General features: G+C 43.7%; 7 protein-coding genes across 11 annotated transcripts in view; 3 read left to right on the forward strand and 4 right to left on the reverse strand.

Annotated features, from left to right (window-relative positions):
* Window positions 1-15,432: 15,432 nt before the first annotated feature.
* On the reverse strand, window positions 15,433-24,353 carry fbxl22 (F-box and leucine-rich repeat protein 22). 3 transcript variants are annotated; one of them, XM_061244492.1, is made up of 3 exons: window positions 23,694-24,353; window positions 20,056-20,119; window positions 15,433-17,385 (listed from the first exon to the last, which is right to left on the reverse strand). In XM_061244492.1, exons 1-3 carry the CDS (start codon window positions 24,026-24,028, stop codon window positions 15,895-15,897), a joined length of 1,890 nt encoding a protein of 629 aa, XP_061100476.1. In that variant the 5' UTR covers window positions 24,029-24,353; the 3' UTR covers window positions 15,433-15,894. The 3 variants fall into 3 exon arrangements, with proteins under 3 accessions (XP_061100476.1, XP_061100477.1, XP_061100478.1); XM_061244493.1 differs by having other exon boundaries at window positions 16,889-17,385; window positions 20,033-20,119; XM_061244494.1 differs by lacking the exon at window positions 20,056-20,119 and having other exon boundaries at window positions 16,889-17,385.
* A 5,732-nt stretch (window positions 24,354-30,085) lies between these two features.
* Window positions 30,086-36,672, reverse strand: LOC133131484 (dual oxidase maturation factor 2-like). Of its 3 annotated transcripts, none has more exons than XM_061246860.1 (9): window positions 35,957-36,672; window positions 33,464-33,634; window positions 32,713-32,770; window positions 32,178-32,312; window positions 31,752-31,959; window positions 31,226-31,440; window positions 30,527-30,708; window positions 30,344-30,398; window positions 30,086-30,257 (listed from the first exon to the last, which is right to left on the reverse strand). In XM_061246860.1, the coding sequence occupies exons 2-8, from the start codon at window positions 33,608-33,610 to the stop codon at window positions 30,369-30,371; spliced, it is 975 nt and encodes a 324-aa protein (XP_061102844.1). In that variant the 5' UTR covers window positions 33,611-33,634; window positions 35,957-36,672; the 3' UTR covers window positions 30,086-30,257; window positions 30,344-30,368. The 3 variants fall into 3 exon arrangements, with proteins under 3 accessions (XP_061102844.1, XP_061102845.1, XP_061102846.1); XM_061246861.1 differs by lacking the exon at window positions 35,957-36,672 and adding an exon at window positions 34,081-34,163; XM_061246862.1 differs by lacking the exon at window positions 33,464-33,634.
* On the forward strand, window positions 35,976-72,250 carry LOC133131482 (dual oxidase 1-like). The gene is made up of 33 exons (XM_061246859.1): window positions 35,976-36,409; window positions 40,892-40,975; window positions 41,951-42,115; window positions 44,383-44,570; window positions 45,219-45,420; window positions 48,885-49,051; window positions 50,375-50,438; window positions 50,852-50,948; window positions 53,557-53,647; window positions 53,972-54,074; window positions 57,208-57,380; window positions 57,613-57,788; window positions 58,035-58,153; window positions 58,628-58,765; window positions 59,109-59,210; window positions 59,983-60,188; window positions 60,399-60,584; window positions 61,483-61,708; window positions 62,095-62,188; window positions 62,647-62,822; window positions 63,501-63,573; window positions 63,706-63,750; window positions 65,498-65,673; window positions 65,882-66,112; window positions 66,406-66,505; window positions 67,485-67,534; window positions 68,826-68,953; window positions 69,045-69,198; window positions 69,772-70,004; window positions 70,349-70,507; window positions 70,607-70,762; window positions 71,172-71,300; window positions 71,500-72,250. The coding sequence occupies exons 1-33, from the start codon at window positions 36,334-36,336 to the stop codon at window positions 71,620-71,622; spliced, it is 4,590 nt and encodes a 1,529-aa protein (XP_061102843.1). The 5' UTR covers window positions 35,976-36,333; the 3' UTR covers window positions 71,623-72,250.
* A 6,588-nt stretch (window positions 72,251-78,838) lies between these two features.
* Window positions 78,839-91,462, reverse strand: sord (sorbitol dehydrogenase). The gene is made up of 9 exons (XM_061245654.1): window positions 91,071-91,462; window positions 90,516-90,549; window positions 87,406-87,570; window positions 86,532-86,691; window positions 86,088-86,206; window positions 84,293-84,358; window positions 82,710-82,888; window positions 79,954-80,075; window positions 78,839-79,166 (listed from the first exon to the last, which is right to left on the reverse strand). Exons 1-9 carry the CDS (start codon window positions 91,122-91,124, stop codon window positions 79,001-79,003), a joined length of 1,065 nt encoding a protein of 354 aa, XP_061101638.1. The 5' UTR covers window positions 91,125-91,462; the 3' UTR covers window positions 78,839-79,000.
* Window positions 91,463-91,653: 191 nt separating this feature from the next.
* On the forward strand, window positions 91,654-96,367 carry si:dkey-1h4.4 (uncharacterized). Its single transcript, XM_061246847.1, has 4 exons — window positions 91,654-92,132; window positions 92,637-93,057; window positions 94,989-95,128; window positions 95,334-96,367. Exons 1-4 carry the CDS (start codon window positions 91,962-91,964, stop codon window positions 95,403-95,405), a joined length of 804 nt encoding a protein of 267 aa, XP_061102831.1. The 5' UTR covers window positions 91,654-91,961; the 3' UTR covers window positions 95,406-96,367.
* Window positions 95,588-98,300, reverse strand: terb2 (telomere repeat binding bouquet formation protein 2). Its single transcript, XM_061246968.1, has 6 exons — window positions 98,291-98,300; window positions 97,940-98,021; window positions 97,579-97,718; window positions 96,400-96,475; window positions 96,037-96,125; window positions 95,588-95,846 (listed from the first exon to the last, which is right to left on the reverse strand). Exons 1-6 carry the CDS (start codon window positions 98,298-98,300, stop codon window positions 95,698-95,700), a joined length of 546 nt encoding a protein of 181 aa, XP_061102952.1. The 3' UTR covers window positions 95,588-95,697.
* Window positions 98,301-132,794: 34,494 nt separating this feature from the next.
* tjp1a (tight junction protein 1a) overlaps window positions 132,795-143,629 on the forward strand; it is a 114,618-nt gene continuing 103,783 nt past the window's right edge. Inside the window, exon 1 of the mRNA XM_061244421.1 lies at window positions 132,795-132,871. The gene's annotated coding sequence lies outside the window, so the exon portion shown is untranslated. The remainder of the gene's footprint in view (window positions 132,872-143,629) is intronic.

Below are 143,629 nucleotides of genomic sequence, written 5' to 3' on the forward strand. Positions count from 1 at the left end.
GGGAGGGGAGCAGAAGGGGTTAAGCACTTCACGACAGGGTTGTTGAGTTCATACCAGTACACACAGGGCGCAGATGGTGCGCTGCTGAGAGCTGTATAGCTGGGTGTATACATTACCTCGTAAAAAATTCCTGCTGCAGAGGAAAGGGAGGGGGGGAGGGGGGATGGCGCCATTTGAGGTCAGCGAGTTCGTGCAAAGCCTCTGCATTCGCCTTGAGCCTGTGTGCGTTTGTGTGTGTGTGTGTGTGTGTGTGTGTGCCCCTGCATATTCCTGTGTGTGTATGCTTGTGTGTGTGTGTATACCCGTGCATATTCGTGTGTGTGTGTGTGTGTGTGTACCCCTGCATATTCCTGTGTGTGTGTGTGTGTGTGTGTGTGTGTGTGTGTGTGTACCCGTGCATATTCTTGTGTGCGTGTGTGTGTGATTGTGTGTGTACATGTGTGTATGCATGTGATTGTGTCTGTGTGTGTGCGTGTGTACACCTGCTATGCTTATGTGTGTATGGTTGTGTGTGTGTAATTGTGTATGTGTGATTGTGTGTGTGTGTGTACATGTGTGTATACCTGTCACTGTGTGTGTGTGTGTGTGTGTGCATTTTGGCACGTCTCAAAAAGCTCAACCCCCTCACAGCAAACATCACTGTGCTGAGCATAAACAGAAACCGGTGAGAGAAATGGGAGAAAGAAAGACCTGCCCCCTCCTCCACACTCCCAGCACAACCCCCAACCCACACACACACACACACACACGCACACACACACACACACACACACACACACACACACACTCCACCACACTCCCAGCACAACCCCCAACCCACACACACACACATACACACACTCCTCCACACTCCCAGCACAACCCCCAACCCCCTCCTCCACACTCCCAGCACAACCCCCAACCCCAACCCCCACTCCGGAATCCAGCTCAACAAACCAATATCACTGAAGAACCCAATCACTCCTGCCTGGAGACTAACCTAACCGGAGACTTTTTGTGCTCTGGTGAGCTCAAGCCTCTTCCTCCAAGAGAATTTGGGTCAGGCAATGAAGTTGGCACATCGCAGATTGGACACAAATCTTCAGTATTTTTTTGTTTATTAGTTTATTTATTAGTTTTCTCCCATTTTAACAACAAACACATCAGGACTCAAGCAACATTTTGAAATTTTAGTATGAGCATAGTTTGTGATCTTCGAATTATAAGGTTCCATTTTTCAAATGCATTTTTTAAAAACATATATTTACTGCCCTATAGACAACATGTTTATGACACTAACTCAACTTTGGAGTGACCACTTTCAGGTGAGCAAAAATGTCATTAAGAACCTTATAACTTAGGTGTATATTTGTTTTGCTGGCTGACAAAGTCTCAGGTCATAATCAGGTAGGAATGGAAGAATGAATGAACCACCCTGGGGCATTGAATATCCATATGTAAAAGCACAATGCTCTTGGGAGTGTTAGACATAATCTTAGAAAAGCTATAAATACGTCATATAATATAAATAGCATACATTCCCCACAAGCACATTTTTCAAAGGTTGAAGTTTGGTTGTGGGGAAAAACAACACAGGATATGTTTATTTTATACCATCTCAGGACAGGATAGTGTTTTAAGGACATTTTTGGCCACTTGACAGCAAATAGGGAATGCAAACTAATTATCAAAAAGTTTGACCTTATTGGTGAATTCAGGCAATGCAATATGTTCCACAACAGCTATGGCCCATTTTGGACAGAGACAACACATCCCACCCCCCAGACCAAGGGACAGAAATTTTCCACATCTTTCCTCCGATTCCACCTTGAGTCACGAGCCAGGAGTCCACACAGCAGGTGACTTAGTGAGAAGAGCTCATTGGCATTCATCAGTAAACATAAATGTGCAAGGAACTCTAACAACACTGAGAACTAAAGGCTGACTCGTCAAATTGGGTTCATCGCTGGATAAGACCTTACTGCCTGCCACAATCGCCCGTGTGTCCATTCATGTGTCTGTGCTTATTAGACAAAGACTTTGAATTTATGGTTGTTGTACTTTTTGGTTTTGGTGGAGAGGGGCGTTTGAAGTGGGGTTTGAGGATAGGCCATTTTGAGGAGTACTAACAGGTCTCCATTGAAATGCTTTCTAAAGCAGCTGCAGTGGAAAAAAGGCAACAAACAAACAACACAAAGATAGAGAGGGGTAGGGGTCTCTTCTAACCAGAACTGAGAGTATCGCTCTTTGGATTTGCTGCACATTAGAGGTTAGAGTGTGAACAAAATCTATCTGGAGAGATAAAGGCTAACTTTGCATCCTAAAAGCCCTGTTAAACCAGATAACAGGATAATGTGGGCGGGGACTCAAACTGACCCTTGCAGGAAATTGTGAAAGGCTCTTTACTGCAATACAGAAGGCAAGGACTGATCACACCCATGGGTATAGTATTATATACGAAGTGGGGCCAGTCTTTGGTGTTGAGGTATTCATAGCCTTACATTGTCATTGGCTGAGTGCATTTGTATGTCTTGATGGGAAATTTGACAAAAAGCTCACAAGGGGAACTACTGAACTGAAAATGTGGGTTGTAGAGTTCTCATTTTCAGGATGTCAGAAATGTTAGAGCTTGGAGTCAGGTGACCTTATGAATTGCATGTTAAAGGTCAAATAGGAAGGTGTCATGTTTTTCATTCTCCAAAAGACTCGAGTATCTTCTTTCAAACACATGCACATACATTCTGTCCTGTGCACATAAATAGATAAGTCTGCACACTCAGAAGCACACAAGCAAATACCTTTTTCAAACAGCTTCTTCATAATTTGGCCAATTGACTTAGCTCGTTAAAGAGGTCCGAGACAGGTCCAACAATCAGTGCTAGATATATTCTCACTTGCTTAACCTCTGACACCACAACACCACAAGAGAATGTCACCCAACACGACTTGGTATCCACCAGGCAAACGGAGATAGTGTGACCGATGAGGGTGATCCGACCTTGGGTTGACATTTCACAAAGAACCACATTTTTACACAGGGACAGTCCAGAGAGACAGTTCAATGAACATTTCCCCTTAACTAAAAATGAAATCAAATGGGGTTTTTTTGTTTGTTTTTTTTGGGGGGGGGGGGGGGGGGGGGGGGTTTGCTTATCAAAGACGTGTTGGTGGAACCCATTGATTGGTTGGTCTCAGTGTTTGTTCACACACTCGCTGTAGATGAGGATTTTCTTAAAGCCCAAGTGAAAAAAACAAAAACCCACAGAAGTTGAGCTGTGACTCGAGAGCTGCAAATGTGCTGGTGATAAATCTAAAATAGGACATGGGCCTGCTGGCCCAGAGTGAGACCCTTTCTGGGACAGGAAATGAACTTGCTTCCAGGTCAGTGGGTGGGTTATAATCACAATGGGACATCTTTCTCATAACCAGTGAAAAATGGTCATTGGAGACAAGCGCCATTGGAGAGCCAGAGGCGTGACCCACAGTTGTGCTGGTTTAGACCATTTGTTCAATGATACTAAGCGTGGCCCTGCGCCTCAAACTGTCTGCCCCTGGGAAATGGTGTGGCCGTATCGATCGTTCACCTGTCACGTGTAAGAGGAGTGATCTCGGAGGTCAGTGGGTTAATTAAAGCTGTACTTACTGTGTGTGTGTATATATGTGTGTGTGTGTGTGTGTGTGTGTGCGCGCGCATGTATGTGTGTGTAAAAAAAGTTACTTCTGACCTCCAGAAAACATAAAATTATTTTCCTTCTCAGAAAAGATATTGACCTATTTTATGTTCTAGAACGACTATTCTAAAATAACTACTGAGCATATAACGTTGGACAGGAAGACTCTTGCAAGCTCTTTCAACTGAATGTTCAGAGAATTGGAATAGCAATGACTTCATGCTTCAAGCCTATTTCACACAGAAAAAAAAAAAAAAAAGAAATTTCTGTTAGAAACTTGGGCCCCTTTGAAGTGGTTAAAAAGAAATAATTCCCAGATAAAGAGCATTTCACAGTGGCAGTCCGCTCATGACACGGATTCTGGAGGGGGCCTGTGAATTTCTCCTTTGTTCGCAGCGCCCTGAGCAACTGCAGCGGGCCTGTGAGATCGCGCCCCGTTTCTCTGCCGTTAACTCGACGTCAGTCACACCAAAGTGGGCTAGATGACTGACAAGAAAGCCATATCAAGGGCAGCACAGAGGCCGGGAAACAGATGAAGGCACACACATCTGTGAATTCATGATTTAAAAAAAAACATTACTTTAATGACTATTAAAACCGCAAGCACGTAGGCAAGAACCGTGGCGTGCGTTCTACAAAAGCACAAGCTGCCATACATTACGCCTACTGCCACTGAGACGGAGAGGGATTGAGATGGAATGGTTTTTGTGGATGAATGTGAGATTTCTTCCCACTCGCACGTGCTTCTGCCGGGATCTTTCGCCGGCACGTCTGGGCCTGCCAGCGTCACGCTCCACCTGTGTGGGCTTCCACATCGCATCTGTCTCCTCTCCCCCAGAACACACCGGCGCAGGTCAGAGGTCACCGCTCTCACAGCGAGAGTGCGGGGGTTTGAAAGCAGTCAAACATCAACGTCCCGCCATAGGAAAAGCCGCCTGAGAGTACACAGGAATCCACACCTCCTAAAGTCTAGATCTGGGGTGCGTGTGGGAGAAGAGATCATAAGTTCACACCAGCCAAATGAATTGACGCAGTAGTTACATGCACGGTGCAATATGCCTTAACAATAAAGTTCATACAATATTTTCTGTATTTGAAAGTTCAGCTATATTTCGATGAGTGATGTGATACAGGACACAGGAAATATATCTATTCATTCAGTGGGCACTGGACCTAGAAGGTTCTGGAACTGCTGACACACTGGTGACTGGTTCAACCCTGCTCTCAGCAGGACAGCAAATATTAAAGCTGGTGAACAGACACCGGAAAAATAGTTCTGCTCACATCCTCTATCCACTGATAGGACTGTACAAGTGAAGTTATTTCATAGGTTAAGGAGAAAAAGGACGTCTCTCGAACTTGATGAAAATATGAAAGGTTTATTCCGATACTGGCAGTGACCAAGCGCAGAAATGACACTGACAGTAGGATTCAGCAGAGTCAGGCGGAAGCTCAAACCTTTTCCTATCACACAAAGAATCTTACCCGTCATGGGAGCGACACCTCATTCCACTGATCTTACACGATCTCTACTGTGTGCATTACCTTTGGTCTTCTCTATGTCTTATCACCGCAACAACATGGGTGTCATGCTGCTAAATAATAAACTATCACAATAATCAGTGGGTGAGAGATTTGAGAATGAGAACGATCCAAGGCAAGGGGACTGCTTTTCTATGTCATTTGAAAATCTTTTGTAATTTTAGGACAGAACACATGCACCAAATCATAACACCTTGAATTAGAATTAAACAGATGCATCCTTGCCATTTGAATTAGTTTGCTCTATGGAATTGGTGGTCTGCATTTGTCAATGTTAGTCGTGAAGTCTTTGAAATTGTCTGAGGATGTGTTGGAACATTTGTTTTGTCCAAAGCATTTCATTACCACCTCCTCTTTGAAGAGCTTTATCGGTGCTCTGCCAGCCCGAATCTCCTGGAGTACATGTGAAATCACTTGATATTTACTGAGGAAAACTGGGCACAATATCATTATTTGTGAATGCTTCTAAATGATTTCTGGGCACAAGGATTGATAGTGCAGATGCAATGTTCTGTACATTTCCTACTGTGTCCTGTTCCTCTTTTGTGCTCTCCTGTAAGAAAGCGTCAGTAGGACCTGAGTGCTGATCAACTCCTTCAGTAATAGTTAATTCTTTTTAATTTGTTGGGTATCCATCCGATTTGAATGAGCTAATCGGGTTCCTGCAGCTCCGAGAACAGCATCCAGGATCCCCAGCAGGCTGTGTCTGGTAGATTTGGGCGACATGGCTCAGGCAGTAAGAGCAGTCATCTGGCAGGCGGAGGGTTGCGGGTTCGATCCCCCGCCTGGGCTGTGTGGAAGTGTCCCTGTGAGACGGGTGCGTGGGGGTTGGACCCAAAATGCACGACTCAGAAACAATGTAAATTAAAGTCCCATCAGGGCTTTATTCGGGACGAATCCCAGGAGCGTAGTCAAAACAAGCAAAGTCCATACACGTAGATCCAGCCAAACAAACAGTAAACAAACAAAAGGCACGGTGCCGAGGGAAGAGGCAAACTCGTAGTCAGTAGACGTGCAGGGAGGTCCGGTAGCAGGAGAGCTGTCAGCGGGGCAGAAGTACAGGCGGACGGCAGGCAGAGTCGTAGTCAAGGGCGATGCGGAAGTCGAAACCATAAAACAATCAGCGAGACAAAAGTACAAAGACGGTAGGCGAGGACGTGGTCAAAAACAAGCGGTGGTCAACAAAACAGAAATCAATAAACAATGGTCGGTAAACAGGTTTGGATCATAACGTGTAATCAAATGGGTCGCAGGGGGGCTGGAGCCTATCCCAGCATATATTGGGCGAAAGGCAGGAATATACCCTGGACAGGTCGCCAGTCCATCGCAGGGCACACACACCATTCACTCGCACACTCATACCTCTGGGCAATTTAGACTCTCCAATCAGCCTAACCTGCATGTCTTTGGACTGTGGGAGGAAACCGGAGTACCCGGAGGAAACCCACGCAGACACATGATCTTTCTTTTTTCATAATAGTGTAATGGTTCCAGTTTGAAGCTTCAAACCTTCTTAGGGATCACAAACTACTACTTGAAGTTCATCCTGGATTATGCCTCAAGAACAGAACCCTGAGCCTGTTGCTACGTTAAGTTAAAGAATGGGGAAATGTCGGACCTGATGCGACTACATAGTTAATAGTTTAGTTATAGAACTACAACTACCGTTGTTCATTAGCGGAATAATGTTAACATCCAGACTGCGACAGATAGGCTAGCTAAGGGATAGCTAAGACACACTCCCACACTGGGTAACCCTGCTCCTTCAGAGTAATATAAGACAGCTAAACCCAGCTGTCTTATATTCGACAGAATCCAATAACCACTGGCCTATTTTTTTCTCTTCCACCAATAAGACACACTTCCTTCCTTTCCTGGCTTTTTAAAGAGTGCCATTTCAGTATCACTGCCAAATTGCCAATAAAGGATAAACAAGTGTTATACTCCTCATGACAAATTGTACAAAAGAATCACAAGCCCAATGGGTGAGCGCAAAAGGAAAAGAGAGAGCCCCAGAACTTCTCCAATAGAACTTATATAGGCAGCTTCTCCAGAGGAAGTCTTTACATGGGCCTTTAACAGGTATGTGTTTCTCTCTCAATGCTATACCCCATTGTGTTTCTCTCTCAGTGCTGCACCTCATTGTGTTTCTCACTGCTGTTCTGCATCCATGCCTGTGTCTCTCTCAATATACCATCAGGAAATTACATATATATGCCACTGATACATCTGAGATCTAATCACAGCCACCCCACCCAACCCAAACATCCACTGTGATGCATTATCCAGTGCATAATGCTAATATACAGGAGTGAGGGTTTTGGTCAAATCCAGATGTTAAAAATATCCATCCATCCATCCATCCATCCATCCATTATCTTAACCCGCTTATCCTGAACAGGGTCGCAGGGGGGCTGGAGCCTATCCCAGCATACATTGGGTGAAAGGCAGGAATACACCCTGGACAGGTCGCCAGTCCATCGCAGGGCACACACACCATTCACTCACACACTCATACCTATGGGCAATTTAGACTCTCCAATCAGCCTAACCTGAATGTCTTTGGACTGTGGGAGGAAACCGGAGTACCTGGAGGAAACCCACACAAACACGGGGAGAACATGCAAACTCCGCACAGAGAGGCCCCCGGCCGACGGGGATTCAAACCCAGGACCTCCTTGCTGTGAGGCGGCAGTGCTACCCACTGCACCATCCATGCCGCCTGTTAAAAATATGTTAAAAATATATACTTCATGTAAGACACCCAGCATATACTCTTTTAATAAAATTAGGTATTTAGTGAAAAATCCTTGTACTGGCTTAATGCAGATTAGACAATGAAACAATGTTTCATATGAGGACACAGGAACAGTCTTCAGTTGTCATTAATTAACTTATCAAGAATAGCTTACATAACAATTTCAGCAATTCCTCATGTGCTAATTTAATCACTATGGTATGAAATGCATACCATTTTTGGCTACTGTGATTTACTGGTTGTCATCGTCACCCAACTTCTGCTTCTGTGACGTTAGGGATATTTCGTCAAATGTCAATATTCCCCTTCCACTGTGGTTTCTGTCAAGTTGGTGTTAATGACCAGAGGAGAACAAGCTAACGTGGCCCTCTCTGACAGCGGAGAGGAACATTTCACACCGAGAGTGACAGATCTGAAAAGGAGGCTTGTTTGAATCTGCGCCTAGTCCCTCCAACTGTCGCAGGAAGGAACACACCTTCTGCCCTTCTGTAAGGTGTGTGACAGGAGTTGTGAAAACACACCGGCAATCACGGGGAGGGAGAGAGAGGGCGTCAGTCACAGTCAGGCGTGGAGTATTTGGCTGACAATGCCATGGGCATGCACGTCCATTAAGAGCCTGAGGTGAGGGAGCATTCCGGTGTTGCTGCAAAGTTTTGTAGCATCTAGACGTCCTGGAAACTGACTGCTCCCTTTGTGTGCGGATCCAACGGCAGAAATGAATGCCGATGCCTGATTATGTCCTGCTTGTGTGGAGTGTAGTTTGAAGAGGTGAGTTTTTTAGATGTTTAAAATGGAGAGAGTAGCTGGTATTTTACTGGCAGCCAATATGGATTGGACAAAATTGTAGAGATGTAATCATATGATTCCAACCTTCAGATTTTCCCATCAGCCAAACACACTCACACATACACATACACACACTCACACACACACACAGGCACATCTTATTACACAAACTTCCTGTCCATTATCATCTTCTGAAGACAAGAGCAGAGAGTTCAGACAGGCTGTCTGTGAATGATAACTACACTGCTGCATTCTTGCCAGAGACAAAAGACTGCTCTCTTCCCTCTCTCTCTCTGACTCTTTCTCTTTCTCTTTCTCTGTCTCTCTCTTTCTCTCCTTCATAAACAGAGAGAAGAATGTGCTGTATGCATCTTGACTGCACTTTCTCAAACAATTGTGTGCACAAGGGCAACCACCACGTTCCTTTTCTCCTGCTTACCCACACTTTCTGTCTTTGAAGATATATGGCTGCCTCCCTTCTTGTGCTGTTTCTCAGTGTTATTGTCTAATTTTCTTTGGAGAGCACAGATCACTGGATAACCGAATGGCACGTGCTGAACTGTACCAGGGAACTTTCAACATAGCCACGTAAAGGAAAACAGGAGGGAACAGAACATACAGTTCTGTGAAAATATGCGGGAAAGGCAAATTCTGGCTAAAATAGGGCTGTAGTGCTGATGGAGTCCCATTTTATTTATTTAATTAAAAGTGATGCCGTTTCCTGTCAGATAAGTTGGCGGAGATCTGCCTGCCAGACTGCCAGCAGCAGGAGGATGGTGCAGTCCAGTTCTGCACACACAGCCATCTTAACCCACATCCATCTCAACCCACATCCATCTTAACCCATATCCATCTTAACCCACATCCATCTTAACCCACATCCATCTCAACCCACATCCATCTCAACCCACAGCCATCTTAACCCACATCCATCTTAACCCACATCCATCTCAACCCACAGCCATCTTAACCCACATCCATCTTAAACCACATCCATCTCAACCCACCACCATCTGAACCCACATCCATCTCAACCCACACCTCTTCTCATCTTTCATCATGCCATATTGACATTGGTTCAGTGGATTTCAGGCCATTTCTTTGGCCCGTTAGCAAGACTTTACACTTCGCGGCCACAGAGGGATGATGTCATAAACAAAACTGCTCCCCTACCTCCACCCCCACCCCTGGCAAAAAGAGAGAATAAAACAAAAAAAGAAACATACTGTGAAACAAACAGAAATTTATTTTGCCCCAAATGGGTCCATGTGCGTAATTCTGGGGTAGTAATAATAGTAATACTACTACCACTACTAGTATCGTAGTAATAATAGAACGAATAATACAAATAATAATAATAATAATGATAATAACCACCCCCAAAAGCCAAGGCTGGCCAGGACTTCAAAAGCCTACAGAGCGCTTTGAACTCTGAAATCAACCAGTTTTTCTGTTCTTAAATAACTGCATCAGCCTGACTCACAGGGATCCCCCAACAGACATGCATTTTGTTTTAAATCGGTAAAAAAAAAGAAAAGAATGTATCATCTATTTTGTTTTGCATCTTTGTTGTTTTTCTGTTGCCGTCTCATTTGCAGTCTGTGATTCTGATATGGGTGCACAGGGAGGAAGAGAGAGAGGCAGATGTTTGTGGAACAGGTTTTATAATGCAGTAACGTGACTGGAAGAGAGAAATGAAAAAGGGCCTGTCATGTTTATGATGGATCCTTTCAAATTCAAATGCCGGCAGTCAAAGAAAAGATCTGGTTGTATGAACGCTCACCGGAAAACAAACAAACAGCCTATAAATGTTCTTGGCTCTGACTTGGCTCTGACTATGTTAAGATGCACAGGAATCCCCCCGGTGCGGTTGTGTTTAAAGCACCCCACACCATCACTTCTTGTAATCAGAGCCGTAGGTCTGCCTCAGCTCCCACCGAGCCCGCCTTTCCCCTAACAGCAGGCAAGCGCTGCACATACATACTCACACAAACACACATTCCTCCTTGGGTTCAGACAAGGATATTACCTACACCAACCCGCCTTTCTCCTTTTGTGGGAACTTTAATTAATTTCACACTGGTAAAATAAACATTAGGATCCATATGTCTGCACCATGCACTGAAATCTCATGGAGAGAATTGTCTTTCAGTACACACACACACACACGCACACATACACACACACACACACACACGCATACATGCTCACACACTTATGCTGTGAGGCGACAGTGCTCAAGTCTTGATTGCCTTTTTTGTGCATTTTCCATGTTCTCCCCATGTTTGTGCAGATGTCCGCTGGGTGTTCTGGTTTTCCCCCACAGTTCAAACACATGGAGACTTGGAGACTCCAAATTGGCTCAAAGGTCCAGGATGGATGGTCCTGGTTTTAATCGTATCACCCATGTTCCAGGAACATGAAGCCTGATGTAGTTTTATTTCGCTGATTCTGGTGACAAACCGGAACCCAGCCTTTCCAGTTCATCCCCTGCTTTGTGGTTCCGCTCTCTTGGGGAATAGAGTATGTGGTGAACGAGGTGCAGAGAACTGAAATTGACCCAGGTAATGGATTTATTGATCGCCTGTTCATCCCCGCTGCTCTCCATACCCAGGTTCTCCGGTGGGCCCATGCCTTGAGGTTCGTCAGCCACCCAGAGGTTCAATGCACCCTCGAGATTCTGAGATTCTGTTCTGTTAGCCCAGCATGGAATGTGTGCTCCTTGCCTGTACCACCTACCAAATGGTAAAGACTTCAAGGCTAGGCTCTCCAAGGTAGCCCATTTCATACCCATTGACATACTCCCCTTGGCTAAAGAAATTAGTAAATTATTAATCCAAAATGTGGGGACCTCAGTTTGCACCACGCTCCTGGAAGGCTTTTTACCCACTGATACACTACAACCAGCCCCTCCTCTGTTTTCCACCCATAATCCAATGGGCAGATGGAGCAGGTTAATCAATGGGGTTATCAACACGGGACATTACCCCACAAACTGGATCACAAGTTCATCAGTCCAAAATCCAACAACCTTGTCAGATACCACCTTGTGATGCCCAGTACACTGGCCCTCGGACAACATCTCAGGAAAACAACTGTCAGTTCATGGATCTCACACAACATATGTACAGCTGTTCGTTGAAGGAAAACATCCCTTGATCTAAAAAAAAGTACTGAATTTTCTTACATACGGACGGGGATAACGCATACCGGGGCTCATCGTGTTCTAGAGAGCCTATACAAAACATAGATAATAGAATTTCTATGTACAACTACTTTTCTAGAAGTATACAATGGCGAAACGGACAATGATAATTCCTCAAGAGAAATTCTGAGTAAACAATGGACATTTTATCGATGTTTCTCCGAGCTAGCACATTTTTAGAATGAAAAACTATTATGCATTTGGTTTCTTCTCATGAAAAGGACACTGACATTACCTTATTTATTGTAGTGTGTGTAGTATGTTTTACCACCCACATGAACAAAATAAGGAACTATTGTCGCTAAAGAAATGGCATCTTAAAATAGGTTATACTGATAGAACCATTAGTTTGAACTCTTTCATACGGTATATCCTTTTTCCATAGTGATGGAAAATTGCCTCGTGAAGAAAGCAATGAATGCAAAGAGAACCTTAAGGGGTTAAGGAAACAACAACCATAGCATCCCTCTCTATCAATTTCTTGATTGACTAATCTGAATGAAACTACCAGCACTTTCCCAGGATCGATATTTGCTGTCGACTGATGCACAGCTGCTTGTCTGCTTTGACTTGCGTCAGTTGGTCCTTCTCTCAGACTTCCCCGCCAATTTCACGTTCGCTACCATTCCTGGAGAGACATGAGCAGTCTCCACCACTGAAACTCCGGCCGGATGTGCCCCAATGACCTCCTCATTCTCAAAGCCACTGAGATCTGTGCTAGCCATGGCAGGAGAGATCTCAGTGGGTTACTGGGCCAGCATAGCACGTTTATACAGACTGTGAGCACGGTGGGATGTTTTGCTTGATATTATGTGCCGATTTATTCATGTTATTTATGTGTGGGCTCATGTGTTGGGGCACACTACTATCATAGTTGAATTTGATATGCTGCTGCCAAAATAGCACACACACAGCCAAAACTTGTAGAGCCAGTGTTTCATAGGTGAGTTGTCCTGATGACAAAATTACAGTATATTTTTTTTCTCCCATAAAAATAAAAACCATAGGCTAATAATTTAACTGCTTATAAGCAGTCGTGTGGAAGGGGAAAATCTGATTCAAATTCAGAGCCAGCTAAAGTAATTATCTTTTCCTAATTGCCTGACATAATATTCCTTGCTTTTAGCATTTCATAGGTTTGGTTGGATCCCTATGTGAGAGCAGAAGTCCAGCAGTTACCCTCCACACTCTACAAATTATTTTTCTGTTGTTTTTTGCAGGACTGTACCTCTCAGGTTCCCTTGACCAAACCAAAATTGATAATTTCCTCGGTGAAAAAACAGGAACACACAGCACTGGAAGCAGCGTGATGCGATGGCGTACCGCTGAAAGATGGGAGAGGAGGTTTGTTCCCTCGACACACCCCAAACCCACCCAGGGGCTGCTCAGAGACTATTACCCTGGTAACACGGATCCCAGTACCCTCTGGTCCAATGCGCACCTGATCTGGCCTCTCCATCGACCATACTAGGATCCGATCCCCTAAGGTTAGGGACTGTCCCTCAAGCACTGGGAAAGTAAACACTACAGTTTATGCAAGCAAAGACTAAATCTATACTGGTATTGTACAGTTGGGTTTATAGCTTTGACACATGTCATATAGGTGACATTGAATCTAAGTAAGGCACAGCTGAGCACTTAGTATGTTTGAGTTATTGGTTTGTTTTCATGAAAAAGTACCTGTAAATGGCCTACATGTCAACAGTGCAGACAGATGTGTACACCCCTCCCCCCCTCCCTCACCAAAAAAACAAAAAAACTGTTGTTCTAACCTAATTGGTGATTTCTTGATACTTGTTTCAAATTAGGCTGACTTAAAGGTACAATAGGTAAGACTTGTGTGTTATATAATATTGTTATAAGACCATTGTAAATCCCTTCCTATCATTGAAAAGGGCTCACTGACATGTTGATTCACCCTCTTGATAAACAGTGTTGTGGTTTGAGCGTATTGGTTGCTGCAATTCCTCTCCTGACCGTTAGAAGTACGAAATTACCTTTTGTACCTTTAACGCCTACACCCGACACTGGGACTGGGACACAGAAAGAATGTTACTTCTACTCAGTCTTACCAGGTCCAGGCAAAGACCTGCACTGACGCATCTCACAGCAATTACGGAACGAACGGTCACGTGGAGCCTGCACACACACACACACACACACACACACACACACACACATACACACACACACCCATTTGCAGCCTATTTCTATACTGCCCTGCTTTTCATTACATAAAAGTATCGCTATTCGCAACTCTGGCCGGCAGCCAGGCCGTCCTCAGGGTACCTCGGCGCTCATTAGGTCACTGCTCAGCGTAAAGCTTGCCAAAGAGCGGCAGACTACTCCCTCCCCTCATCCTGCAGGCGGCCAGGCGGGAGACAGATGGTTTTCCTTACATATGTACATTGTGCGGGAGTCAACAACATGTGCTGTCTGAAAATATAACCCACTTTCAGCAGCTGGTTTTTGTTTTGCATCGACTATACAAAATATTGCGTAACTTTAGACAAAAAGTTAAAAATGTTGAATGGCAAAGTCAACTGTGAAACTATAAATGCAGGATGTAGAAATGGAGAACTGAGGAGCAGTTGTTTTTTGAGAAAATGTAGTAGTAGTGTATTGTAGTCTACTACAATAGTCTACTTGCAGTCTCTACAATATACACCGTATCTGTCATCTCCTGATGGAGAAAGCCACCCAGCTCCTAGGCCAGGCGCTCGTCATTTCCCGCCTGGATTACTGCAACTCCCTCCTAGCCGGTATCCCAGTGTGTGCCATCAAGCCCCTCCAGCTGGTCCAGAATGCTGCAGCCCACCTGATCATCAGTCAGCCCAGGTCTGCTTATGTCACCCCGCTCCTCATTGGCCTCCACTGGCTTCCTATTGCCGCATGCATCTGATTCAAGGCCCTAGTGTTGGCATTTCAGGCTGCTAAGGGGACTGCCCCACCTTACATACAATCCTTAATCACTCCCTACTCCCCAGCTAGACCACTCCGGTCTGCCAGCTCTGGTCGCCTTATGGTTCCCTCACTACGAGCACCTGGCGGTCGAGCTGCACGTTCACGCCTGTTTTCCGTTCTGGTTCCTCAGTGGTGGAATGACTTGCCTACCACTGTCAGGACAGCAGAATGCCTCCCCGTATTTCGATGCAGACTAAAAACATGCCTTTTCAAACTATACCTTAGTCTTTCCTCCTGATTCCCCCCCTTTCCGATATCCCTATCCCTCTTGTCTAACCCAAAAAAAAATAAAAATAAAATGAATTACATAGAATTGCACTTATGATGACTATGTTTAGAACAGCACTTCAAGTGTATTTTACTAGTTATGGATGTGTTGCTTTAACTTGTGGAAGAACCTGCGCAGTTGAAAGTCGCTTTGGATTAAAAGCGTCTGCCAAATGACTAAAATGTTGATTTTAGTGTCTGAAATAATTCAGTTGTATCTGAATAAGTTGAGTTCTCCTGAATTATCACATCGCGGTTGCATTAACTTCATTTATTTCTTGGGAGGGTTTGTCCCTGTTAATGCTTGTGTATCATTTGCAAAAGCATATAAGGTGAATGTATAAAATTTCAACAATGAAATACAGAACACTGTAATAAAATGTAAAAAAACACCAATACAGTTTAAGTGGAAAATTCAAAAATACATAAATACATGTGACTTATAAAATCTGTGGGAGCAGTACAGTGCCGATTCGAGAATTTGCAATTCAATGATAATGTGTATTGCAGAATGTCCAATTGACAGGAAGGTTTTACAGGGAGACATTTAAACATTAATTTCAAATAAACCCCACAGTGTCCCTGTTGAAGGTTTTTAAACGTTAAGTAAACTGTGTAGTGTAGTCCACCGTAGTGAGCAAACCAACTGTGAAGCACGATGTGACCACTTGTTATTCCCAAAACAGGGATCAACTCATTGACCGAAGCCAGTCTATTGGTTCTCAAGTTAGTCCAACCAAACCAGTTTCCAGCCATGCCTTGCTTTTCCTGTAGGTTTCCTGATGGTTCCTCAGGGCCAGAGACTGTGCTGGCTGGGCTGGCTGTGCTGTTGGCTGTGTTCTGGCTGTGTGCTGTTGGCTGTGCTGGCTGTTGGCTGTGCTATTGGCTGTGTTCTGGCTGTGCGCTGTTAGCTGTGTTGGCTGTCCGCTGTTGGCTTTGCGCTGTTGGCTGTGCACTGTCAGCTGTTGGCTGTTCTGGCTGTGTGCTGTTGGCTGTGCACTGTCGGCTAAGCTGGCTGTTGGCTTTGTGCTGTTGTCTGTGCGCTGGCTGTGTGATGTTGGCTGTGCGCTGTCGGCTGTTAGCTGTTCTGGCTGTGCACTATTGGCTGTGTGATGTTGGCTGTGCGCTGGCTGTTCTGGCTGTGCACTATTGGCTGTGCGCTGTTGGCTGTGCGCTGGCTGTGTTGGCTGTGCACTGTCGGCTAAGCTGGCTGTTGGCTTTGTGCTGTTGTCTGTGCGCTGGCTGTATGATGTTGGCTGTGCGCTGTCGGCTGTTAGCTGTTCTGGCTGTGCACTATTGGCTGTGTGATGTTGGCTGTGCGCTGGCTGTTCTGGCTGTGCACTATTGGCTGTGTGATGTTGGCTGTGCGCTGGCTGTTCTGGCTGTGCACTATTGGCTGTGCGCTGTTGGCTGTGCGCTGGCTGTGTTGGCTGTGCGCTGTTGGCTGTGCGCTGGCTGTGTTGGCTGTGCGCTGTTGGCTGTTCTGGCTGTGTGCTGTTGGCTGTGCGCTGTTGGCTGTTCTGGCTGTGCGCTGTTGGCTGTTCTGGCTGTGTGCTGTTGGCTGTGCGCTGTTGGCTGTGTGAAATTGGCTGTGCGTTGGCTGTGCGCTGTTGGCTGTGCTGGCTGTGTTGGCTGTGCGCTGTTGGCTGTTCTGGCTGTGCGCTGTTGGCTGTGTGAAATTGGCTGTGCGTTGGCTGTGCGCTGTTGGCTGTGCTGGCTGTGTTGGCTGTGCGCTGTTGGCTGTTCTGGCTGTGTGCTGTTGGCTGTGCGCTGTTGGCTGTGTGAAATTGGCTGTGCGTTGGCTGTGCGCTGTTGGCTGTGCTGGCTGTGCTGTTGGCTGTGTGCTGTTGGCTGTGCAGCTTCTTCAGGAGAAGAGCAGGACCTTGCGCAGGGCCCTCCTCAGCTTCGGCCTCTCGCGCGGCCTGCCGTCGGGGATCATGCCCGCGCTCCTCTCCGCGCTCAGGCGTACGCCCGGCCGCCCGGCCCTCAGGGCCTGCAGGCCCGCGTGCGTCACGTTCCGGCAGAAGTCCACCTGCGCGGCGGCCAGGCTGTCGCCGTGGGCGACCGCGGCGAGCAGGACGCAGTCGGTGATCCGCGCGCAGTTCTCCAGACGCAGGCCACGCAGTCGCCTGCAGCTCCGCAGCACCTGCACCACGTCCTGGTCCTCCACGTGCCCGCAGCCGGACAGGGTCAGGGACAGCAAGCCGGGGCAGCTGGGGGAAGAGGAGTTATCATAACTATTTCTTATTTCACTGATGCCTTTTTTAAGATATTATTTTCAGCTTTATTGGATATAACAGTGTAGAGCATTGGTGTCAAACTCCAGTCCTGGAGGGGCCGCAGTGTCTGCTGTAGCCGTGGGTAGTTCTGGGTAGCCGTGGTTAATTCAAAGTCGTTGATCGGTTAAAGTGTCCACACGCGTTATTCTCAAGGCCTTAATTGGCAGCTGATCGAAAGGAAACCACAAAAACCCGCAGACACTGCGCCCCCCAGGGAATTCAGTTTGACACCCCCGGTGTGGAGAGACAGGAGGAATGGGAGTGAGAGAGGGGAAGCCATGCGACAAATGGTGGACGGCCAACGCCGTGGCTCGCAATGAGCATGTGAATGGTGCTCTGCAGGCTGTGCCACCGAGACACCCCGGCTGACCCTTTCAATCCAAAGCAACTAACCATTGTTCAGACTACGCAGGGGACAATTCCCTGTGGAGCAAGGGCCTTGCTGAAGGGCACTACAGCTGTGCGGACCCTATAATCGCCACACAGGCTTGGACCACCGACCTTCCGGGTGCCAGTCAGGGTACAGGCTGCCCTACAAATGTGCGGTTGAAGAAATTTAACCGACGGAGAACGGTCAGTCGATGTCTGCATAACAGAAACAATTTGGGATTGATTAACCCTGCCCCCAGATGCAGATGTTCCTCGTCTGCACAAGGTTTCATTATGTGGCACAATGTTTTACTTATTGTTGTGTTGTCACTCCCCCACACATTGTAAGCTGATGTCGGGCACTGTGCCAGGCAGATAACAATGAAGCAAGCGTCACTTCTTCCACTGAGGATCATTGTTGCCGGGAGAGCTGCCCTTATGAGTGCGGTGACGTAACAGTGGCACTATGACAGACTGATGCCTCCTTGACTCCTGAAGGTGGCATCACATTGCAGCTGTCCATACAGGCCTGCACCTGAGCGATAGATGGCACTAAGCCACGTGCCAATGGAAATTGTAAATGATACTGTTGGAGGGGTACTGTTTGTGAAACGGATAGCCATGTTCAGCGACAACAGAAGCTTGGATGCAGACATTATGGGGATCGGACAGGCTATGATATCAGACAGGTAACACCCCAAACCTGCTCTGTATCATGCATTAAAACAAGGGCAGTTTCACTACAACCTATAGCCTAGTGGCTAAGGTAGGTGACTGGGACCCAGAAGGTGGGTGGTTCAAGCTTGGGTGTAGCCATGATAAGATCCATGCAGCTGTTGGGTCCCTGAGCAAGGCCCTTAACTGCACATTGCTCCAGGGGGATTGGCCCCTGCTTAGTTTAATCAACTGTAAGTTGTTCGGGATAAAAGTTAAACAGATCTGCAGGTTGTCATTGTCACTCAAAACGGGGGATTATACTGTTAACTCCTTTCGCCTGGTTTCTTGGGTCTCAATTGGTTGCTGATTTTAAAGTGTGAACAAAACCAGAAGACCCCCCTGTGACTCTCCAGGACCAGGGTTGCAATCATGCGCTTTAAAAAGAAATATCCAAAAATGCCTTCTCCATGGCATAATGCTTATGAGGTTGTATGGTATCCATTGGGCAGATACATGATATTTTGCTCCGCAATCTTTCAGTTTTGAGATTTTCAGCACGAGTGACTTAATTTATTGACTGGCACACATCATGTCCTCAAGACCTTAATTGTCTGCGGATTGAATGGAAACTACAAATACCTGCAGGCACTGCAGCCCTCCAGGATGATTTTGACGACCTCTCATGTGCCGTCAGCCCTGTGCTTTTTCCATCTGCAATGGAAGTGCTGCCCCCTGGTGGGGAGAGGCCACACGAGGGTCCACGCAGCCGATGGCAGAAGCTTAAGGGTGTCACTAGCTCTGGCTGATGCGTATTACGTAAAGTGTTACGCAATCCCGCTACTCTTACCCACGTGTGGGGTGAAAACACGTTCAAACTGAACATGGGGGCATGTGCCATCACAGGAAGGGGTGTGTCCGGGGGGGGGGGGGGGGGGTCATATCCGTGATATAATGGAGGGAGTAAGGGGGTCCGTTTTTATGCGGAGGTTGACAGATTAGTGTTTCCATTTCCAGCTGAAATTTTATTTCCATTTTTTTCAGTTTGTTACTCTTATATGCGCATGGCAATGATTCAATGACACTTTCTCTTGCATCATTACATAATAGTGCCCCCTCTCCATCCTGCCCCCACCCCCAGAGATTAGCAACTTGAGAGAGCCTTGAGGGATGCACACGGACATACACACGCGTGTACTCTACACACATACTGTACATACGCACACAGACACGCACAAACGCTTACTACTCCTGGGATTACATCACTCAGCGCTCCAGATCACCTTAAGGGCATTTTGGAGAAGAAACCAGAGTAATGAAATAACATAATAGCAATAAACTTAAACAGCCCGTCTTTTTATCTTTGTCGAAACCGTTTTAAGATTGTTTCCAACCATTTTACTGTTGAAGTACATAAAGAGAAAATTACTAAAGAAATTGTGCTAATGTTTTGTTCGTGATCCTTGACGTCTTGTTTACTACGAGCAGTGAATAAAATCCAACAATCCAAAAAAAATCGTCTGTGAGTTATAATTATTATTATTATCAAATTTCCTACCGTGTTCTTTGTTTGTGCAATACCTTTGCTGTCCGACAGAGGGAGACACGTGCTATCACAGGTTTACAACTGGTAGGCTCAGCAGGACTGCAGTCAAGATAACAAGAGAATTCAAATCACTACAGAGGGCTGTCCCAGTTCTTAAATATGTCTGATAACACATATATTTGCACAAGACGCTTATCCGGTTTTTCAACCAAACAAGAAAATAAACATCACAAAAGTTGCTGTAAAATCTTGCCCATTTTTTTGGAGTGAATATAATTTAAAGCAAATCACAGAAAAACTTCAACCAGCATAGCCAAACTGGTCATGAAGCTGGTCTAGCTGGGTCAACCAGCCAGTGCTGGTAGGTTGTCTGAAACATAGCTTGAACTGGTCAAACCATGTCAAGCTGTGAGCTGGCCTGAACTGGTCAACTAGCTACCAGCAGTTTCAAAACCTAGCTTGAGCTGTTTTTGCTTTTGTTTTGTTTTTTGGTTGATGACACAGAAGGACACAGGGAATATGCTGAACGAGCAAGGTGGTTTTAAGATCAATATGTCTGCTCAGCGTGGCCTTTGTACACGAGTGCTATTTCAGGCCACCGTTCTGTGCAGGATGGAAAACAGTACTTCAGACAATCCACATGCCCTACTCTACTGTGGCTTTGTGCAACACAGCTGCCAGAAACATGACCATAACCACTGGCAAATCATTTCGTTTATTTTTTTGGCAGGGTTACACATACCCTGCCACTGCTTACAGAAGGCTAGGATTTTTTTTCTTTCTGTTCATCATGCAATGCATTGATACACATGACAGACATCAAAAGAAAACACACCACCGCACTCACCAGTTTACAAATGTTTACTCCGTCTGTGTCGGGGAGGTGTACAGTGGGGTCTAAAAGTCTGACTAAATTACAAATCTGGGACTTATTTATCATGTAATATCTCATGGAAATAAACAGAAGGTGTTAGGATTTTTTGTTTAAATTAATTTTAAAACAAATGGATGTTACAAAGCTATGCAATAACTACTTGAAGACCACAGAAGAGCAAGAGTGCTGCACAATCCACAATCACCTGACCTCAACCCAATTTGAACATTGATGGGGACACTTGAAGACTGACAAAAGCCAAGTATTCAGTAACATCACAAGATGTTCTTTGGAACATTGACAAATAATGCTGGTATAGTCCAAGACAACTTCAGTGCATACCAAATACAGAGATTTCTTTTTTTCTCACAGATTCAACTTCTCACTCAAATTGTTATGCTGATAATATAATTTGTAATAAAAACATTTGTACTGAATGATAAAATAATGCAAAATAGAAGCATTTTCAGTAGTGGTCTTAGACTTTTGGACCCCACTGTATGTAGATTGTACACATAACGGAATACGATCACATCTAAGTCAGCATACAGACAGAAGTGCAATGTTTTCTCTATAATCCGTGCACTGTGATATACAGTATACCCTGCTCTGTCGTTATGGTCAGGCACTGTGATGACAATCAGCAGTAAAATGAGTGTAGTCCGACCCAACGGATACAATGAATTATTAAATAATTAAAATGATGCATAATTATCTCTTTCTACCCAAAACCAGATTTCTCTCTCAAATGAAGTGAATCACTGGCTGCACCATGGGCTTCATCCACTTCAATGGCCAATAGATTCCCTCATCCATTAACAGGACGCAAAACCATAACCGCTGGGTCCCCCTGCTGGCCAGAGGCCAAAATACCACATTACGCTTCTTTAATTTATACCTTCGCAGCATTAACCTACATAAAAAGTGTAGGTTGGTTCGTAGGTTTGTTCCCATGGTTTTGGCGTGCACAAGTTATTTTTGGCTGAAGAAAACTCTAGCACTGCAATCCATCATGTGACAGAGAACTGAGAAGGGTCCCTGGTTTCTGCATAGTCACTGCCATCGCCGCTCCGGTCAGATAAGCTTTCCAGGCACTCCACAAAAGTGACGCGATAATATGTGACCAACAGATTGTCTGGACAGGCTAAGAAAACTCTAAAGTTAGAAGTTTTTTTTTTTTTTAATAAATACGTGAATGGGTATTTTAGCTTTTCTATATCTTTAACTATATATCATACCATAAATATCACGTAACGTCCATTGCATCCATTTAAATAGCATTTAGGCCCTCCCTATGAATTGTTTGATGGAATAATAATGGGACAACACAACGCATTTCAGAATTATATTGATTTTGCTTTTGTTTGGGAACAGCTTTAAGATCTTTAAGATGCACTCGCCGCGAGTGAATCCTGCTTTTCAAAAATCGGGCTGTTGATTCGTTATCCTATTTACGAATTTGGGAGTGGCATGTACTCCCATCAATTCCTTCTGTGGCTCATGTCCACGCTGCCGTCGCTCAGTCTCAGAGCACGCGCTTGTACGCTGCTGTAATGTTGTCCACCGTGTGCTCTCTGCACGTGTTGTTTGATTGACGGGACACACAGGTTCACGCGGACAATGGGTATCTGTATTGAATTAAGCTGGGACAGCTGTGTTCCGCAAACCCAATGTGTAAAATAGGCTTCTACTGCAGACACGGTTGTTACATATTCGAATTCGACAGGATTTAATTTGGCCCAGGTATGGTAAGGACTTTAAAGGTAAAGGTACCTTTAAAATGACCGTTGATACACCCAGACCTGCAGTCAGCATACATTCATGAGGGGGGAGAAAGAACCACACATTAATTGAAAATGTCAGCCTTTAAAAGTAGCTGCATTTTATGCAACAGCTCAGCCTGGAATGAACCAAGCACCCTCTCGCCAATCTCTCTCTGCTGTGCTAACTTTCTTATACAGTCAGGTCCATAAATATTGGATCTCTTAAAAAGTGGGAGGCACATATACAAACTGTTGTAATTCCTACAACATTCACCTGATTTGGATGTACATACCCTCAAATTAAAGCTGAAAGTCTGCAGTTAAAGCACATCTTGTTTGTTTCATTTCAAATCCATTGTGGTGGTCTATAGAGCTAAAAAGAGGAGAATTGTGACGATGTCCCAATATTTATGGACCTGACTGTAAATCTTTAATAAGAACCCAGATGCCTTCACTTGCCATTCTATAATCACATTTAGAGGGACTCATATATACAAAAAAAGCACCTGAAATATTATGCTGTAGGGTGCAAATGATGTAGGCTACTGTAGCCACAGCTATGTGAACACATTCCTTTGCATCCTCTTACTAAGTTCATGAAAGGTCAGAAGCTTACTCATTTAAGTCTACGGACTTAAAATTTGGATACGGTATTAAGCAGCTTTAAAAAAGCGGAAACACATCTGACGTCAAGCGTGTGCAAAGCGGGAGACAAAAACAGAAAGTACTGTGCAACGAAAAGACGAGGAGGAGGAAGGAGAAGGTGGAGGAGGAGGAGGAGGAGAGGTAGAGCAGATAGAAGGGGCAGGAGGATGAAGAGGAGGAGGAGAAGGAGAGGTAGAGCAGAGAGAAGGGGCAGGAGGATGAAGAGGAGGAGGAGGAGAGGTAGAGCAGAGAGAAGGGGCAGGAGGATGAAGAGGAGGATGAAGAGGAGGAGGAGAGGTAGAGCAGAGAGAAGGGGCAGGAGGATGAAGAGGAGGAGGAGGAGGAGAGGTAGAGCAGATAGAAGGGGAAGGGGGATGAAGACGGGGCCCACCTCTCGCACACGCGCGTCAGGAAGGCGCTGACCGTCCTCTCGTGCTTCCGGCAGATGTCCCTCTGGAAGGGCGTCTTGGCCCAGTCCTCCACGCTGCACACCTGCACCCGGCTGGAGTGCCAGCACACGGACAGGTGGCGCAGGGCGGGGCCCAGCACGTAGTTGCTCCTCCGGAGCTCGCAGGGCGCCTGGAAGCGGAGCAGCGGCCAGAGCGCGGGCTCCAGGAACACGTCCCTCAGCCCGCGGCACGTCAGCGACAGGCTGCGCCGCCCGTCCTTGTCCAGGAAGGAGAAGACATGGAGCAGGCACTCCCTGTTCAGCTGGGTGAGCAGCATGGAGGAGAGACGGAGGGAGAGAGAGGGAGAGGGGGAGAGAGAGGGAGAGAGAGGGAGAGAGAGAGACAGAAAGCGGTAGGGAGGGAGAGATAGAGAGAGACAGGGATAGAGGGAGAAAGAAAGGGAGGGAGAGAGAGGAGAGAGAGACAGAGAGAACGAGAATTGTGAGGAAGAGCAGAGTAAAAAGGTGAACGTGAGTGAAAGACAGAGAGGAAGAAAGTAAGAGAGAGAAGGAAAGAGGAATAAGAAGGAGACGGAGAGAGACTAAGAGGCCTCCTTACAGGACGGAGAGACAGAGCCAGGATGTGGGACAGCAAGGCCCTGCCCCGCCTCCCCCCTGCAGCTGAGCCAGGAGCTCCCCTGCACATATAAGGTCACAGGGCGCGGGGCTATTTCGGGAAGACAACTGGCAGCGTGAGCCCCTCTGACACCCTCCGCTAGGGCTGCTGTTTACCAACAGAGGGAGGAACCCCTTAGCAGTGAGCCGTCAGAGGGGGTAAGCAGCAATCTTTTACTGTGGCATCAACAGGCCACTAGCATGAGGGAAAATGCTAAAATGGTGTCTTTTGAGTTTGTGGTTTGTGAGGTTTCTCAGGTTTGTGAGGTGTGTGTGGGTGTGTGTGTGATTCTTAAGGTGTGTATGGTTTATTAGTTGTGCGTGGTTTAGCATATATGCTTCGGAGAAGAGAAATGTATGTACACTCACTGAGCACTATATTACTTATTCATGTAGTTATCGAATCATATTGCTATGTACAGACTAGAGTCTGATACAGATCCAATGTAATACAGGGCACACAGTGACTCGCAATACAAACAACATTGTTTTTTTTTGCATAAAATCATGTAGATACGGGTCAGGAGCTTCAGATAATGTTCACATCAACCATCAGAATGGGAAAAAAGGTGATCTCAGTAACTTTGACCGTGGAATGATTGTTGGTGCCAGACAGGGTGGTTTGAGTACCTCGGTAAACATACACATACACATACAACAGTCTCTAGAGTTTGCAGAGAATGGTGCAAAAAAACCCCCAAAAACATCCAGTGAGCTGCAATCAGAGGAGAAGGGTCAGACTGGTCGAAGCTGACAGGAAGGTGACAGTAACACAAATAAGCAATGGTCCTGTCCCGCCTGGACTATTGCAATTCTCTGCTGGCTGGCCTTGCAGCATCTGCTATCAGACCCCTACAACTCATCCAGAATGCTGCAGCCCGTCTGGTATTCAATGTTCCCAGACATTCCCATGTCACCCCCCTGCTCAGCAACCTCCACTGGCTGCCTGTTATGGCTCGCATCAAATTTGAAACTTTGGTGCTCGCATACCAGGCAGTTAAAGGATCAGCCCGTGTGTATATTCAATCCCTTATCAAGACCTATACACCAACAAGACCCCTCCGTTCTGCCACTTCGTGCCATCTGGCACCTCCCCCTCGCCACACCTGCACTTCACACTCACGACTCCTGTCTGTCCTGGTCCCACGGTGGTGGAATGACCTCCCGGTGAATGTCAGAACGGCAGAGTCTCTGACCTCCTTCAAGCACAGACTGAAGACCCATCTCTTCAGGCTACACCTTTCCCTCCCCAACTCACAATCACTGTGATTAGCCTTAGACCGTAATGGCACTTATGTATAGATATCGTTACTTGTATAGGTATTGTTGTTTTTATTGGCTGTTGTTGTATTCTAGCTGCCAACTGTGGTATGCTAGTTTGAAAGTTGATTGTACTCTTCAAGGGTTCTGAATTTCTGTATGTTTACACTAGGACTCGGAACTGTACTGTCCTCTCAGGTCTACTTTTGCACTTGTTCTTGTGATTGATTTGCACTTTGTTGTACGTCGCTCTGGATAAGAGCGTCTGCTAAATGCCACGTAATGTAATGTAATGTAATGTAAAAATAACCACACATTACAACAGTGTTATGCAGAAGAGCATCTCTGAATACATGTCGAAGTTCTAAGTGGATGACAATAAAATGCTCACTGAGTGTATGATTTGTTTTGAATGATTATTTTGGAGCATATATTGTAGTTTTTGTGGATGCTACAGCCTGCATGCACCTTGTAATAAAAAGAAGAAATCCTTTTTTTTTAACGCATAAATTTGTCATTTTTCTCCAGCATCAGGGATGTAAAAGATGTAAAATGTGCCTTTAATATCAGTATCGTCATAGTGAGAATATTTGGCACATGGTTTCCCCCCATCCCCAGGATGTTCTGAGTACATGCACAACTAGGGAGTGGACTGTACAGAACACTCTGACCTCCCTACAAAGAGCATAGGAAAGGGACATGCCAAATGTCAGTCAGGCAATACTGAGAACACACACACACACACACACACACACATACTCACGCTCACGCACACGCACACTCACACACACTCACACACACAATCTCACACACACACACACTCACACACACACACACACACACACACACACAAACACACACACACGCACACACTCACACACTCACACTCACATACACTCACACACACACACACAGACACACACACACACACACACACACACAAACACATTCACATACTGAAACACATGAATACATACCCTGTTGTAAAATTCAGCTATGCCAGCTTGACCAACTTGAAAATTGAGATGGCTAAGCCGGTCATACGCTGGTCTAGTTAGTCAACCAGCTAAACCATGTCGAGCTGGGAGCTGGTCTGAACTGGTCAATCAGCTAAAGCATGTTGAGCTGGGAGCTGTTCTGAACTGGTCAATCAGCTAAACCATATTGAGCTGGGAGCTGGTCTGAACTGGTCAACCAGCTAAACCATGTCAAGCTGGGAGCTGGTCTGAACTGGTCAACCAGCTAAACCATGTCGAGCTGGGAGATGGTCTGAACTGGTCAACCAGCTAAACCATGTCGAGCTGGGAGCTGGTCTGAACTGGTCAACCAGCTAAACCATGTCGAGCTGGGAGCTGGTCTGAACTGGTCTACCAGCTACCATCTGTTTAAAAACCTAGCTTGAGCTGTTTTTGTGTATCTGGATACACACACATACTATCACACATTAGCACATGCAACCATGCACACGTAAACACACATTCATAAATGTGCACATTCACAGCTAAATGAACACACACACACACACACACACACACACACACACACACACAGAGACAACACATCCTCCTAGCTTTATTTATCTGATTCTTTGCCCAGAGAGCAGGGGCGGACCAAACACATGATCCAGTTATGCCAGGGCTGGTGCTTGTCACACCAGACCGCTGCCTGTCCCATGTGGCACCAAACACAAGTCATGGTCTGTGGCTTCACTGCCGCACGGTGTGGCCTGCTCTGAGTGACACCAGCGTCTTGCACAGCTGAGGCGAAAACTCAATCGAAAACAAGGAAGTGTGACCCCACCCCCCTGCTGGGGCAGCCATGGGAACCAGCTGCTCCTCTCCTGTGGTGTGTTCAGCGCAGAGATCTGGTGGCTTGTGTGTTTAGTCCTCTCTCCTCCCCTTACGCCAGGGGTGCACAGCCAGGGCCGATCTCTTTCAGGATTTTATGGCAACGTCAGCTCTTAAGCATTTAATTAGCTCAGCCGTGTCTAAATCTGATATGCATGTAAGCACCAACTACAGTCACAGACTGCAGGGGAATCCTAAAGATTTTACTGTGATCAAGTGTAGGAGTGAACCAATGTAGTATGTAGAGCGGTCAGAAAATTAAAATGAAGGCAATTAGTTGGGACAAAAACCAGCATGTAGACCCGTCCTGGTCATGGAGAGGCGCAAGCAGCGCTGGCTTTTGTTGTTAGCATTTAATTGACCAATTAAAGCAGTTAACTACACAGTTAACTCATCTCACCTGCTTTCTAGGGTCTGAATCGGTTGCTGAGTTAGACCTAAAAGGGAGATTGTTAAAGGCTTGAAAGATTATTCTTGACAAATGACAAGAACCAAGTCTGTGCATAATAGTGTTACAGTACGATTAGCATCCAAAGTGCAGTTCTAATGGACACATGTACTTCTCTATACTTCTCCATTCACCACACTCCCTGGTGATTCTCAGATGATTGCTGGTTCAGGTGGGCCACCTTAGCCAAGCTTAGTGCTTTGGTTTGGTGAATGCGGTTTAGAGCAGGTGGTTGGAAGGGTTCCCTCAGTGTAAATGCTGCTTTAATAAAAACCAGGAATCTTGAATATGGCGTGATGTGGCTTTTTTTCTCTTGTGCCGTTGCATTAACATAAATATGAAGCACAAGTGTTCCTACACCAATTGAAACGAAAATGGGTCACTCCAGTGTAACCAAAGTATCACCCCCTTCCCTTATAATCTTACTCCTCATATTTTGTCTTATGACTTGCATAGGAGTTCAGGTCGAGGATCTGTTTTGCAATCTTATCCATTATGGTCCAAAAGGCAAAGCCTTTAAGCGATAATGGGCTCAGGGCAAGATACTCTGCTTTAGTTTGTTTGTGATCAAAAAGCAACTTAACTTCTTTTTCTCCTCCCCAAACAACCGGGTGAGGTTTTCATGCAATTCAGGAAACGGGCTATTTAGAGGAATTGCAACACAGTTTCACTCCTGTACTGGATCAGTAAAAATTTTAGGACACACCTGCAGTCTGTGACTGTAGCTGCTGCTGATACAAATGACCCAAGATGCAGTATGATTGAGCTAGTTAAATTAAATTGAGCCAACTAAAGAGCAGAAATTGCCACAAAATCCTGAAATGGTTCAGTCCTTGCTGTGAACCCTTACACAAAGCAGAAGTGTAAAGTGATAACACGGAACATTCCGTGGTCCTGGAGAGCCACAGGGTGTGCTGGCTTTCGTTGCAACTCACTACTTCATTGATCAATGATAGCAGTTGATTACACAGTTAACTCATATCACCTTGTTTCTTGGGTCTGAATTGGTTGCTGATTTTAAGGTGAAAACAAAAACCAGCACACCCTGCGGCTCTCCAGGACCAGGGTTGTGGACCCCGGCGTTAACAGAATGTGAACATACCGTACTAAGGGTACCATCGGCTCCTTAATGGACACAGTGACTTGAGTCAGGACTTGCCAGTTAGTCTAGAACAGGGATTGGCATGGCAGTTTCTGGATTTCAGACCAACTTCTGCTCTTAATTCTTTAATTAGCCCAATCATTTACATGATCTGTCATTTATAGCATTTTATTGCGGTTTAATTTGCGAGTGAATCAGTGACGTTGCGTATGTCTAATTAGCTGATTGAGCCAGGGTAAATGGGGTAAATCTCAGCATCATCGATCCAGGGGTGTGCCACTCCAGTGCTGGAGTAACTTAAGCCACAATAAAATGCTCCAAGTCAACAACATTTATCATCTCACAGAATGTGGCTAACAATTACAGATCATGTAAATCATTGGGCTAATTATATAATTAAGAGCAGAAGTTGGCCTGAAATGCATAAACGGACATCGCCCGCCTGGCCCGTCCCTGATCTATCACTATGCTGCACATTCACTTCTTCCAATGGAAAGAGTTCCCCCTACTGGCCCATCAGTGCAATGGCCAAACATAAGACTTTTTTTGCCCTCTTTATTAGGAAAGTCTCAGAATTATGAACTTCTATTTCTACTATCTATACTTAACGATATGTACACACACACACAAAATACATAGCTGTAATGCAAATTCGCACAGGAATGACAGAAAATGGCATTCCTATGATTTACGCCTCACTCCAGCACTTTGGCTCACCTAAAAATGTGGGCCTGATACCAAAGGTGCCATGTTCAAAGTAGCTTAACGCATCTAGGTGTAAATACCAGGAAATAAAAGCTGAAAATCTGAACTCGTCTCCTGTTCATCTTTTGATCACGACCCCGAATATATTCAATGTTTTACAAAAATAAAATAATTGCCCTGTTCCAATACTTTTGGAGGGACTGTAAATGCTTGTACTTATTGCTCAGCTTGTGGGGAAAATAACAATCTCAGGGAGAAAACCCCTTTGTGTACTCCATAAACCAAGACTAATGACTAAAATAAGCCACATGGGCATTTATGGCTATGTCATTTTGAAATATTGAACAGGAGAAATGTCTTTTAAAAGAAACTTTATTGTTCCCATTAAGAATATAATACATTATTTACATTCATCTTTACACACTGAATGGAAATGATTTCTCATTCATGGATAGTGCAGATCCTATGGTCTTGAAGCAACAGTGGACTGGCAACAAATGACCCAATATTCTTCCACTGTGCATGTCAAGCTGAAAGAAAAATAAATCAATTAAAACCGCAACATATCATCACTGCAATACAAATGCTTAAATCGAAATGGTTTACACATACTTGCCTGTATTGAGTTTTAAAATGTATGTTTATAGACGGACATCTTTTCCCTGCATCTCCTAAATACAAACACACACACACACACACACACACAACATTATCTTCTGCTGACAAAAGAAACACTTGGCTGCTTTTAGTCACAACCCCCAGCATGAATCCCCAGCTTATGAAAATAGTTGAAACTCACGACTATGGTTACTGGTGGTGGAGTGATCACTTCATCCACAAAAGTGGCATTCATGTATCCTTCTCCCAAATAAAAGTCCTCCTCCAAATCATCTGCATCCATGCTGAAGGCTTCTCTCATCTTCTCTGGCATCAGACTGTCCAGTATAACCACCACTGCACCAATAAGAAAGCACAGCACACCTGCCAAGAGGCCGGGAATCCTCAGTATCATTAACATTAATCATATTTACAAGCCATTATTAGCAGTCACTTTTTAAAGTTCTCTATGTGCCTTCTTGAATTACATCAAATGTACATGCATGCATTTTATATACAGTGGCTTAAAGACTACATAATAAAAAAACGACTATATACTGAGATGTATTGCAGTGTGGACATGGACTTGTATGATGATACAGGAGGTTATAAGGCTAAATGTACAAACGCTACATAATGAACCAGTCCTGAAATAACTGTATAAAAATGTAAAAACAGTTTGCAGTTTGAGTTTTTTGGACTAAGTCTTAATCATTCAAATATTGGCAGTGAGAAACAAGTGTAAAAATAAAGCTAGGGTCAGAAAGTCTGATACTGGAGGATCACAGAGCTTGCTACATTTTGTTTATCGCTTTAAAAAAATCAGCAACCTATTTTAACCCAAATGTTAACAGTGTAATCAAGACCGTTTAATTCAGCAAAGAAGGAAGGTCCATTTTACCCGTAGCTAGGGACAACCAGAACGAGGTGCTGAACTGGATCTGAACGGAAACAGTCCCTATGGTGAAGGTGCATGCTGGGATGTTGTGTATGGTGGCGAAGGAGGCCAGCGAGAAGAAGATGAAGGTCCCCGTGGCAACCATCATGTAGCCAGCGTAGAGGATGACTGGGAGGCTAAAGAGGATGTTAGCAACCAGCCAGCAGCAGAATGCGGTCCTGTAAAAAGGTGGAAAGCAGATCAGGGGGGTGTCTGCTTTGGGACAGAACAGAAAGAGTTTACATTACATTTTATTTAACAGACACTTCTATCCACAAAAACAGGGAGTATAAAGAAGCAAAACATTGGGTGCTGAGGTGGTCCTTAAATGACAAGTTTTTTTCTTTTTGTTGTTGTTTTTTTTTGTTTTTAAGTGCATTTACAAGAGACTCAAAAGTAGTGACAGAATGAACGCTGAGCTGCTCATATTCCACGCGGTGAACAGAACGGTCCGGAATAAGAGCCGTGAAGGGCACCGGTGTAAACATACCACATGGTGGCGGACGCGTATAGGCCAGAGTATCTGTACTGGAAGTAGAGGCCACAGGGGCTGTTGACGGTGAACTTTTCGGCGATGTACAGGATGGGGTTGGGGAGCCCCCTCTCCAGGGCTTCAGTGTAGTCACTGTCCAAAACGTCTGTCCATCTGAACACCTCATTGTAGTCTATAGTCTCGTTCAACTGCTCCAACGGGTCACCTGTAGACACAGCGCATGCAAGTGAACTTCAGATTGTGATTTTTTTTTTTTTTTTTTATGTCAATGGAATAGCGTATGGCTATTGTACCGGTCGCCTGGATGCAATATGGCATCTGAAGTGCAATACGGCATCTGAAGTACAGTACTGCCATCTCATCAAAGCATCCACACACACACACACACACACACACACACACACACACACACACACACACTACCTTTTAGAGTGACGTTGATCCCCGACAGTCCTACGTGCAGTCCCACCTCAGCGCTCACAAACTCGCTGCTGAACGACTTGTAAGTGGTGTTTGCCTTCAGGTTGGCAGCAGCCCAGTCACTTGTGAAGTTGACAGCTGGAGGGGAACAGAAGACCCATAATTCACTGCTCATGGAAGAGCCCAGGCAACGCAAAGTGAGCAGGACGAGGCACTGCTGCTACTGGATAATTGCAGCGCTGCTGATTAATGGAAACTTTCATCATTAGCTGTGTCCAGCGTTCACGCCTGGAATTGCTTTCGTATATTTTCATCCCCGCCACCTTATGGTGCTCACATGCCACGGTCTAGATCCCTCCAGTCAGAATTTCAGTTTCAAAACCCTTTTTTTTCACCATAAAAAAATGTTTTTGCACAATCCACACAGCTGTATCAGAGATAGATTGGTTCTCAATAAAGCACACTTCAATTGTCAAATAACTTTCATGTATACAAACCAAGGAGGAAGAAAATAAATGCATGCAGGTGTTTTACTTACCAACTATCACTACACCTATGAATAAACTGAGGATCATTCTGAACATCCAGAAAAGTCTCTAAAAGGGAAAAAACGAAAAGATATAAATGTCTAATTTTGCAATCTGGAGGAAGACTTATTGCCAAATAATTGTAAAACTCAGAATTAGTACTATATGCACACTTTGAATCACCCCAATAACCAATATTACAGTAGCTACATCGGTATACAGTATTGGCACAAATTATGGAACCACTGCATATATACACATATTTTAATGATTAATGCAGTATGATGCAACAATTTATCTTAGGCATAGATGTACATGTAATAAGTGTAATATCACCAAAACACAAAATAGAAATATATAGAATAGATTTTTGTTAAAGTAATAATTTCCCCTTCCTATCTATTAGTTCATACCTACATAATTGAGCAGTCTAATGTAGGCCATCTTACAGTTAGAAATGTAATCCATTTGAACAGATTTATTAGCCCAACCGTTGTAAGGATAACCGTTTCGAACACATTTTTACAGAAGAAAATGAGAAACGGAACAAAGGGCACAATTAAAGTTAAGAGTAGGTTAATAAACGTCTGTAGTCACAGTGTTTCCATAATTAGTGCCAGTAGGCTAAATAGTTTTACAAATAATACGAATACAATTCAAACGCAATCACGATTAGAGTCGGCAGCGCAACACCCGTTTTTCAGTGATGCAAAAGTATGAAAAATGCTTTGGCTACCTTGTAGCCTACAGCAGCCTACTTACAGCTCTGCCGCGTATCCCTGGAAGAACAATGATGAAAGTAGTGGCTAAAACTAGGAAGACCAGGATGCATGTCAGTAGGTCGAGACTGAAGATGAATGGAGTTATTTGTTTGGGGTAGAACGGGTAAATGCCATCGTAGAATGTCATATTTCCACAGACCGCAGTCTAAGCCTAAAAGCACACGGTTGGCACAGTGAGAACAGTGTTAGCAGATATTGCTCAATTACCTTTACAAATATACTCGCGAGTAAGAGTAAACTCTTAGAGGTACATTTTATATTTTTAAAAAGTAGGCTAATTAAGTACATGTAACGGAGTAAATGTAACGCATGACTAACCACTTCTGTAAATAGTACAACTTCGAGTTAATACTTACAAAAAAAAGAAGAAAAAAAATTTAATTAATGCGATAGTCAACTCGGTTGAACATGATTACATCTGTATTCAATCGGGGGTCTGGCACTCATGCAGCTAATGGAAGTCGATAAACAGATTAGCCTAGTTTATTCAGAAAATAAGTGCAATTTACTGCCAAATAGCCTAGTTTTCTATAACAACCAGTGTCATCAGGCCTCTCTCAACGCTGCTTATATTACAAAGGCACAGAATACACTCACCCGAAAAAGAATGAATTGTTTTAAAGCCAGAATATGTCTGTCGAGGAGCGGATGCACCACTTGTGTATATATAGCCTGTCACCCCGATTTATGAACTGCGGTCACAATTTGTGTGCGCATCTACATTGCGGTTTACGGTGTTTTGATGACCACAGGTGAAAACTCCACTACTCGCACGATCAATAGTACAAATACAATCAACACTTTGGTTATTATAAACCTTTACCAAAAAATAATAACCTTGAATACTCCAAAATGGCAGTTCTGTTTCTTTCTTTCTTTTTAATTCCATAAAAATCTAAAGTCGACTCATTACATTACATTACTACATTAGCTATATTCATAAAAACCACCTTCGCAGGTATGTGCCATCGATTATTTAGAATTATAGCAAACTATTCACTATTCAATTAAATGCATGCCACAATTTAAAAACCATTAAATTCAATAATTCTGGAAACACCATGACATTCTTGAAGAACACTAAGCCAGGTATACATGGTAATATTTGATTATGTGCATTTTTGCAGCAGGAATTTTGAATTACGGGATTACAAAATCCTCCAAATTGGCAATAGTTGTATTCAATACATGGCACGATTTAAAAATCCATAAATAAACTGAATCAAAGCGTTTTCAGGACACACCATTCTTGAAGACCACCAAGTCAGGTAGGCTATACATGCCATCGATTCTGTGCATTTTTACTGTACAAATTTTAAACGAACAAAATCAAAACGGCAATTGTATTCAATACATGGCACCATTTAAAACTCTATAAAAATGTTTAATTTAACTGTTTTCAGGAAATACCACATATCTTGAAGGGCACTATTTCAGGTATAAATGCTATCGATTCTGTGCCTTTTTAATATATGGATTTGGAATTATGACATTGAAAAATCCTACAAAGTGGTAAACCATATTCAAAACATGGCGCCTTTTAAAAACCAATAGAAAATGTTATTCAAACTGGAAAACCCCGTTAGGCTACTTCTAGAATAGCACAGAATGGCTATGCAAAAATGCACATAATCAATGGCTTGTATACCTGTATTAGTATTCAAGAATTTCATGGCGTTTCCAGAAAAGTTTGATTTAATTTAATGGATTTTTAAACTGTGCCATGAATTGAATAGTGAATATTTTGGAGTTTGCCATCCCATCATTCTAAATACCCACTGTACAAACGCACGGAATCGACGGCACGGATACCTGCGAAGGTAGCATTCATGAATAGCCTAGTGGAATGTTGAAAACAGTTCGAGTCGACTTCAGATTATGGAATTTTAAAATTCGCCATGCATTACACAGAATGACCATTTTGGAGTAGTCCAGTTTATCATTTTTATCATTATTCAATATTTAAAATAACCCAACGGTAGCATTTGGACTATTGATCGTGCACGTAGTGGAGCTTTTCTCTGCATTGTCGGCAAAAGACGATTTACCCTAATCCGCAATGTAGATGCGCAATAAAAACTTTTTTTAAATGCGGATTAGCGTGACCGCAGTGATCTATGATTAGATGATTGGATTTGCATTCACTGGAATTGCCGTGGAAAAGGGTGTGTGAAAGATAACCAGCCCTTATCATGAAAATCTGGAGTCCGTATTTCTGCACGCGTCGGGTTCTCCTTCTCGTGCTGCAGCGCACGCACAGAGCCTACAGGATTGATCATTCGCTACCTTCCTTTTTTTTACTCATTTAAAGTTAACGGAATCCGCTTTTAAAGCCTAAATATCACAGCCTACATTTAAAACGACATTTCTCTCCGCAATTAATCCGACATAAAACAGATGACTTGTGAGTGAAATCTGTACTTCCTAGAAATCGGCAAATATTTAAATAATTGTTCTATAGCCATCAACTTACCTTGTGCCCAAGTGTCGGTTGACTGCCAAGGAGTTCTCTTTTTAAGTCAGTTTTGATAAAAAGTAGATCTTGTTCCTGCATTGTTCAGATTCTTTGAGGCGTCAGAGAGTCAGGTAGCCTATCGTGTTTTTGGTCGCCGTCTTCCGTTTAATTAAACGACTTGTTTGATGAGAAGTATTGGTAGAATTTCTGGGCATAGCCAAGCAACAGGTGGCACGACCGTAATCTACGAGAACGTTTGAAAAGAAATTGACACATTTTACGTTTTCCTTTTGAGGAGCAGAGATCCTGCGCTGTCTGCTCAACCCGTGTCCTGAAGTGGCCCAGAAGTGCTTGCTTCAAGAGGGGGCTTCGCTTTTGTGCGTCTCTCTGCAAGAATGGGTTTGCGTACGAAAGGGTATTTGCATGCCTCCACTGCACTGCTGGTCGTAATATTCGTCATCAACTCAGCATGTAAGTAGTCATAACTTCATTTTGAGGTTGTATGCTGCGGCAGTTATACCCATTTGATTGAGGGGGAAAAAGGGGTTTTGTGTATTTTATATAGCCTATAATAGATTACATTGCCTGTTAGCCTAAAAGCTAGCATGTCGAATCTAAATTGGGTGGCAGTTTTGAATGGGTTTAGGATTATATCGAAAAGGTATCCGCACATAGTAGCTAGCCTAATGAAAAATACTCATTCTTTCAATAATCAATCATCCACATTTCGACCCAAACTGGTTTTCCGCCGGATACGAATGGCCAGGTGCAACTAATATAGCCTGGATAATTACAATCAGATGTGGTTAGTAATCCGTTACATTTAGCCTACTTAAGTACGTTTTAAAAAGAAATTGCACCTTAATAAAAGCAGTGGTGGCTCCTGAGCTCAAAATCGAGGAGGCAGAAAATATCCGATTAAACTAATTAGCCTATTGGTCCAATCATTCATCAATCATTTTCTTGATGAACAAGTTTGCCAATGATGTAAAGAATCAATTGGCAGGTAAACACAGCTTTCAGGAACGAGGCGCTTCGCGTTATAAGTAAATAAAATAACACCCTCGAGTGTAATATTTCGATTACCATCTAAAAGGTTACCGGTTATTATTATTATTATTATTATTATTATTATTCTTATTATTCTTATTATTATTATTATTATTATTATTATTATTATTGTTGTTATTATTAGGTCTATTCAAGCATAATCTAAATATAGGCTGTCATACATTTTGATAGGCTATAATGGTGAAATGCAGGTTTGTTGCGTGTTTGTAAAGTAACGCTAGTTCCTTAGTTCACCGAAGAAATGCAGGCTGACGCTTCTGCAATAGAATTTCGTTCAGTCATATCATTAGAGCGGAGAAAAGAGAATAAAGTTCAATTTCAAGATCCAAAACATTATCACGCATAAGATGACGGGGTGTTTACTGTTGTTACGACAGTGATGCGGTGAGGAAAGAGGCCGGGGGCTTCACCTAGGTTTAAATACATTTGGGTCAAAGTCATTTGGGGCTGAGCTGGTATGGGGCGTTCCACGCATTTGACCTTTACAGCTGAAATTGCTGTAATGTTTATCAGTCTGTATGTATAAATATAATAAACAAGGAGCCTGATGACAGTAGATTGGATTGAAATACTTATTTGTAAAACCATTTTAGCAGTAGGTATTTTGTTCATCTTACATTTCTCCAAATTAGGTTACCAACTCCCAAAGTATCATATATCCTATCGTATATCCATATAACTCTTATTTGAAAGACTTATTTGCATAACCATTTAAGCAGTAGGTTTTTTGTTCATCTCACCTTTCTCAAAATGATGTTACCAACTCCCAAAGTATCATATATCCATATACTCATGTCATCTATTCATACATAAAATAATAACATGTAATAATTGCTTTTACTCTTTTCTCATGTTCACGAAACGATCTAATAAATTGTGTTGTTTGTAACAATGTAAGGAATATTTCTAAGTTATAGAATGATAGCTTTGTTTTTGCCAGATGAAGATTTTAAGGAGGGAAAATACTTAGGGAAGTCTACATAATGCAATGTGCGCGTACACAGGCATTAAGGGGTCTTCCCCAGCTTACCTACAAAAAATCATCAGACCCTACACCCCTGCCAGACCTCTTCGTTCAGCCTCCACAGGCCGCTTGGCACCTCCCCCTCTCTGAACCTCCACCTCATGCTCACGACTACTGTCTGTTCTGGCTCCACGGTGGTGGAACGAACTCCCCGTTGAGGTCAGAACTGTAGAATCTCTCCCCACCTTCAAGCGCAAACTGAAGACGCACCTCTTCAAGCAGCACCTCTCCCCGTCCCTCCCTACCTCCCTGTGAACCTTAATTGTTGTCTTTGTGATTTACTTTGTGTATCGGTATTTTTAGTTGGCTAGGTAAGCAGTGTTGGGATAGTTAAGTTTGGTCACTTTTGCTTTGTTGTTTGTTTATTTGTTCATTTAAAATAAAAAATTAAAAAATCAAATAGGCCCTGGTCCTTATGTTTGTTGTACAGGTAGCAGTTGAAATTGTACTTCCCTCTAGGGTCTTTCAGTGCACTTATCCCTGGTTATGGGTATGCACATTGTTGTACGTCGCTCTGGATAAGAGCGTCTGCCAAATGCTATTAATGTAATGTAATGTAACAGCCACCTTGTGGGTGGACACAAACCTATTTAAGATATTTTTCTAAACCAAATGTTTTAACAACCATAAAATGTAGGCGATATCTCAAACAATCTCATATATTGCCCATCACACTAATTTAGACATCTACTTGATGTAGCTAAGTAAAGTTAGGATACCCTAGGTTAGCCTCATTCTGTCTTTGTAACGTAACGTTAATTGACTTAATCGAAAAACAAACGGGAGATCCGACAGAAATAAATACCGGAGAGCCCATGTCAATCTGGCAATGAGTCAGACAAACAGAGGGGTTTAAATACACAGATAACGAAAGGAAATAACAGTCAGGTGAGTGAAACAATCAGGAAGGGGGAGACAGGTGAAACGAATGACAGAGAATTAATTGACTGACAGATAGACTACGGTGAGCACAGAGGGTAACAAAGAAGGAAAACACTGAGGACAAAACAGATAACAGAAAACACGGAAACCTGACAATTAGAATCAATAAAGTGCCGTTACACCCTAGCTGTGCCTATATCGATGATATACCACGGGTTCGAGTTCCATAACCTTTTTACACAATGGTTACCACATTTATCTTTCAAAATTTCACAAAAGAAAGACAAGACACAGTTTAAATGAATGTATTTTTAATGGAACTATGTTTTATGGTAAATGTATTCTTCCATATTGTATCGTTTTAACAAAGAGGAAGCGACCAAATAGGTGTGTGGATGTTTGATTGGCAAGTTTGGTCTGTTTAGGAAGAGTTACGTCCATAATAAGAATAAGAGTAATATGTAGCCTCCCTGCAATAAATATAAAAATACTGTTCATTATTTAAATAATAATGAAACAGACAAGTTGGAAGATAAAACAAAAGCAAAGAAATGAACAGATATTCATACATGAATTAATCTTTTATTGTAAAAAAAAAATGCACTCAATGGATTAGGAATAAAAACACAGTAAACAATACATTCAGTGTGTTGTGCTTTTCCTCTGATACTGACACATGAGTTATGTAAACATCCCAACTATAGTTAGTTGATTTGTTGACTTGTTGATTTGATTCTATGACCTATGTTAGTTCTGACTTCTAAAACGATGTAGCCTGTCCCAATAACCAAAGTAACTCATGAGCCAAATAAAATCCAAATTGTCTGTAAGATATCTGTCTAATGGTGCTGTGTGTGTGTGTACATGCATGTGTGCATGTATGTGCATGCACAAGGACCAAAAAATAAATCTTGCACCAGGCCCTTCATAACTAGCTGCCACCACTGCCGGTAATATTATTTTAACTGAAAAGCACATGTGTAGGTGTAGGTATGGGGTAATGCAGGGGTGGGTGGGGGAATGCCAGGAAAAATAGATCACTTATTACTTTCCTTTGCTGTTTGAGCTTCACTGTGCAGAATAATCTACGGTATGTGTTCTAGTTTGACACTAGAAGGCTGTTTTTGCTATACACTGAAGATAATTTGTGCGTTTGAGGTCAAAAGATGTACATGAGATGACAGATCCTAATTTCAGCTTTCATTTCCTGGAATTTTTATCTAGATGTGTCAAACACCTTAGAACATATCACCTTTTGTATCAGCCCACTACATTTTTAGCTGAGCAGAAGTATTGGAACATGTGACTGACAGGTATTTCGTGTTGCCCAGATGTCTCTTTTTAGATTGATTGGTTGAACAAAAAAATAGTTCTGATTGTCTACTCTTGGTTTTGGCCTTGGGCATAAATATAAAAAACAAAAACAACTGATGATCAAATAGGCCCTAGTCCCTATCTTTGTTGTACAGGTAGCAGTTGAAATTGTACTTCCCTCTAGGGTCTTTCAGTGCACTTGTTCCTAGTGATGGGTATGCACTTTGCACTTTGTTGTTGGTCGCTCTGGATAAGAGCGTCTGCCAAATGGCATTAATGTAATGTAAAATAAAAGCTGAAATTCTTAACTCTTGTCTCGTGTTCATATTTTTATCTCAACCCTAAATGTATTCAGTGTATTTCAAAAACAAAATAATTGGCCTTGTTGTTCCAATACGTTTGGAGGGGACTGTATATTAGTGGCATGTTTTATGTCATTTCTATTGAAGACCTGTTTGGGACGAAACTTTGCTGCATTGATTATTGTAATTATATGGTAGCATTTTTAATTTGCTACAGTGTGCAGACTCTGTTTTTTTAGTATTGATTTGAACTATGATTTGCCACTATGATATATTGGATGTGAATGTTTTAACTCAATTCACTTCCTTTGTAGGCCTGCTATTCACGTACTTGTCCATGTTTTACATTAACCTTCACAGATACAAAGTCGAGCACTACCTGGGAAGTACAGCGCTACGATGGATGGTACAACAATTTAGCACACCAAAGTCGAGGGGCAGCAGGTAGGCTGAACTTTCTCTGGATTACAGTATCTCCTGAAAAAATATTTTAAGATGGACATACTACGAACTGTAATTTGTTGATGCTGTGAGTAACTTTAAGGGTGACCAGGTATTTAACCTGTTGGTTTTGTTGATATACCTGTTGAACACACTATTTATTGCTAATTGACGTCACATACATTTTTAAACCAGGCAATCCCAGAGGTGTGCATGGGTACAGTGTATACATGCAATCACAATGGGTGTATATATCCCTGGGGATGTAGTACACAAAGCATGTGAAATTGTTGCTGAATATCTACTTCCAACAGGAGAACATAGCCATGTTACAATGTACACCTCATCTCCACAAACATTACAGAGTGACGTACAGTTGCTTAGACTAAGCAGGAGATAATCCTCCCCTGGAGTAATGCAGGGTTAAGGGCCTTGCTCAAGGGCCCAACGGCTATGCGGATCTTATTGTGGCTATACCGGGGATCAAACTACCGACCTTGCAGGTCCCAGTCATGTACCTTAACCACTACACTACTACTGACCACTACTATGGCATAAAATACAGTACACACATTAAAAATATTGATAAAATAGGAACCAAATTGAATTGAATTCTCTGTCATTTTTTGGCTTGCAAGGAATTGTATTGACTATTCCCTGGCCAAGTCTAGGCCTGGTGCCTTTCTTGATTTGAGTGCTTTGTACAATAATTAGGCCAATACCATGGAGCAAACTAGGGCCAATATTATTGAAATGTGTTTTGACAAAATACACTTACGATTCACGTGAATTTGCTTTTGAAATTCACAAAATACGCTAAGATGTGCTCAACCCATAATAAATGCATAATATTGGCGCTAAATTCACTCCATAAAATACATTGTAATTATATTCTGCGGATGGCGCTTCAGTGAAGAACAGACCAGCGGATGTAAGGAACTTACTGCTCCTGCACTTGTAAAACTGCTCTGGCTGCAGGCTCGCCATTGATCCGACTCCTGCCAGCCAAATACTCTGATGGTGTCTATCAACCAATCCAAGAGCCAAGGCTGCCGAAGCCACGAGATATCAGCAACATCGCCATGAGGGGACCCTCTGGCCTGCCCTCTACCAGGAACCAGACTGTCCTGTCGGTTTTTTTTGGTAAGTTCTTCCTCGTATCCCTTTATTCACACACCAGGGTGGATCAAACTCACACAAGGACTAGTTGGATAGATCAGTCTCTATTTGGCGCGAGGGGCATCTGTCCAGCACATACTCTGAGTGCTGAGTGAAAACAAGAGCCAGCACACCCTGCGGGACTGAGGGCCACTGTCTCAAGCCCCAGTGTCGGGCAGAAGAGGAACACGGCACTCCTTCAGGTATACAGAGCCCATAGGAAAGTTCACTGTGCTGCTGTCATATGACCATCCTGTGAAGTCCGCCACAATTCCTGCAGTAACCGTCTTTCTTCAAATTCTCAAAGTTTTCTCAATCAGCTAATTTATGTTTCATTAATGGCATTTTGCAGACGCTCTTATCCAGAGCGACGTTTGCATGCCCATAACCAGGGATAAGTGCACTGAAAGACCCTAGAGAGAAGTACAATTTCAACTGCTAACAGTACAACAAAGAGGCCCGTTTGATTATCATTTTTTTATTATTCATATTACTATCATTATTTTTTTTCTTATTCTTTTTATAATTTACATTACATTACATTACGTGGCATTTAGCGGACGCTCTTATCCAGAGCGACGTACAACAAAGTGCAAATCAATCACAAGAACAAGTGCAAAAGTAGACCTGAGAGGACAGTACAGTTCCGAGTCCTAGTGTAAACATACAGAAATTCAGAACCCTTGAAGAGTACAATCAACTTTCAAACTAGCATACCACAGTTGGCAGCTAGAATACAACAACAGCCAATAAAAACAACAATACCTATACAAGTAACGATATCTATACATAAGTGCCATTACGGTCAAGGCTAATCACAGTGATTGTGAGTTGGGGAGGGAAAGGTGTAGCCTGAAGAGATGGGTCTTCAGTCTGCGCTTGAAGGAGGTCAGAGACTCTGCCGTTCTGACATTCACCGGGAGGTCATTCCACCACCGTGGGACCAGGACAGACAGCAGTTGTGAGCGTGAAGTGCAGGTGTGGCGAGGGGGAGGTGCCAGACGGCACGAAGTGGCAGAACGGAGGGGTCTTGTTGGTGTATAGGTCTTGATAAGGGATTGAATATACACCGGGGCTGATCCTTTAACTGCCTGGTATGCGAGCACCAAAGTTTTAAATTTGATGCGAGCCATAACAGGCAGCCAGTGGAGGTTGCTGAGCAGGGGGGTGACATGTGAATGTCTGGGAACATTGAATACCAGACAGGCTGCAGCATTCTGGATGAGTTGTAGGGGTCTGATGGCAGATGCTGGAAGGCCAGCCAGCAGAGAATTGCAATAGTCCATGCGGGACAGGAACATTGCTTGAACAAGGAGCTGAGTGGAGTAGGTGGTGAGAAAGGGTCGGATTCTCCGGATGTTGTACAGGAAGAACCTGCACGCTCTGAGCACGCCTATAGAAACTGCTAATTACTAATGCAAACTAGCGATCTAAAAATTATCCTAACAATTGCAGCATCCAAAGTATCCAATTGATTCTGATCACATAATCAGAATAACAGAACCGAGCGAAACTGCCGGCGGCTGGTGAAAAAACACACGAGATTTGCTAACTAATGACAGAAAATGCAAAACACCTGGTCTAAGTAACGCAGTAATTTGACAACAAATCTACAACTCCTGATGGACTAACAAGGTTTCCTTATATCCTACTGCTCACACGCAAAAAACACAGAAACAATACTTAAGTTCCCTGGAGGTCTTTGAGTACACACGGCTAGTGGAAAAAATGCACTTTTCTGCCGAATTGCAAACAATTCCACTGTTATATAGCGTCGCTCTGAGCACGCCTATATAAACTGCTATATAACGCCTATATAAATTGGTAATTAATAATACCACACCATGCAAATATATGAAAACTGACTAAGTGGGCCAGAAATACCTTGGTGGGCCTTCACATTTTGGTGTGGTGGTTCGGCCAAGATAAACGGATGGGCCTGAATAGTATGTTGATGGCTGTGGCCCATTATTATGCAGTCAGGCCAAACTGATTTTAGATTACTAGCATTCAAGTCCTGTAACATTTGATTAATACAGACCTTGTTAGGGGTTATGCACCTTGGCATTTACTGTATATAGCGCCTTTATCCAAAGCGCTGTACACTTCACGCGTCTCATTCACCCATTCATACACACACTCACACACCAACAGCGATTGGCTGCCATGCAAGGCACCAACCTTCAGCCTATTCCTGAGCGTTTTTGGCTCATGAATGCTCATCATTGAGCTGATTTGCCCTGTTCCTCCAGGTTACCATGTTGTGTTCGAGATTGTGGACTCCAGACTGCCTTCCTGTCCGTCAGAATTTATGCATATTTCGGTGCCACAAGGTGATCCCATCTTTGATCCCAACAACACTGGGAATACCATTCTGCCGTTCCAGCGTGGGAGGTGGGCCCAAGACTCCAGCCAGAGTCCCAATAATCCCCGAACTCAGGTAACTGGGGTCTGGTGGTGTGGTTCTTGGGAATGTGGGTCTAAGTTAACACTTTACTTTGCCCTGGGTACTGCACAGCCCTTAATATGCACCACATATAAAATAATGTACAGCTAAAATTTAAAATTTAAAGAAAATGGTGACGTCCTCAACCTTGGAAGCATGGTTCAGTAGATTACCTGATTAAATGAGTTATTTATGTATCATACTGAACTGCATTAATTGGTCAATTAAGTGTTGAATAAAAATAAAATCCTACCAGGGAAAGAGTGATTACTACTGCAGTAGATGCTAGTATCACAAAAACATTGCCCTCACTTAACATTGAATTAGCTTAATTATCAGCTTCCAGAAGATTATTTCCCTTATAAATATAGTTATATATGCAGTTAATACAGTTTTCTATATTTTGTTTTATGACAATATTTATTGATTAGCAGTAAACACTGATGATGCTGGCTCCCTCATGGATTAAACTACAGGGGGACATTTCATATGTGGGACACAAAAACTTATTCTGCTGAGCTTGCCCTGAGTTCTTTCCCGACCCTGGCTCCGCTTGCATGATTTTAATTGACATTGAGGGGGATACACAATGCTGCATTCTCAATAATGGTGGATTTCCTGGTTTGTGTGTGCTCCCTGGAGGTAAACGACGTGACCGCTTGGATAGACGGAAGCTCCATCTATGGCTCGTCCAGCTCCTGGTGTGACGCTCTGAGGAGCTTCTCTGGAGGCCTCCTGGCCTCGGGGTCAGGGGGGGCCTTCCCAAGGCGCACCGCAAGGCCCTACTTCATGTGGAACAACGTTGACCCTTCCACCGGTCGCCACGGTCGGGATGGGCTCTACGGTAAGACCACCCTCCCTGTTCTCAGGTCAGTTCGCCTGCCCCTTGCCAAGGACGTGCCCTTGAAAGCAAGGGATCTTGTCTACTATTAATGGCCTTTAGTACATGTGAGTGTCAAGCCTTTATAACATACTACAAACCTTATGAACAAGGCCAGGATAGATATTGGGAGTGTTATCGTGTTTTTTTGAAATGCTCTACTAACTTTTGCTAGGCATAACATTTGAAAGTAGCCTCCCAATCTCTGAGAATTTTCAACAACAGCCATTACTAACCAAAATGTTTAGTTCAGTCATATGAAATGATAGTTTTGTTCTGAATAGTGGTGACAATGCATGGTTCTTGCCGCGAGCAAATTGCGAGTAAGCTGCTGGGTTGTTACTGCTGTCTAAAGGGCTGAAGTACTTCAAATTAATTATTTTACCCACATCTGTAGTGTAGATAGCAGGTATTTTTTTCAAACACAACAAAAAATCCCTGAAGTTTTGTGCATTGTAATCAGGTGTTGTGACTTGCATGCAAAGCTGGATCAGAGAAACTAAATTGAGTACACCTGTGATTTCCAATTAGCTTAATTGCGTGAACATGATTATAAAATGACCTGTGTCTGCATCATGGCTCCACATGGAAAAGAATTGCCAGAAGAACTGAAAAAGCTGATTGTGAGACTTCACAAAGATGGAAAAGGATACGGGAAGATCGGTGACCAACTAAAAATCAGAACAAACCAGTTGCAGCAGGAGGTATCAAACAAGCCCTCGTAATCAGCCGCTGTGGCCATCCTCCTAAAATGGCGCCACAGACAGTGCGTTACTTGCACAATTTCTGAGAAGCAGACGGGCAAATGCTTCAGACTCGGCACAGGGGTCATCGATGGAAATCAGAGTTTCTGTGACAGCTCAGACAGTGCAAAGGACATTGCATAATGTCAACCTCTATGGACGGCATCCAAGAAAAAAGCCTGTGCTTGCTCTTCGGCACAAAACTGCAAGATTATACTTTGCTAAAGAGTATGAAAAGAAGCCTGATGAATATTGGTCAGATGAGACCAAGTTAGATTTGTTTGGCTCAGATGGGGTCCAGCATGTTTGGCTTGAACCTGGCCAGGACTACCACAGTGAATGCATAGTCCTGACAGTGAAGCACGGAAGTGATATGGGGCTGCATGAGTGCAAAAGGTGTTGGGGAGATGACATTTAGAGATGGCACCATGAATACCTGTGGATATACCAAAATACTGGCTGACAAGATGACTCCCAGTCTCCAGAAGCTTGGCAGAGGAGGATTATTCCAGAATGATAACAATCCCAAGCACACAGCCAAAATCACGCAAACGTTTCTAAAGAAGAAAAGAGTGAAAACTATGACCCGGCAAAGTACATCATCTGACTTGAATCCAATAGAACACCTTTGGCAACACAACCCCTCCAAAGAGCAGCTGAAAAAAATGTCAGAAAAAAAAGAATGCCAGAACATCTCTACAGGATGAATAATGAAGTAACACTGGTATCCTCCATGACGAGGAGGATTAAATCTGTCATCAAAAATAAAGGCGGACGTACAAAGTATTAAAAAAATCAAATGTTTGAATCTCAGTAATCAAAGGTGCACTGACTTTCGTTGTATTGAGTTCCTACTGTTGGGGCTGTGTTTTTATAATAACATTTTAGTCAATCTAAACTGTTAGTTTCTTCTGTTGGTAGTTAGTTTACCTCTGCTGTTAAGGTTAGTGTTAACTGTAGTTAATTATGAATGGATTCTGGATAACAATTGGGTGTATTTTTGTCCTGTGATATATAAAAGCACTAGCTAGGTAGCTAGAGTTAACTTTCGGCCATTTAATAAGGATGCCTATAAACCATATTTATCACAACTTTTTCCTCTACTAAGTCAGCCAAGACTAAGGTAGCTGATTATATTGTCGATTTAACATTAGAGCCTGATAGTTTTTCTTTGTGCAGTAGAGTAGGGAGCTAAACTTATAAAGTTAAGAGGTGTTTTCATCTCTCCGGTTTTCCGCTGCAAAATGTTCGGAGCCACCTTTTTGTGTCTCCATTTGGGCGCAGTAACTTTCTTATTTAGAGAGAGATAGTTAGGGGTAAAAATGTGGGTGAAGCTATGCAAGGGGTGCGAAATATTACATTGCATTATTACATTATTGGCATTTGGCAGACACTCTTGTCCAGAGCGACGTACAGTTGATTAGACTAAGCAGGAGACAATCCTCCCCTGGAGCAATGTAGGGTTAAGGGCCTTGCTCAAGTTAAAGAGGAGGTTAAGTGCTTTAAGAACTAACAAAAATGGAGAACTGCTGTATAAGAATAAAGATATTGCTGATGGCTACTTTGTTTTACCTGGGAGGAGGTTACTAGTAGACCAGAAGGCTTATTCAATATTCAGAATGTCTTAGCCAATATTGAAGTGTTTTGATGATAGCAGCATGATATTATTACATTATTGGCATTTGGCGGACGCTCTTATCCAGAGCGACGTACAGTTGATTAGACTAAGCAGGAGACAATCCTCCCCTGGAGCAATGCAGGGTTAAGGGCCTTGCTCAAGGGCCCAACGGCTGTGCGGATCCTATTGCGGCTACACCGGGGATCGAACCACCGACCTTGTGTGTCCCAGTCATTAACCTTAACCACTACGCTACAGGCCGCCCCTATATATCTAGATTTCCAAAAAGCATTTGATAAGGTACTGTATAACAAAATCATTATCAAAATGTGGACTGTAGGAATTATAGGAGCCATTTTGGAGTTGGTTCAGAACTGGCTACGGGATACATTACAAAGAGTAGTCATAGGAGGGGCCTTATCCGAGCAGGGTATTGTGGGAAGTGGAGTCCCACAGGGATTGGTGCTGGGGCCACTGCTCTTCCTCATTTACATACATTTCCTTGACAGAGGCATTGAAAGTACTTTAGTTAAATATGCAGATGGTACAAAACTAGAAGGTTTACCTAACAGTTGTGAATCTACTAAAGTAATCAGGGAAGACTTAAACAGAATCCAGAAGTGGGTGGAATCCTAGCAAATGAGAATCAATACAACTAAATGTAAAATTCTACACGTGGGAAATAAAAACATAAGGCAGGATTACTTTATGGGGGTTACAAAATTGGAAACGGCTCAAGTCGGGGGTAATAGTTGACTGAAGCCTTTCAGGTTCTAGTCAATGTGCAGTAGCAGTAAAAAAGGCCAACAGGATGCTAGGATACATAGCCAGGAGAATTGAGTATAAGTATGAGGAATTTATACTCCCCTTATACAATACTCTTGTCAGACCACACTTGGAGTATTGTTCAACTTAAAAGTAATGCAATTACTGTAAGGTGATATCATTTTGAATCATTTGACATTTAAGTGATGGTGCACAAGGCTGTACTCACTTCTGTTATATTCTGTATGTGATGTGTATTCAGAACTGAACATTCATTCCAAACTACTTCTTTGTTTTCCAAGAATTTGGGAATGCCAGGGGCAATGAGAACGTGTTCACAATGGCAGAAGGGATTATATGGTTTAGGTACCATAATTATCTGGCCCGCAAGCTGCAGGATCAAAACCCGATGTGGTCAGATGAAGAACTGTTTCAGACTGCCAGGAAAAGGGTTGTTGCCACATTTCAGGTATAGAAACCTTCCCTCGTTATCCATAAACCACATAATGAGTGTTTGCAACCCCCCCCCCCCCACTCCCTCAGATGTGACTCAAAGACAGGCTATGACCTCACCAGCTAATACTGAATACTTGAATTTTGTATTCCATATTAGGCATACTAAAGGTACAATAGGTAATTTCATACTTGTCATGGTCAAGAGAGGAATTGCAGCAACGAACACCCTCAAACCACAACACTGTTTATCCTTCCCCCTTCTCTGTGAACGCGCTGATGTTGAAACCCCCCCACGTCATTGGTTGTGGCAATTAGAATACATTTTCAGCCAATGAGCTTGAATTATTATACAGCTATACAATGGTTTGGTACAGAGTGTTGGTCCATCAACTGTATATTTTGAAACCCGGATTTATAAACAAAGGCAGAGGATGAGTCAACATGTCAATGAAACTTTCAATGATAAGAAGGGATTTACAATGGACTTCCAACAATGTTTTAACACAAAAATCTTACCCATTGTACCTTTAAGGCTTTGCATGTGACTTTAGAGCATCTACGAGGAAACCCATTGTATATCAAGTCTGTTTGCATTGAAATCTGCCTATGTCCTGACAGTTAAAAGATGGTGATTCCCCATGACCTAAATTCTACGCTTTCTGTTCCCGGAATTCTTGTTTAACAGCACGGAAACGTACATTTGTTTTAGATGCTGTTGAAAGGCATTCTTCAGGTTGCTGCTTATGAAAATATTTCAGCCACGAGGACGTATATTGAGCGCGTAACATCTGAGAAATATTTGGAAATATTCTCAGAAGTTCAGTTGTACAACCCACGTTCAGTCTTGTTAGGAAACTGAAAAAGAAACCTATAGTTACCTTTCTGCTGATGATTGATTATGGAGACATTCTTTCTGCTGTATGGTATGCGTTCACTGAGCCCTGTGATTTATCACAAATGCAGTTTTGACTTCCTTCAGTCTCTGCAGAATGACCCACTGACACATTTTTATGAAGCAATTCCATTAGCAGTCCACATACCTGGAGTTTCTTACTACATTCGCTTTTTACTATGCCTTCTTTTGAATTTGGAGAGCTGGCTTTTAATGTGCTGTGGTGTTAGACTTTACTCCACTAAGTGCAGATGCTCAATTTTGTTGCAAATAATTAAAGCACACTATATATCCTTTCAATGACGGATACCATCTTGCTTATAATATTTTTAAGATTCATTTATCATTGTGTTTCATGATTGGTTATTTATTTTTATTATGCAGTGTGCTGCAACATTTTCTGATCTGAAATCTAGATATATGTTTTTTTTTTTCTCTCACTAGAACATTGCATTTTATGAATGGCTGCCATTGTATCTTGGAAATCAGACTCCACCTCAATATCCAGGTTTGTAAGTTCATTACATTACATTACATGGCATTTAGCAGACGCTCTTATCCAGAGCGACGTACAACGAAGTGCAGATCAAACACAAGTATAAGTGCGAAGAGGTTCATGCGTGCATGTGTGTGTGCGTGTGTGCCAGTGCAAGCATGCGTGTGTGTGCATGCTTGCAACACAACCCGGATACGCACGCAAATGTGACATATATTCGCAAACTGAAAGCTACGATTTAATGAGTTCAGTGGCATGTTGAGGGGAAATTTGATAATCAATGGCCTATCTAATACACTGACAACAGTAAAGGTGTCACTCTTCTGTTTTGTGACTCCTTTGATCACTTTTATGTGTTGTTGTTGTTGTTGCCTCGTGTACATCATGGTTGTCACGTGTGTTACTTTGGCTGTCTTCTCTTAAAGGCTACCAGAAGCATGTGGATCCTGGTATTTCCCCTGAATTTCAGGCAGCTGCTGTGCGATTTGGGTCTACTATGGTGCCCCCTGGTGTTTACATGAGGTTTTGTATTGCCACTTTGCTGAAATTCTATCTCCCTCAACACAAAGGCACAAGGCATGGCACTAATATAGACTACTGTCCTAGCTAGGAGTTGGTTTTGGGAAATGGAGCTCCAGAGTCTCATTATCATTATTTGTCATAGAAGTATCTGCTAACTGATCGGAACCCTGACCCAGGGAGTCAAAGAAAAAGTTAGAGCTAACATACATTTATTTGGCCACTTTAAAAGCCCCAAAACTAACAACATTTAAGAAAGATGCAAAAATGGCTCACCGTGTCTTAACATCATTAGTGTCAGCAGACTGAACAATGGGGGGACAACACACATTCAACAGATACATTTACCTGGAGTGTGGCTTTGCTTGCACGGTTTACTTGTAAACTGTCTCTTCATGTATCCTTTATCTATCCTGTAAAAAAAAAACCTTTGAGTTTGGTAGCTCTTTTTCAAGGGCAGCATGCATGAATACAGTTATGCAAGAACACATAAGACAACATTACAAATGGCAAAATATGGTAAAGTGACATGAAAACAAAAAACTAAACAAATAAACGGAAAGCGATCAAAGGTACAATAGGTAATTTCGGACTTCTAATGGTCAAGAGAGGAGTTGCAGCAACAAACGCCCTCAAACCACAACACTGTTTATGCCTCCCCTTTCTCTGTAACGCGCTGATGTTGAAACGCCATTGGCTGTGGCAATTAGAACCAATTTTCTACCAATGAGCTTGAATTATTGTACAGCTATACAATGTTTTTGTGCAGAGTGTTGGTCCATCAAGATGGACCAACACTCTGCACAAAAACATTGTACAGTGCATCCGGAAAGTATTCACAGCGCTTCACTTTTCCCACATTTTGTTATGTTACAGCCTTATTCCAAAATGGAATAAATTCATTTTTTTCCTCAAAATTCTACACACAACACCCCATAATGACAACATGAAAGAAGTTTTTTTGAAATTTTTGCAAATTTATTAAAAATAAAAAACTAAGAAATCACATGTACATAAGTATTCACAGCCTTTGCCATGAAGCTCAAAATTGAGCTCAGGTGCATCCTGTTTCCACTGATCAACCTTGAGATGTTTCTACAGTTTAATTGGAGTCCACCTGTGGAAAATTCAGTTGATTGGACATGATTTGGAAAGGCACACACCTGTCTATATAAGGTCCCACAGTTGACAGTGCATGTCGGAGCACAAACCAAGCATGAATTGTTTGTAGACTGCCGAGACAGGATTGTCTCGAGGCACAAATCTGGGGAAGGGTACAGAAAAATTTCTGCTGCTTTGAAGGTCCCAATGAGCACAGTGGCCTCCATCATCCATAAATGGAAGAAGTTCGGAACCACCAGGACTCTTCCTAGAGCTGGCCGCCCATCTAAACTGAGCAATCGGGGGAGAAGGGTCTTAGTCAGGGAGGTGACCAAGAACCCGATGGTCACTCTGTCAGAGCTCCAGCATTCCTCTGTGGAGAGAGGAGAACCTTCCAGAAGGACAACCATCTCTGCAGCAATCCACCACTCAGGCCTGTATGGTAGAGTGGCCAGACGGAAGGCACTCCTTAGTAAAAGGCACGTGGCAGCCCGCCTGGAGTTTGCCAGAAGGCACCTGAAGGACTCTCAGACCATGAGAAACAAAATTCTCTGGTCTGATGAGACAAAGATTGAACTCTTTGGCGTGAATGCCAGGCGTCATGTTTGGAGGAAACCAGGCACCACTAATCACCTGGCCAACACCATCCCTACAGTGAAGCATGGTGGTGGAAGCATCATGCTGTGGGGATGTTTTTCAGAGGCAGGAACTGGGAGACTAGTCAGGATTGAGGGAAAGATGAATGCAGCAATGTACAGAGACATCCTGGATGAAAACCTGCTCCAGAGCGCTCTTGACCTCAGACTGGGGCGACGGTTCATCTTTCAGCAGGACAACGACCCTACGCACACAGCCAAGATATCAAAGGAGTGGCTTCAGGACAACTCTGTGAATGTCCTTGAGTGGCCCAGCCAGAGCCCAGACTTGAATCTGATTGAACATCTCTGGAGAGATCTGAAAATGGCTGTGCATCAACGCTCCCCATCCAACCTGATGGAGCTTGAGAGGTGCTGCAAAGAGGAATGGGCGAAACTGCCCAAAGGCCCAAAGATAGGTGTGCCGAGCTTGTGGCATCATATTCAAAAAGACTTGAGGCTGTAATTGCTGCCAAAGGTGCATCAACAAAGTATTGAGCAAAGGCTGTGAATACTTATGTACATGTGATTTCTTAGTTTTTTTTTAAATATAAATTTGCAAAAATTTCAAAAAAAAACTTCTTTCATGTTTTTCATGTTTATTCCATTTTGGAATACGGCTGTAACATAACAAAATGTGGGAAAAGTGAAGCGCTGTGAATACTTTCCGGATGCACTGTATATATATATATATATATATATATATATATATATATATATATATATATATATATAGCCTTTTTCTATGATAGGAAGGGATTTATAATGGTCTTGTAACAATGTTTTGACACATAAATCTTACCTATTTTGCCTTTAAGTTCACCTGCCCTTTCTTGATTGAAGAAGCCATTTTTTTCTTTTTTCTTTTGCTTCAGAAACAGGACCTGTCATTACCGGGACATCATCAACTTTGACCAAAGCACTTCCCCTGCCATGCGGGTGTGTAACAGCTTCTGGAACAGAGAGGTATGTCAAAATATCTCAGAGACTCAGGATCTACCCACTGATCTACTGTTTGTAAATGTTATTTACCATTGTCATTCTGGTGTGAGCAGTCTACTCTGTAAATCCAAATTTATTTATTTTTTTTGCCAGTGCTGTCTCATCTGTTTTGATCTTGTCTTGGCTTTAACATTTAGAAGCCCGCAGAATAAAATGTTGAGTGTTCCTTAAACCCTAACTCTGGTTTAAATGAGACAAAATTGATCAAATGTACCCCGTCAAAGGAAAATGTACTCTCTTTAGAGTTTGACAAAAGGACATTTTACTGTGCACTCTGCAATGCTCTAGAACCAAAACCTGCAGACAGGCCATGATGTTGATGACCTCATAATGGGCATGGCATCACAGATCGCAGAGAGAGAAGACAATGTCATTGTGGAGGATTTGAGAGGTAATTGACTCCTTATTTTTGTCATTATTTTCCTATGTGATACACAGTATTTACTGTATCCATCATACAAAAGCTTTTTCCAAGCATTCCAAGCCCTACCTCACTGCCAACACCCAGTCATCTACTCTGGAGATTTCAACTGTCAGCACAGAAACTGGGGCTATAGGACAAGCACAGGCAATGGTGAAGCCCTCCTTTTGTAAACTGCAACCCAAACTCTCCACTGCCCAAACCAACGCACGCTCACTGCACCACCCAACCATAATCAGTCACCCAGCATTAGTGACTCCATCAATCCCAGTCCCAAGGCGGAATTTCATGAAAGCTCAAGGAAGAAACTACCAACCTACCAAGACACCGACCAAGTCCCTCAGAAGTAGACAATGAGTTCAGTGATATATATGATCAATTCTGCAAGGCCATATTGAACGTAGCCACAGCCCAGTCGCTGGCAACTAACGGACTGACAACTGCATCGGTACATCCACACGCTGACCAATATACCACCTGGCCATGATCTCCCATGAGCGCAGTGGGTTCAAATGAAGTGGGTTCAAAGGTCACTTTCGGCACTTCTTAGTAGGGCTGGGAGATTTAACAAATTACGATTTTGTGCCACATTCCGTTTAGTAATCGTTTTGTCTTCGTGTTGCAAATCCAGAGCAACCGTTTCCTTCGCAGTGCAGCACTCCGCCTGCCCCCAAGGCCCAAACACGCTGTGGCATGTGTGGTTCATCTGAGCCACTCCAGGGAGCCGGCACGTTTAATGTTTCAGTGACTATTTAAAGGCATAGCCCAGATAAAGGGAAGGTATTGTAAAACCCCACGCTAACCCAACGACGGAATTTAGCGAGGGCTGAAGGTATCAGCGTGCTCGTCCTTCTGGTGTTGCTGAAAGAATACTAATAGGGTTAAAAATTAGTGGCCCCTATGCAGACAGTCTAGATCAGCCAATAAACAAACCACGATACAAAGGCAGTAGTACCACTCTGCCTTCCGCTCTTTACTGGTCCGGGCTGACCCAGAATCTCCACAATAGGGCCAATATATTCACCTTCGTTTATCTGACTCCATTTTAGAATAATAATTTAGATTAGTTATCCATATTAGGTAGATTTCTTATTGATAATTTTGACTTGATCGCTATAGGAATCCTGTACTGAGATTTACTCTCCGAACAGCCCTCTGCTGGTACCGCCACATGTCACATCGCGCGTTATGTGCACGTCTCACGAACTGACTAGATATCTATAGTCATCACAGAGGTTGCAGGAATAGCTACTCTTGGGTATATCTGTTTACAGCCTAGGGACCCAAGCAGACCAACCTAGCTACGGCTGTGCTCGACATGAATGAACTACCACGCGGAGGCGAGGGATTTACCATCATAGGTCTACGGGTGCTATACGCCGTGATACATTAAGCGTGAATATTCATCCTCCCTAGACCAGTTCGAGGGGGTAAACCAAGCATTCCCTGTATAAAATTGAGTGTCAGTAAGCGAAACCACACCGATCAAGTTTTAACAATTTATTTTACCAGGCAGGTTACATACGTAATTACACACTAGTTCCAAATAAAAAAACATTACAATGGAAACCAAATTACGGAGTCTTAAAAGTCATACCTGGTAATAAAAGCTACATACGGGAGTCTGGCTACAGACTGAAACAATCAGAATAATACCAAACATGAATATTATCTAAACTGACTTTGTCATGAAACATCCAATGCTGTACACATCATTTAGTGACTGAGTAAAGAGGGAGAGAGCAATAAAGGGGGGTTCAGGAGAAGGTCAGGGCCTAGCAGGAAGTATTTCCTCCCAACCTCTCTGTGCCGTAAAGAATGTTGCCCCGTCGTAACGAGTTTCACGGATGGAGGCCCGAGTCTTCCCCCACAGGCTCCTGCCCGTATGGGTGCGGAGAAAGTGGGGGTTAATGGTGCATGCTCCTGGGTTAAATTACTTTACAGCCACATATTCCACAATACCAGAGGAAGCCAGCAAGCTGACCAGCCCTGAGTGATAATGCCAGATGTTAATAATTTCCACCTTACAGTATAGTACTCTTGGCTTCACGAAAACCAATCACCCAAAGTAAATACATGCAAAAACACATGTGCAAGAGTCTTGAGAAAGATGGAATATAGAAAGTTGATTGTCTAGGTTGAAAAGCACTGGGAGTTGCAAACTACGACTTCCAGTCCACCTCAAAACAGAAATGGCTTGGGGTGATGTTAGGGGTCCTTGAGGTCTGAGGGCCGCTGGTTTCCCATCCTCCCATTATTTGGAGTCAGGAGTGAAAACAGTCTGGCCACTCAGCTTATTTATCAGTCTCATAATGGCTTCCCTGACTGTCATTGGCACAACCCTGGGCCTCATGTTCACAAACACCAAAGGCAATCAAAAGCCTAGAATCAAGACTAGGTACTCAAAGCTTTCTTACGTATACCTGCAATATGGAATGACTGAATAACACCTAACTTGAGAAGCCAACTGTCCAATTACTAAATTTTTTTAATTTTGGTCCCCTAAAATGGAGGGATTAAGTATAAAAATGATCACCCAATATGGCTGTAAATACCCTCAAAGGTGACAGTTCGTGCTTTAACCTCTTATTTTAACCTCATATTGATTGTTTCATATCAAATCCAACATGCTGGAGTACAGAGCCAAAAGAACAGAAATTGTACCACTGTCCAAATAGTTACGGCCTGTACTGTATATCCATTTTACAATGGAACCACAAATGTATTATACAAATATGAGTGCCGTGTTTTACTATACATGGATGAACAGTGAGTCAAACAGTATGAGTCTGGTGTTTCAGCAAAAATACGCTTAACTTGGTTATGTTATTTACTATAATTTGTACAAATACATTTTGTCTAATCAGCATTTACATTTTGATTGTATGATTTCCAGTGAGCCGCTTGTCTCCAGTACGTTTTTATGACCTGTTTATTATTTCCCGTAATGTCGTCACCCCAGAATGGAAATGATGCACAGTCCAAGGAGTGATGAGGCGGTTTGACCACAGCCTGAGAACATATTCAACTTTGGCATTCTCTGCTGTCCTCTTCACCATCCTCTCCTCTCCCCTTTCCCTGGCCCTGTCTCCCGAATGCTCAGATTACATGTATGGTTCTTTGGCGTTCTCTCGCACCGACCTGGTGTCCCTGACCATCCAAAGGGGGAGGGACAGTGGTCTGTCCAGCTACAACCAGGCCAGGGCAGCCTTTGACCTCCCGCCAGTGAGCCGGTGGGAGGATATCAACCCCCAGCTCAACAGAAGCAGCCCTCAGGTGTGTGGGTGTTTTATTTTCCTCCCTTTACAGGCTCTTAACCTTACAGCTGATGAGAGATATGTCGGCCCAACTTTCATGGACGTGCTTTACTCATGAACTTATGGCCATTTTATCAACGAACCATTACCTATTGTACCTTTAATGCACTGAAAAGCATCATTTATGGGTGTGTGAAGTCAATATCTTGGGCCGATTCTCACTAACGCGGTCCCCCGGTTTTTTTACAAAGCTGTTCAAAGACCTGGCCGAGCTCTATGGCGATGACATCTCCAAGCTGGAGCTTTTCCCCGGGGGCCTTCTGGAGTCCTGGGGGGCCCCGGGGCCCCTGTTCTCTGCCATCATCCTGGACCAGTTGAGAAGAATCAGGGACGGAGACCGCTACTGGTTCGAGAACATGAAAAATGGGTAAAAACATCTTTCGAGAAATGGTGGAAGCCTTTGAAGCCTCCTACTATATACTGCGAGAATATCGGAATATCATTTGGCAATGGAAATTTCAGCATTAGATTAGACAATGTTCATGAGTCAATAAATAAAGGTAGCTTATTTTTATTATGAAGCTCATCCTCTGTGCACTGGCAGTGCTGAGAGGCTAGGACAGTCTGCTAACAGTCAGACTCCTTCAGTCTGCTAACAGTCAGACTCCTTTAGTCTGTTCACAGCCGGGGAGGTGGAGGACATCCGCAACACCACCTTTCAGGACGTGCTCCTGGCGGTCACTGGTGCACAGAGCGGGGACATCCAGGACAATGTGTTCCTCTGGGCGGATGGTAAATAGAGCCAGTTACCTTCATATCGATTTGCATGTCTTCAATGGCAATGGCTGATATTACCTGGAGTTGATACTACCTGGAAATAAATGTGCAGCCTATATTAACTGCAATTCTGAAAACATTTTTACTTGCTACATTTGGATTGATTAATTTTCCCAATGTTTTAGATTGCCCCTTAAGTATGACTATACACAAAAATAATTATATTGAAGAGTTTTCAATTCTAATGACAGGTGACCCCTATAACTAATCTAATGAAACCCACAGGTGACCCCTATAACTAATCTAATGAAACCCACAGGTGACCCCAATAACTAATCTAATCAAACCCCACATGTGACCCTATAACTAATCTAATCAAACCCCACAGGTGACCCCTATAACTAATCTAATCAAACCCACAGGTGACCCCTATAACTAATCTAATGAAACCCACAGGTGACCCCAATAACTAATCTAATCAAACCCCAGGTGACCCCTGTCCTCAGCCTGAGCAGGTAACTAGCGTGATGCTCCATCCCTGCACCAATGCCACTTCCCTGGACTATTTTGAAGGCAGCCAGGTGGGATTTGGTGTCACGCTTGCAGCTCTGTTCCTGTTCCCAGCAGGTTGGTCGGCTTGTTAAAATGTATTTTACTGTAAACATGTAATGTTGAAATGTTTTGATGAGGGCACCTGCAGAGTAAATAAATTAATGTGTTATGATGAGTTTTCCTGTAGTTATTACTGTTCAGACTGTAGGGAGAATGGGGGCCTTTGTTTAATTCTGTTTATCATGGTAATGAAGACTGGAAGTCAGACAGCTAGGGTGCTGGGATATCACTCAAAGTGAGAGTTAAGTGTCTCAGATGCACAGCACGACATCTTTGCCTCCTTTATAAGAGCCTTTTTTCCCTTCGCACCGAGCCGTTGGATGTAATTTCACTCTCGTTCTCTCTCCTTTGCTTCAAGTGAGTTTTCTCCTGGCCTATGTGGTGGCCTTTTGTCGCAAGTCCAAGTTCAACAGGCACCAGAGGACGCCCAGTACGACGGCTAGCGCGGGGGAGCCACCAGGTGGGTCCTTTGACTGTCACGGCAAAGAAAGAGCATCTCTGTGAAATCCTGTTTCACCGCTTGCCCCATTCATTCACACCAGACGCTGCCCTGTCTGTTCCCGGTATACTGGCACTCATTCATTCCTCCAGCCACCGCCCAACCCACCCCATACTGCTACGGCCCAGTAATGAATTCATTTATGACACACTGAATACGATACAGTCGATAAACCATATGTTTAAATGGCATGAGAGGGGCATCTTTGGTGAAACCTGTAAAACAAAAACTTCAATAACAATTTAAAATAAGAATGTCTGTGTGTCCTGACCCCCTTTTACAGGCAACACCCCTGTTTACACAAAATGGCACAATTACCGGTCTTCATGCTCTTCCTTTTGATAAATATTCCTTTTTGGTTTCTATAAAGAGCCTTTGTGTTGACATTAAGATATTGTATGATGTATTAAATCCCACAATGTGCCCACAATGTCCTAAAAGTAAGGGTAAAGTATCAACGCATGTTGTGTAAACAGGCAAGGTTTCCTGACTGCCAGCCTTATAAAATTCTTATTCTTTCGGTATGTTTCTACAACTCCACCCATACAAATAAAATGAATAATCTATCTCTCTCCCTCTCTCCCCTCTCTCTCTCTCTCCCGCTCTCTTCTTCTCTCCCTCCCTCTCTCCCTCTCTCTCTCCCTCCTTCCCTCTCCCCCTCTCTCCCCCTTGCCTCCCCCTCTCTCTCCCTCCCTCCCCCTCGCTCTCCCTCCCTCCCTCTCTCCCCCCCCAGCGTGTGAGTGGCTGGGCCCTAAGCAGCCGGAGCAGCCGGTGGGGCTGGAGGTTGACCTGCAGAACGGGAGGTTAAGGGTCACGGACAGTAACGGCTCCACGCTGCGCTCCCTCAGCCTGCCCAGCCAGGGGCACCTGGACGCCCTCCTGTCCAGCGACCGACAGCGCCGTGCTCTGCTGCTTAAGATCCCCAAAGAGTACGACTTGGTGAGTGAGGGGGGTGCGCTCATCCACATGTTAATCAGACGGCACGCGGCCCAGTTCCCCGTTTACTTGCTACTGGCCTGTCCTCTGCACTTTCCTACGACTCGTACACACAGTATAAAACTACGATTTGTACTTTTGCATCCGTAAAATGACGATTTTATTTGATTCATTTTTAAATTTTTAAATTTGTTTTTGGGGGGGGGCACTCAGGTGTTGTTTTTCAAGGACGAAAGCAAACGTTCAGATTTCCTGAGGCAGCTGGGGTCGGAGCAGCCGGGAGCGGCCGGGGTGGTGCGGGTGAGGGAGGCCAGGGAGCAGGATCTGCTGAAGGAGGCCGTGACCAGGGAGCAGAGGGCCCAGATCGTGGATACCTTCTTCAGACACACTTTCTCACAGGTCAGTTCTCGCAAACTCGCCAGACCTTCGATGGGACCTTTTAAGACTCAATCCCATTACATTACATTACAGGCATTTGGCAGATGCTCTTGTGAATCATATCCATCTTAAATGACCACAAAGATAAGATCATTTGGATCTTAAGCTGATTAGACAGACATTATTGTAACGTTTTAATCTGATTAGACGTTACAATAAAAGCAAACAACACAAGTAATAAAACAGTCCTGTGCTCCTGATGACTGCATACGTCAATAAAATAAAAATGGTTTCAAACGCTGACATAATTTCTTTATTGGAATTTTAACATTTCAACATTGTACCTACTGACAAATATGGAGAACAATTTAAAATGAGAAGCTGCAGGATTATTGGCACCCTTAATAAAAATGACGAAAAATGGTTGTCTATAATAAATATCACAGATAATAATCTACTGTATATGCAAGACTCATCATTGTTGGTTTTAACCGATTTCCCCCCCAAAATTCCCAGGTTTTTAAAAAAGGACAGTCCCCATTACAAGTCTGGTAATGGGTACATAATAATACATAAAAGGTTAAACATAACATATCAAAGACTGAGATAATTGTTTGCACAAAGCATTGAACAACGCATGCCAATAATGAGAAACCTGTTTTGTTTGGGCAATATATTTTTGTTTGAAGATTTTTTATTTTTTATTCTATTTGTATTGATAAAGCTTATATCAGTAAGTATTATTTTTTTAGTTTACAGTATTTTTTTTGTGCATATTTATCAAGGGTGCTGATCATTCTGGAGCCCGCTGTATACCGTAAATGCGAGTACAGCGAGGAATGTTCTCTGATGTTCTCTGGCCTGAGGCTCGTTGGCCTTGAGTGCCTCCGTAAAGACCGCGCCTGTGTGTGGCCCTCAGGTCCTGGAGATCGATAAGCGAGACGCCGGGGATCTGAGTGCTGTGCCCTCCAGGATCACCAGGGAGGTGCTCCAGTGCGAGCTGAGCAGGACGGAGCTGGCCGACGCCCTCGGCCTCAAGCCCGACTCCCTCTTCGTGGAGTCCATGTTCGCCCTGGCTGACAAAGACTGCAACGGCTACCTTTCCTGCCAGGAGCTTCTGGACATCGTTGTCATTTTCATGAAAGGTGAGATTCAGGGCCCTTCTCATCAGTATTCATTGTAGAGCTGGGTCAAGTAATTATTTGAAATACTTGAATTACTTGAATTATTCGAAACCAGTAAATTTCCTGTAGATGACAGTTTTAAGATGAGCATCTATTATCACCAATATTCAGCACAAAACTCATCTCGTCTTGTACTTGAACTGAATTAATTGTATTGCATGTTTTGCTTAACAGCTTTTGATCAGGGAGCTGAAGGTTCTCAGATTTTACTAGCATGTGGTAATCTAGTGCTATGGTGACATTGTATGGTACATGGTGCGGTATTTGCTCGTAAATATTCTCCCTGCACTCTGAAACTATTTTTCATTTGTTTTCCACCTTTATTTCACCCATGGGGAATGAAACAGGCTCCCCAGAAGAGAAGTCAAAGCTGATGTTTACCATGCATGATATCGATGCCAATGGGTTCCTGTCAAAAGATGAATTCTCAAGGTTACTGAGGTGAGGTTTCAGTCCCACCCATTTCATAGCCTATATATGCTGCGCTGAAAGATTGTAAAGAGAGGACCACTCTCTGTCAGTGAAAATAAGGCACCAGTATAGCTTACACATGCACATTTTTCAGACATTCATTGTAGATGACCATGGATGTGGAAACATTTTGTTTGTGCCCCATGATCATATTGATACAGTTATTATTAGTGACGGATGCATAGCTCCTGTCATAGTCTTTTGGGAGCCATTTTGATTTCTGCAATCCCCTCAAAAATGTTTGCTCTTTAGATACATTGTCATGATTACATTTTAGATTACATTTTAATCCCATGTTGCGATTCCGTCCCTGATTGTGGTACCGTTTTTTGTCAGACACAAGCAACGTGACAAACGCTGTTCGTTCAACACTGGATTCTTTCGTGCCCTTCGCTCCACACTCTTCCTCTTTTCTGCCTGTACCGCAGGTCCTTCATTGAGACCTCAAACAGCTGCCTCTCCAAGAGCCAGGCGGAGCAGGCCATCGAGGCCATGCTGACGGCGGCCGGGTTCGACGACAAAGAGCAGATCACCTGGGAGGACTTCCACTTCCTGCTGCGCGACCACGAGAAGGAGCTGCGCTTCGCTCAGCTCAACATCAAAGGCGAGCTTCGCGTCTCTCCTCGTTGTTCTCTCTCCCAACCCCTCTCCCCCACTCGTGAGGGACCACGTGCAGAGGTGGCGGTGGTGGTTCTGGCACCAAAGGGTTATTGCTGTTACTGTGACCAAATGGGTGGCAGAGCAGGGTTAAGTGGGTTTTAAATATTTAGTGGCGTGGGACATGTTGTGGTGGTGTGAAGTAGGAGCCTTCTGGGAAATCCAGCGATGCCAGCTTGACCACCTTGAAAATTGAGCTGGTCATAAGCTGGTCTAGCTGGGTATGAGCTGCTCAACCAGCATCGCCAAGCTGGTCAGGGAGCTGGTCTAGCTGGGTATGAGTTGGTCAACCACCTAGCACAGTAGCTGTTCTACCAGCTGTTTCAAAACATAGCTTGAGTTGGTCAAACCATGTCAAGCAGGGAGCTGGTTTGAACTGGTCCACCAGATAAACCAATTTGAGTTAGGAGCTCGTATAAACTGGTCCAGCAGATACTAGCTGTTTCAAAACCTAGCTTGAGCTGTTTTTTATTTCAGCAGGATATTTACATGATATCGCCTCCACTACAAACATTCTATGAAAATTCTTATTCTGTCTATCAACGCCCGTTTCTGTTTCACTCACTTTCTCTCACTTCTAGCCCACAAATGACCCCATGACCCCAATGCTCTGGTTCCTCTGCAGGGATAGAGATGCAGGGTAACAACTTCCTGCAGAGAAACCAACAGATATCCTTCATGATCAAAGAACATAACGAGTGAGTGTCTTCCTATCAAAGGAGGAGTAGGAGGGAAGGATGCTGTCCAGTGTTATGCACTAAAAACAACATGTTCAGTGTTTGGTGGCCATTGGCACTGAGGCATGTAAGCTGTTTTGGGGTTTTTTTCAGTTCCCAGACTGTAGGAGAGGCCCTGCGTAAAAGAATGGGGAAAAGGTGAGCGCAATATTCCTATTGATCTCTTTTTAATTCTGATACATTTCTATTTTGACTGAGCCGTGCATTGTCAAATCGTCCATAAAATAATTAAATATGTCGCATTTTCATAAATCACTGTGAAGCAATGGGAGCTTGGGTGTGGTCCCAGCACCATGGTTCACCTTCAGTTGATGATTATACATAACATAAACTCGCATTTCTGAGTATAGAGGGACAAACGGTGAACGCTGCTGAAAAGACCAGCTGAAGTCTAAGGTGGTTAAAGCTGTATTTTTCACACTTCTCGTTGGTCTGTTGCTGGTGAAAGCTGGTTAAGCTGGCACAGTAACTGTTGAAAACCCAGCTTAGACCAGCTTGACCAGCGTCGGCTATCTCAGGTGGAATTTTCAGGAGAGACTTCATTAATAATTCATATTCATCATCCAAAATAGAAGCTTAAGGTGGTGTCACTTAGTTCTTTTCCGTCTCTGTCTGTCTGTTATTCTGTCTCGTAGCCAGAATGGTTAGGTCACAGGGATGGTATGGGATCAGTAATGTAATGGAAACTCTGGCATTACACTTTTTTTATTTTCTCTTAGCTAAACATCTATTAGGCATGTTTAGTAATCTGGCGATGTGGCGCAGCTGAGGCTACCGCCCAGAACAGGCCCAGAACAGACGGAGACTCTTGTCTGTCAGTTCAGTCATTACCAATGTTACCAGCATTACAATATTGCCTTATCATGGACTACCCTTGACTGCTTTTACATGTATATACAGTGCAGTCCGTAATTATTTGGACACTCTGTACTCCAGCAAACACAATTCCTACACGGTTCACCCAATATGTCTGGCACCAACAATCATTCCACGGTCAAAGCCTTGACCATGTCTGCATGCTTGTATGCATTTAGTTGCTGCCACATGATTGGCTGGTTAAATATTTGCATTACCAAGCTGGTGAACAGGTCAGCCTAATAAAGTGTATAACTTCTGAATGGTGGTGCATTGATGAAAATTACTGGTCATTTTTGCATCTGTGAAATGGAAACTATGAACCAGTAATTATGAGTTCAGGCCCCTCTGCCTGTGTGAGTTTCTTTGTGGTCATGTCTGGTGTCTGCTACATCTCATCTCATGAGATAACCCCCTTCTGCAACCTGCCGCCCAAAGTCCTTTGTAAACTCAATCCCAACAATACCAGTTGTTTTTTCAGGTCAGTGGAGCCTTACAGGGCTACATGTGCAGCACCTTGACACGTGTGGTTAACATTCCATCCTTCAGTTCTGCAGCTTCACAACTCAACATTGACAAATGAGCACGTCTATCAGGCAGAATACCAAGCTTGCAAAATGTCACCGAGCTTGCTTGTCGGAAACATTTTACAATAAAGTCACATGAATTGGCAATAACATGAATGAATGATTTACAAATGCGTTAAGCATGAAATTCACTTTTCACTAGTTAATGTTAATTTGTATGACTTGTATAACTAGCTTATGTATTAGTTACATGAATAGGTATACATTGGCAAACCATAGGATGAACTTAAAATTAGTTAAGCATTAACCGATACATGAACTGGGTTTCCTCATTCCAATATGAATTGGCATGAACGAATATAGTTTTAGCTTGTATTCATGATGTACAAATACATAAACGAAGCCGAACAGCTTAACATTTCAGTAGTTGGATCATTAACGGCTTCATTAGTCCGTGCCAGTCGATGCGAGCGTGTTGTAAAGCGGTGCCTCCTCCTCTTTAGGGAGAGGTCCCCCAGCGCTCGAGTGTTCGTGCGGCCCGTGAGGGAGCGGCACAGGAGCACGTTTCAGCAGAGGGTGCAGCAGTTCAAGCGTGTCATGGAGAACTACCGCCGCCACATCGTGTGCCTGGGCGTGATCTACGGCATCACCGCCGGCGTGGCCCTGGAGAGATGCTACTGTAAGAGCCGCCGCCTCTCGCTTTCCAGATCTGCCGCATTCTGAGCGTCACATGCGGACTTACCTGTAAAACCTCCTCGTTCCTCTACGACCGACTGGCGGGGACATAACCTGTCTGAGTCGTCCCAGTTTTCCGTAAATGTAACACATTTCCCCAAGACCTACATACCAACGTGACACTTGTGATGGTGTGAATGTCCTTTTCTTAGACTATGGCGTGCAGGCTGATAACACGGGCTTCCCAGAGGCCACGGCGGTGGGCATCGTGGTCTCTCGTGGCACCGCGGCCGCCATCTCCTTCCTGTTCCCCTACATGCTGCTCACCGTCTGCCGAAACCTCATCACCCTCTGCCGCGAGACCTTCCTCAACCACTACATCCCCTTCGACGCCGCCATCGACCTCCACCGCTGGATGGCCATGACGGCCGTCATCCTGGCAGGTGCAGTACGCAGCACGGGCAGGTGCAGTTCCAGTCCTGCAGGGCCGGGGTGTACGCCGGTTTCTCTTTAAATTACAGGATCGGAATAAGGCCAATGTCTCGTATGTAAGTTAAAACATGTTCATACCAGCTTTGGTTAAGTATAGAGGGTAATATTTTTGGTAGACTTACTATCTACAATATCCATTATGCACTCTCAGTCTAAAGTGGAACTTGTGTAGCCATTGCAGTATGCTGCGTTTTTACTGAGATGCTTTGCAAATGAGTCTGACTTCAGTTTTTGTTTTTCATAGTCATTCACAGTTTGGGTCATGTGGTCAACGTCTACATCTTCTCCGTAAGCAACCTCAGCATCCTGGCCTGCCTATTCCCCAAAGTCTTTTCAAACGACGGGTATTTAAAACTCTCATTTCATTGGCAATAGTTTTGTCTTATTGAGCAAAAAAAGTAATAGAAATAAGATTTTAAAATAAAATTTGAGACTGGCTTATTTTTTGGTAGTTCTTGTTTCATATAGTGTAGTCCTAGTTTTTTGGTTTGCTGGTTTGCTTTTAATTTTGCGTATTCAATGTTTTGAGTTACATCAGTGGTGCACAACTCCGGTCCTCGAGGGCCGATCTGCGTACTGGTTTTGGTTCCAACCAATTGCTTTGTTTTTAATTTGCTGACAGCTCTATAAATGACCCTGGTTCAAGCCTGTACACAGTAAAATCATTAGGATACACTTGCAGTCTGCAGCTCTAGCCAGTACTCATACACATGTCAGATAAATATCATTGAGTCAGTTAAATAATTTGGATCGACCCTTGTTGTGCACCCCTGAGTTATATTAACTCATATTACATTAAGTAGTGACTTAATAACTAATATTGTAAATTTGAACCAAATGTCTTGAATGACTTTGTGTATGAGTGTGTCATATTCTGTTGTGTATGTATATACACTCAGGGAGCACTTTATTAGGTAGACATGCAGACGTGGTAAAGAGGTTCAGCTGTTTTTCAGACCAAATGTTAGAATGGGGAAGAAATGTGATCAAAGTGACTTTGACTGTGGAATGATCATTCCTGCCAGACAGGGTGGTTTGAGTGTCTCAGAAGGGCCAAACTTGTAAAAGCTGACAGGAAAGTGACAGTTCTGCAAATAACCATCATTACCTCTAAGGGGATAGCCTTCACCAGCAAAAATAAGTCTAGTAAATACACTAAGTGAGCAATTAATTAGGTATCTGATGCATATGATGACTGTGTGTAATATTACATTTTGCAATTAGATATAGATGTAAGAATATATAACTTGCTCTGAGCATTGGTGTCAGCTGTGAAAATAAGTAATAAATGTTAAATAGTCTTTTTCCATTTTCTTTGTTTAGTTTTGAACTTCCAAAGAAGTGGTCTTGGTGGTTCTTTAACACAGTTCCAGGTATGGAAATACTAACATAGTATTCCTGTTGTGGTGAATTCTGCGACCCTAGCCCCTATGTATTAAGCATTCAGCCTGTGGCTGTTCAATGAGAAAAATTTATAATTGTGCTGTATATGTATGTGTGTATCCATGTATGTGTATGTGTATGTGTGTGTGTGTGTGTGTGTTTGCGTGTATGCATGTCTGTGCTTGTGTGTGTCTGCGTGTATGCATGTCTGTGCATGTGTGTTTGCGTGTATGCATGTCTGTGCGTGTGTTTGCATGTATGCATGTCTGTGCGTGTGTGTGTCTGCATGTATGCATGTCTGTGCATGTGTGTTTGCGTGTATGCATGTCTGTGCATGTGTGTTTGTGTGTATGCATGTCTGCGTGTGTGTGCTTGCGTGTATGCATGTCTGTGCGTGTGTGTCTTTGCGTGTATGCATGTCTGTGCATGTGTGTTTGCGTGTATGCATGTCTGTGCATGTGTGTTTGTGTGTATGCATGTCTGCGTGTGTGTGCTTGCGTGTATGCATGTCTGTGCGTGTGTGTCTTTGCGTGTATGCATGTCTGTGCGTGTGTGTGTTTGCGTGTATGCATGTCTGTGCGTGTGTGTGTTTGTGTGTATGCATGTCTGTGCGTGTGTGTTTGCGTGTATGCATGTCTGTGCTTGTGTGTGTTTGCGTGTATGTATGTCTGTGCTTGTGTGTGTTTGCGTGTATGCATGTATGTGCTTGTGTGTGTTTGCGTGTATGCATGTCTGTGCGTGTGTTTGCGTGTATGCATGTATGTGCTTGTGTGTGTTTGCGTGTATGCATGTCTGTGCTTGTGTGTGTTTGCGTGTATGCATGTCTGTGCATGTGTGTTTGCGTGTATGCATGTCTGTGCGTGTGTGTGTTTGCGTGTATGCATGTCTGTGTGTGTGTGTTTGCATGTATGCATGTCTGTGCGTGTGTGTGTTTGCGTGTATGCATGTCTGTGTGTGTGTGTTTGTGTGTATGCATGTCTGTGCGTGTGTGTGTTTGCGTGTATGCATGTCTGTGCATGTGTGTTTGCGTGTATGCATGTCTGTGCTTGTGTGTGTGTTCGTGTGTGTGTGTGTATGTGTATGTGTGTGTGTGTGTGTGTGTGTCTGTGTGTGTGTTTGCGTGTGTGTGTGTCTGTGTGTGTGTGTGTGCATGTCTGTGCGTGTGTGTGTTTGCATGTATGCATGTATGCATGTCTGTGTGTGTGTCTGTGTGTGTCTGTGTGTGTGTGTCTGTCTGTGTCTGTGTGTCTGTGTGTCTGTGTGTCTGTGTTTGCATTCCAGGCATGAGCGGTATCCTGCTGCTGCTCGTCTTGTCCCTCATGTACGTCTTCGCCTCGCGGTATTTTCGACGCATCAGCTTCCGTGGATTCTGGGTCACACACTACCTCTACGTTGTCCTCTACATTCTGGTCAGCATAATCACACCTTTAAAATAAATAATGGCTTTCTGGGAAAAGTGCAGTGCTAATAAAACTTAAACGTCCTCTTCTCTTGTTGCAGACGGTTATCCATGGCAGTTATGCCCTGATCCAGGAACCAAGGTTCTTCATATATCTCATTCCCCCAGCTATTCTCTTTCTGGTGGACAAGCTCATCAGCCTCAACAGGAAGAAGGTGGAAATCCCTGTGATGAAAGCTGAACTTCTGCCCTCTGGTACTAGCCGTAAATAAAATACACACTCTCACAGGTCATTAGGGAGATCACTGTATCAACGAGAATACCCTTCTCATGTTGCCATATGTTATGTACGAACTGATACCGTGTTTAATACTTTGTAGCATATCATATGCATGCAGTGGCTGGTTGAAGTCTGTGGCCCATAGACCTCATCAGGTGCTGAGTATCTTCTCTGTTGATGCTTTGCAAGGCCTGTACTCCAGCTATCTCCTGCTTGTTTTGGGGGCTAGTTTCCTTAACCCTCTGGGGTCTGAGGGCAAAATGAGGAAAACTGGTTTAATCTTCAGCATATGAAACTATTTAATTTAGTTTTAGCATTATGTTTGGGATTGAGACGAAACACTGCCCAATTCATTTGGATGCATTCTCTTGAGCTTGAGCAGATAAGATTCTTCTCTACACTATCAGCAATGACATCAGCAGTGAAGTGAGACAGTACCTGCCATGCACGCCCAAACCATAAAACCCCCACCACGTTTCTTTTTTTGTTTGTTTTTTTTGAGAAGCTATGAAAGTCTGACACCCACACTATGGCTCTTACCGTGGCAGGTGTGACGTGTTTGGAGTTCAAGAGACCTCAGGGTTTCATATACCGTTCGGGACAGTGGGTGCGCCTGGCGTGCCTGGCACTGGGCACAGACGAGTACCACCCCTTCACGCTCACCTCCGCACCGCACGAGGAGAACCTGAGCCTGCACATTCGTGCAGTGGGGCCATGGACCAGCAAGCTGAGGGAGTCCTACACACCTGGGAGTCTGGAGCAGCTGGGGGTGTACCCTAGAGTGAGTGAAGTGCTATTGCAGATACGCTACACTGAAAAAGACTCATTTTGCATGCCACCAAATGCAGACGCTGCTTTGGTTTTAGAAGAGTCAATATTGAAACTTGCTGTAATGTCCGCATCCACTTAAAGTAGCTATCTTTTTTACTGTTTGTGTTAAGGGAGTTTCCCCTTATTAAAAAAATAATAAAATAAAAAAAGAAACATACTTGGACCTCATATATGTATTTTATGATATTACAGTAGTGCTTACATTTCAAATGGTCTGGATCTAAAACCTATAGTTAGTTCTTCCTCTGTGGTTGGGAATAAACTTTTTTTTTTTTTTTTTTTTTTCTCTCCCAGGTGTACTTGGATGGGCCCTTCGGGGAGGGGCACCAGGAATGGACAAATTTTGAGGTGTCCGTCTTAGTGGGTGGTGGAATTGGAGTTACTCCGTTCGCCTCTATCCTGAAAGACCTGGTGTTCAAGTCTTCCATAAAATTCAAGATCCAGTGCAAAAAAGTATGATACCCTTCATCAGGGAAACATGAATTTGGTTGGGTATATGGCTGGGTATAATACGCTTGGGTTGATGGTTGATGGTGCGCATCCCTCTCCTAGGTCTACTTCATTTGGGTGACTCGGACCCAGAAGCAGTTCGAATGGGTGTCTGACATCATCAGGGAGGTGGAGGAGAAGGATGTCCAGAATCTGGTCGCCGTTCACATTTACATCACTCAGCTGGCTGAGAAATTTGACCTACGGACCACCATGCTGGTAAGGGTGGGTCATTGGGTGGAGAGCAAAGTGGGCTGAAAGTATGCCCAACAGCCATACCAAGAGAAGCGTTCAATATTCAATCGACTTTACCTTTGACTCACAAATACATGCTTGTTAAATCATTGTTTGGAAAGTACATTTTGGTGATTGTCTAGACATGGCAGAAAAATGTGAAGAACAAATGCTTTATTAAATTAAGATTAAGGGCACATTTTGATTAAAAAGGGCAGAGAAAATTGGGATAGCAAATTTTGAGTGGGGTGTAGCGCTTGGTTATTGCTGGACTGTACATACAGTCAAGGGATCATCGCGTGATTTATTTCTGATGGGGAAAGGTTCTCCTTCACTGACATCTTTTGAAAAGTGATTAGACTGGTGATGCCGATGCCTGGCCTCTCTCCCACAGTACGTCTGTGAGCGTCATTTCCAGAAGGTGTGGAACCGGAGCCTGTTCACTGGTCTGCGGTCCATCACCCATTTTGGACGCCCTCCGTTCCTCTCCTTCTTCAGCTCGCTGCAGGGAGTGCATCCGGAGGTGACCATCTTCTTTTTTCAGCTAATTGTATATTTACAGTAATGTGACTTAGTGGTCCAACATGCAATGTCACAAGGGATGCCGATGATTCTAAATGTCCCAACTGCTGAAGGTCGATGCACAAACCGGTTCAACTCTCTGTTATATTTATTATGCTCTTCTTGCAAAGTCAGTCCTCTTTTTTCCCTTGCTTCTTCAGGTGAGTAAAATTGGGGTGTTCAGCTGTGGCCCCCCAGGCCTGACCAAGAACGTGGAGAAAGCTTGTCAAAAGATGAACAAGAGGGACCAGGCCCATTTCATCCACCACTACGAGAACTTCTAGTTCATGTTTAGTTGTATGCAGCCAGCTCTGTACAATGAAGGGATTTCAGCCATGTAACCATACAATTTTCTAGACTTCTTCACACTTTTAAAAAATATCTATGTTGCTTGCAGTGATGATTAATTTTGACAATGCTGTATTACAAATATACTTTTAATATTTCTGCCACTTTGAGAACTTAAACAACTGGCTTCCTTGCATTCTGTAACTCCAATAGAACTGTCGAACAGAAAATAATGTTTTTACATTTTTGTTTTCAATCATTTTTAATGTTTTTATTCACCCACCATACATATCAACATAACTAACCTCAAATTGAATGTTCAACAATTACAGTCCCCTCCAAAACAATTCCTTTGCTTTAGCTATACACTGAAGACAAATGAGTTTGAGGTCAAAAGATGTACATGAGATGACAGATCAGAATTTCAGCATTTCTTCCTGGTATTCTTATCTAGATTTGTTAAACAATATAAAATATTGTAACAAGTAAAAGTATTGTAAACAATATAAAATAAGTAAAAAAATATTGGAACATGTGACTGACAGGTGTTTCTTGTTGCCCAGATGTATTTTTTGATTGATTGATTGATTGATTGGTTAAACAATAAATAGTTCTGAATGTCTACTTTTTGACTGTGAAGACTGAAATTGTGTTAAAAAAGATAAACCAAATGAAGACCAGAGAGCTGTCTTTTGGAGAAAAGCAAGCCATTTGAAACTTAGAAAAGAGTGTAAATCAAGCCATTGCATAAGCATTGGGGATAGTTTGTACAACAACTTGGAATGTCCTGAAAAAGAAAAAAACCTTTGCCGTACTGAGCAACAGACATTGAAAAGGTCGACCTAGGAAAACAACAGCAGCTCATAACAGAAACATTGTGAGAGCTATGAAGAAAAACCCCAAAACATCAGTCAGTGACATCACAAACAATCTCCACAGGACAGGGGTGAATGTATCTCAATCAACCGTACAAAGAAGACTTAGAGAGCAGCAATATAGAGGCTATGCCACAAGATGCAAATCACTCATCAGTAGTAAGAATCAGAAGGTGAGATTACAATTTGCAAAAAAGTACAGAGATGAGCCACAAAAGTTCTATGAACTGATCAGTCCAATATTAACCTCATGATCTGTATTTCTGTTTTAGCCTTTTGTTACCCTCTATGCTTTCCCCTGGCTGCTTTGGGAGAGGGCTCACTAATCTTTATTGATGATGTAATTCATGATGGTAGCAGCAGGATGAAGTCAGAAGTCTAAAAACATTCTGTCTGCCAATTTTACAGAGAAATGTGTCCAAACTAATTGGGAGGAACTTCATCATGCAGCAAGACAATGACACACAGCCAATACAGCAAAGAACTTCATTAAGGAGAAAAGGTGGAAAGTTTTAGACAGGCCAAGTCAAGCACCAGACATTAACCCAAACTGAGCACACACTTCACCTCCTGAAGAGGAGATTGAAGGGAAAAACACCCTAAAACAAGGAAATCAGTAAAAAGCCTAGAAAAGCATCACGAAAGAAGAATGCAACGGTTTGGTGGTGTCAGTGGGTCGCAGGTTTGATGCAGTTACTGCAAGCAAGAGATATGCCACAAAATATTAAGTGTTATTTACTTAAATATTCTTTGTTCCAATACTGTTGCTCACATAAAAATTGGGTGGTCTGATACCAAAGGTGCTAAGTAGTTGAACACATTTAGGTGTAAATAGCAGGAAATAAAAATTGAATTTCAGAATGTGTGAATGTGTGTGAGATCTTTTTATCTCAACTCAAAATGTATTCAGTGTATTGCATAAACAAAGGAATTGGCCTTGCTGTTCCAATACTTTTGGAGGGGACTGTATGTGGATTTCCATGTGGTTATACAAATTGAACCGTGAGTTTTAACAATTTCAAATGGTATATTCTGTCACCATAGTGATTGAAAATTGCACCCTGAAGAAAATGAAGAAATTTACTAACATTTCTACGCTCAACTCTTGTACACTTTGCACAGTAACATGTATGAATTAATATAATGAACTTTTTATCGATAAATTGTATATGAATCTTTTATTATCCTTATTATTACATACATATTATTTATCCTTAATTGATTCTGAGATCAAATTAATCTCACAGCATTTTATATGTTTTATTATGATTTTTAATCTTTGAGTGGCAAAGACCACAGAATCATTCATTTATTTGTTAAGCTTTCTTTCTTATTTGAGCATTTGATCATGGTGAAAGCAAATATTTATATTGCGGTGAAAATCCTTTGACCTGTATTTCTAAGAAAGTTTGCATGTATAAGAGTTTCCTGGTTGACTGACCACAAGGAAGTACAAAAAGTCCCTCATTGATGAGTGTCATATGAAAAGACATTACACTGACTGGAATAAGCCGTGCTGTCATAGGAAACACCCACCCCCACCCCCACAAAGTCATTCAAAATCATAGAGATGTCTTAGAATATCCTGGAGTAGTATCTCCCCAACTAGATAGTTTCTCTGAAAGGTGTTGCATTTTATAAATATTTGCTGAAGTTCACTGTGGTAGAGCACTAGAAATGTACATTTAAAAAACTTTCCAAATCCAGAGGTTTCTCATGATCTTGTAAGGCCGACATCTGGCATTATCACTCAGGGCTGGTCAGCTTGCTGGCTTCCTCTGGTATTGTGGAATATGTGGCTGTAAAGTAATTTAGGAGCATGCATCATTAACCCCCCCTTATCTCCACACCCATACGGGCAGGAGCCTGTGGGGGAAGACTCAGGCCTCCAGCCGTAAAACTCGTTACGACGGGGCAACATCCTTTATGGCAGGGGAAGGTTTCAGAGGGCACGGCCTGTTAGGCCCTGACCTTCTCCTGAACCCCCCTTCATTGCTCTATCCCTCTTCCTCAGTCACTAAATGATGTGTACAGCATTGGATGTTTCATGACAAAGTCAGTTTAGATAATATTCATGTTTGGTATTATTCTGATTGTTTCAGTGCGACTGGTGCAATGGTTTTATTTCTGCAACAGCAAACCCTGTACATCATAACCAACCAGGAGAAGCTGTGTGGAGCTCTGCCCCAGTGAAAGCCATGTGCCTCAACCCCCCTGCGTTTCCTGGGGAGGCGTGGCTCCAAATTACAGATGGGTGACCCATTTTTTTAGGGTTAACATCAAAGGCCAGATTTTGGATTTAAGGACAGCAAACTAAGCAATCTGGGAGAATGCAATCAGCCTCCCGTGCACACAGTGCACGTAATTTCTACGTACAGGGTGTCTGTAGCCAGACTCCCGTATGTAGCTTTTATTACCAGGTATGACTTTTTAAGACTCCGTAATTTGGTTTCCGTTGTGATGTTTTTTGATTTGGAACTAGAATGTAATTACGTGTATGTAACCTGCCTGGTAAAATAAATTGTTAAAACTTGATCTGTTTGGTTTCGCTTACTGACACTCAAAGTTATACAGGGAATGCGTGGTTTACCCCCTCGAACTGGTCTAGGGAGGATGAATATTTCCACTTAATGTATCACGGCGTATAGCACCCGTAGACCTATGTTGGTAAATCCCTCGCCTCCGCATAGTAGTTCATTTATGTCGAGCACAGCCGTAGCAAGGTTGGTCTGCTTGGGTCCCTAGGCTGTAAACAGATATACCCAAGAGTAGCTATTCCTGCGACCTCTGATGACTACAGATAGCTAGTCAGTTTGTGAGACATGCACATTACACGCGATGTGACATGCGGTGGTACCAGCAGAGGACTGTTCGGAGAGTAAATCTCAGTACAGGATTCCTATAGCGATCAAGTCAAAATTATAAATACGACATCCACTAATGTGGATAACTAATCTAAATTATTATTCTAAAATGGAGTCAGATAAACGAAGGTGAATCTATTGGCCCTATTGTGGAGATTCTGGGTCAGCCCGGACCAGTAAAGAGCGGAAGGCAGAGTGGTACTAGACTGTCTGCATAGGGGCCACTAATTTTTAGCCCTATTAGTATTCTTTCAGCAACACCAGAAGGACGAGCACGCTGATACCTTCAGCCCTCGCTAAATTCCGTCGTTGGGTTAGCTTTGGGTTTTACAATCTTATTTTGTTCACTTTTTCACCATAAACAATGAAGGTAAGAGTGTATTAAAATAGGTGTGGCCTACAGCTGAGGACACAATCTCTCTCCACTGTGTGGCTCTAAATCATGATTTTACGAAGATCTCTCTCCAATGTGTGGCTCTAAATCATGATTTTATGAAGATCTCTCTCCAATGTGTTGCTCTAAATCATGATTTTATGATGATGTAGGAGATAGGCGAAGTGTGACTCAAGAAGGGCTGCCATCTGTGAGGAGCCTGTGAGCTGGGGGTTCTGGTATGTGTCAAAAGGGACAAAGGACAATGCTGTTTGTATTACCTTTTGGGGAGTTTCAGATGATTGACGCCAAGAAGATAAGGAATAGATATATGATGGGTGGATGAGTGGTTCCAGGTCAATTAGGCCATCCATCCATTATCTGAACCCGCTTATCCTGAACAGGGTCGCAGGGGGGCTGGAGCCTATCCCAGCATACATTGGGCGAAAGGCAGGAATACACCCTGGACAGGTCGCCAGTCCATCGCAGGGCACACACACCATTCACTCACACACTCATACCTACGGGCAATTTAGACTCTCCAATCAGCCTAACCTGAATGTCTTTGGACTGTGGGAGGAAACCGGAGTACCCGGAGGAAACCCACGCAAACACGGGGAGAACATGCAAACTCCGCACAGAGAGGCCCCGGCCGACGGGGATTTGAACCCAGGACCTCCTTGCTGTGAGGCGGCAGTGCTACCCACTGCACCATCCGTGCTGCCCAATTAGGCCATGAGGGCCATTAAAACTCATGGGAAAAGAATGTGCCTAAAACATTGTGACCTATCTCATGACCTGCATACCTGGTCACTTCCAGGGGGAAAGACTCCGGGCAGTACCACAGTGCTCTCCTTTGGGCGCTGCTGTCATTACCCCAGTGACTACTCTCTTGGATGTTGTTGAGATGGTCAATAGACCCGGTAAAATATTGTAAACATTGCCCATGTGATCCTTGTTGTATTGCATTATGTCCATTGTAGTAATAACATGAATTACATGTAAAATGGATACACAGGAGGGAGGTTTCATGATAACTGCACCATAACAAAACATTAGGATAATCTGTTTGGTATGGATGTGATCCATTAAAATCAAGGAATCAGATGAGATACATTCCATACCAAATGGAGTTTAATAAACCATAGTTTCAGGAACTCAGGGTAAAACTGGAAACAGTGAAATGTCCTCTCGGGTAAATCATCTAATTCTCTATTTACCCTTGCTTGACAAACCCCAAAGGAGGGGGCCTAAATTTTTGATTTGACAACCCCACCAGGCTAATTGATGGCACTGCCGCCTGGATCAAACACATGATTTGGCATAAAAGCCAGGGAGACAAGCCTATCAGGGAAGATCGCACTCGACTTCCCACACTGTGCATATTCTGTATATGTGTGTAGCGAAAGCAGGCTGGGTAAGACTATTTACTCTATAATTTTTATTTTCAATTTGTCTAATTGTAATTGACTATGATATTCTACGCTAACTGCCTACCTGTCTGCAAATAAACTATTCTGTTTGTAACTTGCGTGATCTCCATGACTCTAATTCATCTTGCACCTTTTCAGCCTAAATTACAACTGAATACTCAGGGGGAAATGGTGGCTAGAGACCGACCGATCGGCGGCTTGGTACACCTGTGGTAGTCCTAAAACTGTGAGGCCGTCAAGTTTCTTCCCGTTAAAGGGTCGGTGACGCACGGCTTTGATTTGATGCGAAGAGAACCCTTGGGCGTTACGGCGCTGGTTCCTGCCAAATTAGCTCCAAGGAGCCCAGACAATGCTACGCCGACCTGGGCTCGCAACTATGATGGCAGGTTTGCATGTATTGTGTTGACTGGACCCTCAGCCTCTGAGTTCTCCACCGAACTGAGATTTCAGCAATAATGCTAATCCCGGGAGCATATATTGAGTAATGGTGGCGCAGGTATGAGTCGAGTGTAATCACTCCCGAGGTCTGCGTAAGTTACAAACCCAAATTTCTAAATTATATTTTAAATGGAGTCAGATAAACAAGTAAAACTATAGTAACCACTAAGCGTACAATACGGCCCCGTTTGAGAACGGAGAATATTAAGAATTGTGCTGATCCGTTTCTGGCCAGCTGTAAGCGGGATATGGGGCAGGTCAATCCATATCCGACCCGTGGCAATGGACCCAGTATATTCTTAAACATAATTGTGCTCTGTCCTTGGACGGAGGATGATAATTAAAATCTCTCATTCACTTCACAACAGCCAGGGAAAAACTCGTCGTCCCTTCACCTCCAGCTATTCCCTCATTGGTCTAGCTGTGCGGGTTCTACAAAGATCTCTCTCCAATGTGTGGCTGTAAATCATGATTTTATGTTGGTCCAAACCCCACTGTTGGGTGTAGGGAATACCCATTAGCAGCATATAAATTATAACAAATGCGTTTTTGATCTGTGCTTGACTTGTGCAACTGTGGACCTTAATAATATACAAACTAATGTTGCTAGCCATGTCAGAATATGACATCAAAACCAAATCAAAAGCTATTTTGCACAGCCATACCTATTCCAATCCAAGGACACAAACACAGACACACAGCAGTTATAGTTATCTTATCAGTCACTGCAGAACACTTTTTAAAAATGTAAATTTCTGGTGCTTTAAAGCCACAAGTCGAAGACCCCATACGATTTGCTAAATTTCTAAATGGACAGACACTACTCCTGAAACACATCTCTAAATGGACAGACACTACTCCAGGTACATTATAGGCATTTGGCAGATGCTCTTATCCAGAGCGATGTACAGTTGATTAGACTAAGCAGGAGACAATCCTCCCCTGGAGCAATGCAGGGTTAAGGGCTTGCTCAAGGGCCCAACGGCTGTGCAGATCTTATTGTGGCTACACCGGGATTAGAACCACCGACCTTGCGTGTCCCAGTCATTTACCTTAACCACCACGCTATGCTACAGGAAAGTGGAAACAGACCCGAATTTCATTTTTGGGGCTTACTGCCCCTTTAATCCTACTTTGTTTATATAAGTGCTAATTGGTTTTAATCAGGTGCTTGCAGTTTTTCCTGATTACAGTGCAGTTTGATCACAAAGGCAACAGGTGAATCAGGGTCTTTGTCGCTGTCAAAGTTTAATTTCACATCTTCACCAGAGCGGTGTTCAATAAAACCTTGAGCTACATTGAGTGAGAGGTCAATAGATTTTTAAGGAGAAAGCTACAGTGGGGAATATGTCAAGCTTGGATGCTGTGGGGTGACCCCTCTGTTTTCTTGCTCATGGGTTCTGGTCATTGGGGTCACACTTGAGCATGACTTTGACGCCCAGGCCTTGGCGTGTGGTCTCGAAGGCCTCCGCGGCCTTCTCCAGGGGGAAGCGGTGCGTCACCAGGGGTTTCACGTTCACCTTCTTGGAGGCCAACATGGCGATTGCCATCGGCCAGCTGTAAGAGGGAGAGCACAGCCAATGTGGGCACATCCACAGGCCCACCATCATCACAGGCAGCAGTATGGCACAACTGTCAGCTAACCGTGGCTGGAACTCAGTCATTCCATCCGATTCGATCGCAGGAGGGGCCAAGTTCTACAGGTGCTTCCGTAAAATCCAGCAGTGTACACAGAGTTTGTGTAAAGATAAGATAAGCTTAAGATAAGATAAGTCTGGAATGTACATCCGTTTAGAGCATAAATGCATAATTATCATTCCAGGAACACCACTAAAGATGAAATGTAGCCTTGCTTGATTTACACATTCATTGGACACAAAAATGGTCCTGCAGAACCATAGGGTTCTGTTCCTCAGGGCCTAGCTGGAGTTTTCCCTTTGGAAAGGCACAAGGGCAAAACATGAAGGTTTTTTGTTGCTACTCACCAGTGCGCATTGATGAAATGAAGCAGCTGATTACACAATTAACTGACATAACTGCTTTATTGGTTCAACTCTATTGCGAAAAGTCAGCTACTCTGAAGCTTTCTAAGTCCGCGTTTCTCAACTTTAGTTCTCGGAACCCACTTGCCAGAAGGTTTTTGTTGTAACCAGGAACTCACACACCTGATTTAACTAATCAAGAGCATTTTTGGTTGGTTTGATTGGTTCAGTCATTAAATCTGAGTTGTGCGAGTTCCTGCTTACAACAAAAACCTTCTGGCAAGTGGGTCCCAATGGGAGAATGACCATCACTGGTCAAGTCTGCTGTCTATGAAGAAGAGGCGGAGGCGGAGGTTATTTACGTGTTGCAATAGCGAAAGACTCCTCTGATGTCCACTTCTCTGATCCCAGCACTGAGGAGGGGAACGGTGACCATGGCCGGGCCCATGCCAACCACGACCACCACTCCCCCGCTTCGGGTCGCCTTTCGGACAGGGATTCAAACGGGGGCTCAGTGTGAGTTAAACATTAAACGCTCATGTTTAAACGTAAAGTGAATGATAGCTATACGTTCAGTTGTAATCATCTACAACTCCGTGTGGAGCTTTAACAGAATTAATTATACATTTCAACAGGTGCAAAGCTTCCTAAATCGTGCAAATTAGTCCGCCATCAAATCAAAGCACCGAACTGGTTTGGTACCAATTTATAACATATGCTATTGTTTCAACGTTTGGTGTCACCTTGTCTTTTTCTGATTTAATATTTTATTTTCTCTGTTTGTAATCAAACAATTAATATGTGGTCAAAGTGCATTACAGCACTTTTCATATGTAGTCCCCCATTTCAATGTTTGAGACAAATTAACAAAATGTCAAATAAAAGAGTCATATTTAGTAGTTGGTTGCACATCCTTTTTATGCCATGACTTCCTGATGTCTGTGACCCATCAACACCATCAGAGTCTGGATTTTCAGGTTGTCCTACAAGCGACACTAAGACTCTTTGCATTTGGGAATTGGGAGTTGGGACTAGATTCAGCTGTAGATTATGCTGATACAGTATGGAATTATTTTTACTGAAGATGCATTTGGTCATTCTACTTTAAGTCCTTCCTGCTCCTCTGTATTTTAAGTGGTTGGGAACTGGTTCTCAGGCTTCTTCATGATCAGCCAATTTGGAATGCCCAGAATGTCTATTTGGCTCCTTACTGTAAAAACATGCATGAACAAGGGGATGGCTTCAAAGAGATCAACAATGGAAGGTAAATTGATAAAGATCAGGTCAGAAATAACAATGACTAACAAAGTTCCACATAATCTGTCCCAGTCACTGTCAAAGATAACACAATCTAAAAACTTCCAATAAGTGAACGTAGAAGAAACCTGCACAAAAATACTGGAGATTAAAACAAACTGAAGAAAAAGATTAAACACAAAATATATTAATAAGGAAGTGCAGAAGGAAATTATTTTCTTTCCAGAAGCCCCACCAAGCTCCCCAAGAAATCTAGCTTCTCAAACAATTTGTAAATGCCCAATGACTACATTTAATGTTGAACATTAAGTCAATCTGTTATATGGCTAAGAAGAGCAGTGGCAAAAATATGTAACACAGTGGTCTCTAGTCTGATGCCAGGGAGGGTCGTGGGTATGCTGGTTTTTACTCCAGCCTCAGATTTTGATGATATAATTAGTTCAGTTATTTGCTGAAGTAGGGCTGTAGGTCTGCACATAATGTATATAAAGTGAAATGTGTTACTTGCGTCCTCTGAATCAGTGGTTCCCCTGTGTATGCTGGTTTTTGTTTCAACCACACTTGCAATTCCAGTATTTTAAAAAGCTGTTAATTTTTGTTAATTACTCTTTTCAAGTTTAGAGGGATTATTTACCCTCTAAAGCTACATTGTACTGTAAACACCTTTGCATGCCATTACATTACATTATATTACAAGGCATTTAGCAGATGCTCTTATCCAGAGTGATGTACAACGAAGCAGATCAAACACAAGTACAAGTGTGAAGAGGACCTGAGTGGACAGTACAGTTCCGAGTCCTAGTGTAACCATACAGATACAGATGGCACACATATTGTGCTTTTTGTGATACATTTCAAACAACTGCATAAAAAGGAGATAAAAATTTTAGCTGATCAAATTAAAGATTGAGATGAATCAATGGGCTCAACAACCTAAGTAGGAATCTGTTGTTTTACCTCAGTCTTTAATTTGATCGGCACTTTTGATGCAGTTGTTTCCAATATACCACAATAACCACAGTATATATACCACAGTAACACACAGGGGCGGCCTGTAGAGTAGTGGTTAAGGTAAATGACTGGGACATGCAAAGTCGGTGGTTCTAATCCCGGTGTAGCCACAATAAGATCCACACAGCCGTTGGGCCCTTGAGCAAGGCCCTTAACCCTGCATTGCTCCAGGGGGACTGTCGCCTGCTTAGTCTAATTAACTGTAAGTCGCTTTGGATAAAAAGTGTAAGCTAAATAACATGTAGTGTAATGTAAAATAAAAAAATATTAGAATTATGTTTTTTGGTTGGTACGCCATTGTATAAGTGGTAAAGAAAGAGATGTGTGATTAATGTGTTTTTTTGGGGGGATAATGACCTTGCAGTTTGAACACAGTGTTGAAATGTTCTACCTCCGCCTTGGCCATTCAAACTGCATAACACCCGGCCCTGGAGTCATTATCCCTAACAAAGCACATTAATCACACATCTCTCTCTTTCCCACTTATACAGATAGGAAAAAGCAGTTGCCAAGGAATGCAACCAGAGGCCACGTAATGGTTGTCCAAATCTGGTTGCCGAGGGCAACCGTTAATGTCCAGCCCTGTTAAAGACTCAACCCCCTATGGACAGAAACACTAAGAAGAACTGCTTTGTCATTCAACTGTACATCGCTCTGGATAAGAGCATCTGCCAAATGCCAATAATGTAATGTAACAATATACACAATGTGAACATGGGACCTTTCTGGGATGCTGCTCTCTACTCCCGTGCATTCGATGGTGACGTGATGACTGCACTTACATAGATGGCAGTCTGGATGCTGCTCTCTACTCCCGTGCATTCGATGGTGACGTGATAACTGCACTTACATAGATGGCAGTCTGGATGCTGCTCTCTACTCCCGTGCATTCGATGGTGATGTGGGGCTGGCTGCCCAGGTGCTCCTCCACCCTTTTCGCCATCTCCTCGGGCGTTTCCCCCCTTTTCACCTGCAGGAGGAAGTCTGCGCCCAGCTCCTTGGCCTTGGCCAGACGGTCCACGTTCAGGTCTCCACGGGGAGAGAAAGGGTACTGTCACACAGCGGCCACAACAGTTCAGTTCAGTCAAGGAGCCAGACTGTTGTCACAGTAGTCATGCTCTATGGTGGTCATGAACGCACAAGAATTCCAATGTACCTGTACTGTATTGTACCTGTGCAAATGGCAATAAAACTCTATTGTATTCTATTCTATTCATGGTCCCAAGAAACAGTACAGTCTTTAACATTCGTTTAATCCAGGGGTGCACAACTGGTCTGCATACTGGTCTTTTGTTCCAGCCAGTTGCCTTGTTTTTAATTTGCTGACAGCTCTATAAATGACCCTGGTTCAAGCCTGTACTCGAGCACAGTAAAAGCATGTTTATTTACTTCATCCCTGCGAGTCATTTTTTAAATTTACTGCAGACTCTAAAAACTGAGGTCGGCAGCTGTTTTACTTGAGACTGTTTTTACTTGAGATTGTATAAATGTTTAATTTGTGTTGTGCTTTTGTATTTTGATTTTTATGTTGCACTCTCTGCTTGCTCCTCACGTGGCCAGGGCTCCCTTGTAAAAGAGATAACCACCTCAATGGGACTCATCTGGTTAAATAAAGGAGAAATGAATAAAGAAATTGGGATACACCTGCAGTCTGCACCTGTAGCCGGTACTCATACATAGATCAGATAACATTTGATTGAGTCAATTAAATAACTAAGAGCAGAAGTTGGCACAAAATCCTGAAACGGATCGGCCCTTGTCATGCACCCCTGGGCTACTGTAACACACCTGTCCAGTCAGTGTTCAGTCAAAGAGGCAGACTGCTGTGCAGTCATCATGCTCTACGGTGGGTATAGCCCTACGGACCTCAGAGGTTGCATGTAAAAATACCAGTTGGGGCCCTGAGATCATAGGTGAAGGTATTTAACCTGGAGTGCTTAAGTAAATACCCAGCTTTATAAATGGGCAGCATTACATTAAAACGTAAGCTGTGCGTGTCTGGATCAGGTACCTGCTGCTAAGCAAATAAATGATGAGTTATTTTGCCTGGTATTGCACTCCTCCCTAGTTACAGTGTAAATGTTTTATGGCACTCCACGTATCCACTTAAGGATTCTACTGAAACACTGACTGATTGACTGAACTCATTTAGCCTACATCTTTAGATACACAAAGTAAATAGATACGTGTTGTGCGTGTGTAATAAACTGTGCTCTGTATTTACCGTTTGATGACGACACTAAAATTCTAAAGATACTCTTATATTCTTATCTCTTCTATGGAATCTTGCCTTTGTTCAGTCAGCTGCCTCCCATGGTTATTTTACAAGATAATGACTGGAAGGAGCGAAAACTTCATTCCATTTCTGGGGACGCCTATATGTCAAAGGACTTCCTGATGACTGTGGAAGATTCCCGTCAGGTATCCACTTACCACTGATTACCACCAGTGATGCACCCATCGACTTGGCAACCAGCAAGCAGACTAGCCCAATTGGTCCTGTGATTAAATTCAGAGGAAGGGATGTTATCACAGTTAAATAAGGCCACAGAAAACATAAAACACTATAAAACAAAGGACAGTAGCTGGCAATATACATAATGTACAGTATGCAATAAAATTAGGTCATGACTTTCTCAATATGAAAACGCTAACTTTTAAAAGTGGTTGCCAGGCAAAAGTGATTAGCAAGCATCAGCTTCTGGCTGCTGAAATATGCAATTTGGTAATTATGTAAGCACAATATCATTTTTGGTGTGTCTTTGTTTTAACAATTACTTCACAGCAATCCTCTTCCAGTAAAAGACACAGATTAATCTTAGCCTTGGCCTATACTGAATTTGTATGGAGAATCTCCATTCAAAATGTAATTCTGTCCACAATTAAGCTTACTCTAACTGAGCGACAGGGAACCCAGCAGAAAGCCTGTTCATCTAATCCGACTGGGACTTAAGGGACTATAAAAACACATTCGTTGCTAAATTATAGGGTGTGGGATTCTTCTGGAATATTTGAGTCATGTTTCTACAGTACAGTAAGTTAAGTAACGTTAACACAGTAGCATTTCCATCACTGTGACCCGCAAGGTTGGTGGTCCAATCCCCGGTGTAGCCATGATAGGGTCCACACAGCTATTCGGCCCTTGAGCAAGGCCCTTAACCCCTCATTGCTCCAGGAGGACTGTCGCCTGCTTAGTCTAATTAACTGTAAGTCGCTTTGGATAAAAAGTGTCAGCTAAATAACATGTAATGTAATGTAAAATAAAAAAATATTAGAATAATATTTTTTGGTTGGTACGCCATTGTATAAGTGGTAAAGAAAGAGATGTGTGATTAATGTGTTTTTTTGGGGGGATAATGACCTTATCTTAATGACCCAGTTTGAACACAGTGTTGAAATGTACTACCTCCGCCTTGGCCATTCAAACTGCATAACACCCGGCCCTGGAGTCATTATCCCTAACAAAGCACATTAATCACACATCTCTCTCTTTCCCACTTATACAGATAGGAAAAAGCAGTTGCCAAGGAATGCAACCAGAGGCCACGTAATGGTTGTCCAAATCTGGTTGCCAAGGGCAACCGTTAATGTCCAGCCCTGTTAAAGACTCAACCCCCTATGGACAGAAACACTAAGAGGAATAGAATTAACCTATCAGTGCTGCAGCATCTTGGGCATGTGTTGCTATGTGTGAATGGGAGGAGATGATTTGTATCTGATAACACTCACTGGAAATATTCCTCATTGGAAGGAAATAAAATGTATTATGTAGATAATGATTGTCCTATTTGACGCTCCCATAATCAAGGCAGCGCCTGTTTTTAAAACGATTGTCCAGCAAGTGACGTATTTATTTGATTTTCATGTTTAACAGTCCATTGTGAATGTGGGAAGGACAATATTATCTGCCCTGGGTATACTGACATGTGCTACAACAGGTGTCACCAACTCTGATCCTAGAGATTATTTAACGTCCTCAAGGTGTTCACTTCAACCCTAATTTGGCACACCTGACGCAATGAGTGAATGACTTAGCAGCTCAATGAGATCTGAAAGCGTGCTTTGTTCGGGTCGCAGTGAAAACCTATAGGACGGTAGATCTCCAGGAACAGGGTTTGGCGACCACTGTGCTACAACATTAAGGCCTACGAACAGATCTGACGCGGCTCCGTGTTGGCGCAGAATGATGCAGGTGGAATGGCCGAGGCGCCGGCGAGTCGCGCGTTACCTGCACCGCAGATCAGAACGGCACTGCCCAGCGTCACCTGAGCCCTGCGGCAGGCGTGGATCCCCACGGACAGGGGCTCGATCAAAGCCCCCTCCTCATAGCTCACGGTGTCAGGCAGCCTGTGAGGAAACACACGCCATTTTGTTCATGCTACTGGAAAAGTGGGCATGAGATATTTCTGCAATACACTGACGGTGACATTTGGCGACAATGGCTCTCACTGTGGCTTGGTGGAGTCCCAGAGCCTAAGAAATGGCTTTGTAGCCCTCTCCAGACTGATATCATGAAAAAAATATAAAAATAAATTTCTTCTGGAATTTCCTTTGATCTTGGCATAGTGTGCTTGTAGAAATTTGGTGGTTCACATGGGTGATATGGGTATTTGATAACTTAAAAAAAAAAAATGAGACAGGAGGGTGCAACACAATTTGGCAGATCACTCACTTGTAACAGAAGTCGGCACTATGTGTGTAGTATCTACAGAGGTTCCCGTCATCTGGGGGCGTGGCACAGAAGAAGATGGTCGGCGACAGGTTGTAGCGGCCAGTTTTGAAAAACTCATCCATCTCGCGGGGGACTCCAGGTTCGACTGCTACTCTGTCACCTGCAGTTAAAGACAGGGGGAAAAATGTCATGCATTCATCACTCAATCTGTTTTAACTTTAAACCATCAATGTGCATAGTGCTAACTCCTTAGGTACTGTCTGCCAAATATGTATTGGCCAGCTGATTCCATTTCACTATGTGCATAGTGTATTCTTTATTTCATTCATACGTGATTCATTATGATGCACAATCCAGTGTTTTTACATTGTAGACCTCCTGCACTACTGTCCAAAGGTCAGGAGCTACAACCATGATAATCAGCAGACTTGGGTCAAATAAGTATTTGAAGAACTTAAAATATTTGTACGTTGGTAGAAATGCAAACAACGTCCAGTACATGCTTGAACATTTTAAACAAAACATGTTACAAATGATAAAGTACAAATTACTGTCATGTGAAAGAAGAAGAAATTTTGTCAGGCATTTCTTTACAAATCGATAGCCAAATTAAAAGTAAAGTATCTGACCAATGTTTGGTGATCACGCCCAACCATTGACAGGTTGCATAATATAGTTTATAAATTAAAATAAAGCTCTGACACACATCTCTATTGTTCAGGTCTCTTTGGATCTTTGGATTTTTCTTATCTCATGGCCTCCTCTGTTCAGCACTCGTTAGTATGGGCATGTAATGCACTACATGATTTCTATAGTAAAAATAAATATGGGATGAAACAATAAATCACAAGACAATGTCTTGTGTTGTACTTGCCTGGCTGGAGGTGCTTGACCTCTGACCCCACTTTTATGACACGGCCTGAGGCCTCGTGACCCAGAACCATAGGCTCCTTGACCACAAAGTCACCAATGCGTCCATGTTGCCAGTAGTGGACATCTGAGCCACATATCCCAACAGAGTGCATCTGCAACAGCACCTCTGACAACACAGGGAAAACAGGCCCGTTACAGTGGCTCCCAAAATGTTGCTTGAGGCCCAGTGGTTGAGAGACCAACAGATAAATGAAAAATAAGGCTTACTCTTTAAAATAGACTATAATACTGTATGATTTACACTGACATTCTCACCAAGCTCGGAACAGATGTGTCATGCAAGTTACAGTGTAAATGCACTTTTACACACACACACACACACACACACACACACACACACACACACACACACACACACACACATACACACAAATGCACACAGGGGAAGGGACTTGGACTCTTGACAGTTTCAGAACCCCTGATATTACACTCTAGTACCAGTATTACAGATAAATTTCACCCATTACACACATTCACATTTAGGCATTTGCATAGCTGCCAACTCTCACGCTTTCGTGAGACACACGCATTTGCCTGTTTTCACACGCATAGGCAAATGCGTTTGTCTCATGCTGAAAGCTTGAGAGTTGGCAGCTATGCATTTGCATAAATCAAGGTCACAGGTGAAAGCAATATTAAAGCCTAGTTCAGTAAAACTAGATTAGTAATCTTAGGACATAAATGTTCTACAGGAAAATTGAGAATTTACTATGGTAGAAAAGCCTCTGAGAAATATTACTGTGACAAAAAATTTGGTGTGTAGGCAAAACAGCGTACAGGACTGGGACCCGCAAGGTCGGTGGTATGATCCCCGGTGTAGCCACAATAAGATCCGCACAGCCGTTGGGCCCTTGAGCAAGGCCCTTAGCCCAAGGATTGTCTCCTGCGTAGTCTAATCAACTGCTTTGGATAAAAGCATCAGCCAAATGACATGTAATATAATGTAAATTGTAGGAGTGGTCAGACAGGTATGAGAATAATAATTTGTGGGCCTTGCCCCCTTTTCAGTCAGGGCTGCCAAAGGACTTGACAGTAAGCTGTATCAACTGCAGCAGAAAGGTCAAGTGGGATCAAAGCAGTTGACATGGATGGTGCTTTTGCAGAAAGCTTCCATGACAGAAAAGAGTGGTTAGCCATGAAGCCAGACCGACTGGGATCAGGGAGGCTACTCTAAATTAGATAATGTATAAACTGAGTGGATTCAAAGGTTTTACACAGAAAATGGAGATGGGATAAAGGTCAATAATTTTGAACTGCAAGTGAATCCAAGGTTTGTTTGTTTTTTCAGTAAGGATATTACTCAGGCAAGCTTGAAGTCACTGGGTCAGGGAGGCTACTCTGAGTTAGATAAGCTGAGTGGATCCAGCCTGTTCAAAGGTTTTAGACAGAAAATGGAGAAGGGATAATGGTCGATAATTTTGAACTTCAGGTGAATTCAAGGTTTGTTGTTTTTCAGTGAGCTTGAAGTCACTGGGGACACAACCGGTGTTCAGTGAAACACTGACCATGTTGACCATGGCAGAGATTAATGGCAGAAGTACAGGACTGGAGGACTGCAAAAGGGGAGAGAGGATGAGGTCAAGGGGGAAAGAAGCTGGAAACTTGATACGAGCTGCAGGAGATCAACACTGGAGGCGGTTGAAAATCCAGAGAGGCTAGGAAGATTGACAGCAGGAGTAGTGGGCAAGTGGTTATGGGAATGTGTTGGCATGTAATGGGTATCAGTTATTTTGGTTTCAATGTAGGAAGCAAAAACGTCAGCTGTAAGAGTGGAGGGGGAGGTGGGCTAGGAAGAGAGGAGAAAGCAGAAAAGAGATTTTATAGGTTGTTTGTTGTAGCCTTGAATTTTTACATAAAGTATGATGCTGTGAAACATGATAGGCAGGTAGGACAGTGGACACATTTTTCTCAAAGTTTCTTTCAGTGGATGTCAGTTTGGGTCTATATCAGGGGTGCACAACTCTGGTCCTGGAGGGCTGATCAACGTGCTGGTTTTTGTTCCAACCAGTTACCTTAATTTTAGTTTTCTGACAGCTCTACATACTACACTGGTTCACTCCTGCACTGGATCAGTAAAATCTTTAAGATACACCTGCAGACTTTAACTGTATCTGGTGCTTATACACGTCAGATTTGGACATGATTGAGCTCATTATAATAATTAAAAGCAGAAGTTGCCATAAAATCCTGAAACAGATCAGCCCTTGCTGTGCACCCCTGGTCTATATGCACATAGAAGATCGCACATCCATGGACAGGAAGAGGGTAGTTATTAGATTAGGAGGCAGGCAGGCAGACTGTGTGTGGCAGAAAACATGGATAGCAAGGAGACAGTACCAGCATAAGTAGGTAGCTGTGAGAAGGTCTCAATGGGAGATAGAGCTGATAACAGGTCTGGTTCTGGATTCCATGCCTGCTTCTATTCTTAATTATGTAAAAGTCATATACATGATCAGACATTTTAGCAAAATATTTTGATAACTTGATTGGACAAACTTGATTGGTTAGAGATGCACTTGCATATGCGATGAATGGTAAATGGTCTGCGTTTACATAGTGCCTTTATCCAAAGCGCTGTGCAATGTATGCTTCTTATTCACCCATTCACACACCAACGGCCATGTAAGACACCAACTAGCTAGAGCAATTGGGGACTAGGTGTCCAGCTCAGAGGCAGGGCAGGATTGAACTGTCAACCATCCGACTGCCAGACGACTGCTTTTACCTCCTGAGCCAATGTCGCGATGAGCTAACCAAGCCAGGATAACTGGCGGAAACAAACATCTCTAGCCCTGCAGCAATGTAGACTATTTGTACATGTGTCGGGAAGGTCTAGTGTGAATGCAAGAGGCTAAGCCTTCAGACAGGAAATAGGTTAGATGATACAATCTACTGTATAGCACCCAACAATGGACTGGGGGGAAATCCTGGCCTGGTTGACGCCATCACACAAATGCACATATTATAATTTCATTTTAAAACACTGTTACAAATACAGTACTTTTATAGTCATACAGCCATCAACAGTTCGTTTCTTCGTGGCCAACGTACCATTTGGACCTGGTTCAGGAACAGCGCGATGTTCCTGTTAAAGACCAATAACAAATCAGTTGCAATACCAATTACAAGTAATTCTACTGTAAAAGTATGGCGTTGCATGTGCAGCTAGCTGCCGCAGAAGCTATTAACTTTCTACCATCGGAAGAAGCTCCATAATAACAGATTTCCAATTAATATCATACAGTAAGAAATGTTTCCGATGAGGGAATGTGCAGAGAACACGCGCAGTAGCAAATTGAGCAATAGCCAAGACATTACATTTAGCCAGCAGATATAGCCGAATACTTTGCTGCCAACCTTGTTCGTAAAGGCAACTTGTATTAGTGCTGACAATTTCCACGGAAACCCCACTTAGTAGGCAAGCTAAATTGCAAATTAAATTGTTTGATATAGATCACTCCGCAAGATGTATAGCATTATTAAAGCCATTTCCCATGAATGATACAGAGAGTTAGCTAATGGATTAATACATTCACTTGTCATTCGTCAAGCTAAATAAAAATAATACTAGCTGGATGGGCTCTAGCAGAATTAACAACACAGTACCAATCTGAGATCGCCTTTAGAATGCACCACCACGGATAGATTTTCTTTATCCATATTGACAATCCGATATAATTCCGTGCCAAATTTGACTGCTCCGGGGAGAGCGCTGCAGCACACCTCTCTCTCTCTCAGCTAAACAAGTGCTCAAAGTACATGTTCTTGCTTTTGACTACCAAAAATGGTAGAACTTGCGCAATTCCGCGATTAGCTAACTATCAAGCTAAAGCTGGTACAAGTCAGGTCAGGAGTGTTGTTCAGCGTGGATTGTCACTATGTAAATTGCCTTGTAAATGACCTAGTACGAGGACATTTAATCACGTTGTATTGGAAACGATAGTAATTGATTTAAATAGCTTGCAAGAAAGCTTGTCTGTCGAGAAAAAAACATTCAACTGAAACGATGTGCAACATAGGCTATGCAGTAGATGAACTAAATCAGGAAGGGGTTGATGATCTTATACCACTCCGTGTTTTTGCGGCATGTACTCCTTTATTATAAACATTACGGTGTTACAATAATGCAACTCTCGCCCCCCACCTTACTTCCGCATGTGAATAGACACTTGCCTCCTCCAGTGGACAAGACATGTGTCAACAGAACTAAATCAGCATGTACATAGACAGATACGCCTGACTGTATTCTTGCTAGCTATAGCTAATTCCAACGACAATGTTACCATTAGGAGCAGGTTGATTTAGCACGAACTACAGAATCTATATATCTACCTATCTGCTGCAAAAACAAATCGCTCTATTCCACATTCCTGTTTAAGACCCGGATGTTATGGCTCCTACTAAGTGGGGTTTCCATGGAAATTGTCAACACTAATACAAGTTGCCTTGGCTTTACGAACAAAGTAGTGTATCTGCTGGCTAAATGTAATTATTGGCATGGAAACAATGGACGTGGATGAATTGTTAACTGAATGTCAATCTAAAGGATTTGACTGGTTAAATATTAGTAATCGCGAACTGGTTGTACTACCCGTTGCCGTGTCAAAATTAACACATTTGAAAAGACTGCTACTAAACGACAATCACCTCCTATTGCCACCAAGCGAGGTAAGAGAGGCGGCCTGCAACTGGTGTTGGCAGTCTGATGCCATTTTCAACAAAAATTAAGTTCGTAAAAGAATGAACCAATATATTGTTAATTAGTTAACCGACCCCTTTGCATGATATTTCCATTCAAACATCCATTTCCACCATGACTAATGTTACGTGAGCATAACCACTATCCTTAAAAGCAGCTGGTAGCCTGAATTGCTAGCTGGTCAAACCATGTCAGGCTAGGAGCAGGTCTGAACTGGTCAGCCTGCTACCAGCTGTTTCAAAATCTAGCCTGAGAGATGTTTTCTTTCAAGCAGGGGGAGATCTAATAAATACTAATTTGAATTCTGTTTTATACTATTTTAAAATTCACATATGCAAAAGTGACAACAGAAACCCTTACAACACTAACTCAGATTTATAGTCCCGTAGTTCTGAAGGTGATTAACAGTTGCTGTTCTATCAGTCTGAAATGGCCTTTGATGTTTAGGCCTGTTTTTTTTTGTTTGTTTTGAGATTCTCGATCTGGAGAAGCTTGAGGAGCTGGTGCTTGATGGCAACCGTTTGACTGTGCTTCCCAGTACTATAGGATCCTTGAAACATCTAACATTTTTGGGTGTGAACCGAAACCCCCTAACCTTCCTGCCAGAGGCGCTGGGAGACCTCGCCGAGCTGAGGGAACTCTGGGCGGCTGCTTGCGGCCTCGTCTCGTTGCCGAGCTCCATCGGCAGACTCGGACAGCTCAGGAAACTCGGTGCGCACAACAACAGCATCTCAGCCGTTCCCTCCGAGCTTGGACTCCTCAGCAGGCTTCGGTGGCTGAACCTCGCCGGCAACCATCTGCAAGACCTCCCCGAGGATATGAATCAGCTGGAGTCTCTGGTTTTCCTGAATTTGGACAGGAATTACTTTCTGCATGTGCCAAGGCCATTATCAGGTTAGGGATTTGATAAGGGTATGTTACAGCAAACATTTGTCATAACCATAACGTGCAAATCCTACAGTATTCTTTAAACTGATCGCAAAGGTTAGGACTTGAGGAACAAGGAAAATACCGGGTTCTGTACCAGCCTGTGACGGTAAATCATGTGACACTTTATTTTAAAAGTCACAAATCATAGGATTATGTACCCAAATGGCCATATCTTTTCATCAAGCAGAAGAAATTAACATATCGCCTGACCTAATAAAAACCTGTTGGGGTAGGTTCAGTACACATTTGAAACTAGGCCACATTCTAGCCTAACTTCGTGCATCTTTACATACTTGTAAAACCCCTATTATCTGAAACAGAAGAGAGTGATTGCCATTACCAGCACAGCCGCTGTAAGCTATTACAGTTTTTAAACGGGGCTGCATACATCCTTGATCAACTGTTCTGTTAATAGGGCTTATTGCTTTGGTATGACTCCAAATGCTACTTGAAAATATACTTTAATTTATTGAAAATATGACCTCATTTCAAATCACAGCATCAAGGAATGACCTGTATTATAAAACATTCATATGTTGCAAGTTTAAACATATCAACCAATCAATAAATCACCCTTTATTTAAATAACTAATTTCATACACCTGAGTGCAGCACAAAGTGCTTCACAATACATTAAAATAAAAGATTAATAAATGGGTACAGAAGCATTAAATATTAAGAAATATAACAAAGTGCAAGAGGGCGATAGGATTAATAAGAAAAATAAATACAAATTAAATATCTTATTAATTTATAATATTTCCAATATATACAATATCCCATGTATACATATATACATATATATATATATTTCCTGAACTTGGACAGGAATTACTTTCAGCATGTCCTGACAGTACCACAGACAGCCTACAGTGTTCTTTAAACTGATCACAAAGGCTAAGACTTGAGGAACAAGGAAAATACCAGGTTCCCGAAAGCTGTACCAGCCTGTGATGATGAATCACGTGACACTTCCTTTTAAAAGTCATAAATCATAGCATTATGTCCCCAAATGGCCATACCTTTCCATCACGCAGAGGAAATAAACATATTGCCAGATATTTAAATGGCTCTAACGGGAAAACGAATATGGAAGTACGAAGCTCAAGTTTGCAGGAATTCTTTATCTCATAACACAGAGAACAAGAGGTGCTGAGGTGCCTCCAGGTGTGGAATGGCTCAGTACTGTCACGCGATATTCAAACCAATGATTCAGGTCGATGTTGTGCATTTTATGATACAAGCACTACATTTCATGCACAGATCAACAAGTGCGACAATCAGAAACATACAAACAAACCCAGGTTAAGAGTCCTTTCAGGTCAAATGTTAAACGTAAATGTAAAAATAAAATAGATCATTTTCATTAAGTAATCAGTAGACTTATGGTTTTCAAGCTTTATGGATACGAAGACATGATGGAGGAAGGTCACTTATTCATCATTTAATATGTTATATGTGACTATTTGATGATTTGGTAATGCTTTGGATTAAAGATTGTCATATCAAGAAGTAACTTAACGTCTCTGTGACCCTAACCATTTCTCTAGGTTTTGTACAATATGTGTAAAGGAAATATTTTAGAAATCGGGCCAAGGTGTGGGGCTCTATTGTTTACCCAAAGGTTTAAGTTCTGTTCCCAGGTAGGACACTGCTGTTGTGCCTTTCAGTCCAGATGGCAAAAGTAAATATCCAGTGATGTACTGTAAACAAAAAAAATAGACGCTGAGTAATCATTCGAGATAACAGTGGCTCAAACAAAAAGTGTCCCTTTTCTGCTGGGATAGTGTGACCCCATACAGATCACTTGGTTCCCCATATATGGGTGTGTACTGTAGATGCCATGTGTCTTGACAAATTCAGCATGTGTGTAAAACACTCAATCTATGTTCCAGACATGGCCAGTCTTCATGTGCTGTCCATGAAGTCCAACCAAATCACATCTCTGGCAGATGACATGATCCTCGGATTTAGCAGGATGACAAAACTTGACCTCAGAGAGAACCCATTTCGAGACAGGCCAAAACACTGGAAGGTAACAAAGAAATGTTGAGCCCTGCACTGGCATGTAAGCTTATCCCACTGATACAGTACCTGCCTTCAGATGCCTCTTCTTGTACAGTAAATCTGAGTTAAACATAGTGGACATATTCTAAATTGTGGCATATCAATGATGTAATTTATTTTAGTGCGTTTCCTCAGTGATTGACACATACCTTTGCATTTATTTTTCTCACCAGGGTTTGGATTTCATTTTGCTGGGAGACGTGAAAGAAGTAGAAGTTACAGATACCCATAAAACTGTTTCATAGACAGTATAATCTTAAATTGTACAAACTACGAGACTGAAAGATTGTAACTGTACGAAAGTCTGATTATTATCACTGTAAGGCCATTCCGTGCAGTATGTTTAGACCAGGAACATCTTGCAAATTAAAAATCATTTCAAGTCATGTCAAAAAAAAAATTTCTTTTAATTTTTAAGAGCAGTATTTTACAATGTACTACATTTGATCATGTTTTACAGTGTAATGGTAGGAGATGTAGATGAACAGTTTGATGACACGTGAAGAGCATATACAGCCATTGCCTGTGTAAAGGCCATCATTTCACACACCTCACTGCTCTTTCTTCATCTGATGTAATGCTGTATTTTTCATTGTGAGCTTTAGAAACTAAGAACCCAGGGTGGCCTGGAAGGAAGTCATGCAGTTCGCCCGAAAACCTTGTCATTGCATCAATGAAAACATATCCTGTGAAGAGAAGAAAGATAAGCTGTAATATACGTTTCCGATCATGTTGGCGTGGACACCATGTGAGCACGTCTGCAAAGAAAGTATGTTACACAAACTCTTTGTCACTTTTCATGTGTTACTGAGTGTTACTGAGTTAATGTGGTACATGTTCATTTCAAATCTGTTAGCTTTAAAAAGTCTACATTACCTGTGACCATGTTATTGACGGGGTACTGCTGTACATTACAGCACTGGGAAGTTTGTTTCTGAGGTGTTGTCAATACGTCAGCTTCTTGGCTTACATGAAATGATTAAAAATGTGTAAGTACACAATTGAATAGCTGACTTTTATGTCACTAGTTGCATTCTACTGTACAGTCACATGTCTAAACGGTAAACACCCATAGGCTAATAAAGGACCTGTTTTCTATTTTAGCCGATGAAGAAAGATGTTCTGTCCCCTGAAACACACATAGCAGGTTATTGCTCAAAATTGAGCAAATTAGGACCCCTAGTGGAACGAGCATCAACTGATCCAAAGGGCCACAGACAGAGTGCAGTATCCACAAACCTTATCTTTGTTTCTTCTCTGGGTCGCTCATTTTGGGGCCTCGGTAACTCCAATGCCATATTTTTCCCAAAAAATGCTCTTCCAAACGGAACCTTAAAATAAATGCCACTTGTTTATAAGCATATTGAGATGATTGAAAATTGATGATTGTGTCTATTATATATGAAACATATATTATGTTTATATGAGTATATTTTGAATATAGTAATATATGTTACTAGGAGTGAATAGAAAGTAAATGCAAAAAATATTTGCAGTGCTATACAGTAGCTGGCACTACTAAAACAGTGTAGTTTGTTTCACAGATTAAGCGATAACCTTTACTTCTTCCTGATTCGTCACTAGCTCCCAGATGAACAGTCCAACAGCTGCTTTTACTTCTGAAAATGTGAAAAAATGGATTCCATCGCAGTGCATTGTATTAGGACCCCAACATAACTCGTAACACTGGGAGCACTTCTGCTTCAATACACAGTTTTAGTGCAATGGATTGTGAGTAAAACAGGGACCTGAAATAAACAAATTACAGTCTGAGAGAGGTCACAGTGTGAAAAACAACTTTCAGATAATTTGACAATGCACACTCACTGAGCAATGTATTAGGTAGACCTGAACACCAGCTTGTTAATGCAAATATTTCAACAGCCAGTGGCAAATAAATGCATAAAAGCAAGCAGACGTGGTCAAGAGGTCCAGCTGTAAATACCTAATAAAGTGTAAAAATGTAAATAAATATCTAATAAAGTGTTTTGGTAGTCTTGAGGATGGGCTCCCCCTCTATAACCGGGTTTCTCCCCGGATGTCTTCCCATTGGGTAGTTTTCTTTTTGTTTTTTTTACATGTGAAAAGTGCTATACATTAATAAAACTGAATTGAAATGGTCCCCTTGAAAAAATAAATTGAAATGATGTCCTGGTGTATCCCCTCAGCTGGATGAACCACTATATTTAGGGAGAGAAACCACTCCCCCGAAAAATAGCTGATGGGTGGATTAAGGAATAACGGACGGTAGACGGAATTTCAAACTCGGGACTTGAGTTTCTCTGAACAGATGCTACTTTTCCAAAGCCGGTCAATCTCCGCTGAAATTAGCATTTTAAAATAAATGTGTTGAATAGTTGTACCTATTTGCCAGACCAAGTCAAGTGGTAAGGCGCAACAACTGCCCAGTTTCCTCACCTTTCTGAATGCAGGTTGGGGGCAGCACGTAGTGGCCGATGGAGACAGACTCTGTGCTCTGGGTCTTTTCACACGCAGAGAGGTACAGACTGTGGAAAACCGTCACCCTGTCCTCTGCATAGTCCACACTCTCAAATATCCTGAGAATGTTGGCTACACTCAATTATTCTTATAATTATTAATACAAATATTATGTATTGCCTCTGGATGTGCCATGACTTTCAAGCATGAGCAAACATTTGGAAATTGAACTTTACTAACTTTTGGATCTAACGACAAAACAGCGCAAATTGTATAATTTGACCCTATAACATCATAGTTTGAAATATAGTAACAGTGCAGCATAGTAACAGTAGCCTACCTTTGCGTATCAGGACTGGACGCATCGTCACTGAATAGATAATCTGCAGATGTCCAGCTAACGATGGTGCCACCTTCTGACACTGAATTTTTAAAAAAAGCAAAAACTTTTAGTAAGTAATTTTTTTTGCATTCATCGTTGTAGTGTTGTAACTTTCAGTTTTGAATAAACTGATCAACATTAGACTGCAATGGAAATTACGTAAATGGATAGGCCTACACATATCCCAAGTAGGCCAGAATATGTAACGTTAGCTGTCTCACAAAACATTCACGAAAATTTTACAACCACCCAATTATATTAAAAAAAAAATTAACGTAACACCAACGAGGTAGATGGGCAAAAACTGACGTTCGATCATGTTGGCTTTCTTGCAATAGCCTTAAACGTTACCTTTGCGGGCTATCACAACTGATACTTACCCCACAGACGACAAAGCCCCTCACTCACACTGTTTGAAAACCACGCCTTCCTGTTAGTAAACATTCCCAGTTTGTTTAGTTTTTTTCTCCTCTAATGTGTTGAATGAGCTAGCTAGCTAGTCCACGAGAACAGTCAACATTGATTAGAACTGTCGATTCAGGTTATTTTTCGATTTGCAGTAATACATGGCTACGTTAGCTAGCGAGCTAACTAACCTGTGTCCTGCCTAACGGTATGAAAAAACAAAACAGTACAATGTGTGTTAAAAGTGGGCTTTATGGTATTATAAAGAATACCAAGCGGTAAAGAAGAATCTACAAGTACTTTTATGTATAAAATATGTGTTTGTTAGAATGACTAGAACATTGCGTAGCTAATTTTCTACTCTAACGTTTACTAATTAATAACGTTCACTAGTACAGAATATCAAAACAAATAAAACTGTGGTAGACTAGGCCTTGCTCCATCAACCATTTCCCTAACCATAGACGCCAACCCCAACAGCTAACTTATGTGCCAGTTGCTAACAGTCAGGCACGCGTGTGGTTCATGATGCCCTAGCCTTGGCGCGTGTTCCGCTTTGATGGCGGGATCGAAGGTCCTGATTTCATTACTTCACATTTTCCTTAAGATGGTGGTAGCTCCAGTATCGATGAGTCTGCAAGCTACCATTACCCTAAGGAGTGGGAAATAATGTCCTGTTCAGGTGTTCTTCAATTAATGTACTGCATTTTACAATGTTGTTTGTTTAATCTAACGTCCTCGGTTTCTCATCGCATCTGGTGCCCGAGATCGCGTGGTCGCTGTTGCTGGTCCAGTTACTCAGCCTCAGTAACCAGCAGTTCTGTGGACTGCAGAGGGGCAGATATGTAGGAGGGAATTAGCACTTTGCTCAGATTTGTCAGCACACATTACATTAAAATATAAGTAGGCTAAATCCTTTTCACAATTGTTATGTTATACATTTACATTTTAGTCATTTGGCAGACGCTTTTAATCTATTCTATTCTAATCTATTAATTCTAGCTACGTTACTCAATCATTGAGTTAACTTTCTTGAGTAAAGCCCTTACTGTCAATGACAAATCTCTTTGTTGCCATGCATATAACTTTAAATGTAGGCTCAAATATTGTTGCAATCATGAATGTCCAACATCGTGCCATTACAAGATAAGGGTGCTGATGTCTATTTCATCTTACCACTGGCATTTTGGGGATAAGGTAACATCACTGTTTCTGGTACGGCCTCACATGACGTATGTTCAAGTGTTCAATCAAGGATAGACCATAACCATTATCTGTGTCATCGTCGTCATTAACGTCAGTTGGACCATCCCTTATGGGGATGGGCTCTGTGAATTAATCCTATTGTGTTGGTAGGGAATTACCCCTGACCACATTGTCATTGTTCTTGAAATCCCATTGTTCTTGAGTCTGATGTTGTCTGATCAAAATGCGTATAACCATAACCAGACTACAGCTTACTTAAATGAGGACTAATGGTAGTGAGATTTTAAGAACATATTTTGAGAAAAGAACATTTTTTGCGGATACATTTTGGAAACCCGGCACTCTTCTGTCCAGACTTACAAGGTACTGTAAGATCAATTGAGTATATTTTTCTGCTGCTTTATGAATATGATATTAATTTAATTAATGTGAAAGAAGGTTTATTACATGTACCATAGGATCATTATCAAGCAAAAACCTTTTATGGGAAACATACATTTTTCATCATAAAAATATAATTGTGTCCCTGAGAAGGTTTTGATGCATTTTATAGAGCGTCACCAATAGGGGCACCAGAATCTTGGCGATTGCAAGTGTAGCTATGTATTGTGACACATATTGCATGAAACAAGCAAATTTGCGATTTTGGGGAACAAAGCCAGTCCAAGCATGTCTGTGCAGAATGGTTTATGGCCGTCTAATTAGAGTATGATAATCCTCTTAGTGGCTGTAAGCACTGGGCTAACTTTCTGGCCCTGCCCAGACTGCTGACATTTCTCCCAGACGCACTGACTGCAACAACAACAATAGGTGGGGGGAGAGCGGTTGGAAATATGCGGCACGGAGGCCCGCTCTGTGTGAAATATGTGCTTTCCTCTTCTTGACCACTGTGTCGAGAGAAGAACCGTGGAAGAAGCATCGGTTGTCCTCCTCTGTTTAAAAATGTTCGACGGCGGCGGCAGGAAGTGGTTTGTGAGGGGCCAGAGGGACCACAGGAAGCCGTCCGCCAGGAGGAGGAAGAAGAAGTGGGCGGCCAAACTCCTGAAGCAGCACCGGGAGAGGATCCTGAAGGAGCTGGACGTGACAAAGGTCCTGCCATACCTGGTGTACGACAAGGTGTTCTCCCTCGGGGAGTACAAGGAGATCCTGGGCTGTGACAGCAGTGAGAGAAGGGCTGAGGTATTCCTGGACCAGCTTTCCCTGAAGGGCCCGGGCGCCTTCTATGCCTTCTGCTCCGTACTGGAGGAGGTGTGTCCTCACCTGCTGACCTGCTTTCTGCTGGACATAGAAGGTATGGTGGCTGATCAGCAGTGGCTCCCGGAGTAAACCGCGCTCTCTGTAATGGGTAACGATGGATGACGTATTGGCGTTCATGTAGCGCCTTTCATCTCCTGACCTCACCTCAAAGAGTTTTGTTTTTACCTCGACCTCTTTATGGGGAGAGTGACCGTGCATCTATCCCCCGCCCCCACCTGGGTTATGTACTTTGCCTTTTATTTTTGAGGAGCAGCACTTGTTGGCAAACACCAGTTGAGGTGATAACGCAAGTAAGGTAGTTGAACTGGATTTCTTTGACTGGTTGTGCACTCGTTAACCTTAATACAGCAGACTCAGCAGTGCTTGTGGGATGTCCAAGTCCCAAATTCCCAGTTGCACCCGCTACTATTATACAATAATCTTTGATTACAGCAAAGCAAAGATGGGAAGACAATGTTGTCTGCAAGCCAAACTCAAATTAAGCCTGAGTGAATATTTAGGACCACATGCATTGTACTACAGGGTTTTTTTTTTCACCCTGTCAGCCAGACCTGCCATTTTTAGCCTTTAATGAGAGCTGTGTTTTCAAACCATTATTCCTCAACAATGACTGTCTGTGAAATCCCCAGTAAATATGACCAAGAAAAGTATTCTCATGAGCTGGATTCAAAATGTACAGTAAAACAATGGAAAACATCGATTACATATGACATATCACATATCTCCGACAAAATTCAATTTGCAGAATTTGATTGAATCTGGACCACAATCAAAAATGTATTCAGTCAACTCCCTTCTCTTCAGTAGATGATAAATCATTCAAGTACACATGCACGTAGTATCACACACAACCCACATCGTCATTACCTGTGATACTAGCCTAGAGTACACACCTACATAATGTAAACCAGCAAATATTTGTGTCGGACTAAATGTTTGTAGAGCTCCGCTGTCATCTACTTTTGTCATTTACTAAGAGAAAATGTTTTAATACAGTATTTGATGAAATACTTTTTATAAGCATATTGAGAAAAGTCAGCAGGCCATGGTTGACATACACCGGATGTATCCATTCCAAATACGCTCAGTGATCACTTTATTATTAAATAACATTTGAACGTAAAATAAAAACTTGAGCAAAAAGCGTGCTGGCAAACAGATTAGAGATGAATGAAAATCACAGCTACAGGGATCAGTTAGACACATTACCTGAATAACAGCGCGCCACTTGGCGGTTTAAAACACTGGTTCCTTCGCCAGTGACTGCTAAAGCTATAATGCAGAGCTAACAGCGTTAAGCCACTGCCTCCGCCTAAGAACTTGCAAAAATAGCAACTTTAAGCCCGGGCACTGAAGAGATTACTGGCTAGCCAGTGAGATACAGCACACAGAGAGGAATGCAGCATATGGTGTGTGCTCATTCACTTGACGGCAGAGCCACACACCAACAAGCTCCAGTCAATATCCTAGAGAGTCTGAGTGATGTAAACTTCAAAGGTTCAGCTACATTTTGTGGCAGTTTTATACAGGATTTACTGTACATTATGCTTACCTGATCCGAGAAGAGTTCTGAAAGCATAATTTACTTGATGAACAGATGCACAGATGCCGTCATATAGGACAATTTTTTGACAGTATGGTTTTTGCCAGAACAATTGAGGATGAAGATCGTGAACAATAGCAGAAGCAGCAGTGCCCCCCGGTTCTTCCTTTCTTTTTAATGTTTAAAATTTGTATTTATTTATGTGTACCATGCTATGTTTATTATGCTGTAACTAACTGATGGAATTGAAGGTACAATAGGTAATTTCGGACTTCTAACAAAAGAGGAATTGCAGCAACAAACACGCTCAAACCACAACACTGTTTATCCCTTCCCCTTCTCTGTGAACGCGCTGATGTTGAACCTCCCCAGCCAATTATCAACGAACTTGAATTATTGTACAGCTGTACAATGTTTTGGTACAGAGAGTCGGTCTGTCAACTGTATATTTAGAAATTAAGGACTATAAACACAGGCAGAGGGTGAGTCAACATGTCAGTGAGCCTTTTCCAATGATAGGAAGGGATTTACAACGGTCTTGTAACAATGTTTTAACACAAAACTCTTACCCATTGTACCTTTAATAGGTGTGGTTTCTAAGCCCATTCCAGGTCTAGTTTATTCACTGTATATTTCTGAACATTATAAAGCTCAATATATATACATTTATTTTATGAATGTAAGAAAACAATGAACACTAAAAGCTTGAAAGAGAGGTTCTTCATTTCTGCATTTCACGAACCAGTTTGTACTCTTAGGTGTCACACATCTTGTTTTGTGTGTGTTGTATTTTCTTCTGTGTTATTTTAAGAGTATCATTCAAATGATTTAAACTCCAGAAAAACTCCAGACTTTTTTCCCACCTTGACAGATGACTTTCTGAAGGTGACCCATCAGTAGGAACTCTTACTTTGATACAAAAGTTTCTTTACTGCGATTGAACATTATTTTTCAGTTTGGCTAGCTGTTTTTGTACTTGGCTGGAATGGCTGGAATCTCTCCCTATATATTGTTGAAATTGTTGTTTTTATTTTTTTCCCCTACAGATCGGCCTGCGATAACGAGTTTGCCAGGTCAACACAGGAAAGAGGAGAGGGCCATGGCACCTCATAATCAGGGACACTTCCTGTCCAGAGAGCAGGAAGTGATGCGCCCACCTCCGATCTATACTGACCCTGTCTATGATCCCAGGTGAGCTCCATCCATGCGTGTAGCAGCCCTGTCCATCAACACCTTGCATTATATTCTATTATGTTCATTTAGCGGACGTCTTGTCCAGAGTGACGTACCAGTGAACATTTAGTCAAAATGTTTATTCATATGAGTAACTGTGGTATAGGCTAACCACGGACATTGTAGAGTATGTGCTATGAAGTACAGTAGAGGTTAACTACGTCAACCTGGAACCATGACAGAATTACCTTAGATAATAAATGCATTCACAGCCTGTGGGTCAATTTGCGTATGTATTCATTTTTTTAGAAACATTTATGTTCACACTGACGGTAGAATGACAGTGCAAGTTGATGTACAATAACATTGTAGATATTGTAAGTAAATTAATTTGAACTGTTTTGAACGCATTTTATTTTTAAGAGGCAGTAGAACTGGTGGTGCTGCAGATTATTTTTTCAAAATTGTGTGTCTTTAGCCCTTTGACACTCAAGGATAATTGGCGTCAACGGTCAGCACGACTGGCTCCAGTTGGCCTGACTGCTGTTGGGCTTAAAATAGCAGGAGTTATTGCCAAGTGTGGTCCCATAATTAATATGTGCTCTGCATCAGTGCAGTTTGGGAATTACATTGTTTATGTAGTTCTCTAACACCACCATTAGGGTGTGCTGTTGGCTGAAATGTAGCCACTGTAACCAGCTGTGACATTGAAATCCCTTAGTTCAGCAGTATGCTTCACACTTTGACTTCTAACTATCACTTAGCTTCTAACTAACAGTTAATTGGAAAAAAAAACAAATAGCTGTCCAGAGACCATTTTAGCAAGTAGCTGACCTTTGGTCCACAAGGACCAATACCCACTTCACTGAAGAAGTGACTGGCTTGATTGATCCACGGCTGAGGAATAGCTTCTGTCAGTTTGAAGGTGACCAGCAGCTGCAACACAGGATTTCCAGGTTTAGAGTTGATGTTAGATTTATATATCTTTATATATTCTACACATCATTACAGTTTTATCACCTACGGTTTACATGAGATTTATTGCATATAATCAGTGTGTAGGGGTACTGATTGTCCGTCCATAAATATGACGACACAAGTAATAACGATGATGACACACAGTGATAAATGGTTCTGTTTTTTATTGGCTTAGCATTTAATTGAATGTTGATGCCGCAGGATGACAATCTTAAGACTGGTGAAGGATTATGGGGAGTTGGTGTTTGTGATATGGCTTGTTTGGCCTGGAATTTAGAAATGGTAAATGGTAAATGGTTGGCATTTATATAGCTCCTTTATTCAAAGCGCTGTACAATTGATGCTTCTCATTCACCCATTCATACACACACTCACACACCGACGGCGATTGGCTGCCATGCAAGGCGCTGACCAGCTCGTCAGGAGCATTTGTGGGTTAGGTGTCTTGCTCAGGGACACTTCGACACAGCCCGAGCGGGGGATCGAACTGGCAACCCTCCGACTGCCAGACGACCGCTCTTACTGACTGCTCTTACTGCCTCAGCCATGTCGCCCCATTAGAAAATACAAGCCTGTTGATATTGCTCACTGCTTGGCTGTTAGACACATTAAAAGTCCTTATTGAGGTGAAGAATTAAAAGCTTGAATAGAAACGGCAGTTTATCTTACGCGTCGTCTGCGGTCACGTGGTTTGCGACGGACGTGCTACCTTGCCGCAGCCTCTGCTTTATGAGGGTTGCCTGTGGTTCAGCGGTTTTTAAACAGATGCCTGCCCTCGGGAGCGCGTTAATGCCAAATTGCTTCACGTTTTGTTGAGAGCGGTAACGTTGCGTAGCCTTGTGTTTTATGTCCGCGGCGGCCCATTAGAGTAGGTTCTGCTGTGAGGCGGGGGGGGGGGGCAGGAGCCTATCTGCCACGTGACTGATGGGTCACGCTTGTGTGGGCTCCAGGGGGACTGCGTGGGTGTCGCCAGGGCCCTGCGCAGTACATAAAACCATGAGGCGACTCGGGAGAGGAGGTTGCCCAGCGAAGAAAGGTAGCCCCACTTGTGGTGTTCACTTTGGTTTTGATCACTCCCGGAGGTAGAAGAGAAAGAGAACTTCTGGAAAGCTGAATTAAGTGCGGCTCAGACTGAGTTTTTTGGGGCTACTTGTCTGCCTACAGTATCTATATCTGTAGACACGTCTCTCCCAAACACACATTTAAATGTTTGTGAAAACCTTTTCTTTTCACTGGATACCTGTGAAGTGTGAATAGATGCAATGCTGCCTGTCGGGCTGAGCAGAGGGCAGATGGATGTTTGTTTAGCACAGACAGCCACCAGTCCTGCGCTGCCCTTGTTTAGATAAATGGTTTCACAAGCACCCGAGAACTCAACTCAACACTACACTGTCCTCATGAGTGGCCTGAAAGTGGAGAGAACCATGACAACGCCAGCGTTACTGTGACAACCGCTGATAACTGTGACCTCAGCCTGACCTGCAGTCATTTCAGGCAAGTCATTTCTTTCGCGTGGCCTGGGTCAATGAAAGATAGATGAAGCAGGCACATCATCATGGTGATTTAATGTGCTGTTCAATTATAGATTTTACAAAAGAGGTTTTCTTTTGTTACTTGGTAAATCCATGCCTGTTCTGAATCTGGAAAGTACCCATATACATTTTTTTGTTTTTTACATTTTAGCCATTTGGCAGACGCTTTTAATCCAAAGTGATTTACAAGTGCATATTGACCCTGTTTCCAGTTTTGGGGATGTCAGAGCCTTCTGTGTGGGATATGAACATCACTCTGGGGTCTAGGACTGGGCACACCGTGGCGGTAACCCAAATGCGAGTGTCTCCAGACAGACGCTGCTGCCATTTTACCGTCCAGCACCTACGCTTTTAAAACTGCAAATGACTATGTGACTTTATGTGGACCTTATTTCCAATTTCCAATAACATTTCAAGGTTTTGGTAATTTCTGTCATCTCTGAATAGTTAATATACAACAGTGCTTAATCGGCAGCAATTATTATTATTATTATTACAATAGATTATTATTATTATTATTTTTATTATGGATTATTATTATTATCATTATAGATTATTATTATGATTATTATGATTATTATTATTATCATTATAATAGATGATGATGATGATGATGATGATTATTATTATTATTATTGACTATTATTATTATTTTAGGTTATTATTATTATAGATTATGATGATGATTATTATAGATTATGATTATTATTATGATTATTATAGATTATGATTATTATTATGATTATTATAGATTATGATTATTATTATGATTATTATTATTATTATTATTATTATTATTATTATTATTATTACCACCTCTGCTATTGATAAGACACAAAGCTGTGGGTTATGAGTTCAAATGAAGATCGTATAGGAGGACAGAAGCGGGCAGGCGCAAAGCCACAGACCTCCCCTGGAGATAATCTTTTGGGTGATTTGTTTCCTCAAGGAGGAAGGGTCAAGGTAAGGCTAGAAAAATAAACATAACGGCAACAAGGCCAAACAGGCCGGCAGGTTGTTACTCCCGAGGGCAGCCAATGAGAAGTGGGAAGAAGTATATAAGTAAGATGGCTGCCGTCCGTAAAACTACTTCTGAATGAACCATGCAGGGACATTAACTAGCACTTTTTACATTATATTACATGTTATTAGTTGAATAGACTAAGCAGGAGACAATCGTCCCCTGGATCAATGCAGGGTTAAGGGCCTTGCTCAAGGGCCCAGCAGCTGTGCGGATTTAATCGTGGCTACACCGGCGTTCGAACCACCGACCTTGCAGGTCCCAGTCATGTACCTTAGCCACTACGATACAAGCTGCCCCTTTTCTGGGTCAGGTTCAGTTCCCCATGCCAGGCCAGTGCCCACTGGTATCTCTTGAAACATTAGCTCCAGGCTGCTTGAGGTCATTGTCGATTAGGCTCAGTCAGGAGCATCCAAGCTTATCCTCCTGCTCTGTGGGACTGAAGGGTGGCCCGCACTCTCGGTGAGGAGCCTTGTGTTTATTGGGGTTTCCTCCCGGTGAGGGCACAGAAGGACGACCATTCTGGGGTTCTGAGGCAGAGTCTCTTATTAGCGCAGTGTACTGTGTGCTAATACCTCAATACTCTGATGTAATTGAATGTATTGATTTTTTTACAGTATAGAGGGGACCAGACTGGTACTGAGGAGCAGAATTGGGTTGAACGAACTAGGCTGTTATTGAGCCTTTGAATACCGACATGGGTCAAATTTGTAATAACCTCTGGCATACTGGATCTATATCTATCATTATGGTGGGTTTCTGTTGTTTATCTTGTGGATAACCCCGTATCTGTCTGACTCATCCTCAACAGTGAGCCCAACACGGGCTAACGTACCGAAGCTGGCTCCCTGAGCACTCAACTCTGAGCCCGATGCACTAACAGTTTGAGAGGCTGTTTCCATCAGTATTCAGCTCTGAGTCCAATACACCCTAATGGTGTGAGGCTGTCTCATTCAATACTCATTACTGAGCCCAACACACTGTGAGAGAGGCCATGAGGAAACCTGGCCTTCCAAACACGCTGTGACAGGGCAGCTCGAGCTGTCCAGAACACTAAGCCACACTCCGCCATTCCACAGATGACCTCATTACACCTCAGAGCTGCGAGCAGCTTAGCTCTTCGCTTTTTTTTTGTGTTTATGAAATGTGTTGAAGTGGATCAGAGCTGCCCTAGGCTTTCATTGCAGCCAATCAAATAACATTAGATGAAAATCGATTTTACACCATGTCAATGTCAGTACTAGCATAAATGAATAATAATGTGCTGATATTAAGGATGTTGCAGAATGCTCTGGCGAGCACAATTGTTTCCCATTGGTTGAGACAGCTGGGTTCACAAAAAAAAAAACATCAATTTTTTAGTCTGTACACAATGTAATGCCAAGCAGAAACATTTAAATATTAAAATGTCACTATTCTAGTTTTAAAGCCATAATTCAAACAGCCCACCCTGAAACATAGTTGGAGGTGATGTGGTGAAAGGCTGCTGCGCTCGTCTCTAGCTGTGGTGGGCCGAAAATGTCCACACAAACAGCTCAAGGTTTTGAAACAGGTGGTTTCTGGTTGACCAGTTCAGACCAGCTCCCAGCTCAACAAAGTTTAGCTGCTTGAATAGTTCAGACTAGCTCCCAGCTTGACATGGTTTGACTAGCTCAAGCTGTGTTTTAAGCTAAGCTCAGACAATCTACAGTGCCAGTACTAGCTGGTTGACCAGCTTATGCCCAGCTAGACCAGTTGATGACCATCTCAATTTTCAAGCTGGTCAAGCTGGTATCACTGGATTTCTGTTCTGTATCTCACTCAAAGGCTCTGGCACACCAACTTGCCAATGTTTTGCCTCTCAGCAACAGGCCCAGAAAAACAAAACAAATCAGGGAGGATAAGCTTGCTATGTTCAAGGGCACACGTTTAAAAAGGTCAAAATCTGGAGAGGCAACAGAAGAAAACCGGAATGCAATGAAAAAGAATATGGGTCTATTAAGGAAAGGCATATGGAATTTGAGCCGGAGGATGAAGTGACAAAGTGTTATGGGTTCAAGGTCGATGCGTGCCTAAGGAGACCGTCCTCTCTTTTTCATTTTATTCGATTTCTCTTTTCTCCCACCACCTCCAGATTCTTCCTGTGATAAATATGTAGAATGCCTTTCTTTCTTTCCTTGCCTATAGTTGGCAAGATGTATACAGGAGTGTAGGTCAAACCTGACTCCTGGAGGGTCAGTGGTTTTTGCTTTCGTCTCAAAATGATAATTCAATTCATAACGAAGAAACCAGGGACAGGTAAGTTATGTGTGTTGCCAGTTCCAACAGAAACTTGCAGACCTGTGACTCCAGGACCAGGACTGAAGTGTAGGTGCAGAAGGTTTTACTGCAGATTAAGTCCCTGGAATGAATTCATGGTTGACCCCAAGTCTGACAACTGTGTCCTTCTCTAGTATCACCACCCAGAGAGAAGATGTGTGTGCTAACTTGGGATGGGTACCACTTAGATTTTGCAGATACTGGTACTAAATATACTTTAATATACCTAAATGGTGCCTGAATGGATAACTCCTTTAAAATAAAGAGCAAACGACAGCATTCAATTAAACAACCTGTTTCATTTGTGTAAAATACAGCCATACTTTTGACCATTTTGACTGAGCTTAACATTAGCTAGCTTGCTGCCAATACCTGCTGAGTGGGCCGAGTAAGTGTAACCCCAGTTAGCGAAGGTGTGCGTGGGTGCGCGCGGCACGGTTGAGCAATATTCAGTCAATATTTCAATCAGCAGCTCAGGCGTTGTGCTTTAAAGTGGCCCTGAGCTGAGGCATCAACATGGGTGTTACAATTCAGTTCGGTAGGTCTGAGCATATGGGAACGGGTGCCATAATCGTGCAAAGGTTTAGCACCCAACTCTAATGCTAAGTGCAGGTTGGAGAAATATGTTATTACTGTATATGGCACAGTCCAAAGCTATTTGTGTTGTCTTAAGGGTTATGAAAAATACTGGCAGAGCTTTGAACCTTCCTCAGAGCACTGATATGCCAATTGTAACTAAATGCAAAAAACAAACATGCCACAGGCACTACCAAGATCAGACCGTCTTACATTCCAGCCACTATGACCAGCCACTATGTTTAACAGCAGAGAAAACCCCTCTAAATGAAATTTGATGACAAAGTTTGTGATGAGTGACAGGTTGTTTCTTCATGCAAAATAGATTTTGGGTTTAAAAAAATTCAATTAAGCTGCTTTATTTTAGGGGTTTAGTGAAGGTGGGTCATTTTTGACCCTTAGGACAAAGGGAGTATACAGATTGGTTATGGTTATGGCGTAGTGGTTATGGTACATGACTGGGACCCGCAAGGTCGGTGATTTGATTCGTGTCTGACAATCAGGTTATGCTGCCCTCTGTTCTAAGAGAAATTCATATTCACACTAACACACCTTCATCTCCATACAAACATTCACACAAACACACACACCTTCATGTCCACACAAACACACTCTAGCAGCCGCTCACACCCTGGAAGTCCTATCTCATCCTGTCAATTTAACGAATTCATAATAACTTTTACACCTGGAACAGTTTTTTACATCGTGGTGACATTTAGCATTGGGATGTCTGTTTTTTATCTTTTATTATTACTCTTCCCAGAAACTGAATGGGCAGCAAAAACTGAGGCATGAAACTGCAGATATGTTCCTATCCTGCCCCACCACTTATCGCAATTAATCCTGATGGCCAGATGGTGGCGCTGAAACGCATCGATTTACATTTTGGCCCATAAGTCATGAACGGTGTGGTTTAGAATCAAAATGTAAAGGGCATATGGATAGTTTTCCCACCATCTTTTTGGTGGGAAAATTCCCTACAAATTTTCCAGACTTCAACTGCTATAGCCTGTCCACTTAAAGTTATGATGCGTGGTGTGTTCAGAGATGCTCTTCTGCATACCACTGTTGTAACTTGTGGTTATTTGCATTACTGTCACCTTCCTGTCAGTTTTGACCAGTCTGGCCATTGTCCTCTGACATCTCTCATTAACAAGGCGTTTCTGCCTGCAGAACTGCTGCTCACTGGTTTTGTGTTTGTTTTTTTGCACCATTTTTTGCAAACTCTAGAGACTAGTGTGTGTGAAAATCCCAGGAGATCAGCAGTTTCTGATACTCCTGTCTGCCACCAACAATTATTCCATGGTCAAAATCACTTAGATCACATTTTTCCCCATTCTAATGGTTGATGTGAACATTAACTGAAGCTCCTGACCCATATCTACATGATTGTATGCATTGCACTGCTGCCACACAATTGGCTGATTGGATATTTGTATTAATAAGTAGGTGAGATAAAGTAAACATAATGAAGTGCTCTGTGATGGTATAACAAAGAAAATGTGGACATTAGTTTATTTTTCACAATTTAAAAGATAGATGGCCTTAGATGTTTGGTACAAACCAAAACTTTGCACGTTTTGCAAGATAAATATGAAACCTACACATAGAGATGGGCTATTATGTGGGCACAGCAGAAGAGGACATTTATGGGATCTAAATTAAATTGAAAATGAAATTCATGTAGTATTTTACTGTCCCTTTTATCATGCTGGTATATTTAAGTTATTCAAGAAGGTAGCTAATAATAGACTTTCTTTGGGTAGTAGACACTGTGAAACGTAAGTGGCTCTTTGAGCAAGAGATTTCTGCCTTTCTTCATGAGGCCTGGTGCAGAAGTGGGAAGGCGGTGTATAGTTGAATGGGAAAACTGTGTGTTTATTGTTCGCTGTTATAGTATATGTTCTCATATCTTATTTTTCCTCTGCCCTGCCCCTATTATGTGTGATGATTCTGTTTGCCTGTATCTTTGGAGAGGTGTGCTGTGTTTGGTAGGGTGTGGTGTTGCGGGTGTCCCAAGTCTATTGGACTGCTCTCTCACCACCTCGCCTCTTCCTGAACATCACTTGGTAGTCGATAACATTTCTTGGCAGCTGATTTTATGTTTATCTTGTATATAAGGGGAGGCTCTTGGGGGATAGGGGGTTGCCGGGAGACCATACTGTATGCCTGTGTCACAGTGATGCACATCCCTTCAAGCACTACCGCTGTTTGTATGCGTATTTCTTTGATTAATGATGTGTCATGTGATCCCATATGGGCCTCGTGGGTGGCATGACATGAAAATAAAATATGATTTCATTGATTCGTTCATTGATTAATGTTCTCATAGATGCATGATATTTTGCTCTGGAGATCGGAACTTTAAAAAACTCTTTGTTTGCATATTTTATTTTTAACACTTGATTTTCAATGTATGCCTCAGGTTAGTGCTGTTTTTAGTGTGCATTCTGTTCCTTATTGAGACAGTAAAGTCGGCAATATTTTTTGTGTGCATAGTATCATTTCACAGGTGGCATGTACATCTGGCTGATCACCTTGTGCTGGTGCTGGTGTCCTGGAATACATGCACTCTGCACAGATTGCTGGAGCTCTTTTTCCTGTACAATGCCTGAAAAAAACACTGGAATGAAATTGTTGCACATTCATCCTAATTATTTTACACGCATACCTCACCGTGGTGAACTCTTGTCAGGTTGGTTGCCGTGGACAGAGGTAGGGGGGAAGGCTGGGGCAGGCATTGCAAGACATCGCAAGCTATCGAGAGCGAAAACAAAACAGAAAACAAAATAAAGCTGTCAGGTCAAGGTACCATTGAGAGAAGGAGGACAAGGGTGAAATAAACATAAACACAGAATTTAATAAAATTGTTTTGTTTTTTTTCTACACCATCGTGACCTCTGTTGTTGGGGCGGCTCTTCTGACAGAAACATCTCTGAGGTGACTCAAACCCTGGAGAAAAACAGCGGGAAAAGGCACAGCCCTCTGACTCAACCCAAACGCTGTCAGACTTCTGCTCATTACTGTTGCCCCTGCCGTCAGACTGCGAGGGAACATTGCCCTGTAGTGCAGAAGTTTCATTATTAATACGCTGAGAGCACACGTGACCTGCGCTCATGTCAGCCCTCGCTGCTTGAGTAGGGGGCTGAGTGGAAGGGGCTGGAAGCTGGAAGCACATTTGGGGAAAAAAAGCAATAAAAGGAGAGGTGAGGAGAGCTGGGGCGCCCCTCTGGGCCTCGCTAATGTCGAGCCATCTCCAGCTCTTTATTAATACACGCGCTGCCTTGAGCTGATGCTGGCAGCAAGTGCACCACCTCCAGATTATTGGCTCCGTGAGAGACGTGAGGAATGCCATCTGCACGTTACACCTATAGGCCGCCTTAGTCCATAATGGGTTAATAAGCAAGCATTCCTTACAGAAATGAAGTTGTAATTTACAGGATGGTAAAAACCATTTCAACCTGGACAAGACTTTGGGTACCGGTCCGATTAGGCAAGTAACCGAACTTGGCTCCAACATCCAGCCCCGTGTTATTAATTTTCATATTGCACCTGCAGCTTCACTTATTTTCAATGGCTGTTTGAATGTTTTGATTCATAAGAAATTTTCTGTCATTTCAAAATTTTAGGGACAATCGGTAAGATTTTTGTGTAAAACCATTGTAAATCCCTTCCTATCCTTGAAAAAGGCATGTTGACTCACCCTTTGCCTGTGTTTATCGTCCTTAAATTCAGGTTTCAAAATATGCAGTTGACACTCTGTAGCAAAACATTGTATAACGGCACAATAATTCAAGTTCATTGGTTGAAAATTGTTTCTAATTGCCACAGCCAATGGCATTTCAATGTTAGCGTGTTTACAGTGAAGGGGGAAGGATAAATTGGCCACAAAAGTGTTGTGGTTTGAAGGTGTTTATTGCTGCTATTCCTCTCTTGACCATTAGAAGTCTGAAGTGACCTATTGTACCTGAAAAAAAAAAATGAAAAAACAAAGGGGACTAGTAATAATCAATTAACAACATAAATTGGACCAGGTGTATTCCATGTTGTTGACAGATCCACCGAAGATAATTTCATATCCACAAGTGTGCAATTGTATGTTAGCAGAATGAGTGCCAGTGACTGAGGAAGCAGATCACATCACATCAGATCAGTCGAGCTGTCGCCAAGCCCAAGGAACTGCCTGTGGAAGTTTTGAGATGTTGTTGGTGGGAGGCAAAACGCTGGAGAAGGCTCTAAAAATACTGGCAGAGCTTTGAACCTTCCTCAATTGTAACTAAAGGCAAAAAACAAACATGCCACAGGCACTACCAAGATCAGACCGTCTTACATTCAATAAATGCAATACTTTATATTTCATTGTTGATTCATTGATCCAGACCCTGCTGCAAAATCCAGCTATGCCAGCTTGACCAGTTGGAGAATTGTGCTGGTCAAGCTGGTCATAAGCTGGTCTAGCTGGGTATGAGCTGGTCAACCAGCACAGCCAAGCTGGTCATGAAGCTGGTCTACCTGGGTATGAGCTGGTCAGCCGGCTACCAGCTGTTTCAAAACAACTTGAGCTGGTTGAACCATGTCAAGCTGGGAGCTGGTCAGAACTGGTCAACCAACTACCAAAACCTAGCTTGAGCTGTCTTTTTTCAACAGGGCAGACTCCGTTTTTATAATCAAATTATATTCACCACCACTATAGCAGCGGGTATTGTTTGCTCAGAAGCTGTTACTGGAGTGTATGTTGTGGATATTGTGTTGTGAGCTCTTTGTACCAGGACAAGGTTAATGATGCAGAAGGTATCAGATCAGCTGGTCCAGAGCAGCTGTGTGCTATACTCCCCCCAGATTTTGTTTACTCAGCCTCTTACATTTCTTTCCAGGCCCTGAACTTTGGTTCAAAAGGCTGAATAGTTCCTCCCTGTTTGTTTTCTCAACCTCTAGTAGCATTTTGTTTTTGTGGAGTTCCAGTCTCTGCAGCTGCGAGAGTATCTGTGCAGGTACACCAGTGCCGCTCCTGTAGTAGCTTTATAATTGAGGAATCACAAGCAAACATCAGGGAAGTACTTAATTTGGAGCCATATTTACTGGACAGGCCTAATTTTGTGCAATTGATTTATGTGTGTGCACGTGTGTGTACGTGTGCATTTGTATACAGTGCGTGTAATTGAATGTGTGCGTGTGTGCGTGTGTGCATGTGTATACTCTACAGTGCGTGTTCTTAGGAGTTTGATCTGTGTTGTTTTCAGTGAGGGCTGCCTCTCTGAGTGGTGATCAAGGCCGGTTTGAGCCGGCTTTTTAGTTGAACTTCATCGACATCAGCGCTGTCTTCCGCTTCAAGGGTAAATAAAATCAAAAACACGACACAAGAAATACCAATTTCCCAAATGAAGTAAATCTCTCTGCCTGGATTCCACCGTCTTTTTGCACACGGTTCCACGCCGCCTGCGCTCCCGAGCCGCTGGAGGTGAACTCAAAAAGGGAGCGACCAGCCACGCCCGCGTTCTCGACCGCCCGCGTTTCCGCCCCCGTGTTCTCGTGCGGCTGCGTCACCCTTCGCCGGACACACGAGGTTAGGACGTCGGGCGACACGTGAGCCTCCAACAGTCCCCTCGGGGCACATCGCATCGGGCCGACCCCCTGCTTCTTCGACCCGGCTGGAGCCCTGCCCATCCCCCTCCTGCCCCGGCCTAATGGAGGCTTATTGGCGTGACTGTGGCCGGCCCCGGCACTCGGGGTCAATAACAGCAGCCCGGCGTCCGGCCGCCCAGCCCCCCCCCCCCCCCCCCACAGTGAGTGACGACACCGGTGATTACACTCACTCGTGTGGGCAGCTCAGGGCCCTTCTTGAGATGTTACTCCCTGCAGCACAAGGAAACGGGGGGGAACTCCTCTCCCTGTTTGTGACAAACAGAAAAAAAAAAAAGGGTTGGAAGCCTGGTGTCGCTGAAGTCCATTCCCGAGAGAACGGTGAGTTTGTAGAGAATGCGGAAAAAACTAAAAACATCCAGTGAGCAGCAGTTCTGTTCTCAGTTCAGGCCTATTGTTCCGGAGTAGGGAGGCTTATGCAAGTCACTGACGTCAACCTGTCATGAGGGCGAAGGGATCCGCGGTCCTCCAGATCGCGCTGAGCTCTGCGGAGGGATGACGGGTGTTGCGGGGTTACCACCCCACCCCTTTATTGTGCCTTCAAATAAAAGACATTTGTAGACACATGTATCTATTTCGACAGCTATATTTGCACTGTTACTCACTTTGTTACCTCCTGTTCTGGACGCATTGGCCTTGTGTCATTCCCGTTTAACAGCATTTCATATATCATCCCCTCATTACTCCGTATGTCAGACCAGAGAAGATCATCAACTAGTTAAATAACCACATCTTGAAACAACTGACTTGTCCACAGCGTGACTACAGCTAGTCCACATCTAGTCCCATATATGGCCGCATCATGTCCAAAGAATGTGTGCAACTGGTGATGTCATCCATGTTCTGCTGTAGTCTTATATGGAGAAGAAAAAACCTCACAAAGGATATGAACCACCGCTACCCAGCTCTGGCAGCCCAAAGAGGTGACAGCTTGCGGTTCTTTGGAAGCAGTGCGACGGGGTGGGTCGATCCAGCTCTCTGGTGCTGAGCTCTCCCTCCTTCATTCTGAAATTCACCCCCCCCTGAGTGTAAAAGCTGTAAATCACGGGGCTGTCACCCCGCCCCCAGTTACCCAGCATCCCGTGGGATTGGGTCGAGAGTCCGCTTCATGTGTTTAACGCGTTGAGAGGACTGCGAAAAACACCACCGGTCTTCAGAGCGACTGACAGTCCGGCTGAAAACAGGGAGGCGGGGGGGAGAGAGAGAGAGTGAGGCGGAGGTCAGGGCAGAAGGTGCTCTTCCTGGCACACCGTATACACATTTGTGAAACCCACACGCTGTACAGTGTATCTGACGTGTGCGTTTTTTATTTTTTATTTTTTATCAGATCCTGGTGTGTAAAAGCAGAAAGCGGTTTGCGCGTGCGTGGCTACAGATTGGCCATGAGCGATGCTCCGTCCCTGTGGGATTTGAGTGGGAAACGAGCTGGCGAATGTGGCCAGCTAACGAGAGTTGCCATGGCGATGGAAGAGCTGCAGACGGGAAACCCAAAAGCGGTGCGGTGGAGCGGTCGGGTTGCCATTGACTACTGGATGTGCAATTGTTGCCGCAGTAGCACGATTGATCCCCTTTTTGTGCGATACACACTGTCTGAGTCATTCTCCAGTGGCGTCGTGTATCACCGAACGTGTGCGTATATTGGTGCCAATTTTTATAAGAGAATAAATATGGCTGAACATGGCTGAACATACACTTTAATGCCTGTGGCTAAGTGTGTGTTTGTGTGTGTCTGTGTTTGTCAACCAGGTTGTGTGTTTGTCAGTTGTGCTGTTCTGTGTTTGTGCAAGCATATGTGTGTTTGTCTGTTGTGCCGTTCTGTGTTTGCGCAAGCATATGTGTGTTGGTGTGTGTCTGTGTTTGTGCGAGCATATGTGTGTTGGTGTGTGTCTGTGTTTGTGCGAGCGTATGTGTGTTGGTGTGTGTCTGTGTTTGTGTGAGCGTATGTGTGTGTCTGTGTTTGTGCGAGCGTATGTGTGTTGGTGTGTGTCTGTGTTTGTGTGAGCGTATGTGTGTGTCTGTGTTTGTGTGAGCGTATGTGTGTGTCTGTGTTTGTGTGAGCGTATGTGTGTGTCTGTGTTTGTGCGAGCGTATGTGTGTTGGTGTGTGTCTGTGTTTGTGTGAGCGTATGTGTGTGTCTGTGTTTGTGTGAGCGTATGTGTGTTGGTGTGTGTCTGTGTTTGTGCGAGCGTATGTGTGTGTCTGTGTTTGTGTGAGCGTATGTGTGTTGGTGTGTGTCTGTGTTTGTGCGAGCGTATGTGTGTGTCTGCGTTTGTGTGAGCGTATGTGTATTGGAGTCTGAGCGACATGTGACTGCACAGGGCCACGCTCCAAGGCTACGACATTAATCTTGCCACGGCAGGTCATGTGATTAATCTGGACACGGGGTGGGTGGACAGTGTAATTTATGGCGGGGGATAATCAACACGTTTGGTAGGGTGCCGCTCCCCAGGGAAATCTCCGTCCTAAAACCCATCCAATATTAGCGAATTCATTATCCCCGACAGCGAGGGAGGGGTATGAGGAATGTTCCGGAGTCGTGTGGTTTCATCAATACTTGCGCCCCGCGCGACGGCGGACCGTATTTTTGGACCTGGCCAGCTGCTCGGTCACCCCTGTTCCCGCGGAGGTGTGGAAATATTTGGGAGCTTTAACGCGGGGAGACCTGCTGCGTGGAACACCTGCCCGCTCCGACTCCTTCCCTGACCTTGTGGAGTGTTTGGGAATGTGGCTGGAGCCCAGGTCCTCCCCGCTGCTCCACCCACACACCCACCCCTCACCCCTCACCCCCACCCCTCACCCCTCACCCCCACCCCAGCTGAAGGGGTGAGCCGTGCAGGACAGCGGGGCTGTTTGTCACCACTGCTCCTTTCCTCCCAGCTCACCTGAAAGGTCTCTCTGTAGCAATGTGGTCGGTCACATTTGGGTGTGTGTGTGTGTGTGTTTGTGTGTGTGTGTGCGTGTGTGTTTGTGTGAGTGTGTGTGTGTGTGTTTGTGAGGGGGGCTGTTTTAGCAATGTTCAGAGTAGAAGACAACACTGAAAGAGTAGGTTGTTAGTTGGGGTGCGTAGGGTTTTTTGCTTGTGTGTCTGGGTGTATGTGTGTGTTCGTGTACACTATTTTATCGATGTACAGAATAGAAGTGGGCACTGAAAGAGTAGGTTGTTAGGTGGGGTGGGTGGGGGGTTAGGTTTGCTTGTGTGTCTGGGTGTGTGTGTGTGTGTTTGTGTGCACTATTTTAGTGATGTACAGAGTAGAAGTGGGCAGTGAAAGAGTAGGTTGTGAGGGGGAGGGTTAAGTTTGCCTGCGTGTTTGTGTGTATGTGCGTAAATGTGTAAGTGTGCCTGTGGACTATTATAGAAGAGGACGCCAAAATACCCAGCAAGCCACAGAATCGATTTTTGGAAACTGTGGGTTTTTACATAACTCATAGTAATCGAACGGCAGAATTTGGGCTATTATGTTCTCAGCTGTGTCCTATATAACTTAATAAGTGTAATTAAACTGTGTAAATGCTTGATGTATGTCTCACAATGCCAAAACAATATGAGCCAAAAAAACATGGGATGTCTTGTTATTCTCTGAGACACACAGCCTTACTCACCAGCACAAACATGCGGATGAAAGATCCTCGTTGTTGAGCCAGTTGTTATTACTGATTCATGTTTGTGTTGTGTTCATTGTTGTTCATTGTTGGATTTCCAGTAATCATAACTCTGGACTGGTTTGACTGCAGGCCTATGACATCATGGAGTCTTGGAGATCATGGAGATCATGGAGATCACATGACTGTTTTAACGTGAATCCCTTTACTCATTGAGAAATGGAATGCAACTCCATTTATTTTCAAAATATGGATAAATAAAATGGATTACATTACATCGGTTTTTTGTCATTTGTCTGTAATTGTAGATCAGTACCATGACATTAATTCAGTTGAATGTCTTGGGAATATATGCTCAGTTCAAGATGAAAATCATGCATATTCATTTGAATCCAAATTTCATTTGTGGGCCATCTGAAAATGTAGTCGAGTTCAACAACCCTTTTTTTTTTTTTTGCTTTTGCTTTACTGACCGATCTAATTGGTATTCCACAAGGAAATGATTTTTTAAAAGTAATTTTACATAATTGATGAGCACATTTGACAGCAGGTTTTCGGTGGGCTGTTCTGGGGACGGCATGTTTTAGAAATGTAATACGTGCAGTTGTGTGACAGGATGTCATCAGGTGTCCTCTGAGTCTGACCCCAGATCTCTGGTGACATCCTGTCTCACTCTAAACTTCCCTCAATATGTCTTCTCAAAACCAACCAAAAAAAGAGGACAATTATCATTGTAACATGCCATAGAGAATAGTGTCTGCCCTGTGTATGTAAATACTGATATTCAGTATTTTAGAGGTAGCCAATAGAGAACGAACCACAGGTCAGAGAGTGTCATGGCCGGAGATAGGGGGGGGGGGGGGGGTGGGTCCGGTGTAGGGGTGGTTCCGGTATATTTTCTCTGAGAGTCGGTCACTCTACAAACCATGTCCCACCAGCACCCTATTATTCAAAATGGGGTATTTCCCCTGTCCATTACAGAGATAGCTAATAAAGCTAAAAGTCTGAAGAGCTTAGATTAACCGTACCTTGTGTCTGATCTCCTTTTCTCCTAGCCAGTGTAAACTGATCAACTCAATTTTATTTGTTAAGTAATTTATTGTCAAGTAAAACTGTCTTGAAAGATTAAATACTGTAGACAAGGCTCTCAGTTATCCACAGGGTTAAATTGTAATTCATTAATGTGATAGAAACGTTGTCATGCCTATCAGATAATGCGTGCTTGTGTGCCTATACATGGGTGTGTGTGTGTGTCCATGTGTGTGCATATGTGTGTACATGTGCGTGTGTGCATGTGTGTGTGTGTGTGTGTGTGTGTGTGAATATGTGTGTGAATATGTGCGTGTGTGCATGTGTGTGTGTGTGCATGTGCATGTGTGTGTGTGTGTGTGTGCATGTGTGTGTGTGTGTGTGTGTGCACATAAAGACAGAATGTGCTGCATACGGAGGAAAGCGCTCAGTCTGGCAGTGCTGATGGATGGAGAGCGCACAGCGATGTTGATGTTCAGTGGCTAAAAGATGTTCCTGTTCTCCACTACAGCTGTTGCATTTCTTCTTCTGTCCAGCGCTCTCTCCCCTCCCCTTCTGTTTCTTACACACACGCTTGGACGCACGCACGCACTCACACACACACACAGACACACCCTCCCCCCTTGCCACCTGTCCCCTGAGATCAGGTCAGGCAGTGCGTGCACATTAATTAACCTGCTTTCTTCCTCTTCATTATGTCAGGATATATAAACACATTTCAAAAGCATCTACACGTGCGCTGTAGACATAGTTTATAGCCATTCTATTGTAATATTCTGGGGGAATGTTTCCTGTATATAACCACGAATGAGACTGTATATCCCCCACCCGATATATTCATTAGCCTCAGTCCCCCTTTCTCTCTCTCTCTCTCTCTCTCTCTCTCTCGCTCTCTCTCTCTCTTGCCACTCCTCTCTCTTCTTTCTCTCTCTCACCATACTCACTCTCTATCTCTCCTACCTCACGCGCAGACGTCTGTGGGCGTCTGCAGCTCCGTGGCGGTTTTTTTTTTGTGTGCGAAGAGTTTTCGTATTTTGATATTTTTTTTTACACTTAAAAGAAAAACAAGGAAAAAGTGCCGTCCCCGTCGGCGGAGGAGGTGGGCGTGGAAGGAGGGAGCGGAATAACGTGGTTCCGTCGTTCCTGACTTGAGAAAAAAAAAAGAAGAAAGACATCGCAGGGATTAGCTGGATCCGCTCGGAGCGCTGATGAGATTAGAGCGCCGTCTCAGACACGGGTCGCCTGTGCGCGGCGCCCGACGCTGAACTCCTGGGGGATGCGTCTCCCCGACACTGCCCCGGCGCTGGAAATGGCGTTCTGACGCTGAGCGAGGACGACGCGGCCGTGGCCAGGGAGGCCGGGGAACGAGAGTAGCGCGCGGCGCGGGTCCGTGCCGTGGGATTCAACATGAAGTACCAGAAGTACATCACCGTCATGCAGATGGCCATGGGAGTGACCGCCTCCAACAAAGATAACTGCATGCCTCCGAAGAGAACGATGTGGTGAGTGTGGGAGAGGCGCGCGCACTGGAGAGAGCGAGGGGTGGGGAGTGTGTGCGTGTGTGTGTGTGTGTGTGAGTGTGTGTGTGTGTGTGTGAGTGTGTGTGCCTGTGTGTGTGAGTGTGTGCGTGTGTGTGTGAGTGTGTGCGTGTGTGTGTGTGCGTGTGCGTGTGCGTGTGCGTGTGTGTGTGTGAGTGTGTGCGTGTGTGTGTGTGTGTGTGCGTGTGTGTGTGTGTGTGTGTGTGTGTGTGTGTGTGTGTGCGTGTGTGTGTGTGTGTGTGTGAGTGGGGAGGATTTTCAGAGCACTTCAATCAGTGTTATTTTGTGATGGGAGTGCACTGTGCTGAAGAAGGGGGGCGTGGGGACCTCACTCAGACATTGTGGCCACCACCGTCTCCGAGGTTAGCCCCGTTAGCCTTTTTCGGTCAGGGAGAGCGTGTGGTCTCTCTCCCTCTCTCTCTCTCTCTCTCTCCCTCTCTCTCTCACTCTCCGTCTCCCTGTCTCACCCCCTGTGGCACCTTTTGTCAGGAGTAGGTGAGTGGCGGTCGCACGGCAGCCAGACTCAGCCCCTTTCTGCTTTGTGTTCCAGTGAGTCTCCAGTTTGGAGAGCTGAATGGGGGTTGGAGCGCTGAATGGGGGTTGTAGCGCTGAAGGGGGGTTGGAGCGCTGAAGGGGGGTTGGAGCGCTGAATGGGGGTTGCAGTGGGGAGGCGGTGGGCTTGCGTGTCAGAGTGCGTGTGTGCGAACCCTGGGAGGCGCTACAAGCTCTGTCACGCAATTCTGCGCTCGCTTCTGAATTTCATAAATGTTCAAACACGAGGTTGGAATTGCCATTGCAATGGCTGTACCCTGGCACGTCAAATATAAAAGTGAGGAGACATTTTGTTTACAGTGATCATGTAGGGACAAGACTTTGTGATTTTTAAATTATTTTTGCTTATGCATCTATTGTATCTAAAATATGTTTATTTTTCAAAACAAGCAGCTCCCCATATGCTCTCATGCTGGATAGATCTATTCATAAGGGGTTAAGAAAAAGCCTTGTGTTTAATCCAATTATTCATGGGTGTACTTATCTATATACTTATGCATAAAAAAATCCTTCATAATGAAAGCTCATAAATATGCAGGCATAATTGTGGAACCAGACCTTCTTGCTTTCAGCAGAATCGGGACCCTCTGTACTTCAGAAGTTCATTTGAATAATTGTCACGGTGTGAAAATGGCCCCGCTTGTGTGGTTTATTTCTCTGCCTTTTCATTCGGTGTGAAAGACAGCAGTTACGGCCCTCACCCGTCAGTCTGTCCGTCTGGCTGCCTCCGTCTGTACTTGTGAACGCTGTGAAACAAACGACGGTTCTGTCCGGTTCATTCGACTTTCTGAGATAACCAAGCATTTGCACCTTGGTTGACTCATGCTGATAAGGGATAAACATTGTGTGGGTGCTCATCAACCATGAAATAAAGAACAAATTATTTTGCTTACTAGGTGTATGTTGTGTGTTGTATACAATATATAGAGCGTGTGTATTCATCTGCATGTTCATATTCATCTGTATGTCCTAGAGGATCAATGGTATCTGTATGTGCATGCCTGTAGATACAACTACTATCCATATTATGATATTGAAATGCATGTGAATGTCATAATAATAATAGTAATAATAATAATAATAATAATAATGCCAATAATAATGTAATAATAACAATCATAATCATAATAGTATAATAGTTCAAACTTTATTTGAGGACCTTTGATACAGGGAAACAGCTGAGGGTGTTGTATGAGCAGGTGAAACATGGCTGCGTGTGTAATGTCTACATGCAGGTAGAGTATGAGGCAGGAGATATGGATCCCGTCCAGAGTAACCTGGGAAACAATGCGCGTATCCCCCGCTGACATTTCTCTGTCATTCCGCCTGCCCTTTTTCTTTGGCGAGGGTAAATCTTGGCTCCGCCGTGGGTAGTATTTCACAGAATCAGCGCTAGCAGACTTTTCTCCGACTCTTAATAAGGATAACAAGCCTGCAATCCTGTTAAATGTCAAGAGTAAATAAGAAAATCAATGAGCAATCGATGTGTGGGACTATACAGTATATATTTCTCTGCCTGTGTGCGAAATGTTTCTTTTAAACAAACTTTAAATGATCGTTACATTCGAATGGCCGTAAGGTCATGTCCTCCGAGGTCACGTGACTGCCATCGGGGCGTGCTGAGAAAACGCTGCTTCCGTGTAGAATTTCAGCACGGGCTGATTCAGAGTGGACTTTTCCCACTGATTAACAGGCCAGCATGCAGGGGGAACAGGGCTGATTCAGAGTGGACTTTTCCCTTGATTAACAGGCCAGCATGCAGGGGGAACGGGGCTGATATCAGAGGACTTTTCCCCTGATTAACAGGCCAGCATGCAGGGGGAACAGGGCTGATTCAGAGTGGACTTTTCCCCTGATTAACAGGCCAGCATGCAGGGGGAACAGGGCTGATTCAGAGTGGACTTTTCCCTTGATTAACAGGCCAGCATGCAGGGGGAACGGGGCTGATTCAGAGTGGACTTTTCCCACTGATTAACAGGCCAGCATGCAGGGGGAACAGGGCTGATTCAGAGTGGACTTTTCCCCTGATTAACAGGCCAGCATGCAGGGGGAACAGGGCTGATTCAGAGTGGACTTTTCCCCTGATTAACAGGCCAGCATGCAGGGGGAACGGGGCTGATTCAGAGTGGACTTTTCCCCCTGATTAACAGGCCAGCATGCAGGGGGAACAGGGCTGATTCAGAGTGGACTTTTCCCCTGATTAACAGGTCAGCATGCAGGGGGAACAGGGCTGATTCAGAGTGGACTTTTCCCCCTGATTAACAGGCCAGCATGCAGGGGGAACGGAGCTGATATCAGAGGACTTTTAGGCTCAAACCTGCCAATTCCACAGGATGTCGTTGGAGCCTCAGGGAGGAAGGGACTGACTCTTTGATTTTTGACATAGAGGTGAAGGAATTGTGAGCAAACAACCCTCCCAAAAACAGTAGGACTGAAGCCTTGCATCAGTTCTTTATGAAAAAAATATAAGCTGAGATAATCATGCCAATGTGATTCGTTAGCCTCACAAGAGTGAAACCAGGTCCACATTCAGCCCCGACAAAATGTATCAAAACATTTATTTAGAAACGGTGGCGCGCTGAACATCGTGTTGCAAACCGTCGGCGGACTGACTGACATAGTACGGTTTGCTCCTTTGGCATCAGAGATGGCGTTCTCCAGCCTTTAAAGCAGAGGCCTATATCATTATCGATTCGGGCTACACCCCCGACATACCCACGGAAGCAAACATACCTCAATGCCTGCTGTGAGACGCTGTACACCGTTGGGAGAAAACATATCGTCATCAACACTGAAACTGTAGCAAAACGTTTTCAGGCTGAACGTGCCCCAAGTGACTGACTTTTGTTTTCTTTTGGTCTGGCACCTCCACTTGAAGCTTTCCACAGCACACCCTGTCTAATTTTCGAGTTCCGTCTCATGGGGTCTTAAGGTTTCAGAAACACGCCACAGTTGCAGGTTTTTACTGAGAAAATCTCACAGGGAGAAAAAAAGGCAACTCCTAATGAGTCACCCAGGGTTAAGGGCCATGTCGGGTTTTCAGGAGAGTGGGGGTGGGGCTGTGGGATGCGCGATGCGCTGTTATTGGCTCAGACACGCTCGTTAGCTCCCGCGCGACGGACGTTCGACAGCGTCTTTATCTGTTTGCTTTCGCTCGGGGAAGTGGCCAGTAATGGAGTCACCGTGAGGGGTGTATTGTCAGTGATAACTGCCCTGAATTTAGCGGTCCAGATGTCTGTTTTCAGCACGCTGTACTCTCTCATTGTCGTGTTTAATGACGCGTGTGTTCTCCCCCATTAAAGCGCATGGTTCGGAGGGGGGTTGGGGGGGAGGGGCGGTCGTACCGTCACAGAAAAGGCGACCGAGCGGACCGTGGAATGAGCAGCAGGACCAGGCTCTCCACGTGCTCAGCTCGTAGAAATGGCTGGATGCCGAATCCCTGGCCCCGGTCTGTTCATTTCCTGTCTCCCCTCGCCAACGTGTGGCTTCAGAAGCACCGCCATCAGCCTCCTCCCCCTCCCCCTCTGCCCCTCCCCCCCATCGAGGTGTAACGCCCAGGAGAGAGATCGGATTCGTCTGCTCCGCTTTCCGTTTTTTATTGTGATGTTTTCTTTTTTTCCTGCCTACTTCTCGGTGGAGTCTGAAGGGAAGATTTATCGTGGGTTTTTTCTTCCAGTCCGTTGTTACAGTTCCCCGTGGGCGGGTCTGATGTTAAGCCACTCTCTGTTGGGTTTTACGAGTGGATTACGGCGGGTCTCATTCGCCCGCGCCTCGTTCCCCTGACAGGCCCTTCCGTTAGGGGACCCCTCTCAGGGTCACTGCTGGGGGAGCCTCCTGATGTCCATATAAATAATAACCTCAGATAATAAACTAAACTGAGGGAGAGCAGAGCAGATTGGGGTGAGTGGGGAGCCAATAGCAATAGGAAGACCCCCCCCCCCCCCCCATCAACACCAGCCAATCCCCCTACCCAGCGCAAGAGACGTAATTAAAAAACGTAATAACCTTTATTTAACCTGGAAGTCCCATTGAGATAATGATGAAGTAATGGAGTAATTGAGGAGGTTTCCTGGGAATAATGCAGGATTCCTGACTGAGGTGCAGTGGCGTGCAGAAGGCACAGGGGATCCTGGAGGCTTCGAGCGCGCTGCGCTTGGGCTAAACCGAGAGAGCTATTCATGGACGTCTCTCAGTCTCAGGTGCTCCTCACGGTCTGGATGCCAGGACCAGCGTTCACATTCTGCATCAGTGGTTATGGGAGTGCACCAGGCAACCGGCGTGTGAACACATACTTCACCTGAACTGATCTTTCTCTCGCTCTCTCGCTCTCTCTATTTTGCCTTTGTGCCCTCCCTCCCTCCCTCCCTCCCTCCCTCTCTCACAGGAAAAGCAGATGCGAACGTATCAGAAAATGTACACTGCCGTCACGCGAAAGCACCAGGAAAAACTGATCGGTAGCAAGTTTATTTTGTACGTTTCGCTGGATTAAAGACAGAGAGCCAACAGCGAGCGAGAGGCGGTGAGTCAAGGCTCTGAGCCCCACAGAGTGACTCACGTTTGTCACAGACATCCGCGGGAGGCAGACCAGATGGAACCAGTCAGAACATCACGAGGACAGAGGGGAGATGTGAAGGGGCGCCTTGGGCCATTCTGTGAAAAATAAAAGTGACCTTACATTACCTCAGGGTTATCACTCCAAATGTTTTTGTCTCATCGGTGTGACACTAACGCTGTGAAGAATATGGACCCGGGGGGGGGGGTGGGGGGGGGTAGTGAGTTTGATTTTTTAATAACATGGAGCCTGTGGGGGAGAGGTTTTACGTGGCTGACGTGCAAACATCAGGTAAATTGAGGGAGATACTGGCCTGAATTCGATCAAAATTTCTCATTTCACTTCAGTCCCCTTAAGTCTCACCTGGGCCGGTGTGGAGTTTTTTTTGCATTCGTTCCTTTTTTCACGGTGCAATTTTCAATCACTACAAGATATACAGCTTGAAAGCGTAAAATCTTGCGGTTCTATTTGCATAACCTATTTTAACCTATTTTTATTTTAAGATGCCATTGCTTCAGCGACAGCAGTTTCTTATTTTGTCGCCTTCTGTGTATTTTGGAAATCCACATTCTACAAGAAATAAGGTAATGTCAGTGTTCTTTTCTACAACTCGTAGAAACGTCGATGGATATTATATGTCCATTATATACTTAGAATTTCTCTGGAGGAATTATCACTGTTGTGTGTTTTGCTGTTGCACACTTCAACAAAAGTACTTGTGCATAGGAATGCTGTTATCCACGTTTTGTACAGGCTCTCTGGAACACAACGAGCTCACATACAAGGTTATCTGACCAGTAACTGTAATGCAGTTGCTAAGAATAGGCGTGCCCACCCTCCATGAGTAAAACACTACGGTATAGGCTCTGCTCACCATACAGCCGGCTAGGGTTATGATATTGAAGCGACGACTGAGAAACAGTAAAGGGACTGACTTGTGTCTTTCTCAACCTGTATCCATTTCGCTGTCCACCGCACGCTTGAATGTGAACCTGACCGCGCCAGAGCCGCGTCTCGACGGGACCCACGTCTCCGTCTGTCGTCTCCGTCACGTTCCATACATGTCTCTGCGCCTAATCTGTCTGCCCATCTGGCGGATCCGTCTAGCCCACCTAATCACCGGGTGTTGGCCACGCGGTGGCCGTGGCTGTGTGCGAGAGCTTAGGCAGACGGGCTTGGCTGTGAACGCGGCAAGATCGAGGCTCCCCGCTTGGCTTGATGCTAGCACTGACGTTAGCATTAGCTTTCCACTTCTAGAAGGGCCGAGGGCAGGAGTCAGAGTGGCGTGTGACTCGGCCTGGCTGAAGCTGAGTGGAGCCTCTCCCCGTCTCCGAAGAGGAGCTGAACAGGACCCAGGGACCTGTTTTTAACATCGGGAAAACGTTCAAAAAGCGCTACCCATCCACGCTTAGTGCTGCCCTTTCTTTGGCTAATTGCCCGACCCTATCAGACTGTTATACTCCGGTCAAGAATGTGGGGGAGGTCTAATAGGGTGAAAAGATGGCACGTGCCCAAAAGTCTCTGTCTTTTGTGGTTCCAGTGTGCAATAATAACCGCCTGCTGTAATATTCCTGTAACCTGTAACAGACACCTCGTAGCTGTCTGTGCCGAACGTTAGATATAATAGCCGTGCGTCTTCAGAGGAGACCGGAGCAGTCTGTTCACCATGCAGATGAGGTCACTCGTGCTCTGTCGCTGGCTGGTTCTTCCCCGTAAGAGCCATTCGCATATGTAGAGTGAGAAAAAAAGCTGGCTGTGGATGCCTGAGCTGGTTGTTTTCATATCACATGACACGCGTGGGCTAAGGTGGATTACAGGGAGCGAAGCAGAGTATGTTCTGTACCGGCACATCTTCTGGGGAAAACGCCACTGCGCTCCCACCTCTTTCATTTCTGTCCTCTGTTTTAATGAGCATGAGGCAAACTGTCTGTTCCTGTTAGCTGTCGTGTTTATCTCTTGACTGGTTCAGACCGGTTCCCAGCTTGACATGGTTTGACAAGCTCAAGCTATGTTTGGAAACAGCTGGTCCAGCTACCGCCTCAGACAAGTTACCAGCACTAGCTGGTTGTCCAGCTCATACCCAGCTACACCAGCTTATGACCAGCTTGATCAGCTCAGTTGTCAAGCTGCTCAAGCTGGCATAGCTTGATTCTGCCCCTGTTAGTTTAGTTTATCTCTTGCAAAAGAACAAAAAACTAAAACCGCAGGTGGTTGTGTGCATGCTCCTGCCTGTACAATACAAGCAAGCGTGTCCATTTCACCTGCAGTGTTCAGTGTATGAACATACACACACCACCATGTTGTCCTGTGGGGTGAACGGCCCTGACACAAGGACTGATGAACACAGCCTGTAGAGACCTCTCTCAGCACCTCACTCCGACAGTGATCGGTCGTTTCTGGTGCATGGCAGCCCAGGATGGACTGGAGTCTGCAGGCATGGCTCCTCAGTACAAACCCACTCTGCCCCCTTTCGGTTGAGTTGTCGACGTCTCAAATTATTCTTGCGTTCATGTTTATATCATACAAAAAAACTGTGACGTAATGAAACCGCAAAACGATGATGCCGGATTGTTAAAAAGACTAGCGAGAACAGCAGTTTAGATTCTTATCAGCCTCTTATTTGCAATGCAGGGCAATAAAACATACAGTACAGAAGTTGCAGAAATAAACACACTGGTTTGGAAAGGGAATGGAAAGGGTTAAATATTGCAAATCTTTCCGTTGTCTCACCATTTTTGGTACCTATCCTTGAATTTTCTGCTGGACTCGGCTGTCTGTCTGGTAGAGTATGCATTTGGCCTGTGGCCTTTCTTCATGAGTCCATGGGTTTTAAAACATATTCATATGTTGTGATATAGGGCGGCCTGTAGCGTAGTGGTTACATGACTGGGACCGGCAAGGTCGGTGGTTCAAATCGGTGGTTCAAATCCCAGTGTAGCCACAATAAGATCCGCACAGCTGTTGGGCCCTTGAGCAAGGCCCTTAACCCTGCATTGCTCCAGGGGAGGATTGTCTCCTGCTTAGTCTAATCAACTGTATGTCGATCTGGATAAGAGTGTCTGCAAATGACAATAATGTAATGTAATGTGATTAATATATTGTATATTCATTTTTGGGTTTTTCCAAGAGGAAATGCTTCTCTGGTTACGTCTGGTTTGATGTACCAAGCAAAATTCAATTCATCAATTTCCAAATCTCTCTCTATAAATCTGTTTCTAAAATTTTCCTCTGGGGATAATTTCTTTTTATTATCTATTGACCAACTAAATTAAAGTAATCAATATGTACTTTTAACGATTAGACGTAATGAAACCGCAAAACGATGATGCTAGATTGTTAAAAAGACTCCGCTAGCGAGAAGAGCAGTTTAGATTCTTATCAGCCTCTTATTTGCAATGCAGGGCAATAAAACATACAATACAGTAGTTGCAGAAATAAACACACTGGTTTGGAAAGGGAATGGAAAGGGTTAAATATTGCAAATCTTTGTTTTAAAACATATTCATATGTTGTGATATAGGGCGGCCTGTAGCGTAGTGGTTACATGACTGGGACCGGCAAGGTCAGTGGTTCAAATCGGTGGTTCAAATCCCAGTGTAGCCACAATAAGATCCATATATATTTGTTTCTCTGGCCAGAGCACAGGGGTTAATTCATGTACCCCCCACCCCCACCCCCACCCCTCATGCCCTATGTATTGACTGCTGAAGGAGAGACACTATTTTCCAACAGCTCCTCACATAACATTCAATACATTAACCTGTTAAGGAAATACCGTTTGGACACCTCAGGGCCCCAGTGCAGCGTGCACGTCCAGCCCATTCTTACCCTGCTGGTTTTTAAATTAAATTCAAACACTTCAGTATCCACACACCAGGGGAGCAGCTTTCAGGTAATTAAGGCAGGATTTCATTTGGGATTTTGCTTATTGGAAAGCATTTGCATTATCATGCACTGCTTTAAAGGTACAACAGTTAAGATTTTTGTGTTAAAACATTGTAAATTGAAAAAGGCTCTCTGACATGTTGACTCTGCCTGTGTTTATAGCACTTAAATTCGGGTTTCAAAATATACAGCTGATGGGCCGACCGACACTCTCTACCAAAACATTGTATAGCTGTACAATAATTCAAGCTCATTGGTTGAAAACTGGTTCTAATTGCCACAGCCAATGGCGTGGGTTCAATGTCAGTGCGTTCACAGAGAAGGGGGAGGGATAAACAGTGTTGTGGTTTGAGGGTGTTTGTTGAAGCAATTCCTCTCTTGACCGTTAGAAGTCTGAAATTACCCATTGTACCTTTAAGTAACCGGAGCTGCCGGGCCCCATGGGGATCTGATCCAGTGATATCCTCCCTCTCCCTGTCTGACACACTACTGTCCTCCAGAGTGCAGAAGACCGGAGCTGAAATGGAGATGTAAGCTCTGCCCTGTGGCTCTTAGAAACCCCGGTCAGGTAATGGTAGGTAACTGCAGAATCCATTATTAATCTGGCACTTGTACTCAAGGGTTCAAGTTGTATCTATGCGATCACGCTAGGACTCGGAACTGTACTTTCCTCTAGGGTCCTCAACGCACTTTGTCCCTGGGTTTGATTGGCACTTTATTGTGCGTCGCTCTGGATGAGAGTGTCCGCTGAGTGACTGTAATGTGATGTAATGTACTGGTGATTCTGGTCAGCATCCAGTGGCTGAAAACTGAACCCGGTGTGGGAGCGGTTAACCTCCAGATGTGGCCATGGCCAGTGACAAAGTTGTGCTGCGGAGAAAAACTAAGAAAGAGGCTCCAAAATGACAGGGTGCAGTACTGGAATGCCACCAAGGACATTTGGAAGTGTAGACCCTTTTTCTCCCGCTCTCTGACCTGTGGGGTCAGTGGCAGTGAGTATTTTGGTGTGTGGGAGCAGTGTGCTCAGTCCCAATATTAAACCGCAGATGAAACCTGAATGCAGAAGGTCTCTTTCGTCCGCCTCTGTCAAGACACACTGCAGGTCAGGTTTAACGGACTTGTGTGTGGTTAGTCCTAAATCAATATAGATGAATGAACAGAAGAAGGCAGCAGAGACCATCTTGACTTCATTTGTGCCGTCCGCATTGTTTCAGTAAAGAGCTGATATCTTCTGTTGAATCATTTTTCCTTGCATTGCCTTAGCCGCTCGAATACACACAAGCATTGGCAGTTGATAGCGTGCGCAGTTTGCCAAACTTTTTCGGTAATGGGCAGGGGCATTAAGCACTGAGATATTTTTTGCTGGGGGCATAACTGCTTACTTATAAATATTGATCCTAACACAACCTCTCTGAAATAATTATTTTAAATAGTCTGTAGATACCTTTCAAATTTGAAAACGCTCCTGCAAATATCAGAAAAATTTAAAGGAAAAAAATTAACCAAAAATATTTGTAGTGAAATAATAATAATAGTATATCCTATATTTTGGTAATCACATTGTTCTGAATGTTGGTCAAAATAGATTAATAGATTTCATTTCAAATAAATAATTGTTTGACCCAGGTTTTTTCTGAAGTAAAGACGAATGGATGTACCTGGTCTGGCTGGAGGCTGGCCTGTGACATTAAACCCAATTTATGCGCCTTTTTTAGGAATGCCACTCAGTCCAGAAAAAGGAAGAGTGCCCTTTATTAAAAAAGACGGCCTTTTGTGTGCCCCACTCTCTCTCTTTATTTACTGGTTCCTCTACCGCTCACTGCTGCCCAGGGGCGCTGCTCTCTGCTGGAGACGTGCTCATCTTGCACGGCCGTGGAAACTAAGTGTTGTTCTTCCTCCTCTTGTCCCCCGTCGCCCCGCCCCGCCCCGCCCCGCCCCGCCCCGCCCCGCCTTCGCCCCGCCCCAGGGTGACTCCCAGCTGCGACGCCTCGGCGGCCGCGGCCCCGCCGGTGAGCGTGAGCCAGGGGAAGCCGTCTCTGCGCCGGATCAAGGGCCGGATTCACCGGAGCAAGAGCCTGGACAGCATCGACCTGCTGGAGTCCAACGTGAGTCAGAACGCAAGTGTGAGTGTGAGTGTGTGTGTGTGTGTGTGTGTGTGTGTGCATGTGTGTGTGTGAGTGTGTGTGTGTGTGTGTGTATGTGTGTGTGTGTGGCTGTGTGTGTGTGTGCATGTGTGTGTGTGTGTGTGTGTGTGTGTGTGAGTGTGTGGCTGTGTGTGTGTGTGTGTGTGTGTGTGTGTGGCTGTGTCTGTGTGTGCATGTGTGGCTGTGTGTGCGTGGGTGTATGTGTGTGTTTTTGCGTGTGTGGGTGTGTCTGTGTGAGAGTGTGTGTGCGTGTGTGTGTGTGTGTGTGTGTTTTCTTATACCTGTATATGCAGCATGCCACAAGTTGGTCAAACAGCCTCAGTCCAATGACTGAAGTGTGCACTAATGTTAGGGCTGTACGTTTAAGAGCAGGAGATAGCGTGCTAAAAGAGCTGGAGACAGGACCTTGTGTTCCCATGACAACTATGAGGACAGCCCAGCACTCTGATTTCCCAGAATTCCAGATTTCCCTGCAGGTTCAGTGGACAGGCTGAGAGCGAATGGGCTCAGTCAGTACTGACCATGATTAGCCTTGTATATTTATCTATATTTGTATATAAATATTGTTGTGTTGTATTGTATTTGATGTTGTATTGTTGCATTCAGGGTATTCTAGCTTCCAACCGTGGTATGCTAGTTTGTAAGTTGATGTATTCTTCAAGGTTTTCAATTGTATCTGTATGATCACGCTAGGACTCGGAACCGTACTGTCGTCGAGGGTCCTCCTCGCACTTGTCCCTGTGTTCAATCTGCACTTTGTTGTACGTCACTCCGGATAAGAGCGTCTGCTAAATGCTTTGTGATGCTATGTCAGCTATGTTATGTTATGTTATGTCTGGCACTATCAACAGGCCCCCAGGCGTTTCAGAAAGGGATGTCATTAAGGTGATGTCTGAGGTGATCATATGTTCCCCAAGGGGTTTGCTGTGGAGGGAAAAAAGCGCTCTGTTTACCTTCTCTTTTTGCTGCGTCATCTTTCACATCCATACCAGAGAGCCGTTTTGGGAAACATGATGAATTCAAAAAGAAAGGCAGTTCATGGTAAACAAATCATTGTTGTCGTGGGAATTACACATCTGCTGCGTAATGACAAAACATACTTTCCACACAGTTCTGACTATTTTCACGAAAAGGGCAAAGGAATAATCTATTTGAAATCTGTAAGCAGCTTGGATCCAGCCGTGAGACACCAGGACAACCCGCCGAATCAGCACAGGCCTAGAAGCAGCTTGGGTTGATTTTCCCTGGTCTCTTCTCGTGTTATGAATGGGGGGACATCTGCGGTTGTTTATTACAGACAGAAGAAGCCGTGGGTTTATAGGATAACAGCAGACCGACTTGTCATTGACAAAAAGCTTAGTAGCATTACTCTCAACTGTTGCTTTCATGTTAGCTGAGGTGAGGGCACATAGTGCCTCCACACAGTGTTAGCTGAGGTGAGAGGAAATAGTGCCTCCACACAGTGGCTGTGGCCCTCAACCGCCACATCCACAGTTTTATGTCGGCAGGTGACTCTGGCTCATTAAAATCCAGTGATTCTGGTTCTTTCCCAAGCAGAATAGCATGCCTTTACTTTTGGTTGTGTGGGTGGGGTTGCATACTCTCTGTATATATTATATGTGTATAGCTCATATACACTCACCAAGCACTTTTTGAGGAACATTTTTACTTTGTTACACATACTTATTCATGCGATTATATAATCAGCCAATTGTGTGGCAGCAGTGCAATGCATACAATCGTGTTGATACGGGTCAGGAGCTTCAGTTAATGTTCACATCAACCATGAGAATGGGGAAAAAATTTGATCTAAGTGACTTTGACCGTGGAATGATTGTTGGTGGCAGACAGGGTGGTTCAAGTATCTCAGAAACTGCTGATCTCCTGGGATTTTCACGCACACTAGTCTCTAGAGTTTGCAAAGAATGGTGCAAAAAACAGACAATAAAATCAAATGAGCAGCAGTTCTGCGGACAGAAACGCCTTGTTAATGAGAGACATCAGAGGAGAATGGCCAGACTGGTCAAAGCTGGCAGGAAGGTGAAAGTAACACAAATAACCACACATTACAACAATGGTATGCAGAAAAGCATCTCTGAACACACAAAGCATTATAACACTTAAGTGGATAGGCCACAGCAGTAGAAGTCTAAAAAATAAGTCTAATAAATACAGAATAAAGTGCTCACTGAGCGTATGTATGGAAGTGAGTAAATACGCCTGACAGCTGAGTTTTCCCCCGACACAGACTCAAGGTCTGAGTACCAGTTGCTCTCCTCGCGCACTCGCGGAAATAAAGATTTACCGTCTTTCACAGCCACCAGTTTATGAGTCGGCGTGAGGCAGGCGCAGGATCGCGGCGGGAGGCTGGTCTCGTCTGGCCCGGTCTTTCCTGTGCCTGATCTCATATTCCGCACGCGCGGGGGATTGCTTATCGCTGAATTTAGAGAAAATGCCGGCATTTGCAAATTCACGAGCGCTAATCTGTTATCGATGCCTCTCTCCGTGCCCGAGGCCGGGGTGAGGGGGCGCGGAAGCTTCCAGATCCTCCCCGCTGCAGCTTGGCAAAGCACCGGGACAGCGATTAGCCGTTGTCCCCTTATAAGTCAGCCCTAACTAAACGGGGACAGCCAGCAGCGGGGCAACCTTCATCACCCTTTGCGGCTCCAACGTTGAGCGAGACGCGCTGTCGATTCGCAGAGCGCGCGGAATCACTAGCTGAAGCTAAAATTGTTCTTTGTACTGACCACGTGTTTCCGCTTGTGTGCTGCGTGCAGTTTTCCCAGGACATGGCTGTGTTCTGTCCCATTGATGTGATGTGATCTTACAATTATTTTTTAGGGCTTTTTTCAGCTTTATTGGACAGTATAGTATAGAGAGACAGGAAGAATGGGAGCGAGAGAGAGGGGAAGACATGCAACAAATGTCAGACGGTCAGATTCGAACCGCCGACGTCGCGGCTCGCAATGAGCATGCGGTCAGTGCTCTACAGGCTGCGCCACCGAGATACCCCATTATTTTACAATTATAGACCTGCATTTCATAAGACAGTGTGTGCCAAAGTAAGAAAATTCATGAAAATCTCACTGAAGTGAAAAATTTGGGAATACTAGTCAGGAGGGTCCAGATACAGAGAACAGAGCACCTGCCTGTCTGTCATCAGGATACCCTCTCAGGCAAAAATGGTTCTTTGTCTGGGTGCTTTCACACGTCACACCTATGATAGAGGGTTCCAGAAAGAACTGAAACGGGTTCCTGTGTGGAGACAAGCCAACAAACATACAGCCTACAGACGAAAAAGCAGCAGCAGCATTTGAAGAGAGAAATGTAAAAAAACGCACATAATTGAGAACGCATCAGGAACATGGCGCAGATCCCTGAATGGCCGCTGTTGAAGGAGTGCTGTATGGTTCCTCATTATGGTAGAAAATGAGGCAGGAACTCTGAGGAGCTCCTCTGTTAGGCCGTTCTTCGAGTTCCTTATTGGGTGATGCTAACGTGCTATGCAGTCGCAGTCCGCTAAATCATGCACTCCACAATAAAGTGATTTCTGAATGTGAAATGCTTGTGCAGACTGTTAAATGGTACACACCAGTGATGAAGTGCTTTGTTTAAAAAAAACAAAAACAGACACCGAATTGGCAGAATTGGCAGTCGTATAAGGTTGATTTTAATGAATCAACTGTAATTCCACCTAACGGAATTCCCACAACGGCTCAATAAATTGCGTGGCTTGGCGGATACCCCTGTAGGAGACGTGTTGCTGACACGTTACTTCACTGCTCTCCTCTCTCCTCGTCTGGGATCCAACGTGTTCAAGGAGGAGAGATAGAAGTAAGTTTCAACAGTTCATTTAAAATGAATGTTTCTTTGGCGACGGGACGTTTTTGGCTCAGGATCTGCCATTGCTGTCATCAGCACTGGTGAGCCGTGCCCTTGTTGGCGAAAAAAAAGATTTAATACACTCCCCGTGCCAAGAAACAGTGGAAGCAGCGCGCCAGCGCCCTGCTCAGCAGCTGTTCCAGGTGGACCCACTGTCTGGGAGGAGACGCCGGAGTAACAGGCAATGAGCTTTCTTTCTTTATTCAAACACGTGTACGCTTCAAAAAAGTATAATTCAGTAGTGGTAGAGAAACCCTCAAAGCATACAGGACAGTGAAGAGAAAGAATGAGAGGGAGGAAAAGGGGGGAAGGGAGTGAATGAGAGAGATGTGAGGCCCTCTTTTCTGCCTGTAAGAAGGAGGAAAAGGGAGGAAAGCTGAACATCCCCTCAGTCGCCCTGTGGCTCAGGTCAGCTGTCAGTGGAAATAGCATCAGTGGGACATTCTTCTCCTGAGGATTCCCTCCCTCTCTGCCTCCTTCCTCTCCTCTGTTTCCGTCACTCCGAGTCCTCTTCCCTCTCTTCATGTCTGTCTCACCTTCCTCCTTTATCGTGCACAGTAAAATGTCCAGTGTTAGTTGAACTTAAACATCAGTACACATGAGTCCATTTGGGACCATACACTGTAAGAGGTGATTCAGCACTGAACATTTTATTTTACATATAAGCTTCTCTCTCTCTTTCTCTCTCTCTCTCCCTCCCCCCTCTCTCTCTCCCTCTCTCTCTCTCTCTCTCCCCCCCTCTCTCCCTCTCTCTCTCTTTCTCCCTCTCCTTCCTCCCCCCTCTCTCTCTCTCTCTCCCCTCCGTTCCTCACTCTTCATCTCTGCATGAAGGACGCACGCAATGTCACGGCGTGGAGCGGTATGAAGCAGTGCTCATTCTGCTTCGCTGCTTCGCGAGTCAGTGTCACTTTACATCATCGGATGTGTTTGGGGGGCCCCGCGGTGCCCGAAGGAAAAAAAAAAACCACACAGAACATGTGACACTGCCTCGAGGAACTGGAGGAGCAGCAGCCTCGTTGTAACCTCCCTGAAGAAACTCCGCCGCTTAACCGTACAGAGTTAGAATCAAAACCAAAAGCATTGATTTGTAAAATGATCTGTCTTTTTTTTTTGTGCGGTATTTTTTTCCTGCCTTCTCAGCTGTTCTGTGAAATGTACGGGATAAAAAAAGCAGATTAGACCCAGAGGCCACCGAGAGGCGGAGAGTCAGGGGTACGGTCCGGGGGGTGGACCCCACCGGGGGACGGTCCTCATGCAGGACTGCTGGTTCTTTATTAATTATTCAGGGTAAACAGACTCTCTCATTTGTCTTTAAATGCAAAACAGCTGCCAGTTTTCTGCCCAAGTATCCGAAGAAAGTTGATTGATCACGTCGGACAGTTCAAGGCAGAGAGGAGCCTGGGTGAAATATTACCGGCGGCTCTGTCTGGGGCCTGTAGGGGGGGAGAGAGCTGTCGGCAAAACCGCGGTGTAAAGCCCAAGTCTGGAGCTCGGTCTCCTCAGCGTACTGCCATACCACACCTCGGCTGAAATAATCTCTGCAACAAGAAGCACACTATTAAAACCCCCAGAGCAAGAAATCATCAAACAGATTATTAATAGTAAATAAATGCAGCCAAGCAATAATTAAGGCTGGGTGTAAGAAAATATTTACAAAATAATTAAATTCACCAATATTTCATGCAAACCAGTGGGAAATGACTGAAATAATATGCTCAACCAGAGAGACAGTAACCGAAGTTAGTAAAAAAAATCAGTGTTTCAGCTAATAAAAAAACATGAGTAGGCTAAATGTAGTGATATGCTGCTTTTAATAGCTTTTGTCCATCACGGAAAGAGCGTGTGCTTGTTTTGATTAGTCATCCTCAAATCGCAGAAAAGAAACGGGGAATTAAAGGGCTTTCCAAAAAAAAGAGAAAATCCCATGTGATTTCTGTGACCGACACCCAGCCACACAAATAATTACTGGAGCTAATTTTCCTGCGTCTCCTCAGTGTACAGACATTACCTCGCCCGCCACTGCCCCGGGTAAAAACATATGGTGTCCGGCCAGCTGCCTGCCTGTAGTGGAGGTCCCCCCCTCCTCCCATCTCTGCGTGACACCAGCGGCAGCACCTCTGCTGGGTGTCGTGTCGCGGAGGTGCTCCTCCTGCAGAGAGAGTGTGTGACGGGGGGTGCACAGCCACGGGCTAGCGTGGGGGAGGCCGGCACGCGGGGTGGGGGTAGGGGTGCCCAGGGGCTGTGTGTTATTCGGGCCAAGGGCACCACCCATGCCAACCTGAGAGGACCCCTGTCTGCATGAGTGGCCCAGGTCAGAGAGACATACTTATTTATAGCAGAAGCCCAGTGAACATTTTTGCTGAAAAGTCAGTCCTCATCCCAGCCGACTAGAACCTGGCCAGGCTATATCCAGGTAAAACCCGAGTTATATTGTGGTTAATATTGTCTGTTTATGTCAGACATCTCCCTAGATTTCCACCCCTAAAGATGTCTACATTCCAGCATTTGTATTCAATCACTTTCTTAGTGCAAATCTTTCAGTGTCTAGTCTTCAATCTGTGGCGTTTGTCAACATGAGGCCCATAGTGAAAGTCAAGGACGCCATTATGAGGCTGAGAAATTAGACAAAAACTGCCAGAGACATAGGCTAAACAATAGGCTTCGCAAAATAAACAGTTTGGACCATAATTAAGAAAGAGAGCACTGGTGTATGTTTGGGATCATTGCCTTGCTGTAGGATAAAGCAGCGTCCAATGACATATAATGTATAATTAGCTGTACCAATTTCTTTTCAAGTTTAATGAATTTCTTGATTAAAGGAATTTAAACTGAGCCAGTTTGAGAGTACTGACTGCTGTAAAGTAAGGTTTCTGCCTGGTTTATTTCCAGCTCTCCAGGAGCTGCTGATGAACAAGTATCTGTGTGCACATGCACATGTGTTAGTTTGTGTATGAGAATATTCATGAGCGTGTGTTTTTGCGTGCATACGTGTTTTCCTATTTATCTTACAGGTGTAAACTCTGATAGATGTTCCGTGGCCCTGTTCTAAGCTGATTACAGCTGAACAACAATCTCTGTAATTAACATGGAGCATTTACTCAGGGCAATGAAACTGCACTGGGCCACTGAGACAATCTTACGCAGGGCACATAATCCCAGAAATAAGTCAGTCAATCAATCATAACTATATAGCGATTTAGAAACAAGTTATCACACAAAGCTTCTCAATAGACATTGAAAAGTTCAGGAAAGGCTTCCTGGAAAGGTCTTAGTCAGTCCTGAAAGTTCTTTAGTCGTGTAAAGTCTTCGGAAGGCCTGAGTTAGTCCAGGGAAGGCCCAGGAGTCGGGACAATCCTATTGGTTCTCCGGATCCCTGTTGTCTTTGTTAGAGCTTGTTTGGCAGATGGTCTGTTCCCCAGTGACAGGGAGCCTTGTGGAGAAGCTGGGGAGTTCAGTGGAACAGTCAGGTGTTTCTCTCAGGTACAGTGAAGCACCTGCTAGACTTTGCACCTCTCTCAGCTCTGGCACTGCGAGCATCTGGGGTCACCCAAGGACTCCACCTCATGTCTTTGTAAAGTATCGTGCGGTGGGGGCTTTGCTCCGGCTGAAGATACAAACAGTTTGACAGAAAACCGATGCGGCACCAGAGGCTGGGATATGCAGTTTATGGCAGACACGCACAGACGTGCAGCACGGCCTGTGGGGTTTACATCATGTGTCACAGCCTGTCCCTGTGCTGTGTCCTTGCTTGTGTAACATTGTGTGGCTTCCTATTGGCTGGTGGTAGTGACCCCTTCCCTCTTCCTCTTCACCATTGGCCATTACAGTGCTTGTCACCTGTGTCACCTGTGGTCACAGCTGTAAGAGAGTGCTGTACTCTGAGCTTCAGACGCTGTGTCCTGTTCAGGTTGAGGTGAGGCTTCCCCCTACTGTAAAATGTAGTTATTTCAACATCATCATTATTGCTGTTGTTGGTAGTAATAGTAGAAGTTGTTATTTATAAATTCCTTAATCATCAGTTCTGTGTACAATAACATTGAACAATTCCCAGCTCAGTTACAAATAAAAAGTTAGCTGTTGCAGTAAGTTTCTTTCAGAATATCTATATTCAATTATATATTTCATATTTAATATCTGTATTTCTGCATAACTGGCTCAAACATGTACTCTGACATTGATTGAGGTGAAGAGGAAGGTTTTTTCAGAAAGGCACATGAGCCGTAGGAAATGAAAGGAGTCTCCATGGCCGAAAGCGACATACCATCCTATCCGTGCATTTTATATGAGCACAGCCAAGGTCAGGGCAGGGAACCAGAGCATTGTTTCTATAGATAGACATGTGATTTATAGCATCCATTTGCATTTATCGGAATGGGGGTGTGTGTGTGTGTTGGTGTGTGTGTGTATCTGTTGTGTGTGTGTGCGTGCGTGGGTGCTGGGTGGTTTTTACTGTATGTGTGTTTACATGGGTATGTGCATGTGTGTGTCTGTATGTGCTGGGTGTTTTTAGTGTGTGCGTTAACATGGGTTTGTGTATGTGTGCTGGGTGTTTTTTTAGTGTATGTGTGTTTCCATGGGTTTGTGCATGTGTGTATGTGCTGTGTGTGTATGTGTCTGTATGTGTGCAGGATGTTCTTTAGTGTATGTGTGTTTACATATGTGTGTGTATGTGCTGTGTGTGTATGTGTGTGTTTATGTGTCTGTATGTGTGCTGGGTGTTTTTTAGTGTATGTGTGTTTACATATGTGTGTGTATGTGCTGTGTGTGTATGTGTGTGTATGTGCTGTGTGTGTGTGTGTTTATGTGTGTGTATGTGTGCAGGATTTTTTTTAATGTATGTGTGTTTACATGGGTGTGTGTCTGCCTGCATGTGGGTGAGTTTGGAGTGTGTACGTCTTGGTGAACGTGCATGTGTACACACAGTATGTATGTGTACATGCATGTCGGTGTGTGTACGCATGTTGGGGTGTGTGTGTGTGTGTGTGTGTGTGTGTGCCCTTCCGCCAGCCTCAGGTTTCCTTCAGTATGGTTATCGATCTTCAGCATTAGGGCCCCTGGGTCAGCACTCTTAGGAGAAATGAGGGGTCGATGTGTGCAGATTTTAGCTGGAGAGGACCTTACAGTGGGTTTAAGTTCACCTCACACAGAGGACCGTCTCCCTCCCCCTCCACTCCATGCTGCTGATGGGATCAGACAGGGGCAACGGCTTGTGTGTGGAGGGGGATTAATGATAGGGGATTGGCCTTCCCAGAGAGCAGGTACTTAATTGTAATGAAGCAGCTCTGCCGATCGAATCAAAAGGGTTACCTCTCAGTATACCCAGTATTCTATACCCATTAGTGCACACATACGTCTTCTCAATCATCCTTAGTTTATTCACACCAACTGTGAGCAATGAGCTGGCCATTGAAGGCTGTGGAAATCTTAAACATTTCTGTATTTCTAAGCAATATTACTTGTACATGTTGAATTTATAAAAATCAGCTAATCTTTGATTGAAGTGTTGCAAGGACAGGAACATGTGCATCAAAACTGCCATTTAAAACATTTTTAATGTTCGGCAGCAGGTTATAAAAATAAAGCACATTGCATTTAGTGATGAATGTAAGGCAGGTCTAGCCCAGTGCTTGGTATCAGAATTTGGTATCCTTTTAAACGAGTGGGTTTCCGAAGTCGCTGAGGAGGAAAAAAAACACCCTAGTATTTACACTGTCGTCAGCCCGGGCTATTCACGGGTTTCCTTGGCAACACGTTGGGCCTGTCTCTCCGGGTTTACTGTGGAGCGGGAGTAAGCGTCTGGGTAATGTCTGTGAAGATAGGGCAGTGTGCAGTGTGTGTGCAGGCCCATGTCAGATAAGCTCCCCAGTACAGTGATGCATTAAAACCCACGCTAAAACTCAAATGCAAACGTTTTCAGCCTAACAATGGTGAAAGATATTGTGGTGAAACCTCGTTTTTTAAAGGTGCTACCAGACAGCCATACTGCATGTTGTTAGAGTTGTGCATAAATAAACTCCCCCCCCCCCAAAAAAAAAAACATAAATAAATAAAGGAACAGCAAATTTCCTTCTTTTTTTAGCAATATGGTTTTATCATTTGGGGTTTTGAACCAACTACATTAGTTGAGTTATGTATGAAACATGGACAGTACATAGAGCCAGAATGAGAACCTTCAGTTAATAAAAACTAAAATTGAGACAATGGCTCTGTTCGAAACCACATATTTAGCATACTGCTCATATGCTAAGCATGCGGTGAAGTCAGCCTGAAATGTAGTATGAGTAGAATACTACTGTGTGGTTTTGAACACAGCCAGTGTGTGTGTATGGAGCTGTTGTTGGATGGCTGTTTGCCTTCAATGTGCTGTCCAGACTGCATGAAACAAGCACCTTGCCCAGTGTTCCTCACTCCTGGTCCTGGAGAGCTGCAGGGTGTACTGGGGTCCTCACTCCTGGTCCTGGAGAGCCACAGGGTGTGCTGGCTTTTGTTGTTACCCGGAACTTAATTGATCAATTCAAGCAGTTAATTACACAGTCAACTCACCTCACCTGGTTTCTTGGGTCTGAATTAGTTGCTGATATCAAGGCGAAAACAAAAACCAGCCATACCCTGCTGCTCTCCAGAACCAGGGGTGAGGACCATTGACCTAGCCTGTGACACGACTGATGAGGAGTGCCTTGCAAACGCTGTAACTGCCCATCAGCGATCCCACAAACTTGTTAGATTGAAGTTTCCAGAAATTTTGCGTGCATTTCATTTTTGTTTTCTGAATCTCGCTCAGTTGGTGTTCACAGTGCTCTGTCCTCTCTCTATCTCTACCTTTCGCCTTGCTACTTC

Source organism: Conger conger, chromosome 6 (assembly GCF_963514075.1).
Source record: "Conger conger chromosome 6, fConCon1.1, whole genome shotgun sequence".
NCBI lineage: Eukaryota > Metazoa > Chordata > Actinopteri > Anguilliformes > Congridae > Conger > Conger conger.

What these genes read in the sequence shown, in the direction of transcription:
- fbxl22 (XM_061244492.1), bottom strand. Translation starts at nt 24,028, where the DNA reads ATGCTGCTCACCCAGCTGAACAGGGAGTGCCTGCTCCATGTCTTCTCC. An exon ending in CTGACGCGCGTGTGCGAGAG is followed by an intron (nt 20,120 to 23,693) that starts GTGGGCCCCGTC and finishes TCTTGACTGCAG; the next exon opens with TCCTGCTGAGCCTACCAGTT. An exon ending in CCCTCTGTCGGACAGCAAAG is followed by an intron (nt 17,386 to 20,055) that starts GTATTGCACAAA and finishes CTCTTCCCCCAG; the next exon opens with CTGCCCCGGCTTGCTGTCCC.
- si:dkey-1h4.4 (XM_061246847.1), top strand. Translation starts at nt 91,962, where the DNA reads ATGGAAACAATGGACGTGGATGAATTGTTAACTGAATGTCAATCTAAA. An exon ending in TCCTATTGCCACCAAGCGAG is followed by an intron (nt 92,133 to 92,636) that starts GTAAGAGAGGCG and finishes GTTTGTTTTGAG; the next exon opens with ATTCTCGATCTGGAGAAGCT. An exon ending in TGTGCCAAGGCCATTATCAG is followed by an intron (nt 93,058 to 94,988) that starts GTTAGGGATTTG and finishes TCTATGTTCCAG; the next exon opens with ACATGGCCAGTCTTCATGTG.
- sord (XM_061245654.1), bottom strand. Translation starts at nt 91,124, where the DNA reads ATGGATAAAGAAAATCTATCCGTGGTGGTGCATTCTAAAGGCGATCTC. An exon ending in TCCTGAACCAGGTCCAAATG is followed by an intron (nt 87,571 to 90,515) that starts GTACGTTGGCCA and finishes CTGTGTTGTCAG; the next exon opens with AGGTGCTGTTGCAGATGCAC. An exon ending in CGTTCTGATCTGCGGTGCAG is followed by an intron (nt 84,359 to 86,087) that starts GTAACGCGCGAC and finishes ATTTAATCACAG; the next exon opens with GACCAATTGGGCTAGTCTGC.
- terb2 (XM_061246968.1), bottom strand. An exon ending in TCCAGTCCTGATACGCAAAG is followed by an intron (nt 97,719 to 97,939) that starts GTAGGCTACTGT and finishes CAACATTCTCAG; the next exon opens with GATATTTGAGAGTGTGGACT. An exon ending in AGAGAAGAAACAAAGATAAG is followed by an intron (nt 96,126 to 96,399) that starts GTTTGTGGATAC and finishes ATTTCATGTAAG; the next exon opens with CCAAGAAGCTGACGTATTGA.
- LOC133131482 (XM_061246859.1), top strand. Translation starts at nt 36,334, where the DNA reads ATGGGTTTGCGTACGAAAGGGTATTTGCATGCCTCCACTGCACTGCTG. An exon ending in GACGGCCGTCATCCTGGCAG is followed by an intron (nt 66,113 to 66,405) that starts GTGCAGTACGCA and finishes TGTTTTTCATAG; the next exon opens with TCATTCACAGTTTGGGTCAT. An exon ending in ACGTTGTCCTCTACATTCTG is followed by an intron (nt 68,954 to 69,044) that starts GTCAGCATAATC and finishes CTCTTGTTGCAG; the next exon opens with ACGGTTATCCATGGCAGTTA.
- LOC133131484 (XM_061246860.1), bottom strand. Translation starts at nt 33,610, where the DNA reads ATGACATTCTACGATGGCATTTACCCGTTCTACCCCAAACAAATAACT. An exon ending in CATAGGTGTAGTGATAGTTG is followed by an intron (nt 32,313 to 32,712) that starts GTAAGTAAAACA and finishes GTTCCCCTCCAG; the next exon opens with CTGTCAACTTCACAAGTGAC. An exon ending in GATCAACGTCACTCTAAAAG is followed by an intron (nt 31,960 to 32,177) that starts GTAGTGTGTGTG and finishes CTGTGTCTACAG; the next exon opens with GTGACCCGTTGGAGCAGTTG.